Raw genomic sequence first — 144,179 nt, forward strand, 5'->3', positions numbered from 1 at the left:
AAAACTTATCTTAAATGGATATGTCTGATTAAACATATCCATAAATAGTCACTGATCAAATGTTAAGAAATAAAACCTTCACATTAAGCTCTTTGTTAATGTTATTTAACGATTTATTTTGTAAATAAGCATGTGAAAATGATAACCACAAATAAATAATAAATAAAAACAACTGCCAAATAATTTCTCGAGTAGACAGAAGGTCAATGCAGTCCAATAAAAAAGGTTTAACGGTGAATGGCTTATCACATCCTATGTTCCGAGAATTCTCATCGCCCTTCAACATATACAAATGCGTTATGTATGTATAGTACATCCGAAGACCGGCAAGGACAACTTCGTCTCGGTGGTTGTCTCTAAAGCATGGAGACCAATCACCGATGATATGTTTTACAGAGTTCCATTTATCGTTAGTATATTGATTCCATTCATCCTGCCACTGGGCTATTATAAATTGTTTGATCAATGGTTTAAAATCAGTAAAATGAATGTTAAAAGTAACAGGTGGTAGCGATAAAGCTTCCTTTGCGGCACGATCTGCATTTGCATTGCCTGGTATTACCATGTGTCCAGGAACCAATCAAAAAGCAATACAAAAGTTAACGACAAGTTCATGATATAGTATTAAGGTATTGCGAATGAAAATATTTTCGCTATTTCTATTGCTAAAACTTTCTATATATATAAGGGCGAAGTAGATAGCTCGCGCTTCTGCCGAGGATATTGAGGCGTTGATCGGTAGCCGGCATCTATAAGCTTCATCTCGTGAAACCATGGCCGCGGCAACCTTTTCATTATCTTTTGCACTATCAATATATAAATGTAGAAATGTTTTATATTTTAACTGCAATTTCGAAAAGGATGAACTGAACCATTTCATGAAGTGAAAAGTCAAGTTCAGGTGAATTCAAAAGCCAGGATGGAATATTTCTATTGTTCCAAATTACTGAATTTGGTCAATATCAATATTTTTGTTTTGTAAAAGAGCGGAAATCTGAATACCGAATGGTGTTTGGTTTGTTTTGAAACAGGGGATTTTGGATCAGATACAAGTGAAAATAGCAGGATTTTAAGGATTTGACTTTAGCTGTATGGTATTGCAAAGCCAATTTATTTCGACGGCTATATATTGATGTATTGTTAGCCTCTACATAAAGGCTTGCTATAGGTATGGTCTTAAAAGCTCCGGGAGCGAGTCTGAGACCTTGGTGATGAACAGCGTCTAATAATATGAGAAATGAAGGTCTCGCAATGGAACCGTCGTCTAATCTTAATCTAAAAACAGCTGTATAGAGTCTTAGCAAAACTTTTCTATCAGCTCCCCAATCAGTATGGGACACAAACTTTAGAATATTAAGTGCCTTAAGGCATTTGGCTTTAAGGTATTTTATATGTGAAAGATTTGGATCGTCGTGTTTTTTTCGAATTTGACAAAAACTGATTTCGATTGTGAATATTTAAAATCATTTTCATCTGCCCAAATTTGTAGTTGATTCAAACATTGTTGTAGTTGTCTTTCGATGGTATGCATATGCTTAGATCAATGACATAATGAATTCATCGGCATAAAGAGCGCCCTCCATTGAAGGGGATGTTTTGACAATACTGTTAATTTTAGGTCCAAAACGTGTAACCGTAACCATTTCCTACTAATAAACATCGGAAAGGGTCGTTCCATTCTGGACTTGAAATACTCTATCTGATAGAAAATTTGAAATAAAAATTGGTAGATTACCTTTAATACCTTTTCGTGCAGATCTTTCATTATGCCATATTTCCACGTTGTGTCGTAAGCCTTTTCCAAATCAATAAAAGCAGCAACCAAGTGCTCCTTCTTTAGAAAAGCCTCACGCACAAAGGTTTCAAGTCGCACGTTTTCTTATTGTAACGTGCAATGTCCCCTTGTGTTCCCACCGGTAAAATGTGTTCGCTATAAAAACGCGATATAGTATGTATTGTTCGAGCTGATGAATATGGCATATCGCAACATCATGGTCCTTTTGAAAGAATTCTTTATTCGACACATTGTCAAACTAGCGACTAGCGTTTTCCTATTTCCCGCATCGGAAGTCATGCTACAAAAGATATTTTGATATCCATGCGCATCATTTTCAGTTGAAACTCTCCTAACCAACAGTAATGTGAAACTTGACTATTCAGTTTTATGTTCATATCGGATAGTAAAATCTCCATATAAAGGATGCATACAATTTTATCTGCCTTATGTGACAATAAAGAATGAACAGAACTAGTATTATTATTATCATCATTACATTCTTAACGGCCCGTCAACACATAAAAGTTCATTAGAGCCATCAAACGGTAAAACACACAGCGATCCAAAACGAAATAACATTAAACAAACCAAAAGGTAAAAAACAAATGTTGAAAATCTTAAATGGGTATGTTAAGACATGTAATTACCTTAAAACATTTGCTAGACTGCAGAATCCATCGACGTCATCAGCCAGGACCACCTCTCACTGGACGTTTCGACTCCTATCCTGGGACGTCCTCAAGGTGGCGAGTCGACAGTGATTGGCCAAATCACTGCCCGTCGATGGATGGCTTCCAGCTCAAATCTTCTCTTCTCCACCAAAGCCAGCTGGACGACTTCTCTGCTGTTGTTGATAGTCGTTGAACAGCTGCCCTTCGGTCTCTTCCCTGGATGCCTAGTGTAGAAAACATCCTCCACATGGACTGTGCAGGGATCCCTCTGCACCCCATCTCTACTGGCAAGACCCACACACTCCATCCTTTTGCTCTCACGTCGTCTGCAAGATCGGCGTACTTCCCTTTCTTCCGCTCATGAGCCTCTTGGCATCGATCCTCCCAGGGGACAGTTAGCTCAATCATTACCATTTTCTTCCCTTGCTGTGACCATAGCAGGATATCTGGACGAAGGTTGGTTTGGACGACCTCTGGAAAAACTAGTCTTTGTCCTAAGTCAACCCGCATCTCCCAACTGTTTGCTCCATCCAGTATCCCTCCTTGGTGCACTGCTTTCTTATTGGTTGTCTCTCCAGATCTTACAAAGTTGATGTACGGTTGATGTTTGGTACATTTCCTCTTTTTCTGCCTTTCCTTCTCAAGGGTGTCTGCTAGCTCTCGCAGTACCTTGTTGTGTCTCCATGTATATCTCCCCTGGGTCAGAGCGGTGTTGCACGATGACAATACATGGGCCAGGTTACCCGGTTGGTCACACAGTGGGCAGTTGGGGTTTTCCGTCATCCCCCATCGGTGGAGATTGGTAGGTGTTGGTAGGACATCATACACTGATCGCAGGAGGAACTGGATTCTACATGGTTCCAACTTCCAGATATCTGCCCATGTAAGACGTCTTTCCGTTGTCTCCCATTTGGTCCATGCTCCCTGTGCTCCCATTTCTACAGCTTTAACCTTCCTGATCTCTTCCTCCATCTTCCTGATGTTATCTTGAACCATCTTCCTCCTACCAGCCGTGTCTGCTGTTCCCCACCTTTCCACCCGCGTTGACCCTAACCCCTGTTTGCCTATACAGGTAGTCCCAACGATGTCGCTGTGCCTTAGCCTGCTCTCTGCTTCCTGTACCGCACTGCTTGCTGACCACTTGCGTCCTGTTCGAGTCTCAATTCCAGCATTCCGGATCTTCTCATCTTTGGAGTCTCTAACAGTCATCACCAGCCTAACCTTTGCCACCTTGAACTCTTCTACCAGCGATGATAATGGGAGTTGTAATTTGCCTGTGGTGCTGTAAAGGCCCACACTGGTGAAACTTGGGGGGACTCCAAGCCAACGTCGTAGACATTTGCTTATTTTCCTTTCCAGGATTTCCACTGTAGTAGTGGTAACCTCGTACAGGGTTAGAGGCCACGTGAGGCGTGGTAGGAGCCCGTGTTGGTACATCCACGATTTGAATTTACCGGGCCGTCCTGATTTGTCAATTCTCCTCAAACCTTCTTCCACCTGGTTCTGCAAACGTTTGATATTCTTGCTGTCGTTCAGGCTAGCATCAAACCACTTTCCTAAACACTTGATTGGATTGTCTACGATTGTTGGGATCTCCTCCTGCTGTATCGAGAGCTTGAACTTTCTGGTCACTTTCCCTTTCTTTATCACAACACATCGAGATTTCCTTGGTTTAAACTTCATCCTTGCCCATCCAACTGTTTCCTCGAGTGCTGACAGGATCCATCGCGCCTGCACGTGGGTGGTAGTTGTTATGGTCAGGTCGTCCATGAACCCTCTGTTTGGTGGTACTCGCACTCCTGATGAAGTTTTGGGTCCTCTAGTCTCCCGGTCTGCCGCCTTGATGATCAGGTTCATCCCCATCACAAAGAGTATGACCGATATAGTGCATCCTGTTACAATACCCTTCTCAAGTGCCTGCCAAGATGTTGTTATCTCCCTAACCGTGAATCGGAGCCTGATGTTGCTGAAGTAGCTCTTCACGATCTTCTGGATGTGATCCGGGATGTGGTAATGTTCCAGCGCCTTGAAAATCAACTGGTGGGGGACAGAACCGTATGCATTGGCCAGGTCTAACCAAACAACTGTCAAGTCTCCTTGATTGATCTTGGCTTCCCGAATTAGCTGTGTGATTGCGCTGGTGTGTTCAATACATCCAGGGAATCCTGGAATTCCTCCTTTCTGCACAGAAGAATCGATGTACTCATTCGATGTCATGTACTTCGTCATCCTCCTGGCAAGTATGGCAAAGAAGATTTTCTCTTCTACACTCAAGAGTGATATGGTTCTGCACTGGTTCATGGTCGCAGAGTTCTTCTCCTTCGGTACAAATATCTCTTCTGCCGTCTGCCAGCATTCCGGAATTTGCCCTTTCCTCCAAATCACCCTCAGAATCCTCCAGAGCCGTTTCAGAAGTTTTGGGCACATCTTGTATACTTTGTAAGGTATACCACTCGGTCCAGGTGCTGATCCTGATCTTGCTTTCTTCACAACTTCAAAAACCTCCTTCCAGGTTGGTTCTTTCTCGTCTAACTGGAATGTAGGCTCATCCTCCAATGGTATTCTCTCACACTCTCCAAGAGGCTTGTTCTTACCAGCATCAGAGTGTGTCTCCCTCAGATGTTGTTCTATCTCTTCCTTCGAGGCTTCTAATCTGCCAGATCTCTCTCCCCCCAAAAGTGAGGATGTAAACTTGTAGGGGTTGGCAATGAACGCTGCCCTTTTCTTTGCCGTAACCCTTCTGCTCTCCCTTGATCTTTCAGCCTTCTGTAGTGTTGTTAGCTTTGTTCTGATGTCATATCTTAGCTGCTGCAGTCCGTATCTTTCAAGCTCACTCGCTTTCCTGTACTGTTTCCTCAATACCTTTAACTCCTTCCGGAGTTTTGCCACTTCCTGTTGTCTCCTACTAGGTTGGTGGACCACCTCTGCTCTTTTCCATTCTTGAACACCAAATCTCTCACAGCTGACAGTGTAAACAATGGTCGTAAGTGAAATGATCTTCTCCACCCCTCCTTGTAGCGTCGCTTCTAATATACCATCTAGGTCTTCATCCAGTTGTTTCCATAACTTTCTGTCGTCCATCTTTGGCCATTTAACCCGCTGCCTTCTCTCTATGTGGATATTGCCTTCCTGAACCCCCTGGTTTGCCTCTCCCTCAGATGAATTCATGGTGTCTTCCTGCGAAGGCACAACAGCGAAAAGGTCCTCAGCACTATGGTGTGACTCCTGGCTGGGAACCTCCTGCGTCTCATCAGGTTTTCTTCCTGTGCGCTGCCGTTGTATGTCCTCAGGTCGGCACCTTGGTACTAGTCTGTTCCTAGTCGTCATCTGTCTTTCCAGTGTCACCATTCTATTCTTGGTTGTCATCCAGTCATTCCTGGAAGTCACTGGATGCTCCAGTTGTACATGTAATTACCTTAAAACATTTGCTAGACTGCAGAATCCATCGACGTCATCAGCCAGGACCACCTCTCACTGGACGTTTCGACTCCTATCCTGGGACGTCCTCAAGGTGGCGAGTCGACAGTGATTGGCCAAATCACTGCCCGTCGATGGATGGCTTCCAGCTCAAATCTTCTCTTCTCCACCAAAGCCAGCTGGACGACTTCTCTGCTGTTGTTGATAGTCGTTGAACAGCTGCCCTTCGGTCTCTTCCCTGGATGCCTAGTGTAGAAAATATCCTCCACATGGACTGTGCAGGGATCCCTCTGCACCCCATCTCTACTGGCAAGACCCACACACTCCATCCTTTTGCTCTCACGTCGTCTGCAAGATCGGCGCACTTCCCTTTCTTCCGCTCATGAGCCTCTTGGCACACAAAAGATTAAAATGGTACGTAATAGTCTATTATACAGACCAACATCTATTAGGTAATATAGACTCTCTTTCCGTTCTACAGCAATAGAAATATCGAAAATATTTTCGTTCGTAATACATTAATACTATATCATGAACTTGCCTTTAACTTTCCTATTGTTTTTTGCTGGGTGCCTGGGCACATGAGAATACCAGGCAATGAAAAAGCAGATCGTGCCGCAAAGGAAGTTTTATCGCTACCACCTGTTGTTTTTAAACGCCATTCACCGATTTTAAACCATTTATTAAACACATTTTAAAAGTTCAGTGGCAGGAGGATTGGAATACCTATACCAATAGCAAACTGCACTCCGCTAAACCTGTTATCGGTGAATGGTCTCCAGGCTATAGAGACAACCACCGAGACGAAGTTGTCCTTGCCCGTCATCGGATAGGTCATACATACCTTACACATTCATATATGTTGAAAGGCGAAGCTAATCCTTGGTGCATACGATGTGATGAGCCATTCACCGTTAAACATTTTTTATTGGGCTGCATTGACCTTCTGTCTACTCGAGAACGTAACATTACATGTCTTAAATCCGTTTTTGAAACTGTTGAGATTTGTAAAATGCTACCTTATCTGAAAGATGTTGGTCTATATAATGGACTATGATGTAGCATTTTAGATCGCTGTGTGTTTTACCGTTTGATGGTCCAAATGACCTTTTATATATTTACGGGCCGTTAAGAATGTAATAATAATAAAAACAACAAGATATCAATTTGATGTCTGTGCATATAACCTTTGTTTTATTATTTTGTACTGTGAGTTGTGACACGCGACTAAAATATATATTGTATTGGTAGTTAATTACCCGTGATATATAGGTTTTTTGTTGATTTAAGAACCTGTTATAATCACAATGTAAACTAAACAAAACGTAATCGGGATCAACTTTTAACATGTACAACAGCTTGCCCCAGCTGAGGGCACACAGAGACACGCCCATTACATATGTACGTGCATCTACCACAAATATTGTGGATATAATATATAAATCAACCATTTCACCCTGCCTCAGAAATTATATCTTAAAATCTCTCTGGTATTCTGAAGAAAATCCTATGGACACGTTAATATCAAAATATGGACTTGTATCGACAAATACTATCGTTACATTTTCTTGACTGTGCCACATCATATTTATATCCCCTATCAAAAACGTACTTGGATATTTTTTTCCAATCATACAAGTATCAGAGGATACGTTTTTCTCCATCAAAAAATATCCCTCTAAAGCATTTTTATCCACCCTTGAGATAAATACTATAAGTATATCCGTTTTACAAATTTGCTGTTTATACCTCGGTTGTTGGTCAGTCAGTTGGCCACAGGGTACATGTAGCGGTGTCCAATTTACTGAATACGCCTAGTCAGATATTACATAACACCTATAGACAGTACCCAGGTGGGACAGTGTTTATCTAATTGTCTAGCCATAGCCAATATTAGCAGGCAATAACAGATTGTTTACCTGTAAGTAAATCACTTACCTGTACAGGAATAATATATTATTTCTTATATTTTGAAGGTAACAACAATATTTACTTAATAGATATGCTTGCAGGGGCATGAGATGGGAGTTGGGAATGTTAGAAGACAGATATAGAATATCAAGGAATCTTGGTTTTTTGGTGCAACAAGAAAATATCTTGTGATTCTAGGAGAAAATTTATTGCATAGAGGATTATAATACCCTAGGTAATAGCAATGATATAAGAAGGTCTAAAATATAGTAAAGAAGTCAATTGGTGGCAACTGTCTGAAATATATGGTGGATAGATTGATAATGGCTACCAGAATATATATTATTGTGTACCGATGATATTGCTTGTAAAGAAAGAAGAGACCATAGAAATACAATATATACATTTATTTACAAAATATACATTTGCGGCAGCATCTCACACTCTCGTTCACACCATATGCTCCCATATTCTATACAAATTACAAGAATACAATTATCTACAAAATAACTGACACTCAAAATCCTAAATGTCTGTCACCTGTCCACACCACTGGGCTCAGTTACGAGTGTCCTTTGCTGAACTATGAATCCAAAAGTTTCACTCGAAGAACCGGATGTATTAATTTAAGGTAACAACATTGGATATACTGTCCTCCTGCCTGACGACGTATGTAGCTGATCTGTAATTCAATTATTGTAGTCTCCGAGCAACGTGACAAAATACCAAATGTGTAAATAGGGCCGCACTGTCTTAGAGTGATTATCCTCTCTGGGGCTCCAAACATGCAGTAATGCAAATAAACGTTCATGAACAGCACGTCCATTGAGGTTACTTCCTGCAGGCAAAGACATGCCGAGGTAACAATTAAGTTACAACAACAAAAACAAGGAACTGGCGTTCGTTCATGCGTTAGCCTTATTGGTGGTAGACCGCCTCGGGCTTCCATACATTTGACTCTCGGACAAACTGAGTCTCCATGTGGACCAAGCTTCAATGTATAATACCAATAATGACCATACATCCGATTAATAACATACTTGCAATTAACTTTACCAGAATATGTAACAGAAACATAACACTAAAATTCAATCCTAAAAACATCCACGAGAAATACTAACAATTTTGGCAAATATACATGAAACCAAGAATCTACACTAAGTATACATGTATTATAATCATTTATAATAAACACCATACACCAAACAATACGAACATGTTTACTAATATGCAAACACTATATAGGGCTAGACCTCAGAGCCAATTCTTACATCAAGATTGTATTTATCTGTTTATGCCCAGCAATGCTATACATGGACATGGTATGGGATCCAAACTGTTTTCAAACACATACACCCTATGGCGTTCCTCCTCTCCAGCCCTAGTAGGACGAGATCCACAATTCATGCAAAATTGATTGTCCTTCACCCAAAGATGCTTCTGACCATATTTGGGCAAAATCCAATAATTCCTACAGTAGGAGTAGGATTTTAAAGACTTTGCTCAATTTACCATGTTGGGCCCTCCAATCCCACCCCAAGGGGCCAATATCAATCGTTTATATAGAATTGATTTTCCTTCACCTAAATAAGCTTCTGACCTAATTTGGGCAAAATCCAATCGTTCCTACAGGAGGAATAGGATTTTAAAGAACTAGCCAAATCCTCCCCCTCCTTGGCCCCACCACTAGCGATGGGACACACCATTGAAAAAGATTTGTTTCCATTCCACTAAGGATGTTTTCGAACAAATTTGGTCAAAATTTCCTCAGTCGTTCATTGCTAGTAGTAATCTAGTAAGTAATATCGACGGTATGGTCTCATATTGGTACTCTATCCTACCAAACAAATGTTGGATGCGTATTACTGATATATAATCAATGATACAGCAACAATACGGACAAGCTAGTTGTTTAATTTTCGAGTCAATTGTCCCTTTATCAAGACAAAAATATTACAGATAATCCTCGTTGTGTAGGATGTGATGAGCCATTCAACGTTAAACATTTTTTATTGGACTGCATAGACCTTCTGTCTACTCGAGAATGTTTTTATCGTACAAGTCTAAAACTCATTTTGAAACTGTTGAGATTTGTAAAATTTTAGCTTACCTGAAAGATGTTGGTCTATATGATAGACTATGACGTACTATTTGATTCTTTGGTGATGACCCATTTAAGATTTTTAGCGTTTGTCTTTAACCTTTTAGTTTGTTTGATGTTATTTCCTTTTTGGATTACTGTGTGTTTTGATGGCCCTAATGGTCTTTTATAATATAATATAAACTTTATTTATTTTACAACAATTGCGAAACAAGTTATATCAACTTATACTAATCACTCTTGTTGACCCGGATGTAAGCGCGCGAGGGGTCTTATAGTGGGAGGAAACCGGAGTACCCGGGGAAAACCCACGTGGTCGGGCAGGTGACCCCTAACCTTTTCACGTCCGTTCCGGGAATCGAACCCCGGTCGGCTAGGTGAAAGGCGAGTGCATTACCAATGCGCCATCCGTTAAGAACGTAATAATAACAAATATTACATCAATTACATGCATAGAACATAAAACAAATACAAAATTATAAATCTAAATCGAGAGCGATGGACGCTCTTTATTGTGGACAAAAAACTATCCTAAGTTGTTGTATGTGGTTTTGGTGATTAAAGTATCAAACATATTTACATAAATCTAGGTTAGACACTGAACGTTTTTGTGATCGCAAAGAAAACAATTGCACGTTACACTTAGTAATCTAACGGTACAGCTCGATCACAGTTTAATGAGGAATTGTATGATTGAAGATAAGAAAATGAATTGTATAAAGATGTAAATTGTGTGTGTAGTTACAATAAAATGTAATTTGATCAAAATCATCAGTTAAATGCAAAAGATATGTTATATATAAAGATATAATTTTGAATTCGGTCAAATAGTCCAATGAATCGTCAGCTCGCCCACTGAAAAGTAGCCCCATGGAACTGAGAATTACGACTTCCGGACTAGAGTATATAAACAGCCCCAATTTCAAATAGTAAGGAAAGCAGATTGTAGTAGCTAAATAAAAATGCAATGAATAGAGTAAGTAAGTTTACTTGCAAAAAAAAAAAAAAAAAAATGAACAAAACTTTTTTTTGATAGGTGGGTGATATTATATAAGTTGCCTCAGTGGTAGTTTGAGATGTACCGGCTACCAGGTATGTATAACCGGACCTGTATGTAGTAGCAATATAATCTCTCGTTCATGCGAAGTGGATAGCAAGTTTGGAGTTGGTTGATCTCGTGTCGTTCCTTACTGTGGCAGTCCTGGTCACCCCAACTCCTGCAGTGGTCACTGGGTACCACCATCATGCCATGCCACGAATGACTTGGCATGTTGAAATGTCTTGCTACAGGCAGACCCGGGCGTTTCTGTTTGATAGAACATCGATGATTGTTGATCCTGAGATTAAGTGGTGTTTTGGTCTCCCCCTACATACTGCAAATGTCACTTAGCACACGTAATCGGGTGTATTACATTGGCGATGTGCAGGATACCGACTACTGCAGGCCTTAAAACAGAACATCGATATTGTGATCAAACCAGCTGACAAAGGTTCCGCAGTGGTTGTCATGAACAGAGATTTTTACAGTAAGGAGGCAAATCGCCAGTCTATCGCAAAGTTGATCATGATTTTAAGTTAGAACATGCTCAAATCGGGACACATAAATTTACACCACCACTCTCGATTGATTTAGATTTTTGTATTTTTAATGTTCTATATATGTAATGTAATTTATGTAATATTTGCGTCTTTATAAAGGTACAGGTTGCCTCGAAAAAAATTGACAATTCGGTTGTCCGTACTGATGCTATTACTTCATCGATCATACATATAAACCTCTGCCATCAAAAACGTTGATACTTTTCTGATGGCAATCATATATGTGTCCCACTTATATATATGATAAACTTCCCCTAGATGCTTTCTGCTGGCCTCTCTATATGTATCCCCCTGTAACTCAATAGGCACATGACATTTTATTACGGTATTTACATATATTTACGGAATTACTTTCTATATGGATCTAGCATGAACGAATACACATACAGTAATATCTCTGAAATGAAGGATTACTGGAAGTACAATTTTATCATGATTATATAAAGCAAGAACAACAAAATGTGTTACAGCTCTTCAATGGCGCAATACTGGAAATATTTAATATAAAGCAACGCTCATTTCAACGATAAAGTTGTCCAGTAAATCTATATAAGAGAGATGTACATGATCAGAAATTAATCTTGATATTCATATCAATTGGGCGCCAGCTTGAAAAGAAATGTCACCAGTTTTCTGGTATATACCCATGAACCCAAAATATATTTTGTGACATCTTTACACTATGACAAGAATATTGTGAATTTTATCATTTTCATGTCTTTCAGTTATCACGCAACACAATGTTCAGACACGACGTGCAAACAAAAGCAACTACAAGTTGGTACTACTTATTCAATATTCGATGAAGCTGCTGGCTGTCATGATTGGGAAAAATATATTTTCAAAATCTGATGAAAAGCAGGCATATGCCTATTTGTCTTTAGAAATGTGAAATACCTAACACCTTGGAGCGATAGTGGAACTAAACATCATCTACAAAGTCATTTACTCCTATACATATATCATTATATACGAAAAGACAGAAATTCTAGCTCCAACAAACTATTTACATTTCGCTCAACTGAAGGCATATTACCCTAGCATTCACATCCAAAACATTTAATATCACCTACTCCTTTGGTTATTAATACCTTTGGTAATGTGTAGCGACATTTTAGGGGCCGGTTACAAATAATGTTTTGTCATGATCATATATTTGGTATGCAGTCTGTGTTTAAAGAGATAAAAAAAAACCTGTTCATATGCTTACTGACCTCTTGCAGGCTATAAAAAGGTTATGAGGACAATCATATGTTTTAGTGATTGACTGTGATCAAGAACAATTGTATAGACAAAACATTCTTCAATGTTCAAAGCTTTCTTCAATTCGATTGATATGTCACTTAATAATTTAACATCGTTCGCTAATTGTTAAACTGTACGCTGTATACACCTACTTCGAATTATTAACACAGTAATTAACCATTGACAGCCTTTCGGAGTCATAAAGGATCTAAATCATCAGTAAATTTACTTCGCCTGCTTTATGAAAAAAAAAACACATATCAAATCTATTTTTAAACAGCACTAGACGGGAAATTATTTGGTCTGTAATTGCATGGACCGACTATGATTTTTTTTTTATCTAAAGCCGGAAACACTTACTTGAGAACCCGAAATGGATGAAACGACTACTTTTGTAACACCTCCATCATCTAGAACTGCGATAGTGTTAGGTTCATCACATTCCTGCCTATTATAAGACATGGGTTTGGTGGCAAATTACAGTCTTGGAAATCTTTTGCAATATATCAGCAAAGTACACCGACAGCAGACGTAAAGATAGAAAAAAAACCTCTCTAGTCTGTCATTTACGCTTGGTATAATATCGGTTTTACATTGTAGACGAGTATCTGCCAAACGTTCACAGAAAACTGAAACCCGTGAGACATAAATCGAGAAGGACAATTTAAATTTTCTGAATATTGTTAAAAGCGCTGTTTTCAGTACATTATATAGAGGATACCAATGATCAGCAATCCACAACTGCAAAACGAGTCTCCAATAACGTTCTTAATTTCAATTTACCCAGTGAAATATCATACCATGTGTCATCATCCCAATCTAGCTGTTGGACGCCTTTGAATTAAACGCTCTTCTCATTATAACGACTCATTTCATATTTTTATAGTCCGATTTTAGTTCTTAAGAATCCTGGATTGAAAGTAAAACGTTAAGTGATATCCGATGGAACCAAACGGAAACTAACTTTGTTGGAATGAAGATGCTGTGAGACCCAATTACGGCCGCCTTATATCATCAATAATCGTAGCATTGAGGTCAGTTACTTTATTTGATAACTTTACGGAAATCGTTCTTTTTAACGACCTCACTTAACTTAGTCGGTAGTGGATCGATTAATACGATGGATATCACCATGAAAGCCAAGGTACCTTATTAAGGCCTGTTACAGTTATTAACGGGATATTGCGTTCAAAGATCTTCACGGCTGAACTTTTTGACAGATGCTCTAATAAGATTTGTTGATTTGACCATCGTGACACACAGACAGAAATATGATGAATTACGTAAATCTATATTCCCGGATACAGAGGTAAAATGTGCAACCTTTAACGGATAGAAAAGGTCACAGCGGACAAGAAATAGCGGACAAATTTGTCCGAAACAAACGAGATTAAAAAGAAATGTGCGAAAGAAAAGAAAATCTATTAAAGTGCTATTGTATTTCGTTGCACGCTCTTCATTGAGATTCACTTTCATTTTCAGTATATACAAATGCTATTCCAATCAGGCAGACATCGAAGATCATATCTCTTTGGAACAGGGAAACCATATATCGATTGTCGATTTCAGCGAAAGTGATTTGTTATTTAAAGATTCCAGCCCTTTTGCAACTGTGACATGAATGGAGTATTCATAAACAACGTCTCTAGAATAAAGTATACAAAAATGGTGGCACGATCAACGTTTACCTACTTATCTATTTGCTAAAGAACCCAGCAAAATGCAATACCAAAATATGAGGTAAGGCTATGTAGTAATACAACATTACTGTACTGCAAATGTAGATTGTACAAAAGGAAAACAGATGAATTACACATTTAAGTACAAATTTAGAGTAGATACAGTGGAGTCAAAAATGCAAATCGCGATCGAAAAGTGTACAATTTCTAATGCATTATAATTACATATCCTAATTCGTAAGCCAAACAGACGCTGTAGATTATATAGCCTCCAAATACTGTATAAGTGTACTTTTCTCAATGTATCACAAAATAAAAATATCAATGGTGGCCAATCTACAACGATAGAATCATAAGTCATTCTTAATTTTTATTTCAATTAGTGAAATAAGACACCATGCATAACCAAAGTTAACGATGTCATATATTAATTTCAATATATCTGGTCACATGTGGTCATAGAGTTACTCAATATCAACCGCAATTGCAGCGTTTAGATCAGTGAAGCTATGTAATTTTCTTAATTCTAATTAACTCATTCAACGTGGCCGTCCATGGACCAATTAATAGTCAATTAATTAATCAGAAAACAAAAATAAGTATTGTTAGCCTTTATGTGGCGACAAAGATGGTACGTGATTCTGTGGAAATATTGGAGAATTGTTTGAATGCAGGCATCCAAGAACTACATATTGAGTGTATTTTTGACGTGTACAAATTTCAAAGACGTGCATGCTTTAGGTTAGGTCGGATATATATCTTTCATCGAAAGTTATTGATCATGATATATACAGATGTAGTTATCAATATTTTCTGATTGTATTCTTGTATTTTGTGTATTATTATTCAAACGTGTGTTACCTTTCTTGCTGAAAGTTAATTAGTAATGTGCGATTTCTACAATAATGAAATGCGGCACTGCTTTGATGTTTTTTTCCCTTTTGCTTCTTATCTCGTAAGTATTTTCAATATAACAATCAACTATGAAATCTGGATTCGTCATATATGTTTGGAATTTGACCTTAGATTAAAATCAAAATTATTCTGTTTGCATTAAATACAAAGGAAATCAAAATTCATTGATCGCTTGAAGTTTATTCTATGGAAAGTTAGAAATTCTATATTGAGATAATTGTCTTATGTTAATGAAAGATCATGCTTTCAACAAAGTGTTCTTAAAATTTTGCAGAAAAAGCTCTTTGCACCAGTAATATGTTTTAGTGTTTTCTGTAATAACAGCAGCACAGTTAATCCAAGGGACTAATACTTTCGTGTAGCCGATTTTAAATAAGAACAGATTTCTTTGTTACACGCCGAAATGATGATGTCGAAAGTATATATGTTCATGATGAAAATCTATCGTTTTGTTTAAAGCACACACATTATTGTGTTCTTCATAAATGTTACCATCACAGACACCAAACGACACTCTTCTATTTTTTTTTTCATGATGCCAGTCACCTGACAGGCATGGCTTTACTTCCTATAAATTCATGTATGACCAATTTATTTGAAACATATACTTTACGTATATATCATTATATGGTTGCGAAATTATACTTTTATTTGCCTTCACACGATTTTTTCCCCAAGTCCTAAATAACAACACTTCATATTGTGTGTATTGGTAACAGACGATTACTCGTATAGACATGACAGTTCTATACATACTCTTGCCCTCAATATATCGTGTTTAGGAAAATTCCGGAAAATCAGATCAGCTGGCCAAAATTGGGCAATACTGGTTTATTTGAGTGGTAGTAGTTGTCAATAATAACAGACTTGACTCGTCAATATTTCCGTTAGAATCCCGTTCTACAGCAGATTTATCTGCTGTATGACTGTTTAATCAAGATATTCAACGCTGGTCATACATACTGTAAGTAAGAAGAAACGTTTAGGAAATGCAATAACTCTTACTAGTAACGCATTCGGAATAATGAAAAGACGTCCTATACATTCCTTATAACAAACACTTCCCAAATGTTAAGATGATAATAATAGCAATAATGAACATCACAAACACATGTCAGACTTACTATCATTGATCAAACATGTATAAGACCAATGGTTCATTATTGTCCCATTTATGCTTACATGCATGTGTCACTCATCAAGTCGGACATGGCAAAGCATTGTTTGTTTTATTATAAGTACTATGTAATATAAGATTTTGAAACATGAAATAGACGCTGCCTGAATGAGAGCGCAAATTGAATTGATTAAGACGATGCTGATCTTTACATGCATGTGGATATATAATGTAAATTCATAAGGAATAACTTCTTTCATGACATCACTCAAGTTCTCCCCTGCGGATAGGGGTTAGAATATATCCGCTGTGTCCTACTGCATGTGGTAAAAAGTCCACTAAAAAGTACAACCTGTCTGCCGTGGGTTGCGTCCCGTTAGTACTGGGAGAAACGATCCTGGTGGTTGAGAGGCGGTTATGTGGTTTGCGCTTAATTCTCAAGCAATCTCGCATGACCTTCCCTAATACCTCATTTTGGCCTCTATCTCAGTAAGATGGGTGGACATTGTGGTCCTCAATGATCAATCGGCTGGTCTTGCCAAGCCCTGGGTCTACAAAGTGGTTTTAGATCTAAGCGAGGTACCAACGATCCTTTGGTTAGACTTGAAACCTTTGTGCGTGAGGCTTTTCTAAAGAAGGAGCACTTGGTTGCTGTTTTCTTCGATTTGGAAAAGGCTAACGACACAACTAGGATATATGGCATACTGAAAGATCTGCACGATATAGGTATTAAAGATAATCTAGAGTATACATAGAGTATTTCAAGTTCGAAATGAAACGACCCTTTCAGATGTCCACCAGCAGGAAATGGGTGTACCACAAGGTAGCATTCTATTGGTTACACTTTTTGGACTTAGAATTAACAGTATAGTCAAAACATTATCCCCGTTGATAGAGGGCGCTCTTTATGTCGACGACTTCATCATATGCTATCGATCTGAGCATAGAAAGACAACTACAATTTTAATATTTTGTGTTAACATACCAATTTAAGATTTTTATCATTTGTCTTTTACCTTTTGGTTTGTTTAATTTTATTTCCTTTTGGATCGCGGTGTGTTTTACCATATAATGGCCCAAATGACTTTTCTCATCTGGTATGTTACTATCTGCAATGTAAAGCTTCCCCAGGAAATTCTGGAGGTTTTATCTTCCAATTTGACTATCTTTCACTTTGCGGCTGATATTGTAACAGCGACCGCCTCACAAGTGAAGCCATTTTTCTGTACCAATGTGGAAGGTTGTTCGCATGCACGTCATCATATATAACGTGAAACCTTACATATACAGGATATTGGTCAACGACAAGAGCTTTCCTTTTATAATTATTAATTAACATCTTCCTCCTACAAATCCAACATGGTCAGCTTTGCATCAAGCTGTATGAAAAACGTGTTGATTTCAGTTTCCCTATTGCAAATTTTCCTGGATAACAATATCCCTGCATCTCCAACCTATGGTATTTACATGTCACAGATGATTCGATATTCAACGGCCTGTTCAAATTATCGAGATTTTCGGGCAAGAAGTCATCAACTGACCGACAAACTCGTAACACAAGGGTCGAAAAGATACAGGTTGATTAAAATTATGGGGAAGTTTTATTGTCGCAATAGTGCTCTCATTGCGAAATAATCTTTTTCTTTGTGTGACATGAAGTTTGACGTATTTGGTGCTCGTTAGTTTGCCTGTTGGTTAGGTTGTTGTATACCTTGCTCTCATTTGAGAACTTAACATTACGTACCTGGATTGAACGATGGTTATATAGCGTTTGTCGTCAATAAAGCAGAAGACGCGTACTCTTCCGGAACTCTGGGCTTATTCTCCTTATACGTTTTCAGGAGTCTACGTATACATCTTTCTTTTGTTCATATTTTGACACAGTTTTATCGAATTTGAGTTTGAATTATGATTGTTGTCGTGTTGGTATTGTCTTGATGTTTCTGTATATAAAGATTACCACTTAACTTTGAAAAAGTAGGTCGTTGTCATGACTTTTCTTTCAACTAAGCTTATATATATCTTCGTCTTTCTCTACATAAATTCACATGAACCAAAAGGTTAAGACCAATCCATAAATAGTTATGGTATCAAATTTCGAAAAAAAACAAAAACACACACACACACTATATTTAACAAATTTCTCTGAGATTGTCATTAATCAGAAACATTTTAATCTTCATATGGATACCGTTTTATCTATTTATTTCTATATCTGTTTAGTAATTTCAATGAGAAATCGTTTAAATGAAAACGGACACTAACCTCAGCTTAAAGTCCTACTAAGATAATAACTCATGTTTTGCTGTAGTCTTAATGCACAATGTGTAACCTTCGACTCATTTGTATCTTTAATAATGATACATTAACCTTGTTTTTCTTTTTCTTCTAAAGATTTATATCAATCACCATGAACTGAACGAGCGATAATTTGAAAAACACGAAGAGTAAATCCATGTTGTTTGATGTGATGTATTATTTGGTTCTCTGTTCAAGGATTTACATCTAAAATAGGCTATCGATTTTTAAATTATGGTTTCCTTTCCCGCTAGATAGTAAAACGAGCAGATTTATTGACAATAGGTCTCCTATTTATAAAACAAATATTCTAATTACCGCAGTTGTAACCTGATTTCTTTCCTTCTTTTTTTTTAAATCGATGTTTTGATGTTTTACCAATGCAATTATATGTTTTCAGATCTCATCAACATTTCAAACGGATTTGATTTGATTTGATTTCTGAGACTGATAGCCAAACTCTCACACGAAGGTTGAGATATCCTCGAACTCACGTAAGTGTAATTGTTTTTCTCGCTTAGGTAAATAGCAGTTACAGATTTTAGCTAGTTGTGAAAGGTTTTCTTTCCCAATCATCAATCTCCCATAAAATATGAATTGCTGTTATCAAAGGGCGATATGGTTATACGACCTATACTGATGACTATAATGAGTGGTGCCAAATCGTTTGTTCAACTATTTTTTCTGTCTTAGGGAAAGCCATACCGTATTTATTCATACCAAAAATCTTAATGCACTTTGTGAAGTACGGAAGAATGAACGATCTTTGCTGTAAGAACCTGTAAGAACAGTTTCTTTAACGCATGCTTGTCGACAGCAAGATTCTCATGGTTTTCAACGATTATCTTGGTCATTTTTTTTTTCATTTTGATGGCCGAATTTTGATATTTATACCAATATGGAATGCTTATTTTGTGTTCCCTTTGCTTGTTATTATTATTCCTAGTGGCGCCGTAAATATTTATTAATATGTCTTATGGCTTTCTTCAACAATCAATGTCCGATACAGACTCGTGCGAAGCCCCTTTACTGACATGCTTTTAGCGGAATATTTTTTCATTAATTCTAAATATTATTTAGTTTTGGCGTAAAGAGTCACGACAATACCTTGACTTTTATTGACCACGTCTATGGTATATATATGTACTCAACAGAATTTGAGATAACGACACGACCGACTCCTTTATATCTTGGTTTCACAAGATGAAGCCTATGGATGCCAGCTACCGAACAACGCCTCAATATTCTCGACGCAAGCGCGAGCTAAATACCTCGTCCTTGAATATATTCAGACAAATAAAGTAATGAGAGCTGTTATCTATTCAGACTCTCTTTCAATATTACAATGTCTTACCAATAAAAATATCGAAAATATTTCCATTCGTTATACATCAATTCTATATTATGAACTTCCCTTTAACTTTTGTAATGCTTTTTTGCTGGGTTTCTGGGCACATGGGAATATTAGGCAATGGAAACGCAGATCGTGCCGCAAAGGAAGCTTTATCGCTAACACCTGTTGTTTTTAAAATTATACTGATATTAAACAATTCATCAAACACTTTTTAACAGATTCAATTCACTAACAATAAATTGCATTCCGTAAAACCTATTATCAGTGAATGGTCTCCACACTATAGAGACAACCACCGGGAAGAAGTTGTCCTTGGTCGTCTTCGGAAGGGACATACATACCTTACGCATTCATATATGTTGAAAAGCGAAGATAATCCTCGTTGCATGGGATGGTATGAGCAATTCACCGTTTAAGATTTTTTATTGGACTGCATTGACCTTCTGCCTACTCGAGAATATTTTTATCGTAACATTACAAACCTAAAGGCCCTTTTTGAAACTGTTGAGATTTGTAAAATTCTAGTTATCTGAAAAATGTTGGTCGATATTATATACTTTGATTTTTTAAGAATTTTTAAGATTTTAAGAATGTAATAATTATCACACACAGTCAGCATTTGCAGTTGTGTTTGAAATTTGAGTCGTTCAATAGATACCCTTCAGTTTGTGGCGTGTCATAAAAATATCATGCTTGTCTCTTAGAGTTTTCACTTTCAAAACACCATTAATAGTTTCCCATCAACTCTAAACGTGTTCTGTACACATTCCAGTCTATACGCCTGACGTAACATGTCCTGATTATATTTCGTTAAATCCTCAGCTATAGAATACTGCGGTCCTTTAAAAACACTCCTGGTACAGTATGGCATGCGTCTTCCTTTTTTTTACTGATGTTAAATATACCCAGTCATTGTGAAGCGGCACTTTCTACATTTACAAACTTCACGACTTTTTCCACACATTCTTCTTCTGTATCTTGTTTTTGTGGTCTTCCATTCCCATCATTCTGACAGAGTTCTATCTTCCTTGGTGCTCCAAGTACATTATACATAATAGCACTCCCTTTCCTGCTTTGTTGAAGTTCCAACAGTTGATTCTCAAGGTAACAAACAGTCCTCCTAAGAGTCTCATTTTCGTCTTCCGAGTCTGTAATTCTGGCCTGTAAAGACTCCATCAGTTCTTATTTTCATCTCTAAGTTCGTCCTTGAGAATTGCTAGTTTCCTCTCAATGTCCTCCTTAGTAACCATACTGGCTAATATTTTGGTGCTATCGTCCAGTCGTTGAGTTAACGATTACTCACTGTTTTAGCCGATGATATCAAAGCTCTAGCAGGACCCATCGAGTCAAATCTCAGTAGATCCTAAACCCCACGCAAATATCTTCTTTCCAGTGTGTAATCGAACTACAAAAGATCAGTCACTACAAGCCACGCCTGGCGGTCAGTATATACACGTGTACTACTGCCCCAATGCCTGGGTTTCAACACAAATGCCACTGCATATTCTTTATACTTAATAGCTGTGCGAAAATGTATTCACTGTTTTTATCACTTACTAAGATTAAAAACTATCCTTTTCATCTTTATTAAGGCATTGCGTAAATCTTAATTTATATAATAGAATAATATATTGTCTTTCAAAGTTATGACAAGTAGCAAATGATGTAAAATAATCTTAAAAAAACACATTTAATCCGTAATTCATTGGTGTTAATATGAATCGAATGAAAAATGTTCATAATTCATTGCACAAGTCGATGGAAGCGGTCGTACTGAATAGATTGATCAATTATACAATACGGTTAAGTTTGTATTGTAGTAGGTAAACATGTTTTGTAGACATGTGGTAAACATCGTTACTAAATCATAACTGATTACGTAAAGACATGTGTTCTAAATCGGAGATATTTACTTGTTAGCAATAATTGTTTTGATTTGATTTGGAATTTTTTATACGTCTCCTGTACTACCGTCATTTTTATCAATACCAGTATAGATATAGGTATCAGCAGTTAAAAATAAAATTATATTGTTAACACTAATTTTTTCAAAACCCAATTGCGCATTTGCTAGTTAAACCATTTATCTTGTTGTATTTAAAACCATGGTTTCATTTATAGAAACAGAAATGCTATTTTGCTTTTTTAATCAGTATTGATACCACACTGTTTATCTCACTTATCAAACCTGAGTGGAGTAATTACATTAACAACACTTACATATGTATTTAAAGCAACAGATATCATCTTCAAGACGCCACCTTAAAGATAAATATGTTTGCTATTCTCTAAGTCATGATACATTTACAAATTTTTGATAGATTTTTCAATCGATATTTAGATTGAAACGCAACTATTAAATACTTGGAATATCAGTATACATTGAGTTTTGAATCGTATCAATTCACTTCCAGAACTTGCATGTTTTAAATCAATACGTATTATCATTAATCTTTTTTTTCCTGGATATACTTGTTGAGAAAATACCATAAAAATCATAATCATATTATGAAATATTATGAAATGAGAGAATAGTGGCGACATACGCTTTCTGATAACCTTTATTTACCCGTATGTTTTCAATACAATGGTTAAAGTTGTCTGACAGCTATCGAAGACATCTATCAACGCGATATTAGGAACAAGCCCGAAGATATCGAATCAACTGTGACACGTTAGAGGCGTTACAATAGTTATTTGAAATTCATTAAAAGAGAACTCGAGGGCTTCGATATAAGGAGTTGTATTCAATATATCTAACAAGACAAGAATATTTAACTTAAAGAGTCAGGAAATTGAAATTATCACGCTTATTATACCGTTTGGTGGAAAGTTGCCCATGTTGATTTCCTTCTAGTAAACGATCGAGATAAGCGACTGATGTAGAGGGGTGCGTCATATCCTTGATTTCCAATTCTTGTATGGGCGTTGGCAATACATTTCTTGTTATTCAAGGACAACAAAACAAAATATAATCAGGTAGTTCCCGTAGGTATGCCAATAGTTTGTTAGAAGATCTTGCCAACTAACTCGATGAAGACGTTATCAACTAGAAAATTGATCAGTTTTACGATTTTGTCCTCCGTATATTTCTTTGATTTGGACGTATTTTCCCAAAGTACTCTTCAGTATATTTCGCAACCATCAACGAATTTGTACCGTCGTACATTTTTGGGGTATTAATTTTTAATCAAACAAAAACATCACTCGGTATATATAGGGCTCAAATATGATTTAAAATAGATTATGGGCGTCAAGCACACAATTAAGCTACAGATAATGAACTCGGTGCACTGGATGTAATTCAACAAACACACTTTAAATTGTTATAAGAACTATAGAAATACACAATAATTTATAATCGGGCATATTGTCTCTAAAAAACGCAGAGGAAATACTGATTCTCAAATACCAGGCGAGGATGGAAACCTTTGGTCCAAAATTTTCATCTTATGAAATATTAAAACAAGCCAAGAAATGAGTTTATACAGACAATTTTAAACAACACAAGAAAATGGAGCAAAAGAGTTTAATTTAGACAATATCAAATTGTGAAAAAGTTTTAAAACCCAATACCGCCATGGCTTCTCAGTAGACCTGCAATTAGTTACGAAATTCTAACATCAAACGTAGCTCATCAAGGGATAAAGCAATATTCATGGCAATCATAGCAGACAAATATAATGGTTATATTAAATACCTACCTGATGGATCTTATATTCCAAGATTTGATAGAATAGGTCTAGTAGTTATCGCCCCTGACAACATCATAAATATTAGTTAGAATCCCGGATAACTCTGTTTATTCCAGTGAACTCATATATATATATGCTAAGCATTAAATTAATATATCAAACTAAACAGGACTGTCATCCTCTATGACAATTTACGGCAGTACAATCTATAGACACCGGAAATGGCTGTCATTTTAATTTCGATGTTGTGTTCTCTACAGCTATTAGATGAACAGGTTATCCCGGCAGAAATAGCATATATTCCATCCCACGTTGGTATTCCCGGAAACAGAAGAGCTGATAAGCTAGGTAGAAAAACACTAAATCATAATATGATTGACTGCGATGCCAAACTTACCAAAACGGAAGCATCTGCATTGATCAACAGAACAGAAGAGCAAAAATGGGAAAGAGACTAGAGTAGTTTAAACAATAGGCGATAAATTATAGAAAACACAAGAAGTCAAAATAATACAGACACAGTAAATCAGATTACAAAATAATATAAGACCAGTAATTACACATAATAAAATTGAAATCGAGCATCAGTATTATATTTGAGCAACTGTCACGTTTTTTGTTTCAAACATTAAACAGCGATGAAGGAAGAACTTTATAAAACATTTAACAGCCAGAGCAGAAGAACTCTATAAAAATTTGACAGATAGGGCAGAAGAACTGTTTAAAGCATATAACAGCCTTGACAGAAGAACTTTTTAAAATATTTGACAGTATTGACAGAAGAACTTTATAAAACATATAACAGCCTTGACAGAAGAACTTTTTAAAACATTTGACAGATAGGGCAGAAGAACTGTTTAAAACATATAACAGCCTTGACAGAAGAACTTTTTAAAACATTTGACAGCATTGACAGAAGAACTTTATAAAACATTTAACAGTCACGACAAAAGAACTTTATAAATTATTCAAGAGCACGGATAGAAGAACTCTTTAAAACATTTAACAGGCAGGGCAGAAGAACTTTATAAAACAGTTAACAATTCCACCGTAGTAGGACTGCCGTCCTGATGATCGGAACCCTGCTCATTACTTTTCATATAAGGTACACGTAGGATCTCCCACGGATACTTAAAGATGCGTTACTACTGATCGTCTCATTAATTGTCGAATACTGACACCTCAGGACGCTTCAGGTTCCCTCCTCTGTGCCAGACCACCACATTCCAATTTGTTATGAAGTAGTTTGCCCTGCGTCTCCAAGGAGTCCGATGGGAATGCTGGCTGCCAAAACTGTACACTTAAATAAGTTCTCAACAGTGTTTTATGTCAAACTTAATATTGAACAAGGTAATAGAATTGGTCTTTGGTTCATACCTAGGGCACTGTAAGGAACAAAGTACGACCCATCCCTTCTTTCTAAGGCCACAAGCTCATTTATAGCATCCGTCCACTTTCTATTTTTCCTATTTTCTACCACCAGTCTCTCAAAATTCAACATCCATTTTATAACTACATCGACCACTTAGTAAGCCCTATTGTTATTTTCAGATCTCCCAATAACAATCTCACATTTACAAACTATGAATGGTTACTTGAATCCAGGAACGGTGTGGATGTACAGCGAGTATGGACATTGTTAAAGTGATCTATTTTCAGAGTGGTAGACAGGTATGGGAAGAAGACTTCCGATGGGCACCAAAATGTGTCAGATTAAGCACCTTACTAGCAAATACCCACTGTTACGCGGGCCATTGTATAGGACTTAAAATGTTGGCCCGTGTACGAATATCAAACTATCACGATACAACTCCTGTGCGGTTGTTCCCGAAACAGAACGGGCGTGAAAACGACGGCCCAGAGGTTTGGTTAGCATTAGCATGTCCGCTGCCGGTCCCCTTTTGCGATGTTCACAACCACAGCTAGCTTAGGCTAAAAGTAAACAAAGGGGTCATCTTCAAAATGCAGTTCAATACCAGATCTGCTAGTACAGACGGCCCCTCTCTACCTCATTTCCCTATCCCACTCACTGCATCCTATCACTTCATACTATTTCCTTTCTGCAACATTTCCAGTGGACGCACAAGCTATTACGTAAATAGATGAGATCATCATGCATCCACAGCTTTGGTACTTCCTGAATCTAAGACGGTATTTTAGACGCTATAATAACGATTCCAATTTGTAGTTTTTGAAGTCTCCACTACGTACTTGAACGTTTCATATTTCATGAATGCATCATCTTAATCATAAAAAAAAGCACACTTAATCACTGAAAGAATTGCAGAATTTTAACAGTTCATTGACAATGTGATAATGCATACCGCAAACCGATACCGACAGTAACAAATGGAAAGCTCGTTAAGGAAAAAGTACAAACTGGGTTCTATTTTGATAGTATGGTTCCGTTTTATGAAGATTATATAATTCGTGCTCTTGTGGTTGTCTACTTATATAGGCGATTTGCAAGAGTTGTAGTTACCGTAAGTATGGAAAGCCTCGATGTCTCAATCATGTTGTTGAAATTACTGCTAACATTTATTCAAGCAGTATTTTGTCATCGTTTATGCATTTTACAACTACTGCTATTATTTTCAGTCATTAATACATTGACGTATTGCGGTAAGCTACAAATCTATTCGAGATAGACATTTAAAAGCGTGTCCATTGCGTTCCGAATAAAAAAATAGTTTCAGATACATGTATATGAACAACGTTTTTTCACTTTATCGTAGAACTAACTCCATGGATAGGAATCCATAATTTTATTTGTTGATTGGTAGATGTATCAGTCCTTATCATTTGTACCATTCCTGAAAAGTTGACAGGGAATAGAATTTCACATATAAGTTGTATTATCGTATAATGACAATTTTACTAAGTTTTTAGACCTGAATAAGACACGACTGATAAATCCTCTTTCAACATTTTTGGTCATTGACAGGCTTTCTTTATCTAATTTGTTAGGGCTGCCATTTGTGACTGATGTTAGGTGTCCTTTATTGAATTCAATTAAATATATGAGGAAGTAAGATGTTGGTCACATGTGACCATAATCATAAACGATTCGCTTTGCTAAAACTGAAGCATTGTATTATTAGATAAAAGATATTGAACAGACGCTCCGCTATCATAACCAGTTAGAAACGCAATTATGACGTCTCGATAATTTAACTATCACCTTCATAAGATTCGCTCATGCCACAAGTAAACGTGTGTAACAAGAAAATAAAAGGAAATAAAAGATGGACAGCATTAATAATAAAAGAAAGAAGAACCATTGGTACACTCATATAAAAACTATTTATAAAGATGGGCAGCATTATAACGGAAGATGCAGGAACCACTGGTACATTTTCATACTACAAATTACAAAGATGAACGGAGTTAATGAGGAAAATATCGAATCCATCAGTACATTTGTATAATACCGATTGTAATTATTATTATCATTATTATTATTACATTCTTAACGGTCCGTTAACACATACAAGGTCATTAGGGCAATAAAATGGTAAAACATACAACGATCCAAAAGGAAATGACATTAAACAAACCAAAAAGTAAAAGACAAATGTTAAAAATCTTAAATGGGTATGTTAATACAAAAGATATAGACCAACATCTTTCAGGTAATGTAGAATTTTTCAAATCTCAACAGTTTCAAAAACGGATTTTAGACATGTATGTTACGATGGAAACGTTCTCGAGTACAAAGTATGAAGGTATTACGAATGAAAATATTTTCGATATTTCTACTGCGAACAGGCTGTAGAACAGAAAGAGAGTCTGAATGGATAACAGCTCTCATCACTTTGTTTCTTTGAATATATTCAAAGGTGAGGTAGATAGCTCGCGCGTCTGCCGAGAATATTGAGGCGTTGTTCGGTAGGTTTCATCTTGTGTAACCATTCAGGTGAATTCTTGAAACATGGTGGAATTTCTATCGTTCCAAATTATTGAATTTTAGAGGACGAAGAATAAGAAAGATTTGTAAGAAGCTGCATTATCCAGGGAGGAGAAACGTAGAGTAAAACAAGACTCCTGCTTTGATAGCATATGTGATATCGCAAAAAAAAAAAAAAAAAAACAATTGATGATTTCCTTTGATCTACAAGGTAGCTGGGAAGTCAACACTTTTCTTTCATCAGTACTGATTTCAATGTAAGGGTTAAGATCTTTTCCTATGATGATGTGAACAAATACGTAATGACCATAGACACCACAACTTGTGATGAAAGATGAGTTGGTGTTATGCAGGCTTGGGCAATATTGTGAGGTTTGATCAATACTCCATACATAGTGTGAATTTTGTGTGGGAAGATTGGCTATACAATAGGCCCTCTATGTATAATACTGGGGTGCTTTGCCACGTACCATAAAAAAACACCAATGTATTGACCTTCAGGTTGTGGCTTTCTGATAATTCTTAAAATACCAATTTCGCGATCATCAAACTTCCAATTGTGCTAAGGAAGTCATATGTTTCTAGCAGATTTATTGTCTTTGATGTCTCTCCTCATGACCACTTTACAACCCGCATGTACACATCTACCTCATTGTGAGAACGGTACTGTGTAAGGCGTTCAAAGTCTCCGTGTTAATAGAAAGCGTAAAAAGTTATGTCTAAAGAACAAGTGATGATATTGGGGTATATGGTGTATATAATATACTAACACGAAAAAGAAACGCCTGATACACTAAATATACTACAAATGATTTATTGCTTGGCCTAGAATAATGATACTCGGTCAGGTTGATGTGTTGTTCGCGGTCACTAGGTACACGTGTTTAAAATCACACAACACCTGACCTCCGCGCTCCGTGCGAGGCACGTGCTAAAATACAAGAATCCCGTGCAGGGGAAGGTCATTGAGTTCGCCAATGGAAATTTTCAGTCTATTTGATACTTTTCAAGTATTCGGATTGATTTTTCAAAGTTTGATTCGAATTAAGCAATTAACATCCATGCCACTATTGACGGAAGTCCAGCGGGGACAGGTTATAGGAATGCCTTTGCAGGGCCAGGGCCAACTTCAGGTTGCTGCACATTTTGGTGTGCATATTCGGACAATTCAGCGTCTTGTCCAACGTGTGCGAGTGACGGGGAAGGTCGTAATTAAAACTGGAACAATTTCATGATAGTCATTTAGATCAGTACAATATGTCCTGGAGCAATTTATACATTAATCTATGGAGTCCATTAGATAATTTCGTTCCACACGATATTAGTTTATATCAAAACGTTTTCATTTAAATTTTATTTTAATTTCTTGATTTCGTTCCCTATTTTTGATATCGGTTTTATTATGCCATTTGTCCATTACTTGGGTGCCGACGTAATGTGCTTGATTCCGTTTGCCATCATACAGTTTCTGAACAAGTCGGCCTTGAATTGTGGTCCACTGTCTGTGACAACTTATCTCAGGACCCCATAACGTGCGAAAATTGTTCGGAGTACTTCAACTGTTTTCTGGTGTAGACTTCAGGGGTACTAACTCTCGGGCCATTTGGAGTTCGCGTCGACTGTAATCAGAAACATTGAGTACAGGAATGACCCCGCAAAGTCGATGTGGACTCTTTGCCAAGGTTAGAATGGTCATTCCCACGACTGTATTATTGCACTTTGTGTGTTTCACTGACATCGAGTATATGTTTTACACATTTGATCTATGATCTATTCCAAACCACCACAGAGACAAAGTCGTTCTTGTCCGTCTCCGGATGGGTCATACATACCTTACACATTCATATATGTTGAAAAGTTAATCGCATAGGTGCATAGGATGAGATGAGCCATTCACCGTTAAACATTTTTATTGGACTGCATTGACCTTCTGTTTTTATCGAACCATTTCATGTCCAAAAACCCTTTTTGAAACTGTTGAGATTTATAAAATTCTACATTACCTGAAAGATGTTGGTCTATATAATAGACTATGGCGTAGCATTTTAATCTTTGTGTTTATACACCCACTTAATTGTTTAGCATTTGTCTTTTCCTTTTTGGTTTGTTTGGTGTAATTTCCTTTTGGATCGCTGTGTGTTTCATCGGTTGATGTCCCTAAAGACCTTTTATGTGTTGACCGGCTGTTAAGAATGTAATAATAATATGTAACTGCGTGCCACAGCTTTCATTTTCACCACACCAATGTGGCCTTGATAAAGCTCACTCGGAATGCCAGACGGCTGTTTTGTTGGTATAATTACTCTCATACCCCTGAGAAGGCATCCCTAGTGTACAGTTAGTTAGTTAGCATAGAGTTTAAGTTCAGGTTCCACCGAATTTCCCTGGCCATGCCTCACCGACTTGAGCACCTTCGAAAGCAACAGATCTCGTGCCGTGTGATTGTGGATTTGTCCTTCAGCAACATTTAGTTTATCCTCTTCCTTCACCTTTGAGAGGCAAGTGCGAGAGGCTGTCTGCATTTCCATGATCTTTGGTGTTCTTATATTCGATGTCATGACCATGACCCCTGCATGCGTGTTGCTGTTGCCGATTTCTTTTCGGGTCTGAAAATGGCTACCAAATGCTTATGGTCAGCTATCAATGTAAACCTACGTCCGTTTAAGTCATGGAAGTGCCTCTCTCCCAATACCAATAACCCGGACGTATATGCAATCGGTATTTCCGATTTATCCTTCAAGACATGGGATAGGGCCGCCCCAAGTCAACGTGGATATGCGTCACCTGCAAGTCGCAACAACTTGCCAGGATCATGGTAAGTATGTACTTCGGTAGATGTCACAGGTCGTCTTGAAAAGCTTCACGATGAACCTCATTCCACACTCACATTTTGTCTTTTTCCAGCAACCTGTGTAGAGGGAACAGCGTAGCAGATAGGTTTGGCAATAATCTTCCATAGAAGCGTACTTAGTCTTAGAAAACACGAAGCTCTAAAAAACGTCCGTAGACTTTGCTACTTCTAACACAGCATTCACCTTTGTCCGACTGATGTCATCCCTCCGCATCGATTTCAGGACCACACAGACAGTTTCTCTTTCAAGAATTGACATTTGTCTTTCTTTACTCGGAGTCCAAGCTCATCGAGTACCGCCTCATGGTTCTTTTAAATGATCCTGAACGATGAATTCAGTCACTAGCATGTCATCAATTATGCATTTCAAACTTGGCAGGCCCTGAAAAACTGTGTCAAAACACGCTGCCAGCTGGCGGGTGCAGATGCTATGCCGTACACCCACAATCTCTTTAATCTATATAGGCAGTTCTCGCTGTTGACCATCAGTAGATCTCTTGACTCTTCACTTACTTCCATTTGTAAATATAAGTGTTGAAGGTCAGAGAACATCTGATCGCCTGCTATGAATGCGAATATATCGTTGACACGTGGCAATGGATACTGTTCCAACCTAAGTGCCTTGTTTGCTGTCAACTTAAAATCTTTCTAGACGTTCTGAATAAAAAAGGTTTTTGAGTCCCGGAATAAATTCCGTTGCCCTCCTCTGGACGTTTTCAATTTGCGTGATATCTTTTATTTTATAGGGACTCCAAACACTTGCAGCGTACTCCAAATACGGTCGTACAAAAGCCTTGAGTAGCAACTTAAATATTGACTTGTCAGTGTATTGAAAGGATCTTCTAATTAATCCTAAAACGATACTGGCCTTATTTACAATTAACTGAAAATGGAGTTTAAAGTTCAGTTGAGCATCTATTGTTACTCAGATATCTTTTTCGTTGAAGATGTTTTCCAGTTCTATTTTCCTCCATTATTCCCATGCATAAAATAACTTCTTTTTCCAGAGCCTTTTACCGTTAAGACCTTACATTTATTTGTTCGGATGAAATTTGACCAACCATTTCTCGGACCACAACTGTAGTTTATCCAAGTCGTTTTGGAGTAGTGCTACATCATCAGCGCCTTTCATTTGTCTGTACATCTTTGTGTCGTCAGCAAACAATGGTGATTGTGACTTCAGGTAGATCGTTTATATATCATACAAATAGAAAAGACCCGAGCACGCTTCCCTGAGGGAACCACTGATTACCGGATATGTTGCTGAAGTTTGTCCATTGACAATTACTCGTTGACATCTATTTTTGAGAAAGTCTCCTATCTAATTAACTACATGTGCATTTATTCAATATTTTCCTCAGTGATAGCTATTGGGGCTATTTATAGAATGTTTCCATAAAATACATGAAGATTATAAAAATTTCTCCGCCAGTTCTATCCATTCTTCAAGCACTGTTAGCAGATCAAGTTGCGTAGACCTCCCAAAGATGAAACTGAATTGTCGTGGGCTTAAAAGATCATTATTATTCATATCTTTTACAATACTATCCTTAACCATTTTTTCCCATTGTTTTCACAATTACACTAGTCAAGCTGGTCGGTAGTTTCCCAGGTCTGATTTTGAACCTGTTTTGAAAATAGCTGTTATGTTAGGCTCTTTCCATCCCTGTGATAGTTTTCGTTCTGTTAACGATTTGTTATAAATATATGCTAGAGGTGTACTCTGTAGTTCTTTTAAAATTTTTGATGCATCTTATCGGGTCCCCGAGATTTATTTTCATTAAGATTTGCTAATAACTTTTCAACAACTTGTGGATTACAAACTATATCTTCAAAAGGCTGAACTATATGTCTTTCTTCAAATTCTGGCAATTCGTTTGATGGTTCCTCCGTGAAAATACTACTGAAGAATTTTGCTAGCACTTCAGCTTTATCTTTATCCTTCACAGCTATCTGTTGTTCGTCTCGATTTCACCCTTTTAAGTCAGCGATCCCAGTTCTTACTTTCCTTTTTTAATTGACGTGTTCCCAAAAACGTTTTGGGTGGACTTTTGACATCTTCGTCAATAGCTTTCACGGTTTCTTTTCTGGTTTTCCTTAATTCCAATTTTGATTGGTTTCGTGCTCTAGCATATTTTTGTGTTTAATTTCACACCTAGTTTTCATGTAACGTTGCCATCCTCTGTTCTTTTTGTTGATTTTCTTTCGTATACTCTCTGTATTACATAGTTATTTTTACATGATGCTTGAGAACTTTTCAAATTGCTTCTCGGGAATGAATTTTGTCAGTGTTATTAACAACATCTATGAACGTTTTGTACACATCTTCAACACTACCTTTTAGAAATCCATTCCATTCCAGTTACGTGTTGGTGGAGGTAGTTATTCATTGAATATTCTAAGAAATTCTCACTTTCCCTGTCATTGTTTGCAGACCATGAACTCCAGTCTATTTTTGGTAGATTAGAATCCCCTATGATTAGTATATGACTGTAAGTTTTTGAAGTTGGCATCTTATTTATAAGTATTCGTAGTTCTCCTTAGTTTTGGACTCATATAAATGCATCTTACTAGATGAAAACTATTATTTACATTAACCCAGATACTTTCCTGAAAGATATGTTCTACATTTATTTCTACTCCTTTGAATTTTGATTTTATATGAAGCCCTACTCCGCTTTGCCAATTTTCAGAATTGTCATTAATAAAGACATCATAATCTTTGATCATAAATTCTGCTCTGTTTGATGAATAATTGTAGTTTAGGGCATACTTTTGTAATGCCGATGATATCTGTGTCGTTTATTCTTGACCTAACTTCATCTAGTTTATTTGAAAGACTCCATATTTTACCAACACAGGTTATAGAATTGCTTAGGTTCTTTACCCCTTTCTGAATTTTCTTATGTTTCTGTCCCACTGTGAACTTCGAACTCGGTAGATGAATTCCCCTGATTTCTTTCTTTTTTTTTTTTTTTTTTTGAGGCGGGGTTGTCTTTTAACCTCCTCTCGAAGTTTTGCCTCTTTTTCTCGGTCTTGTCTGTTTAGATCGTTACTTATAGAGATTCCTGAGCCAAATGCTACAAGGATTGGTCTCGCTTTTCTTCGGTATCATGGCTTTCCCTGTCATATTTTCCTATTCTAATTATCCTTGTTATTTCATTAGTAACCTCTAAAGGTACGTCGCAGATTTCAAACAGGTCCTGAACTTCCTTTTCATCTGTCTTGCGGTCTCATCCTTTGCTATCTCACTGCTCCTTAATTCCAAAGATCAGTATGTTCCGTTCTCTTTTCTTTCTATCCTCTATTTCAATCAAGACATCTTGCGTTTCCATTTTTTACTGGCTTTTAGGTCCGATGTAACTCCTTGATTTTCTCTCCAAGAAATCTTGACAAGTTTTGTTCTTACAATATCTAGAACTTTTTTCCTCACATTTTTTGTGAGTGATTCTTCTATTGATTTTAGCATTTCGTCGAACTTCTTCGTGGCTTCTGAACATTTTATTTTTCAAAATCTGTATGGATATTCTTCTGTACAGAGGCTTGACATGGGGTACAGAACTACATAGAAGTTGTTGTCATACCTTTGTCAGAACACCTGCTCGTTCTAGTTCCTCATCCACCCTGGGTTTTATCGCGTTCTGTATTGACCGCGCATCACAGAACTTCGGGACGGCGCCCTGCTTTACTTTAGGTGACGTTTGGCCTTAATATCCTTTAGAGTACCCCAATCGTCATTAAACACCACTTGTGTTTGTCCAAAATGCTGTCTAGCTTGGCCTTAGTAGATAGTTGAGGAGCTCGGATTGCCTTGGTTACTGGCCTGTTAAGAGTTATCTCCATTAACCAATCTCGTCCGAACAGTAATGTTCCATCCTTGGGTACGACATACGTTTTCATGTTTTACACTGTCCTTCATATTCAACTTTTACATTCGCAATACCAATCGGCTTCAACTTTTCATCAGAGTAACTTTTTAAATATACTTGCGAGTCTTTCGAACTTCCCTTCAACTATTCGGTGAACACTTTCACGGTTACCATGGATACGGCGGATCCAGTGTCTAATATCATTTTGCGAGTACAGTGTAATAACCTTGATCTTGGGATGTAGCCAGATAGCGGATTCCTTGTGTACCTCGGTTGAGTGAATGCCGGGACTAGCTATCTTAACCGCGTCCGAACCATACCCACACTTATCATGATGAACGTTCTTTTGTTGTTCCATTTAACAGGTCTTGTGTCCCTTCTTGATACATGCAAAACAAGTTTCATTCTCCCATGCACAGTCTTTTTATTATGGTTTCCTAAACATCTATAGCATTTACCTCGATCGTCCGACTTCATTTTTAGTTGTCCCCCTTGCTTTGGTTTGCGAATACAAAGTCTATTATATTATGCTGGGCCTCTTAGTATAAACGCCAACCTTGTTACTCACTCTTAATTCTGTTGAGTCCGTCTCTATCGCTATGGAGAGTTCGACAGATTGGTCATAAGTTCATATGGCTTCTGACAACAATTTCCGTTGGGTATTTTCGAAGCGTGTCATTCAACAAATCTCCAAATTCGCAATATTCAGATAATTTACTAATGGCTACCACATCATCTCCCATGGTATGGGGTTGAATGACTCTTAAGAGCTTACCCCGCCCCGTATTTGATTTAAGATTTCTATCACATTCTTCTCGTATAGAAGATTGGTTATCTTGATCAAGTGTTTTAAATTCATTCCTCCATTTACAACTTCCTACAGCTGTTGAATTATCGTGTTTGTTGTTAACATGTGTAAACGTACCGTCTAATTTGAGCTTTATCCTGAGATGAACAAGTTTAAATCAAGAACTTAAAAATGTTTTACTAATTTAAACAACTCTGAAAAATCAGTATGTAATTAATTACAAATGAATAACGGTAGGCAAATTATCCATCAAATTGATCCTTGCTTATTTTACCATTTGCTTCATATATGTTATTATTTTTATAAAGGACTAAAAATTTGTTTTAAAAGTTATTTATTTTTGGATATTCGCTAGAAAATTGCATGGTATTTCTTATACTTGAATTTTTCTCATAAGAAAACATAGTTTATAGCGATCATCATTTTTATCTATATCTAAGACATCAAGAAGGCAAATATTAGGAACAGTGTAGTTTTGCCTTTTTCAAGTTTAAGCGATAAAAGTTACTTTTCTGTCATTATCACTTATTCCAATCACTTCCGACTCGAGTTCAGCAAATGTGTATTTAGAATTATCTGAGGGTATGATTTTTCAGATTCAGTTATGATTAATTGTAACAAATGTTCTAGACTTTTCTAAACTATATCAATTCCTCCTTGTTTTTATTTACCCTTGGTTCGAATTTTTTACAATTTAGTATAGAAATCTGGTAAGCTTTAAGATGTCTAAATTATCAGGCTTACTTTAAAAACATCAGTAAATTATCTGATTAAACTAATTCATCAAATTCTGGTAATAGCATTTTGACATAAGTTCACAGACATGAAGGAAAGTTATATTTAGGTTGTCGAGACCTCTTGTTGTGTATTTCTACGCTCGCCTCTGAGAGCCATCGGGAACGGAAGGACGATGTTTATCACATCCAGCCGGAAATGAATCCTTGATCGGTGAGGTGTTCAGTTGCCATGTCGCGAAGGCATGAATCTTTCTGGAGAACGAAGAACCGTTTGCATCTTCCGTATGCGTTGTTCGTGCACGAGGTACAGGATGTCGATGTCGATAATTTCCGCTGTTTGGAGAGACTTGGGGTATGTTCTTTAAGAAAGTCGAGCAATATTAGGAGTGTTTGGAAGGTTAGTATCTTCCTGTGGCCTTTTTCGGACCGCTTTACTGTATGATGATTGAGACGAATTATCTAGACACATTGTGATCTCTGAAGATCCAGGCTGATTAAATTGTACTCAGTGTCTAACGAAATAGACGTGGTGTCCTATAACTTTGCAATGTCATCACCATATATATACCATTCTTTCTCTTGTCAACTAAGTCCAGACATAATTCGCTTACTCTGAACATTTTTTGCCGTTTTAGAAGATAGCATTCCATCTTCACTTTATGCATCTGCAAAGAACAGAAACCGCAACTGTTCGATGTTTCCTCGACCTGTTAATCCTATGGATATTTGCGAATGTTTTTGTAGATACCAAGCTCAGGTCTAAAACGTACTCTGACTTTATCAGCATTGATTTCGCCTCTTTCTTCAAGGAGGCTGGTTAATACTAGGTGTTGTTATACATTTACTGTTTATTCTCTATATTTTTCTATAGTCAATAATGTTCCCCCACGAACATAGGTTACCGGATAACATCTTGATGTTGAGAACTTACGTCACAGCTCATTACTGTTCGGTACTTCCTGGTAGTTACACAACAATTTCTGCCATTAAGCAATAGTGTCGTGCTGCTGATCTTCTATTATCGTCTTCATACTTTCATTGTCGTGGCGAAAGCTCAACAGTTTATTTTGTATCCCCACCGCACTATTTACTTGGTGAGCAATGAATTTGTTTTCTAATCATTTCTACGTATGCTTTAGAAATACTTTCTGTGTTTTGTTCCGTCTTTTCCTTGACCTTTTTTTAACTCACTTATTGCTTTGTCACTTTTTCTGTGTCTGCTGATATTTTATGGCCGTTTCCATTGTGTCAATTTCTTCACTTAGTTTTTTATGCGTTGGAGTGTCTCTCTCGTTTTCCCTACCTTTACAACTGATTTTGAGAACATTTATGACCATGCTCGCACTTTCTTTCTAACACTTGAGTTGACATATTGTGCAACAAAGAACAAAGATATATTGTTTAACAGACAGTGACGAATCGTCGGCGATAGGGACACATTACGTATAAAGCTGGTACTGTTAGCAATAGAAATATCGAAAATATTTTCATTCGTAATACCTTAATGCTATATCATGAACGTGCTTTTATTTTTCGTATTGTTTTTGCTGGGTTCATGGGCACATGGGAATACCAGGCAGAAAAAGCAGATCGTGCCGCAAAGGAAGCTTTATCGCTACCACCTGTTCTTTTTAAACTTCATTTTACCGATTTTAAAACCATTTATTAAACAAATTTTAAAAGTTCAGTGGCAGGAGGAATGGAATACCTATACCAAAAACAAGTTGCACTCCGTTAAACCTGTTATTGGTGAATGGTCTCCAGGCTATAGAGACAACCACCGGGACGAAGTTGTCCTTGCCCGTCTTCGGATGGGTCAAACATACCTTACACATTCATATATGTTGAAAGGCGAAGATAATCCTTTGTGCATAGGATGTGATGAGCCATTCACCGTTAAACATTTTTCATTGGACTGCATTGACCTTCTGTCTACTCGAAATTACATGTCCAAAATCTGTTTTTGAAATTGTTGAGATTTGTGAAATTCTACATTACCTGAAAAATGTTGATCTATATAAAAGACTGATGTAGCATTTTAATATTTTGTGTTAACATACCCATTTAAGATTTTTAACATTTGTCTTTTACTTTTGGTTTGTTTAATGTTATTTCCTTTTGGATCGCTGTGTGTTTTACCTTTTTATGGCCCTAATGACCTTTTATGTGTTGACGGGCCGATAAAAATGTAATAATAATGATAATTTCCAAGTTTAATTGAGGGTATTTGTGGCAGTTTTCGTGCTGTCGGTATATGACCAGGTGGGAGTCCGTATTGGGTCTTCGGCAGTGTATTTTAAGTTGATAGCACAATTAAATCGGCTTCGGTAAGACATAGGCATGAACGCACCTCGCATATCTCGGGAGACCATCTTTCAATGTCTTAAGATGTTGATAGGACGTTCAATACAAACAAACCAAACTAACAACTCTATTGGTAGTTTTAAACAAGCTTCCGTGCCACAGCTATTGATCTTTAAACTGCAAGAAATAGCTGCGACATTAACAAGAATCCGATTCATCTCCATGTATTTACTAGCGGAGTTCATGATTAGCAATACTTATATCCATAACATTGTATCTGTATCCTACGTTGAAGATCCCGATCAATAGTTTCATTCAATTAAAAACGCAGATTTCAGTCATTATACGTTAAGTACATCAGTACCATCAACATTATTTTTACTTATAAACTCTATGGATGTGATATTTCTGTATTGGACTGTATTTATGAAGGAAACAAACTGATATTAGATGTCTAGACATTTAAAGCTTTTAACTTGTGAAAAAGTGTATTGTGATCAACCGGATCAAACGCCATCTGAAGTATACAAACAATGTTCTAACCATATAATTTTTATCGATGAAATCAGTTCAGTCTACTTGTCTATTAAGTAGTCTAGAGTTATCTGACGTTAATGTTCTGCCCTTAACCCTGACTGTGAAGCACGTAAAAGTTTGTATTTTACTAAATATCCGTAAAGATGGTTTATAATAGATTGTAATATACATATAGGTCTGTAGTTGAAGACCCTGTCTTTTTCACCACCCAATACAATGATGTCACTCTAAACCTTTAGGAGATTACGGAAATTGAGATTGTGATATACATAAGTTTAGTATATCTGTTAAAACATTTATGGACATTTACATTATTATAATTTTATGAATCAGCCAGTTTGTATAAGCACCGAACATCCGCAATGGTTTACCATATACACATGGTTTTCACAAATATAGTATTTTATGATGACCATTCAAAGAATTACAAATGTAATCGAAACTTATGCTTTGTATGATTTACATTATTTATGATGTAAATATCATTTTAATTAATCAAACATATCAGCTTTCTGAAAACAGAACTACTATAATATCTTCTTGTCGAAAAATTTGTTTTAAATCACATTGGCTGAAAATATAGCTCTAAAAAGTGTGTTTAAGTTATATTAAATGTGCTTGCAACCGCTGTAGTATTATACCTCAGGTCATAGTAGTTATCTCCCATCGTTGCTGTGATTGTTTGGATTTCCACACGGTCTTTTACTAAATGAAGGATAGATACATCCATCTATAATCGTCAATCATATAAAGACAAGGCCTTGTGTGTGACAGAACAGTTAAAGTCTGTGTTAAGAAATCAGGGATCGTGTTGGGGACCTTGGTAGCCACCAAGAAGTCGTCAACGACTCTTATGTAAAAAGACAGCAATCATCTCAACAATAAGCAACCAGATAAACCGGACACGTCAGTTGCACATAATGCTGTAGGTTTTGATTTTGAGCGAAGAGAAATTCAATTCAGATAGGAGCACGCGCGATCTTTTGAGGAGATCATAATAACGATCTGCTATTCAGAAAGTTTAGTGTATTGGATGATCGTTTTGAGACCTGAGTATTTGGAAGACTAGTTTTTATACGCCCATCGCAAGGCGGACGTATTATGGTATGGCGCTGTCCGTCCGTCCGGCGTCCGTCGTAAACTTTTATTTGTCCGGAGATCTTCTACATTTTTCAGTCGATCTTTATGAAACTTGGTAGGCATAATCACCATGATATGAAATTGTGTTTTCCTGAATGGGGTTTTGATTAGACGATTTGAAAAAGAGTTATGCCCCTTTGTTTATTTCACTATAGAAATCTTGTCCAGATATCTCTTTCAACATTTTTCAGCCGATCTTTATGAAACTTGGTACTTTAATCACTATCATATGAAATTGTGTTTTCCTGAACGGGGTTTTAATTAGACGATTTGAATAAGAGTTATGCCCCTTTGTTGTTTTGGATATTCACGGGCGTATTTTGTTCCGCTTTGCGGTATTCTTGTTTAGCAATTATTTCGGACTTAGGCTTAAGTCCGCTTGAGCAGGTGAACCTTGTTAGCAAATGGCCTAAACCGGATTCATGTACCTTCTCAGCAAATGGCTTAAACCGGAATCATGTCAGTCAGCTCTACGTCTTCATGGATCTCATGTCTCCATTTCGTCATTTCGTCCGGAGGCATCAAGAGGCTTTGAGAACGTCTTCAGGAACGTTAAGGATGTCCTGAAATGGCAGTCTACACTGCCTGGCAAATTCACCAAACTAACAAGCAAGAACCATGCAAAAGTGTACGAAGTATCTGACCTGTCAGAGATTGATTGCGCTATAAAGAAACCCAAATACACTAGTATGTTGCGTTATTTCAACACACCATTTGGCGTACTTTTTGTTGCCAACAAGCTACCTGGTCACACACCGTGCACATGAATGTTAGAAGAACAAAATGAAAACATGGCCACAAAGTTCTCTTTCCTCTATCTCCGGAAAATTGTATCTTATATCAGAGGAATCAGTAGCATGATGACTGACCCTGGCCTCTGTTATGAAGCGCCATTTCCCAACAGTGGTGTTAAGGATAAAATCCTTCCTAAAACCGTTCAGGTTGCTAAACCAATGTGGGGACCAAGAACTGTATCCTTCATAGTTCATCCAACCTCTCCTTAAACGAGTGCAAATCATTTCCAATGTTATCAATGCTGTGACACGAACAAACCTATTTTCAAGAACTGTACCTCATCAGGTAAATGTATTGAATACGGTAGACCAAAACATCCCTCTACTTATATCATGGGGAGAACGTAACATTACAAAACTGAAAGGATAAAAGACCAGCCACGTCCTACACCAAAGTAAGGAGGGAGATATAAAGTGTTAAGTCAGGTAGTGAGTCTATTGATAGTGTGAGGGGAGATAAAGTCAAGACATTGTTTACTGATATTGATGGTCAGGGTAGTTATAGGTCTTGGTCGAAGACAATACATGTAAAATCTTATACTTGGGAAAAACCGAATCATACATGCGTTTTTCGACATCACAGTAGTTGCATCTTGTGCCTTGATATCATGGAAGTAACCAACGAAAATCAACATTTTGTATACATTGACGTCATGTTGTGGTGACGTGCCCATACAAGGACGACTTACCTGGGGATTTGTAGTATCTTCTGTTTTCAAGAATACTTACCAAGTGTTCTCGATTGCGATCATATCCCGGACGAAAGGCGAGAAATTCTCACACCAACCAAGTGTGACTCAACGCCATAGACATTGTTAGACCAACACGCAAAAGTACTTCTGTTGGTTTGCAGAGATAAACCGGGAGCACAGAAAATAGGACCTCGCGGCTATCCATTTCCTCAAAGACTTTGTTTTGGCTGGGCTGTTATAGGTAATGTCTGTCAAGGACGAGATCATTCACAGTATTTGAATGTTATGAAGATTTGGGTTGTTTCATGTCATCTTTCTATATTCAAACCCTGCGACAACAGTACGACATCAAAAGTCTAAATAATGGCTTCCAATAGACAAGAGAGACAATTAAGAATGGTGTATTTGTAAGGACAGGAAATTTTATGAGTTAATTAACAGAGAGAAAAAACAAACCCAGAATGGCATTTGGTGACTCCGTTGTTATCCGTAGACCGAGAGAGTGATTACCTAACAATCGCCTGCAAGCTGTACAGAGAGCGTTTCCAATTTCTTTCTGTTAGGAACACTTGTACTTCCCACTCCTCACTGTGTATCACCAGAGAAAACCAGTGGAAATTCGTGGAGATTTTTATTCATCGGCAAAATGTCAAGGATTCCCACGTAATGATGTACTGTCGAAGGGACCAGATATTGTAAATAGTCTGTTAGGAAACCTTCTACGGCTAAGGAGAGGTGAGGGGGCAGTTATGGCTGACATTCAGAACATGTTTTACTGCTTTGTAGTGATAGAGGATTATAGACACGTTTTTATATTTCCTTTGGTAGGACGACAATAATTTGAAATAGCTTCTCGTAGAATATCGCACGTGCCAGTATTATTTTGGAATATTCAAGACAAGCGCAATTTGTGAGGAGGCATTCGAAAGTGATGTAAGCCGGTTTACTCAAGAAAGCATTTACCTAGACGATGCAATTGCATGATCTTGCCTTTAACTTTCCGAATGCTTTTTGGTGGGTTTCTGGGCACATGGGAATACCAGGCAATGAAAAAGCAGACCGTGCCGCAAAGGAAGCTTTATCGCTACTACCTGTTGTTTTTAAACTTCATTTTACTGATTTTAAACCGTTTATTTAACAAATGTTAACATCTCAGTGGCAGTAGGAATGGAATACATATACCAATAATAAATTGCATTCCGTTAAACCAATCACCGGTGAATGGTCTCCATGCTATATAGACAAGCTTTCTCGCTACCACCTGTATACCACCGGAACGAATGTCTTGCCCGCCTTCGGATGGGCCATTCATACCTTACATATTCATATATGTTGGAAGGCGAAGATAATCATCGGTGCATAGGATGTGATGAGCCAATCACCATTAAATGTTTTTATTGGACTGCATTGACCTTCTGTCTAAAAACCGTTTTTGAAACTTGAGACTTGTAAAATTCTAGGTTACCTGAAAGATAATGGTCTATATAATAGACTATGACGTACCATTTTAATCTTTTGTGATAATATACCCAATTAAGATTTTTAGGGTCAAGGGTCTGATGACCTATTGCGATCGCCTTATGTCCGGCATCGTCCGTCGTCTGTCGTAAACATTTTCTACTTCTTCTCACGTTCTACATGTCTCATTGAGCTGAAACTTACCTGACATGATCGTGACCTAATTTTGTTAATTTCGGGTTGGTCCGAAATCCAAGATGGCCGCCATCTTGAAAACATATTTTCGACTTCTTCTCAAGTTCCACCAGTGCGATTGAGCCAAAACTTGCATAAAATTATCATGACATGGCACTGACCAATGTTTGTTACTGCAAACATCCTCTGAATAACCAGAACACCCAGGGTGATGATATTTGGCATGTAGCATGCTGGGATGAAGGTTTACGAAGTTTGCTGAAATGAATAGCCTTAACCCACTTTCAAGGTGGTGGCTGAGTGCCCTTGATTCTTTAATCCAAGTGAAATAAGTTCAAAATTTGAAATTTTGTATTTTATGTCAGATGACCGTTAAGGCCTATATGCCTCTTGATAGCGTTTGTCTTTTACTTTTTAGTTTGTTTGATGTTATTTCCGTTTGGATCGCTGTGTTTTTACCAGTTGATGGCCCTAATGACCGTTTATGTGTTGACGGACGGGCCGTTAAGAATGTCATAACATACACCAGAAGAGACCATCAGTTTACTGGACTGAACTTGAAAACTCCACACTCCTGATATTAGAACCCATAAGATAAGGCCATTTCGGCAGTTGTGTGCCTCAGATTCTTTGGAGAAGTCATGCTATCAAAATCAAAGGAGAGTGACTTGATGAAACATAAGAAACTTGGTTAGTTCAGATTCTCTAGGACACGGATACATTGAGATAAGATACATTAATTTACAAAATATGAAAATCTTACAGTACTGTATAATTTAGTGTGAATAGTGATATTTTATCTATATCAGAATGGGAGTGTGCTGCCTATAAAATTAGCAGTGTTATACCTCAGTGTTTAGTAGCTACATCCCTTCGTTGCTAAAACATACAATAACGACATGGCCAAGGGTTTCTGTTTCTGATCAACATTATAGCTGTTTGTTTGTCATGCTTGCTATTATGCCAAATCTCGATTAATTGTAAGTAAAGTTCTTAATTGATGTTAACAAGTAGGGTAGCGTTAGAAGTCATCTCGTCCATTTTCTATATAAGTCATAATATAGGAATATTATGTTGTAGATTGGTATATGGACATCAGGAATGTAATTTAGCTTAACACTATGTATGTTGCTACATTGAATTGTCAGATTTGTCCATTTTACATTTGATGTGAGTCGCAGTACTTTTTTGCTAAAAGCACGAGGTAACACATGTGTCTTTTTATGATAAAAAGTCTATTCAGTCTGGGTCCTTGTATGATCTGTCAGTAAATCTGTCGGCGATGTTATTAGAGTTAACGTAAACAATATATTATAGTAAGTAATTATGACAAAATCAAAGTACTGAATGTACTAAATTCGGAGTACTTAATGCTGGTTTTCATTTTATTTCAGATTTTATTGAATACATAATAGATACAGCTATATAAATGGACCAGGCATTGTGTTCTACAGAACATTAAATACCTTCGGATATCATTGACGGGAGGAAAACATCATCTACATTGATCTTCTTTAACTTCTTATGTTTTTATAACACGTAAATGTTTGTAATTAAGAGTATCAGAAGTCATAAGTTATCTCTGTGGATGTTGACTACCAACCACTTACACAATGTAGAAATTTATACACAAATACTTTAGTTTTCTATTAACACAGTGACGTACATTCATGCTATTCATATTGTTAATGTAAATATCGATGGTAATTAGTACACTGAATAATTCAACAAGATATTTTTTTTGTAAATCAACAAAGTCTTAATCTAAATGTAACCCTGGTAAAATACAACCCTAAATGTACCACTCGGCTACAGAAATGTTCTCCTTAACTCGATTGGTTGAGCGTCCGACTAGTAAGCCAGGGGTCCCGGGTTCGATTCCTAGCGGAGGCATTGAAATAAATAATGACCTCTGTTACATTGGCGCCCATGTAGGGATTTGGAGCCAGGAGGTCAGAAAAAAGACAACCAAAGCTCGACAGCACAGTGAGTGAGCCGTATGGAACGGGTGGATCTGCAGGCCAACTTGGCCGGAGTACATTACTCTGGTTATGTCACTCCATTACTACATAACACAACAAAAATTTAGGCCGTATAGTAATGGGCTTTCCGGTAGTGTTACACAACTTAACCGGGACCTTGACACTTGACCTTTGACCTTGAGAATTCGAGGGCAAACAGTGTAAGGTTGGTTTGTACAGTTACAGTTCTCAGTGACTAGGTCAGTAACATTTGAATCAATACCTCGAAATATTCCATTGACCACAACTGTCGAGTAAGGTGCCACATGTACTGGTTTCTTACCTATACAATGTTCCGAATAAACAGTACTGATACCGTTGATGGCTCTTTTCCACTCAGGAGAAATGTTAGTATCGGAACACGACAATTCCCTAGCAAACCTTATAATGTTTGTGCCAACAATAACAGGACAAGTTTTGTTGTGAGAGGTATCAGGTACAACTAACACAAAATCTAAAGATGGACAAAATGTCAAGTTGACAGTACATTCTATATAACCAAGATATGGTAATGATGATCCATTAGCTACTGTAACTTGAAGATCTAATGTATTCAAGTCCTTAATGACAGACTTATCCTCGAGTGAGTCATAGCTTGACTTAGCTATTGCAGATATTTGAGACCCACTATCAACTAAAGTTTGAAATCTTTTGCCTTGGATAAAGATGTTGCTAATATTTTACTGTCCAACTAATCCATTCAATAATTCATTTTGACCTTTAAGATCATCTACGGCCTCTGATTGGCCAATACCAGAAGCCATTATACATTTGGGGACATCCGATTTTTATTCGACCCTGACTTCTGACCTGAATTTCCTCTGTATTTGCCTCTGTAATTACCACGACCACGACCTTGACTATGACTTTGACCTTGTCCATTACCTTGACCTTTATTATGACCTTGTGATGTATCAAGTTTATTCAAAATTTGGTCAAATATGGTCTCAACCTTAAAGGTCAACTGTTCCTCAAGCTTCTTAAGCTTTACATCATATACTTTCTCTAAGTCAACGGCACTAGTTGCTTGAGCATCGCTCTCACAGACAGATCTCATTGTGTTGGGCTTTCTTAGTAACTGATGTTGAAGATAAACTAATTTCTTTATCGACAGCCCTGATCTTACCTAATAGTTCATCAAAATCATGAACCCTATCACATAGATGACGGGTTTGGCTTTTAAGCTTCTCACAACGTAACGACGTCCGAAATTTGTGGCGTAATAAGTCATTTTTTGCCGCTGGATCCAAAGACTTATTTTCAATTGCTAAAAGTAACAAAGATTCCAGACGACAACCAAACATGGTGACTGACTCGTTAGGTTTTTGGGAAGAATTAAAAAATTCCTGCATAATCATACCGTGAGTGGAAATGTCGCCAAACAAGGTATCTATTTTCTTTAAATATCAGCAGGGGTAGCCGCACCCCCTAAAGAGAACAAACTTTTCTTCGCTGTACCCCTCAAAGATCTACGAATGCATTGTAGCACTCGACTCTGTCACCAGCGCGCGCAAAATTAGCACGAGCCGTGAAAGATTGCATGAGAGTTGCGCATGCATGAGTCACGAACCACCTGTACCCCGAATTCCAGTCACGCCATTCCGCACCTGGCCAGCACTGAGTCCACATCGGTGGTAAGTTTATGTCGAATCTGTTAATTTGTGATATTTAATTATAATTGAATTACATTTATGTTATATGTATCTGTAATACATGTTCTGTGTATTGCAGGCTCCGGTTAAACTATATGTAAATAAAAAGTGTGGAATGGAACCCCCGTCTTTGTTCTCCTTTCTTGAGCACGATGGCTACAAAATGGCGCCCATGTAGGGACTTGGAGCCAGGAGGTCAGAAAAAAGACAACCAAAGCTCGACAGCACAGTGAGTGAGCGGTATGTAACGGGTTGGATCTGCCAACTTGGCCGGAGTACACTACTCTGGTTATGTCACTTCCGGAAATCTTGTAGGGGATTCCCCAGGAATGTGGCATACGTGCTTTTCTGTGTGGCTCAGTGGGATATATATACTCGCTGATGGATAACTACATGAAAGCCATGCCATATATGTACCGATGAGCTGTCCTGTCTATCTGCTTGGAGTGTATCCATTTGTATATGTATCAAGTCGTCCGGGATCAGCCGGTTAAATGTTGCGTGATTGACACGTGAATTTAGATGAAAATCAATTGTGACTTCGTTTTGGTGCTTCTTGTAAACTATTGACGATTTCATATCTAATTTTCAGACTGTGATATCTAATTTTCTGTTTAAATTGATGTAATTTCTGATTTGAGTATTTGATTTAATACATTTTCTATATATAATTTAAAAAAAAAAACATAAAATGTAACTGCAATATAATAGAATGGATAGGATAGACAAATTGTAAGTTGTTTGTGTCTTGTTGCTGTGAATTAATACATATAACAATAACATAATGACTTTATTCTCATGTTTTAATTTTCATTTTTATTAGGTTTACCAGGGGAGAGATCACCTCCATCCCATACCTGTTTCATCGTCATATTACCAATATCCAACAGAAGTCATCTTCACATCCTGTACCATTATCATATCCCTCCAGCTCTTTTTGCACGAGTATAAGGTAAGAATCACTTGAGTGTGAGGCGTGAGTGAGTTGTGAATGAGTGTGTCGAATATGCGAAATTATTCTATTTGATATAAGTAAAAGGGTGACATTTTGCATCATTTATACCTGGTTCATTGCCCTGTACATTTATTATCATTTAGCATATGTGTGCCTCTATCTATCTAGCTCTGTAATTTAAAAGTCTAGATTGTATTGATTATTTATTCATGAGTGTGTCAAAATTACAAAAAAAATATTGATAAACCTTTTTCTGATGTACCATCAACATTAAATAGAAAGGCCATATTATTTACAAGTAGCAAAGGCTTTTCTCTTAGAAAACATGTAGATTTGATAAATCGATTTGGCTTTGATATTGAGTTTTATTGTAAAGCTGGAGCTCGTTTTGATTCATCGTACATACTGATGCTTCGGCAACTGGACTGGGTGCTGTTCTTTACCAGCGTAAAGATGGAAAGCAAAAAGTCATAGCGTATACTAGTCGCGGACTCAAACCAAGTGAGCGGAACTAACCAGCGCATAAGCTTGAAGTTTTAGCACTTAAGTGGGCTGTTACGGACAAATTTCATGATTACTTATATGGTAATACGTTTGAGGTTGTCACAGATAATAACCCCCTTACTTATGTGCTTGGGTTGCTGCTCTGGCTAATTATAATTTTACCCTTAAGTACCGTGTGGGGAAGAATAATGCCGATGCAGATGGTTTATCTCGAGTATGTTACGCAAGTACCGATGTTGTCAAGGCTGTGTGTCAGTACGCCATCTCTGATTACCCCTTTCCAGAAAGTGATATCTCTGACAGTGACACTCATGTGGCCAGTGAATGCTCACAGTCAGTAAATAGCTTGGGCTCAGTAGATTGGAAGAAACAACAATCGGAGGATCGTGATATAGCGAGAGTTTTTGACCTTCTGAGAAACGGTTTTCATCCCAGGGGGAAGACACTACAAGTTGAATCTTCTGTTGTACAGAAGTTTCTTAGATCTTGGAAGAGATTTCGTTTACTTGATAGTATACGCCATCGAACCTTTTCTCTGGACGGTCAGGAAATAAACCAGCTTGTCTTGCATAAAGGAATTCGTTCCTAAGCCCCAAAAGGTGTCCATGATGACGTAGGTTATTAAGGAAAGGAAACAAACACTCTGGTTGGCTAGGCAGCGGTTTTACTGGCCAAACATGGAGAAAGATGTAAACGAAAGAGTTGAGACCTGTGGACGCAAGACTCCAGTCAAACCTAAAGCTGGACTGATTCCTATTCAAAGTTCTAGACCTTATGAAATTGTTTGTATTGATTTCCTCAGATTTGAACGATCCAAAGGTGGGTTCGAAAACATCTTGGTCATTACTGACCATTTCACTAGGGATGCCCAGGCAAGGCCATGCAAAAGTCAGAAGGCACATGTGACAGCTAAGGCGCTGTATGAAAATTTCATTGCCTTCTACAGCTTTCCTGGGCATTTACATAGTGACCAGGGACGTAACTTTGAAAGCAAAGCGATCAAAGAGCTCTGCAAGCTTGCAGGAGTCTCTAAGTCCCGAACCACGCCATACCATCCAATGGAAAACGGCCAGGTTGAAAGGTTTAACAGAACTCTGTTGGCAATGCTCGGTACCTTAGAGCATGACCAGAAAGCAGACTGCAATTCTTACGTAGCGCCTCTGGTACAGGCATACAATGCAACAAAGAATGACTCCACCTGGTATTCACCCCATTTCCTAATGTTTTGGTGGCACCCCCGCCTGTCAGTTGACGCATTCTTTGGTACAGAACCAAGGAGTGAGGGAGCAGCAGAGCCAACTTCATATGTTGGAAAGCTCAAAGATAGGATGGAATATGCCTATAAAGCTGCGCGAGCAGAAGCATCCAAGAATGCTGCCCGAAACAAAAACCGGTATGATCGATCCATACGGGAATCTCGGCTTAGCGTTGGTGACAAGTGTTCTTGTTCGAAATGTCGGTCTCAAAAGAAAGAACAAATTAGCTGACAGATGGGAACAGGAACCCTATTTGGTTTTGAAGATACCAGATAGTGATATTCCTGTCTACCAGGTTAAGATGGAATCGGGCAACGGTGGCGTACGCACCTTGCACAGAAACATGCTGTTGCGCTTCAATTCCATGCCTGTAGACGTTCCTGAGGTAGCCCTTCCTATGGCAAGACCATTGTTACCAGCTTCATCTACAACCGAGAGCAAGAATTCGTCATCTATTGATTCTAACAGCAGTGACGACTATGCTCCAATTCCTCCTCCGCGTCCAAAGAGGCGTTCCAAGATCGAGAATCTAAGGCCAGCGGAGCCAGTCCGTGAGGTCATAACTCTGGATGACACTCAGCTCACTGTGAGCGACAGCTCTTCCCGTGAAACAATTTTTGAAGAAGCTGAGAACCTTGATATATGTTCATACTGGAAGTGTGCCCGCCTTCTCCGGAAGTAGGAGCTACAGCACAGGACACCTCACCGGTTGCTACGAGGCGTTCCACCCGGAACATTAAACCTCCAGACCGGTTTGGTGAACGGACCTATCATTCCCAACAAGCTCAGTGGAGTCCTGGTTACAAGGAAACGTCAGTGTAAATAATAATAAAAAGAAATTCCCTGACTGTCTTTTCCAAGTGCCAAATTGATACGTAATTTTATTGTTTTTGTCCCTAATGTTTTAATATGGAGTCTTGTCCTACATATACCAGTAGGTAGGGCTTTCCCAAACCACTGGATTGGGATCATGACCTATGTCATTCATTTTCCTTTAACTATACTAAAAGGATAAAGAAACGCAGGGTGAACTTTAAACCAGAATTTAAGTATGATATCTGGCTTCATTTAAAACGAAATTTTGTATGCTTACAGATAAGTTAAAGCTTAAAAAGCTCAAAAGTCTGTATGTTGCATCTGACAATTAGTTTAGAGGTACTAACGATTAAATTGAATGGACCCATAGGATTTTGAAATTGAAATTGAACTGAGTCATCAATATCTTGTGTGTCCGCCGTTTGCTGTGGTCACGGCCCTTATTCTTCTGGTCATAGAGTTCATGAGAGCGTTAGTCCGTCTTATGGGGATGTTGTCCAACTCTTCAATCAGAGCTCTGGTCAACTGCTCTCCAGTAGCAGGGGGTGGCTGGCGCTTTCGAACCTGTCTATCCAACTGGTCCCAAAGATGCTCGATCGGGGACAAATCAGGGCTATATGGCGGCCAATCTAGTGGTTGAATGTTGTTGTTGGCCAGAAAGATTGGCAAATCCTAACTACGTGGGGCCTAGCATTATCTTGTTGGAGGATAAGATTATGCTGCTGTAATAAAGGGATAACATGGGGTCGGAGGATCTCGTCTCTATACTTAGCTGCTGTTAAATTGCCATCAATAACAACCAATTGTGATTTTAACCCATGTGAGATTCCTCCCCACATCATTACTGAATCGCCCCCAAATCTATCCCTCTCTACAACGCAAGCGTCCGTAAAACGTTCACCACGACGTCGTAGACACGTTGACGGCCGTCAGATCGATAAAGACAGAATCGAGACTCGTCCGTGAAGAAAACTTGTCTCTACTGCCTCAGTGGAAACCGTCGTGCAGCATGTGCAGAGACCTAGGCCATACGACGCTGACGTCGAGCAGGGGTAAGGTGTGGACCTACGTAGGGGCGACGTGCTCTTACACCAACTTCTCGTACTCGATTCCTTGCAGTTTTTGAACTTATAGGACGCCCATGATTTCCACGAACATTAAGTGCACTCTCAACGGCAGTAAGGCGCCGATTACGCACATGAGAGACGACGATATAGCGATCCTGACGTCGTGACGTTACGCGCGGACGTCCTGACCTAGGTCGATCGGCCAATCGCCCAGTTTCCCGAAGACGTCTTACAAGACGTTCTATGGTGGAAACAACACCAAAGTGCCTAGCAACCTGATTTTGCAGCTGTCCTTGCATCAGCATCTGAATGGCCTGACCCCTCTGAACTTCTGTGAGTCGTGCCATTCTTAAAACGAATCAAATTCTCAATTAATTTTAAGGAAACAGTTGGTCTGTATAAAGACTAACAAAGAGTGACTTGACCAACGCTGCATGAGACCAGAACAACACGGTGCACGAGATTCTTGTTTTTTCCTTCCTCCATTTACCAGAGCTGCGCACTGTACCGTGACTAAATTTTCGATACATGACAAGGTGTAATATGACCTAATTACTCAATCCACAAAGTTTCACTTTATTTGGAGAACGCGTTTTCAAAATATCGGAATAAATATTACCCAGCGTTTCTTTATCCTTTCAGTATAATATCGTGTTTTTGTCTTCTAATGGTTATGACAAACTATCAGGGGTTGACCTTCATAATCAAACTTGGTATTGATACTACCTGTACTTGTGAAGGTAAGGGTAAGATAATTAGTAATTGGTATATTACTAATCCCATGGCTTCAGTGTGTGTAGTAACGTAGTACGGGGTCTCCGCACTCCCAATAACGTGTGACTGCTCTGTGGAGTGATTTCCTTGTTGTAGCTAGCACAACAGACGGTATATCGTCCATTTGTCCTATTTAAGTTTGTATTAACTAGGATGAATTTATGGGTTCAGAAATGCCATGAGTCATTTTCCAAAGCAGGGGAATATATAACCAGATGTACAATAATATCTATCACCAGCGCGCGCGAAATTAGCACGAGCTGTGAAAGGTTGCATGAGAGTTGCGCATGCATGAGTCACGAACCAACTGTACTTCGAATTCCAGTCATGTCATTCCGCACCTGGCCAGCACTGAGTCCACATCGGTGGTAAGTTTATGTCGAATCTGTTAATTTGTGATATTTAATTATTATTAAATTATATTTATAATGTATGTATCTGTAATACATAGTCTGTGTATTGCAGGCTCCGGTTAAACTATATGTAAATAAAAAGTGCGGAATGGTACCCCCGTCTTTGTTCTCCTTTTTTGAGCACGAAGGCTAAAAATCAAAGAAACAAAATATGAACAAAATAAATATTTACACAAAACTTCAGAGAATTATAGGCAATGTGATCCGAAGCGTCCTTCATCGATAACATCAGCAATGAAAATTTATCTCATTTCCAGAAAGTGATGTAACCTTCTGAGAATAAAGTTCATAATAACAACAGGGAAACACTGAATCACCACTACTGTCCCTCTTCAATGTGCACTTGACCTAATTTACATTGTGGCTATGGTCGATGAAGCAGAAAATCGGCTGAACAACAAATCTTCCGAGAATTTTGTTGGTATACTTTTCATATATTTTACTCGAGTCAATTTGTTTACTTCTGGTAGGAGATTACTACCATCCAGTTGTTGTTTTAATTAAATTCAAATTGATTGATTTTATAGCCAGGCTATAGAGACAACCACCGAGACGAAATTGTCCTTGCCCGTCTTCGGATTAGTCATACATACCTTACACATTCATATATGTTGAAAGGCGAAGATAATTCTAGGTGCATAGGATGTGGTGAGCCATTAAACATTAGATATTTTTTGTTTGACTGCATTGAACTTCCGTCTACTCGAGAATGTTTTATCGTAACATTACAGGTCTAAAAACCATTTTTGAAACTGTTGAGATTTGTACCATTCTACATAACCTGAAAGTTGACTTTGATGAACCATTTTAATCTTTTGTGTTAATATACCCATTTAAGATTTTTAGCATTTGTCTATTACCTTTTGGTTTGTTTAATGTCTTTTTCCTTTTGGATCGCTGTATGTTTTACCGGTTTATGGCCCTAATGACCTCTTGTTTGTTGACAGGCCGTTAAGAATGCAATGATAATGATAATAATTTTGATCGAATTTTGCCTTCTTTACCTAAACTCTAAATAATAATTATGGTTTTGTTGAAAAAATCCAATATTCCGAGTAACGTCCTATTTATTGTATGTCTAAGCCAAAAAACGCAAAAATAAGAAATAATTGAATTAGATTGGTCGTTTATTTACACCTGAAAGACACCAACATCACCCAGAGATCAATTATTCCATGGGTGAAAAAAGAAAACAGTATAATCATCAAGCAAGTTAATGTTAATCCAATTACTAAAAGTCTGAGTAATCGAGAATTGTTTTTCTAGTCGTGCCTCACTCAGAGACCAATAATCCCATGGGTGAAACGTTAATTATGTTAACCTGACTGAATAGAAGGTTGTCTATACATACCATTGACGTCATTATGATATTTCATAGTAATCTTAACGTCTTCACCATGAAGGTAGGTTCGACAACGCTCGCCAGGAACATGTGTTCAGGTCTCAAAAAAATGAACGCAGACGTAAAACATATTTGGAAATAATGTCAAGCTAAAACATCTAGAGAGCAGGGATTGTGATTGCGTTTTGAGCAAGCGAGAAAACTGTACTGCTGCAGTCTAAAACGCTGGCCATTGAATAGTGCTCAAGCCAAGGGAGGGAATCACATTAGGCGTTGGACAAGGTTGCAAAACACGAAATTTACAATACCAACCCAATCGTTCGCCTTAACATATTTCATGTAAAATGATATGATATTCATTGCATATGTCAATCCAGTTGAATTACTATATTTTTTTTTCTATGGTCAACAAACAACGTTATATTATTAAGATGTATCGTTAGATATTTGACACGGGATTGGTTTGGAGAAGTTGGTCAACATTGCAAAGGGAACTGGCTAGCTGTCGAGAATGGGGCTTAACTTGAATTTAGTTTTACCAATCCTTAAAAATGGATCCTGTTGGGAAGTGAACAAATCGTTTGTATGTCACGGTATAAATAATGTGAAATGTATAAATAATTCCAAATTGTAAGGAGATTAATACGAAATCCATCCACAATGGATCCAGTTTTTTCCTAGCCCCTGGGTCAAAGATTAGAACGCATATTAAAGCTACATATACATCTATTGGGAATGGAAAAAGGAATACATACATGACCCAAGATTTGACCAGGGGATCTTTCTTATTTACAATAGTTTCCAAAAATTACTACAGCGTAAAGCTAGTCCATTTTCAATAGGCAGTATTTCAGGGCTCTGATTTTGTATCATTTTACTCTATATCTTATCACGTAGTAACACGTGTTTTGCATCACTTCAGCAATAAAATGTTTAATAGAGTTCATCAAAGACTTACTCAGTAATCTTCAATGTAAAATAGGATAACACATACACTCTAAAACAAAATGTAATATAACACATTGAGTGCTTGGTACGCTTTATTTTACCAATCGCACAAATATAACCATGTTCCATATATCTAGTTTGAATCAAAGATTCTATTGAAATTATAAACATACAAATATTTATTCCATTACAAAATCTGTCGCACGCATACTATAGCAGTGACTGGGTATCGATCATGCAGAGTTTTTATTTGTAAGTGACACATCGACAGGTCGTTGTATTATATTATGTCTCAAGTTACTGGTTGCATTGGCTTCCGGTAGCCACTGATATTTAATGACTTGACAGAACATGGAAGTCCGATTAATCCGGAACACACTGGCAATTATTGAATTGATTTTTTTTTATTTGAAACTCGCAAAAAATTACAAGCTAATGGACAATGTTAGTACATGTATTGTAACGTCAATTAATACCATGATGTCTGAACATATACACTCGACACAAATTAAATAATTTACTTATAATAAAGTCTCGATCGTCGCAAACCAGAGTGCGATGAACTTCTTTGTCCAACCGAGCAACTTCTGTATGCAGATCTTGTGATTCGGCAATATTAATCAGAGCTTAACTCCAGCAGAGTTTCAGTCATTTCCTAAAGAATACGTGTTATACACTGTATTTTGATTTGATTTAAACATATCTTATCAGTACATTTGATAAGGCACAAGTTCGCACAACTTAGAAACGCCATCTCCCAAACAAAACATTTAACATAGATCTAACATCTCTACAACTTTCTTTAAATTTGATTTGCTACATATATATATTTAATAAGAGAAGAGATGAAAGCAGAATAGAAATTTAGTGAAGCAAGGGAACAAGTAAGGAAGAGAAGGAGATAGAGACATCTACTACTGAAGATATTCACAGATGACATTAAAACCGAATACTGGTTTTACTAAAAGTCTGAACAGAATGAAAAACAAATGTTTGCAACTTTCTCATTGGACAGGTTTTTTAGAATCACAGAGAAGAACATTGATTGTGACGTTACAATAATGAGAAATATTATTAAATTTATCAAATAGAAACCTCTGTATACAATAAAAAAAATATGCACAACGTTTTTACACTTATTACCACATTCACATGCTGGATATTTAACGATATTAACTCAGAATAAATCATATCTTAAGCTACTAGAAGCATGTCACATTCTAGTTTTCTATATTCAACATGATAACAAAGAAATAATAAATCAGATTAAGATTTTTGTTTTTAAACAACTGATAGATGGCTGCTGTCTGACATTGGTCGGTGAATCATTCCATATTCTGACAAAAGATGGCATGAAAGATTCCTAAGTGTTCGACTATCTAAATTAGGAACAGAATATTTCATTTTTTTGCAACAGTGTACAGATTACAGATTGGTACTCTTGGAGGAAGAAGATTGTTTAAAAAGCTGTTTTTTTCCCAATATGAATAATAAAAAATATGTTGTCCTCTATACGTTATTATTATTATTATTATTACGTTCTTAACGGCCCGTCAACACATAAAAGGTCATTAGGGCCATCAACCGGTAAAACACACAGCGATCCAAAAGGAAATAACATTAAACAAACCAAAAGGTAAAAGACAAATGTGAAAAATCTTAAATGGGTATGTTAACATAAAAGATTAAAAACATAGTCTATTATATAGACCAACATCTTTCAGGCAAGGTAGAATTTTACAAATCTCAACAGTTTCAAAAAGGGATTTTAGACATGAAATGTTACGATACAAACGTTCTCGAGTAGACACAAGGTCACTGCCTTCCAATTAAAATTGTTTAATGGTGAATGGCTATCACATGCTATGTACCAAGGATTATTTTCGCCTTTCAACATATATGAATGTGTATGGTATGTATTACCCATACGAAGACGGGCAAGGACCACTACTTCTCGGTGGTTGTCTCTATAGCCTGGAGACCATTCACCGATAACAGGTTTAACGGAGTGCAAATCTTATTGGTATAGGTATTCCAATCCTGCCACTGAACTTTTAAAATTTATTTAACAAATGGTTTAAAATCGTTAAAATGAAGTTTAAAACTACAGGTGGTAGCGATAAAGCTTCCTTTGCGGCCCGATCTGCTTCTTCATTGCCTGGTTTTCCCATGTGCTCAGGAACCCAAAGTTAAAAGCAAGTTCATGATATAGCATTAAGCTATTACGAATAAAAAATATTTTCGATATTTCTATTCCTAAGAGTTTGTAGAACAGAAAGAGAGTCTGAATAGATAGCAGCTCTCATTACTTTATAGCTAGGCATGAAATAAGATCTAGATAATCATTTGGCTACAGCTCAATAACATAATCAAGCAGGTGGCAAAACAATAACAAGTATCATTCTTCCAATGTCTGGATGATCTGTGGGGGTGAAATTCCCCTGAAACTGTCAAGAGTTTGCTAATCAGAAATGTCTATTCTAGTTACACCAACGCATTTTCATTCAACAAAAAACACAAAATACAGTAACATTTTTTGTTAACAATAATCGCTGTTTCATCAATTACATGTCAAACTTTGATTAAGTCTGTCGCCAGATTTTGCGTTAGCGAAGCTTTCCACTGCCCTACAAATATCCACTCCCTGCTCTCTATGAATATGCAGCGATTGCCAGCGATGATAATTTCTCAGTTGTCATATAATAGTATTATTCCCTTTCCAATTGTGTGGGTCTGGTCGGCCGGAGGGAGTTCGGTGACATTAACTGGGGCTTTGGTGATCAGGAGTACTAGTGATTTATCGTTGAAAAGCTAATTTGCTAGTATATTTCCCTTTGTTACCATCAGAGTCTTTAGAAGTGAAGAAAAATATTTCCGAGCATTGCATCATCATTACAGTATTCAGTAAATAGATATATGTGCTACCTGAATTATGTTTTTCCGTAAATGTATACTGGTAGGAGATTTGGACTATTGACGGAATTAGTTTAAGAGACAAACGAATAATTGTATATTAAGTATTTATTTTAACAAATCGCCAACTTCTTAACCTTAGTGGAAAATTGAATTTGTGAGCTGTATCCTTCATTGTCGTCAAGAGAACGGCGAACATTGTTATCCTTCAGTTCGTTTTCTGAAATGACGTCAATATCATAATAAGGAGATGTATACGAGGTTTGCCTTGATATGTCTCACTAGATATAGTATCAGAAAAAACTGGTCTTCTTGTTTTCACAACCTAAATTGTCCGTTAACATTTAAAAGTTTGGTAATTTTACGCTGTATCCTTTCTGACTCGGAAATAGAATTGTTACAAAAACAACCAGAACCAAATATATTCATAAGGTTTAATATTCCGTATCAAAATATTTACTACACACGGAAAAGAAAATGATAGTTTGACGCATGCATATGTATACATGTTTATTGAGAAAAGCAACACGATAATGAAAGTAAAGTGAAAACAAAGTAAGGATAAAAAATTACAATGGAATTCAAGTGTGCGTTTAAGCATACAATCATACAGTATTGCTACTCCACTGCCCGACCTCACAGGTTTGTAGTGAGGATGACATATAGATATATATAGATCACCACCGACAAAATGGTTTAAATAATTTCTGTATGTTCGCATTATTGAAATGTAACAATACGATAACTGCAAATAAAATTACTTTTATATCATTTTTTTTTCTATTTTATCACATATCTACTGTAATACACTCTCCATGTTTTCTTTGGCTAATTTCATAAAGCTCAGTGAAATGAAAACTAATTGAAATTTGATACACAACCCATGTGATCTTTGAAATGAGATATTGTGGTTTGGTGAGGTTTTGACTGTATTTTAATCTATTGACTTTGTTGATGATAAGACATGCTATTTACCACAAGTCAGACTTGATAAACAAACAGAAATTCGTGTTGTAAATCTTATGCTTCTGAGTTATATAAAGAACTGTGAACAACAAGGCGACCGTGGTTACATGTGCCCCCTAAAGTCATTGGAACATAATTTACTTATCAACAAAAACTTGGAAATTATTCGGGGGAAAAACGGTTTAGTTAGATGTGTAACAATTACATACTTATGGTTGGATTATAGCACATACATTATATATTAACTATGACATATGCATTTGTTAGAACACTGAACAATTAATGACCATGTTTTCACTGTAATATATGTTAGTATTGTGTATACTTTGTTTTTTCATCTTCAATCATTATTTAGAGATACAAAGGGAAAATGTATACTGGTAATTGTCTATTGACGTATAGCTCTCTACAGTGTCAATGGTTGCTGTGATGCGTAACCACCAACGAGGTTCCACCTAGCCGCCAGAGCAGCGCGTGCTGCTGATGGTGGGATTATTTACAGTCAGTCACGGCTTATCCGTTGATACAATCGCATGCGGACTACAGACGGAGAATCTAAAACGTGAATCCTGGGAAGAAAGTAATAGAAAGTACAGAACTTCGTGGCAAGTACTTTTTCAATCGAATTATTTTCGTCGAAATGCTGTGATTTCATTTATTTTGGTAGAGTAAAATATTGTGTTATCTATAATTAGTCAACGATGGAGATGTTTCTTAAGCGAAAAATGGGTACGCTGTGTTAGATATGTTAACGTAACTTGAAGTAGGACGGGGATGTCTACTACAACACATCACACCGTCCCGGTCTTAGTACAGTCAAATATCTCAAGATGTGGTCATGGTCAAGTGCGTTATTACAATTTCCACGAAAATAACGTGGCTATGATGTTACCAACGTCTCGATCGTCGGTTTCACTTCTTTCAAAAACATCGCTGTCTTCAACAACATTACCATCAACAGAATCCTCCATGTTACGAATCGGGTTTACCGAAAACATAACTGCCCAAAACATGACAGATGTGCAACTTCCAAGAGAAATGACGTTCAACGATGACAGCATCATGTCCGTTATCGCCTACTCTTGCCTTTTTGTTGTTGCAGCTTCAGGAAATTTAATAGTTTTCATTACATTGTTTAGGAGTCGCAGGATTAAGTCTAGAGTTAACACTTTTATCATGCACCTTTCCATTGCCGATCTAATTGTTGCCTTCATCATGCTGCCTCTAGAAACGGGATGGCATATCACGGTTCGTTGGGAGGCCGGGGATGCCGCCTGCAGGATTTTAATGTTTTTTCGTGCTCTTGGATTTTACTTGTCATCGTTCGTGTTAGTCACGATAAGTCTGGATAGGTACTTTTCCATAGTGCATCCAATGAGTCTTCATGACGCAGAAAGAAGAGGCAAGATCATGTTGACACTGGCATGGCTTCTTAGCGCCGTGGCTAGTCTTCCTCAGGTAAGGACAAACATTTGTTAGCCTTCAAATCATTACAAATGTATGAAAAGAAACCTAATCGATTACTGCCTACCGGTCATGTCTTTAAACAACCCATTTCAGACTGTAATTATGACCTACAACGAATAATGTCACTAGAAGAACAAATATTTCGTCATTGTGAGTATATCACGCCAACCTCACTTTATCAAATGACGTAATCACTTTATCTCATTCCTATATCGTCAGGGTGCATGTATAAGTGACACGTATAAAGCAATTTTATATAGATTTATATATATACCATCAAACACATTGATAAGTAAGGCAATCTAACTTGAGACGCACAGATAATATCATATTCAATCATGAATTCCTTAACAATGGATATCCTTAGTCTTCAATTCCCAGAGACGCACAGAAATCATATTCAATCATAAAACTTCAACAATTGATATTTTAAGTCTTTAATTCCGAGAGACGCACAGAAATCATATTCAATCATAAAACTTCAACAATTGATATTTTAAGTCTTTAATTCCGAGAGACGCACAGATATTGTCATGTTTAATCATGAAATCCTTAGCAATTGACATCTTAAGTCTTACTTCCATTTTTACCGGTCCATAGTATTGTTACATAGAACCACCACTACCCATTTCTATGTATCACGAATATATAAAATGCAAAATATCGGATTTGGACGAGTTTGTGGTGTTTGATCTAAATATTGTGGAAAGAATTCCATTGGCAATACTTCTGAACAGGCTATGGACAAATTACACCTTTATCAAACTTAGATAAAAAAAAATGTCTGTTAGTACAGTGAATAATTTCAAGTTATCTTTTTTGATGGAAGATTTAGCAGTCGATTATAATTAATTTCATGGGACTTTACATCACCATTATTGAAAGTCACCAATAAATAGAGTACAATTACCACCTATAGTGATACAAGTATCAATGACACTGATGCTGGCAACACGAGTGTGATACGTGATACAGGTACCAGTGATAGTGATACATATATCCATCATGGTGATATCGTTGCTGCTTTATTGGGAGAAATCTTGAACTAGGTCCCATAATTATGAGATATGTAATCTCACTCAAACTGAAGAAATTTAAGAATCATAAATCATTATTAGCTCATGTTTGGCAGCAGTATTCACAATGGCAATTTGTTTGAGCGTGTGTCAAGTGTATATCAAGTTCTTCTTTCAAAACGTGGATTTTTTAATGTGAAATTCGAGTTTGAAGTTTTATCTCTGCAACGATAATTTACTTTTTATCATGCAAAAATTTCATACTCACATCCATAACTCTATTGTAGCATGCATTACAGAAACAAATTTTTTTGCTAAACTGAAATCGTAAATCAGTAAGCATCCTGCACATTTGTTGTAACAACTCTCATCCTAATATCGATTAGCAGGTTAGTACAATGGCCTTTGTCATCACAGTAGCCCTTCCTTCGTTGAGTAATACTTACCACATGTGGGGAACTTACCTAATGATACATACCATAAAGTCACCAAGAATACACGTAGAGTATACCACTGTGTGCACTAGCAAGAGATAAGTGTATGTTTTCCAACCAAGTATATTTGTAGAGGACAGTTGTAAGATGAGAAGCAATGAAAATCGATTAAATGAGAGAAAAGTGTTAGTCAAGAATCTAATCTAAGAAAAATCGTTTAACTAAAATTAAAGTGCTAGTAAAGAGTGAAATCCAACCTAATTCGATTAAATGAGAGAAAAGAGTTAATCAAGATTGTAATCCTAACAAAATGTTGTTCAAGGGTGTCATTGAAGTAAAAATTGACTAAAAGAAAACATGTCGGTTTTGAACATTTAGAAATACACAATAAACGAATGATCAGCTTTTACATAATCGTTATTGTTATAAACGTGTGATTAGAAGGTGACATACCCTGGACATGAAGTTATATACAAGATGACCGTTTTTTACAGTTCAAGTGTACAAAAGTCTGGATGAAGTAAATATCGACACGGTTATTGGTGTCCTTCAACACGATCAATATCACCGGTCTTAGGAAAGAATTTGGGCTTAACGGTGTGTATAATGGAACGCAGAAAGCAGAGTATACAGAGTAAATAAAAACCGGACGTAGGCCGGAATTTTCTGTGACGGGATATAGTATAACATTCTGCGATTGAATTACAAAAAGTCATAGAAATTTGGTTATCGTAGAAACAGAAGCAATCATTTGTTGCTATGAGTGACATTAACCGTTTGGAGAGATGAGAGGAGATCTTAAGCTGTCATAGAAGAATCAATACCATTATTGATGAGAAATGTAAAGCTGACTTCGGATTAGAAAGGGTAACAATACTGACTTGTACTTGCCATGGGGTAACTATTGGTGACGTGTTTTTAAAATTCACATACGTGAATGAGACATTGAAACAAACAGCGTTGTTATATTGTTATATCTGTTTCCATCATTACAATAAGACAAGTTGTATGTTCAAATAGCACATAAATTACCGACAGTGTCTTCAAGCTAAATATCCCCTACTAGTGACTTCCGAACCCCCCACATTTTTGTCGCTGCAATCAGTTTTTTAACCAGAGTCAATTCCGACTGATGAATCACAAGATGTAAGCGTGAAATTTCAATTTTTGATGTTTTTTTTTTAATTTTGTTTGCTGCTGTTGTTTGTTTAGAATTTTGTGTCAACCTTGCAGACTCCAATGGCTTCAAAGATTGCCGCAGACATATTTTAGAAAATGACACAAAACTGGTCAATATATCAAATACAGACAACGCATGATATTGACGACTGTCGGAGGAAAGGAAATGCTAATCAAATTCTCGTAGGAGAAACAGACATTACATCATTCGACATCCAACTGCACCTGTTCTGGTGTTAGGTTTGTTACTTCAGTTCACAGAAGTTGTCAGCGGTAAATGGTTGTCACACCCTATAGACATCAAGGATTCTTTATTAAGGATCATATTCCTTGTTTTAGCCGTGAACTATGCAACATGACATTGTTATTAGCTTGTAGATTCATGCAATTCATGCGTGATATACACGTAATTATAACGATTTCTTTCCACAATAACTGTTTGAATGCCGATCAAGGCACGGATCGCTTATGAAATATAGGACCGGAGTTCTGATTTCATCATCTCCACACCGATATAAAAAAGTCGATAGAACGTCAGAGCAATCTGGACTATTAAAGTGGTACTAATTAAACTGCGCATGTGTTGAGGATATTTGTGATAGCGAGTCATGACTTACCAAAAGAAAGGGCGGCAAACAGTCCTAGAATTAAAATTCTAAAATTAATAACGACTTTGTTGTAGGAATGTGTCCTATTCATGATACAGAATCTGGCACATGATGCAACTCGGCTCTACTTGGGTAGTGATATTCTATCTTAAACATGCAATATATGTATATGAATTGAATCTATTACTGATTCTATCACAATAGGTGGGTGCTTTCTAAATCCCAATGATTCAGTTTACCATTCATAATTAAACATGCTATACCACATGTGGTGTTACATTTAAGCATGTTGTGATAGGCTGTCTGGAAGCACTTTGAATTAAAGGGCGCTGCATGCACTCATGGAAATGAGACTGGATTGTAAGTAGTTCACTATTCCTTTTTTACTTGGATGTTTATCTTTTTTCCTTGAAGATAACAAAAAAATATCAAGAAAATACTAACATGTCAACATAATCATAATCCAAACTCAAATTCCATGAAACTATGACAAAATGGTGAAAATATGAACTAAAGAGATATTTAAACGGAGACGCCTAAAAAAGTACATGAAGAATATGACTACTTGTTCTGGAAGAGTAAGCGTCTTCTGCTCCATCGACAGCACAATGTAAACCTTGGTCAATCCAAGCAAATAATGTCACGTCCTCAAATGAGAACAAGATATACAACCCAACCAACAGGGAAACCAGCGAGCATCAAATACGTTCAACTTCATGACGCACAACTAGGTCATTTTTAATCATAATTTGTAATGAGTTACATTAACACCATGTTTTTCTAAAATTGTCAGTTTTGCATATTAATTAGCGACATTCCACTTAAGCTCATATCATTATACCAATCATGATAACATGAACAAATCATGCGAGGTTACAGTGCAGGTCAGTTTAGTTCAACGTTCTTTATTATAGTAGAAACATTCCTCATAACTTCGTAGTTAAGTACGCATGTATTTTATTCTCTCTACCCCTGTTTTTTAAACACTTCTTGTAACATTTAAAACATAAGTAACACGAGTGAGAAGAATATCATATACCACAACACCTCGTCCTGTAACATCTTTGTATATCACGTGTGTCATTGATATTGTTTATGAATGTGATGTTACATAACTGTCGATGGAGGTATAGTAGTGGGATGGTTACATTGTATTTCTTTGATCGGCATCAGTTAACTACCCAATCACTGATGTATCAACTGTGATCAGCGCTTGACCATCGTTACTTGTTTCAACTCATCGGCAATTTGGGCACATTATATTACATTAATATTGTTAATGGTAATGTGTTTGGAGATATGTTTACACCTTTATTGTAAAAGTACATTAAATGTCCATGTAAAACCTGGAAATTCCTAGCATTCATGTATATTCATGGAAATTAACATTAAAACATAGTTGACTAAAAGTTCCGTTTATTTTCATAATCTTTATATTTAGGATTATATCAATAAAATTTTACTGGTAATTCAATTGTTTCTCACTTATGTATTTGTCAATCAATCCATAATGTACCTGTATCTTTTTGCATCTCATTTGAAATTTTCAAAACTTCGGAGTAAAATATCCCATCGCCCAGCTTTGCGCCTCTAATAAAACAAATCCTACTATTTTGTATTGACAATTAAATATTATATGGTCGATCCCTATAGAATTTATTGATTTAAATGCAACAATGTTTTGTTTATGGATATTTGTAACATTGTTGCGATGTAAAGATAGTGGTTTTATTTTTATTGCCTCCCGCGTTTCATATAATCCCAATATTATTTGTTTTGTAGTAGTGTTGAAAATAGTTAATACCACAACATACTAATTGTTTTTATACGAATGGCAATAATGCTGCTTGAAATGCATACCAACAGTTTTTGTCGGAGTTTAAGCACCAGTGAATGTGAGTGTAAATTGTTTGATCAATAATCTTAATTTTTCTGTATTTACATTCTATAGCATATATTTGCAGTTTACAATGAAACGATGCTAGGGGAGTCCTTATGACGATTGGGCACTCTGCCTTAATACATCTACAAGGAACGTGTATGAAATTATCTTCCACTGAACGCTAGTTGCAATGAAAGATATAAATCTTTGTCGACAAACTTAAAATATTCCTAAATGGAGATATGTCAGAATTCCCGCCACAGGTTATAATCGTAACCTGGGTCCCTTTTCCCGGGGCTGCATGTGACTTCTGTCGCCGAAGTACGTCAGAATATATATACCTTCATAACACGACGCTGCTGTATTGGTAAAGCCCTGAATTATCTCCCTTGCCACATAGGCACACCCTCTAGGTATTCCCAAATGCCTGAAAATACGGTCCAGGGTTACCCAGTGGCCCTTAGGAGGTCCTACCGTGATCAGAAACCTCCAGACAGGTTTTGGCAGTTGGTGTTGCATCAAAATGTGGACACGTGAGAAAAGGTTTATGTGTAGACCTCTGAAGAGTTTTCTCTGAGCTGAATCAATGTGGCTGTCGTTTTGTTGTAAATCAGAACTATTATCTTGTCTAAGTGAACATTGGAGTTCTTCCGCTTGGCCTGGTTAGGAATATTTCGAATTCTGGGATGAGTGTCTGTATATATTAATGTATATGAGCACTTCGCATTGTGAGGGTACTCCTATTGGTGAATGAACAATGATGTTTTTTCTCCACATATGTAATTTTAACATTGTTTTAGTGTGGATATAACTGATAAGTACAATGTATTAAAATGATCATTTTACTGGTACATATCTGTGTATTGGTTTGCATAACCTTAAGGTAAGTGCATGACATTAATTACACGTGCATGGCCCCCTCTGTATTGTTTCAAGGTTTGTTGTCTCCATGCAGAGGCAGATGCTGATGTGAATTGAATTTCAGGTTTAAATATTGAAGTTCTAATTATGTTTCAGGTTTATTTTCATCTATAACAGCAGGAGTTCACAGCCGTTCCCCGTTTGATCTCTTAATAAACATATATACATACCATCAGATCTTGTGGTTGCAGGCTACATATACAACGCGTTTTTTATCAGAAGAATGTCACAGTTTCTAGAAGCTAGTTTCTAGCTCCTTTCTAGATTACTCAGGCATGCGCTTTCCGAGGAAATAGAAATATCTTGATTTATGAGGAACCTTTGCCGTGGATGTCACTTTAAGACTGATGTTTCACTACAAAATAAGTAAAGCCAAAAAGTCATCTCCTCTGTCTGATTTGCAGGAGAGTGAGTGAATCGCTTTATTTTCCCGATGTAATAATTATGCTATATCAACATTTTGATGTTTTGCCATAGATAAACCTGGTATAACTCTACATCTAAAAAGCTGTCTAACATTTAACATATCATATTTGGTCACGATAATATTCCTGTGAATCCTTTATGCGCACATTTCTCCTCTTAAGTTAAGATTTTACTATGTAGACAGATAATGTAATTCTAGATACTAGGTGTTGCATTGGTGTCGTTAATGCAAGCTCGAAGATTATTTCAAATGATTATGACTTTCCATTGCATGTGAAACATACTTTATAAATGACTTGATAAAACACCAAATAGCACCAATCGACCTGTGAAAATCTTCATTTTGCCAAAATGAATTTAAACGGCTATTACCTTAGATTTTAACATCGGGAAATGGAGAATTCGGCTTATGAATAATAAAATATATCCACAATAAAGTGATACACGCGCCTACGACGTCAAATTTGATGTTTTTGTACATATTTCTGTTGTCCGAACATTGTTTATCTTTACTATTGTATATAAACATGTTCACGCTCGGCTTATTACGAAGAAAGCCGATTGGGTCACATGGCTTGTCACGTGACGAAGTCATTTACTTCCGCCGCAAAGAAAAAATGGATTACGAGGAAAGTAAACAAAGGCACATGTCTTATTTATGACACTTGCTTTTGCGCCTTTCTGCTAATTCTTGTTTGCAGTAAAATGATTCTATAGTGTTGTAATATATAATTTTTAACAATCAATCTTAGAAACTCGTTTTGTTTAGGCTTGTCGTGCGAAAATTATCTATGTCAATCAAGGGCGCTAAACTAGTGGGGGACCAAAGGGGGTAATTACAATCGAAAAAGAAAAAAAACTCAGAAATGCACAAGAATTGATACTTTGTCTGTACAGATTCATATATATTGTTTATCATTTTACATGTGTTTATTAGGAAGGTTATGTTTATCACCACCGTCGTCATTCTCACAGTAACACCAGTGCCGTCATATTGTTACACTTAGAACGAATACCCGCAATTAGGCCCCAGCTAACAACAAACATACGTTGTCGATAGTTAATTCAAGCGAATAACACAACTATTTTCATTCAACATTTATCAGATAACACTTTTAGTAGTGTTGTTCATAACATATTCACGCGTCAAACACTGGATATTGGATTATAATCAATGACAGGCGGATACGTTATAATTATAGGGATAACGTTAAGCTAAGCAGTCAAGTCGCAGCTTCGCAAATTCCCAATCCGTATTCATCCAAGATCCTCCTTCATCTTTCGCCATCTATCGATCTCCTGTCTAATATAAATTCTTGCCTGTCCTCTTTTCTGGTCTGACTCCTTCCTCTTACGCTTTCTGGCTTTCTGTAAGGTAACTTTTTAGGTCCTCGTCGCCTTTTCGTACTATTTTTTAGATATCAATCAAAAATGGTTGCAATGACTTAATTTATTTTTTTAATTTTTAATGATTTCAAAAGTGAGTAGATGAATGAGATTATCATCAATATTTTTTTATCAAATTCGATATTAACATAAGGAAACACATATCTGACATCTCATTTTACACAAACAGATGTGATGCTCCCTATGATACCGCCACATTCTGTATATTCTTATCTGTATTTTTGCTGTTAGTCAAATATCTGTAACATAATATCATCTCTACCGTAATTTCACGCTCATTGCTCTCTGGCGTTGCATAACGGAGTTCTTCTAGTCTATTTTTTAACACCCCCTGGAATAGAGTAAAATGCACAAAATAGATCAATGTCATCCAAATGAATGCTATGAAGGTGTTTTGACCTGTCATCTCTACGCTGCTGTTTATTATCGGTGGTTGGATAACCTAAATTACAATTACGCCGAGATCAGTTAGACACCATGATAGTAAAGGTATAATATACTCAGACTTTCAGCACACGTAATCTTCCCAGTTTACGATGCTCTAACAAAACCTGGCATTTAGGTAAACCCTTATGTTCTCTCGAGATTAGAATACAACGCAATGTTATGACTCTTGAATAGAGTTGTCACTTTTTAAATCGATTGATCTACTTTTAATTTTTACGACTCGTCTTAAATTTTGTTCGCGTATATGTATGCGTAATTGTTGTTTTTACAATTTAAAAGAGTGAAATTAAGTGAGAATCCTTTTTATGTGAACTGGTAATTAAATCTTATTCAAACTAAGTAATGATGTTAATACCGATGCTTTCTTTCTGATATGAGTTTGTTATTCCGTAACAGTGACAAACACGTGCGACTAAAGAGGGTCGTTAACGCGGGTTTATGAAAGCCTTGACGATTTTTACTAAAATATATTTCATTTTAATCAAAATGACACCGTCTGAAGTCGTATGAACAAAGAATATCAAATGATAGATGTAATAATGGAGAATTGAAATGAAACTTTTTGATATATAATTCCTGTAATATGCAAAGCACAGATCAGAAATGTGCCCAAGAGACATTTTGTATACTGCAAACTCCGGTGTATTACAGTCATGGTCAAACGGCCATATTTCTTTTAATTATGTGATATTCATGTATGTGAAGTTATTATTATTATTTCTGTACATGACTGAATTGAGTCATCAGTAAGGCTTCACGAAATGCCCTACAAATGTATTCTGTATCAGATACAATTAACCCTTTAGCTCTAGTATAACTCTTCTAGAATTATTCTTCAAACATAATTTTTAAATTATATTTCGCGGGAAAGAATATTGTCTATGGATACGACGTGAGTAATATATGAACTGGTTGATTTATACTTAAAGGACATGGACAAACAGAACGGCATTTACCAAGTTGTACCGTAAGTGATATTCTATCTATTTATTTACCGATAAAGCGATGAGACAGATAAACCTGCACATTTTACAATGAAGGCGATAATCTGAAGCGAGAAAACATATAGATGGATAACGGAAACTGAAAAACCTTCGCTCGATAAAACACTAGAGGTTTATAACTATACATTTCGTCTAGGTCACTGTCTAGGGGTTTACAATTTTTCTCCAATCCGGAACGTTAGTTCGTCTGGCTCACTTTCTAGGGGTTATTAATGTTCTCCAATTTGGTAAAATATTTCGTCTGCCTCACTGTCTAGGATTTAAAATGTTCACCAATCCGATAAGGTTAGTTCGTCTGGCTCACTGTCTAGGGGTTATTAATATTCTCCAATTCGGTAAAGTTATTTCGTCTGGCTCACTATCTAGGGGTTGTTAATGTTCTCAATCCGATAAAATTATTTCGTCTGCCTCACTGTCTAGGATTTAAAATGTTCACCAATCCGGTAAGGTTAGTTCGTCTGGCTCACTGTCTAGGGGTTATTAATGTTCTCCAATTCGGTAAAGTTATTTCGTCTGGCTCACTATCTAGGGGTTGTTAATGTTCTCAATCCGATAAAATTATTTCGTCTGCCTCACTGTCTAGGATTTAAATTGTTCACCAATCCGGTAAGGTTAGTTCGTCTGGCTCACTGTCTAGGGGTTATTAATGTTCTCCAATTCGGTAAAGTTATTTCGTCTGGTTCACTATCTAGGGATTGTTAATGTTCTCAATCCGATAAAATTATTTCGTCTGCCTCACTGTCTAGGATTTAAATTGTTCACCAATCCGGTAAGGTTAGTTCGTCTGGCTCACTGTCTAGGGGTTATTAATGTTCTCCAATTCGGTAAAGTTATTTCGTCTGGTTCACTATCTAGGGGTTATTATTCAACAGAAAATTGTCGTTCGTTCCCCAAATAAAAAACATCTTAAGGCCAAATGCCTTAAGGCACTGAACATTCTAATAGTTGTGTCCCACACTACTTGAGGAGCTGATAGAAAAGTTTTGCTAAGGCTTTATAGACCTCATATTAGATCAAAATTAGACTACGGTTCCATTGTGTATGGATCTGCTAGACTTTCATATCTCAAATTATTAGACACTGTTCATTACCAAAGTCTCAGGCTCGCTCTCGGAGCTTTCAAGACCACAGCTATTGCAAGCCTCTATATAGAGAACCATTACTATATAGCCGTCGAAATAAATTGGCTTTGCAATACTCCATTTAGCTAAAGTCAAATCCTTCTAATTTTGCTTTTTCACTTGTATCTGATCCAAAATATAAAAACCTTGTTTCAAAACAAACCAAAAAAACCATTCCATCATTTGGTACTCGAATTCCTGCTCTTTTACAAAACACAAATATTGATGTTAACCAAATTCAGTCATTTGGAACGATAGAAATTCCACCCTGGCTCATGAATTCACCTGAAGTTTACTTTTCACTTCATGTAAATTGTTAAATCAGACACAGACAGTTGCACTTTGCGTTCATCCTTCTCGAAATTTCAGTTAAAATATGAAACATTTCTACATTTATATTCTGATGGTTCAAAAGATAGCGATAAGGTTGCTGCGGCCATGGTTACACAAGATGAAACCTATGGATGCCGGCTAACGAACAACGCCTTAATATTCTCGGCGGAAGCGCGAGCCATCTACCTCGCCACTGAATATATTCAAAGAAACAAAGTAATGAGAGCTGTTATCCATTCCAGCTCCAGCTACCACCTGTTGTTTTTACATAGTCTGTTAGCAATAGAAATATTTGTTAAAAAATTTTCAGTGGCAAGAGTAATGGAATCAATATACTAATAATGAACTTGCCTTTAACTTTCGTTTTGCTTTTTGCTGGGTCCCTGGGCACAGGGGAAACCAGGCAATGAAAAAGCAGATCGTGCCGCAAAGGAAGCTTTATTGCTACCACCTGTTGTTTTTAAACTTCCTGTTACCGATGTTAAACCATTTGTTAAACAAATTTTAAAAGCTCAGTGGCAAGAGTAATGGAATCAATATACTAATAACGAATTGCACTCCGAAAAACTTGTTATCGTTGAATGGTCTCCAGCCATTCACCGTCGAACATTTTAATTGGACTGCATTGACCTTCTATCTACTCAAGAATGTTTTTATCGTAACATTACATGTCTAAAAACTCTTTTTGAAACTGATCTGTAAAATTCTACATTACCTGAAAGATGTTGGTCTATATAATAGACTATGACGTACCAGTTTAATCTTTTGTGTTAACATACCCATTTAAAATTTTTAACATTTTTCTTTTACTTTTGGTTTGTTTAATGTTATTTCCTTTTGAATCGCTGTTTTTTACTGGTTGAAGGCTCTAATGACTTTTTGTGTGTTGACGGGCCGTTGAGGATGTCATAAAAATAATAATAATGATAATGTTCACTAATCAAGTAACATTATTTCGTCTAGGCCATTGTCTATGGTTTATAAATGTTCACCAATCCGGTAACGTTTTTCCTGATTCCGAGCACTATCACGTATGCTAACGTATAAACACATAATACTATATAAGAGTAATTCAGATGCTTTGCCTGCATTAACATACATAATCATATTGTAAGTTTTAAACAAACGTCCCTGCTTTATATACCCACCTTTATTACATTGCTTATTTGTTCACTATTTGAAACAGAACAACATCATTGACATGTTTGTTATTGGTATTACTATGAATCCATCAAAAGATTTTGTATACTTCTGATATTTCATCTGTTGTTACCCATTATGATGAACTTAACACTAAACAGAATCAACTTGAAGTGTATACGAGATGAATATATGTCACAGCTAAAAAAGATCATCTGATGTTTCAAGAACCAATAACATAGCATTGTCATTCAACCGAACCCTTTCAACCTTTAAATGACTGTTAATTAATTGGAATGGTTCTTCACACCATAAATTATTTCCTTATTCATAAATTCACAAGTATAACATGTCAAATCCGTTTCGTGTTAAAACAAATACGCATGATCTAATCTCCAGGATATTGATATAAAACTAAAATGTAAAAGATGAGATGATGCTGATATAAATCATTTTGACTAGAATCAACAGTACACCCATGAACCAGAAAGAGGTTGCCTTGAAAATAACGCAAACGCAAACCAAACCATGGCGGCCATTTTTTTATATGCCGGTAAATGATCGACGTTAAAATTTGAAACAAATTATGATAATGACATTACAGAATATGCTAAAAAATTACTTGGCGGAGAGAAAGACGATGAAGATAATTTGTCAAGAAATGTGAAACGTTAAAGTTACTATAATATCCTGTCATTAAAACTGTCATATTTATTTCTGTTACCTTGAGTAAATTTCATTACGAATGATAGATTGAAGTTTGGAACGTGATATCGACTCCCACGATTCTCATTTTAATAATGAACTCTGAAGACTCATAGAAAGACGTGATGAATTGCAGCTCTTTACAACAGGAATCGAAATAAAACAATGACAATGGCGTATTTATTGTACAACGATCGACAAATGAACAAGCTTATATAAATCACGCTTGTTGGTCCGGATGGAAGCACACGGGGTCTTACTGAAGCAGGAAACTGGAGTACCCGGAGAAAACCCACGTGGTCGGGCAGGTGATCACAATTCCTTTTCACAGCTGCTCAGGGAATCAAACCCCGTACGTCTAGATGAAAGACAAGTATCGCTGCGCCACCCGACCATCAGAAATATTAAGGTTTTTTCATTTACCTCGGTCAACCTCTGGAACATATCGTTAACTTGTCTCGAAAGTGGGCAGAGCTTCAACATCTTCAATTGTTGTAAGAGCTAGAAGATTGGCCAAAAACAAATGGGAGACACACAGTCTCGAACGAAAAGTTCTGGATGTCAGCTTTTGTTGAATTTCTTTCACAATTACGATTTCAACAGTATATGCATAACTCGGTTTCGTGTTAAATCCGAAATTCATTATCTGATATCCAGTAGAAACATAAAACACATAAACTATCACCGAAATATATTCGTTAATCTTTCAACCGGAAGAGCAGATTGGTTTTCATGAGGATTCCGGTGAGGGTTGATTGTTATATAGTGCCCTTGGGCACCACTGTCCACATAAAGCCAAAGCGTACGGTCAGATTACAGTCAAGAGAGTGTGATAATTCAAACCTAGTCAGTTTTGTTCTCGAAAATATGATGAATACGACATCATTATATATATAGTCCAACTGAACGGAAATCGTTGTTTATATCTTCGGATCTGTCGAATGATAAGACAGTGGCATGCGTTTACTGTCGTTGATTTATTCCATCCTATCCATCCCATAATGTGTCTTTAGAAGCATCATTAATCCTATTTGAAGACATATGTTTCATTTATGCAATGAATCTTGCTTTTGTCGATGTCATGGGGTGATGAATTGAGTTGCTCTGGAGACAAATTCAAGGTGAACTGCTTCGACATTATCTAAGAGATCATGTACCAACATACACCGTAATATCATTCATGTAGAATATGATCGAAAGCAACAAATGCATTTGCAAACATTGAAAATCAATTATCAAATTAAGTTTATGTATAATTATCGATCATTCTCAAATACTGACTTGCAACGTTAGTTTTATCAAGTCTGGAAGGGAAGATGTACTGTACATGCAACGGGTACAATCAGTTGGATGTGAATCAGTATACACGTATGTAATTGTAGATAATGTAGATAACACAGACGATAACAATGTAAAGCATATCATGATACTGATTACCAAACTTAATATCATTGCAATATATTGTTAGTGTATTTCATTCATCCCCAAGGATGTATGTCTTACATATTTTTTGCTCCAAAGGTATAATATTATCTGTGGACACAGTGATCTATTAACTGACCTTGCGAATGTCTCTAGTTTATAAGAGCAATGGCCCTACTCATATCGACTTCACTCAATCGCGGCATTTCGCTCTACAACCGCTGGTATGTAACTGATCTGTACTGTTCTAAGGTTTGATTTGTAACGATTCACAAGCAAATATAGTGCAGGAGTACCCTGGATGCACGCTTTCTTTAAAATTCTGATGAAATCATGCAGCGTCGAGCGGGGTCACGGTTGTCTGAATTTTAACTGAAGAACATTTTTACAGTGCACGGAGGTAGCTCAGTGCCAAATTTAATTAAATTTCGTCCCCGTGTGTTAAGATATTATTACAAAAAGCGAACTTATGTTTCTTTTTTTTGCTAGTATAGTTCATTGTATGTATGGGTTTGCATCTCTACTTGAATACATGTTAAGTTGGCTTGCCATCCTGTGGGTGTTTTAAAACTAGTTTATATAATTCGACAACTGTTATATACAATTTGTAATTAGATAAAGTATAAGGTCTTATACAGGTATATCATATCAGGGTAGAAATGAACAATTAAAAGATTTCTCTATCAACCCCTAGGTATTGACAGGTTCTTTGTTCTTGGCATGACTAGTGCCAGAAGTATGAATCAGTTGTATGATGCAGCTTCATTCCTTGTTTTGCTCCAATGTATCTAACTTCAAAGGTGTATTAAGAGGTGCTATTCATTCAATGATGAAACAAGATGCAAGCAAAGTAATCGTCTGAACATTCAACCATCTCCATAAGGTTGTTTTTGTTACACCGCCAATCTCCAAATGTCTACCTCATTTGTCTTCATCGTGTTTTGACGATGTACAGGCGCAGTGATATTTTTTGTTCCCTTGGTGTGTATAACCTATTTTGCCCCTATTCATTGCAACTTGACTGTATGACTTATCGATGTGTTGTCATTGTTGATACAATGAATATGTTTGTGAATGATTATACAGTTCATCATCAGTCCATCATCACAGGTAATTGATAAACTAAGGTTATCGTATGGTGGTACATAGATAGCACGGCACAGGTAGAGTTGTTCATATTCTAGTAAATATATTTCTTAGAATGGGCTTCATTCGTGAACAAGGTAAGTGGTATGGTTTCTGTCTCAGACCTAAATTATCATGGAGATTTCAATTGAACAGTTGCGAAGATATAGCACGAAAAAAATAATACACGCAATCAATGAAATACTGGGAGAACACAGTTCAAAATCACTTGTCTACTTCCTTACGGCACCGTGATACGGCTTGATGTGTATACGATCATAAATAGGCCATAGCGGCTGAGGCCGTGATTGAAGATCTAGCAAATCAAAGTTAAAATCATTGGGAGGTTTCAATATAGAACCAAGCCTTATAAGCTTATATCCCACCAAACATCCAGTTCAGAAAAGCCTCTGATATTTGTTATTCTATTGTCATTACCTCATTTAATGTAGAAATGAACCCTGCAACAACTGAATACAGATAGTTTACTAACTGTTCCTCCTTCGTTAACGTCTTCTTACATCAGTAGAGCAGCTGAATACATAGTTGATATATACATATTTCAAAATGGTATGATACGCGAGCTTTACATAAACGGCTCAAAATTCCGTGAAATAGAATGTGAATCTCCGCGCATCTTATGTATTCTAAGGGAAAATATGTCAAAGAGTTGGTGTGGGAATGCGGCGTTGGCATCCACCCATTCTATAGACAATTCTTTAAGGAATTAACAACTACAAATAAAAAAGGGAATGTATTCTTTTACGGAAAGACTGAACTTCATTATTTGCATCAACATGCATTTCTGCTAAAATGGATACACTTTAAAATGAAACAGAAGCTTGCACGATTTTTGTGATTCTTTTTGGTAAGCTTTCTACAGATTTAGCCAAGAGATGAGGCACAGAAAAAATAACAACATGGCAACATAATCATAATTCAAATTCAAATTACATAAAACTTTAAACACATGCAAAAACAACAGATTTACAAGGAACATCCAGTAAAAGTACAATGTGAACAAAACCAGGTGTTTCAGAAGAGTAAACATCTTCTGCTTCATCGACAACACCCGCCTTGTAAACCTTGGTAAAACCAAGTAAGTAAAGAGACGTTCTCCAATGAGAATAAGGTATACAACTAGCAACGGAACCACCAGGCAAACTAACGCGCATCAAATAAGTTCAGCTTCATGTCACAAAAAGAAATAGAATATTTCTCAGTGATATCACTATGGCGGCCATAAAACTTTTCCATAATTTTTAAATCCTGCTTTTTCCCCTGTGTTTGATCCAAAATATAAAACCTTGTTTCAAAACAAACCAAAAACCATTCCATCATTTGGTATTCGAATTTCCACTCTATTACAAAACACACATATTGAGTCATTTGGAACGATAGAAATTCCACCCTGGCTCATGAATTCACCTGAAGTTTACTTTTCACATCGTGAAATGGTTAAATCAGACACAGACAGTTAACCTTTCGTTCATCCTTCTCGAAATTTCAGTTAAAATATGAAACATTTCTACATTTATATACTGATGTTTCAAAAGATAGCGATAAGGTTGCCGCGGCCATGGTTACACAAGATGAAACCTATGGATGCCGGCTACCGAACAACGCCTCAGAATTCTCTGCAGAAGCGCGAGCTATCTACCTCGCTCTTGAATATATTCAAAGAAACAAAGTAATGAGAGCTATTATCCATTCAGACTCTCTTTCTGTTCTACAAAGTCTTAGTAATAGAAATATCGAAAAATGTTTTCACTCGTAATACCTTACTGCTATATCATGAACTTGCTTTTAACTTTCATATTGCGCTTTTTGCTGGGTTCCTGAGCACATGAGAATACCAGACAATGAAAAAGTAGATCGTGCTGCAAAGGAAGCTTTATCGCTACCACCTGTTTTTTTTTTAACTTTATTTTACCGATTTTAAACCATTTATTAAACAAATTTTTAAAAGCTCGGTGGCAGGATTGGAATACCTATACCAATAAGAAATTGCACTCCGTTAAACCTGTTATCGGTGAATGGTCTCCAGGCTATAGAGACAACCACCGAGACGACGTTGTCCTTGCTTCGGATGGGTCATACATACCTTACACATTCATCTATGTTGAAAGGCAAAGGTAATCCTTGGTGCATAGAATGTGATGAGCTATTCACCGTTAAACATTTTTGATTGGACTGCATTGACCTTCTATCCACTCGAGAACGTTTTTATCGTAACATTACATGTCTAAAATTCCTTTTGAAACTGTTGAGATTTGTAAAATTCTACATTACCTGAAAGATGCTGGTCTATATAATAGACTATGACGTACCATTTTATTCTTTTGTGTTATTTCCTTTTGAATCGCTGTGTGTTTTACCGTTTGATGGCTCTTAATGATCTTTTATGTGTTGACTGGTCGTTAAGAATGTAATAATAATAATATCAACGTGCATCTTTTGAACCTTTGTGTTTAGTCCTTTATGTAGATGCATACCGATATTGAAACAGGACATATCAAATCCAGTATAAAGATGGAAGTCCGTATTCTTAGCAGTAATCGGCAGTCTGAATCCTTTCATAACTGCATAGTTATTAGCTAGTACATTACCTCTTCTTTAGAAAGGTTTGATAATGTGATTGTTGGTTATTTTCGTTTCGAGCAAAGCTAATTTTTTTTTGATATTCAGAAAATCATATCGGTAGACAAATTTCATTAAAACAAATAGGATTTATGTCACTATAGGAGGTGAATGACTTCATTTTCCATTAATATCGCAACCAATTGTCTTGAATAGAAATTGTTATCATAGTCAATCACATATTCGCCTAATAATCCCAAATGGACGCTGAGTGTCGTATGAAATGACTGCTACGTGAAACAATCCCAAAAAGGTAATGTTTTTGTATAGTAATTACGTGTGAGAAAAACGTATTCCTGAAGTATTATCGACAGTTAGGCAACCATTATATTCGCAAAAGACGTAATTATGTTCTTCGTCTGGACATAAAAAAATCGTAATGTTATTGGCTGTATTCAGCAGGGTTTATTTTATTTGAAACAAGACATTCAATTATTTTGATGAAAATGGACAGCTCGCGCAGTTACTTGCTAATTAGAAATGGATTAAACAGATCTTGGCTATTCATCCAGTAAATTCACAATTGAAAACCCTAATGACTGGATTTTCTTTTACTTTAAAATAAAGACTTAAATATGATTCATAAACAGCGTAAATAGATTCATCTAAAAATAAACAAATGGAAATTGAGTTTGTTGCTGCGGTACCTTCTTATCTTATTTTCGTGGATTTACATGGCTCTGTCGTCAATGTAGCAGAATACTCTTACCCTAGCGGAACACAATTTCTTATTCTGTGTACTTGCTCAATGAATTTACTTGCAGATAAATTCTATACACAACTTTGATAGCTTACACCAAAGCACCAATTATTTTCTGTATCTGTAATAAAACTTAATACATATTATTCCAATCGCATTATCTATATATGTCGATTGAACTCCCTTCCTTTTCTCATATCTGACAAAGAACTTGCGTTCTTCTATTCTGTCCATTTTGTTCCTAATTCATTTCGACGTTATATATAACAGGTTACTGTTGACATGACCATTCATTATACATTTTTACATCAAATTGTCTATCGTACCAATGTATTCAAACATTCTTTACATTAATTTTCATGAAAAGAAACGTTTGTTAACGTTCTTATTGTTATAAGATTGAAATATAAAAGTATCGTTAGCAAAAATAAGCAAAAATATGTATCAAATTTAATTAATTTATCATCAATACTGTGCTGATAATACCCACTTCGCTACAGTTGCTCGGATATAAGTTGCGATACTTTGTTGGTGTTGTCTGTTTATGCATATCACTAAGATTTCTAAATAATCAGGTTGGAGTTTTTCTTCAAAATTTTGTATTGTGATATCATCCTGGTTCAGGTCATATGTGATACCAAGGAGCTAAAATGTTCTTTTGCGATTCAAATATAAATTCCTTTCTTGTTAATATTCTTACAATACAGTTCCGCTTTGCTCCTTGCCAAACTGCGTGTGTTTTTTTTTAAGTTACCCTTTATCCAGAACATTCGGTAAGCCTATGTAAAGTAAAACAAAAATCATTTTGAAATATATTTTTTGTCGTCTTCAAGACAGATTGTCATTAACAATTATCTCAAGAATGATTGCTGCAAAAATGTTAAAGAGAGCCTACTATTTAGAAAGATAAGATTAATGTGTTCAAATAAAAAAAATCTTGTTACTGAACATAAGACGCCAATATCGACAAAAGTGCTGTGCATATTGATTTTTGTCCTTTCAAGTTATATATCTGTAAATTCTACAATCTAATCTTTCAAAAAAACTCATCCACAGAGCAAAAGATTGATACTGGTATTAGCCTAACTTGTGGGAGGAGTACATTTTAAAGATATACCTGTAAGATATTTACATGGCGGATGTCGTCATTAAAGCGGGATACACTTACTCTTTTGGTACACAAGGTTTTATTATCCTTATACTTTTCCAGGTGTCTCCAAGTAAATAATTATTTGAACATATTTCGCCATGATGGTGACATGTTGGTTTCTTCTTGATGTTTTCTGTATCAACGTTGACAAAGATAGTTCACATCAAAATTAATAATATTCATATGTACATATATATGCGTTTGCCAAAGCACGGACCTATAATATCAAAAAGCGGAAATTTTAACATCTGACATCAATGGATTATCTGATGCATAGGCACAAGTATTTGTTCCAATCTATACATACAACAACAGTCTGTTTAAAAGGATGAAACAAATGCGTGATACTGTAAAATGCCTTTAAAAGACGCCGTTTCTTTAAAGACCAGAACATTTATTCACACAGAGATTGAAATATGATTCCATAGGTTTCATGATCACGGAGCCAGCTAGTATCCATTCTTATAAAAAATATATTTGTATGAGAAACCAAAAATGCCTAAACTCTAAGCACCTTAAGTGTTAATGCAGTGGGGAAATTAAGCAACGGCGTCAAATTCTTCAGGGGGCTGTCTTCGGGACATTCTTTGAGCGTTTAATCCACTAGAAATGTTCTTTAAAGCGTGCTAAGATGTTGACAGACACAACGTTGGATAAGCCAGACATGAAGAATATATCTATTGGTCATTAATCTAATTAAATAGACAGCTACCGGCAATAATCACCCCACCGCAATAATGTTCATTGCCAGATAGCGTTACTGCAGTTTTATGTTGGACATTCACGTCAATATATTTTTGTATTGCGAACCTTCTGTGGGACACTTAATGTTTTGCAAAGGTAGTAATGGATTCCGATATCCGTGACTCATAATGCTTTTATATGTCAGATATTTTATCCGATTGATTATTTGCGCATTCTTTAGTGACGCCGCAAAGCATATCTAAGAAATAAAGAATATGGTAAACACTGTATTTGAAAGCGTCATAAGAAGCAAATTACCTTTAAAAATAACATAGAAATTTGATCACATTGTGTTGACAAGCATCAGTTTGGTATTGTTTGGTCATACTTTGGATGTTTAGTTTCATAGTACTCAATACACATTCTTCTGCATATAATTACCCGATCGATATGGACAGGAGTTCATTACGCCTACGTATGGATTGGAAGTTGCAGAAGACATGTGTTTATGCTATAAAATCTACAACAAAAACTTATCACATCAAATAACATTTTCGCAGCAGCACACTTCTCAACATGTCACGTACAAGGACAGAAGAAGAATAAAACTATGTGTATAAAGTTAATGTTCAAGAGGTAATAATGAGGTCGCTGCGGCCATGGTTACACAAGATGAAACTTATGGTTGCCGGCTACCGAACAACGCCTCAATATTTTCGGAAGAAGCGCGAGCTATCTACCTCGCTCTTGAATATATTCAAAGAAACAAAGTAATGCTAGCTGTTATCCATTCAGACTCTCTTTCGTTTCTACAAAGTCTTAGCAATAGAAAAACTATATCATGAACTTGCTTTTAACTTTGGTATTGCTTTTTGCTGGGTTCCCGGGCACACGGGAATACCAGCCAATGAAAAAGCAGATCGTGCCGCAAAGGAAGCTTTATCGCTACCACCTGTTGTTTTTAAACTTCATTTTACCGATGTTAAACCATTTATTAGACAAATTTTAAAAGCTCCGTGCGAATGCAATGGAATACCTATACCAATAATAAATTGCACTCCATTAAACCTGTTATCGGTGAATGGTCTCAAGGCTTTAGAGACAACCACTGAGACGATGTTGTCCTTGCCCGTCTTCGGATGGGTCATACATACCTTACACATTCATATATGTTGAAAGGCAAAGATAATACTTGGTGCATAGGATGTGATGAGCTATTCACCGTTAAACATTTTTGATTGGACTGCATTGACCTTCTATCCACTCGAGAACGTTTTTATCGTAACATGACATGTCTAAAATCCCTTTTTGAAACTGTTGAGATTTGTAAAATTCTACATTACCTGAAAGATGTTGGTCTATATGATAGACTGTCACGTATCATTTTATCCTTTTGTGTTAACATACCCATTAAAGATTTTTAACATTTGTCTTTTACCTTTTGGTTTGTTTAATGTTATTTCCTTTTGGACCGCTGTGCGTTTTACCGTTTGATGGCCCTTATGAACTTTTATGTGTTGACGAGCCATTAAGAATGTTATAATAATAATAATGTTCTAACTTTACTTCTAACTATGGTCCAACTAGGCACATAAAATGTACAATATCGGTCCATCATCTTTAAAAGAATTTGCAGCTTAAAACAGAGTACATGTCAGCTTTCCTCGATTAATCCTGATGTCAAATCCACACTTCAATTCCACACAGGTGTACAAGACAAGTCTTGTCTGCAAACATTATGATATTTCCTGTTTACAAAGAAAACAATAGGATTGCAAGATAGCGAGGAAAACCCGGTCTTTACATTATGAAATCTTTCTAAAGAAGAAATAACAGCTTATCGTGCATCGGTATAACAATCATTTAGGTTGCTTATCAATGATAACGAAACGGACTTTTAACGTTTATATTGGATTCCTAAACTTCTCAAGAATCCATATCAACAATGTTTTATTGTTAGCTCGTCTAGCTTTTCAACCAGACCTTTTATCAAATATATTGACCACCCATTCGTAGTACTATCAAAGTATTGTTACAGTCTTGTGGTAGTGTGTGGATTTTAAAGAACCCAAAAAAGCTTTTGACCATTATTCAACATCCTCTTTTAAAAACATTTATATGAACATTTTATTTTTCCTCTCTGCTCACCAACATACCCAATACAATTCTAAACTGAAAGAATGCCTCCGTTTTCTTGTTATAAAAGCTTTCTTTTCCAAGAAACGAACGGCGATATAGATATATTGATGTAAAATATACTGAAACGTATTTTGTAAATCGTTATAAAATGATCGAGTTTCTGGTTGCCAATATCTTCATCGAGTTCAATGGTAAGATTTTCAAGTAGGCTGTTGGCTTACCATGGGAACTCATTTTGTCTTTCAGACGATGCTGAATTTATTTAAAGCTTACCAAAACAAGTCACAAAGACCTTGAAAGGTTGTTTCATTTTATTTCATCTTGTAGGCATATTGATGACGTCTTGTCTTTTAATAACAAAGAATTTATCGATAACGTCCAAGATATGTACCCATCGGTTTTGGAAATCAAAGACACGACAGATTATTCAACATCCGCTGCTTATCTCAATATTTTCCTACAACGAAACCAACATGGCCAGCTTTCCAGCAAGCTGTATAATAGGCATGATGGTTTCGAGATCCCAATTGGAACCTGCATCCCTGGTGTTTAAATGTCGCAGTTGATTCGATATTTAAGTGATTGTTCCAATTATCACGATTTTCATGCAAGAAGTCGTCAACTGACAGCAGTTTGTAAGACAGTGTTTCAAGATGAAAATTATGGGGAAGTTTTACGTTGTCATAGTGATCTCATTGAGAAATATTTAATTTCTTTGTGCGATATGAAGCTCGACGTGTTTGACTCTCGTTAGTTTGCCGGTCGGTTCCGTTGTTGTTCACCTTATTCTCATTTGAGAACATGACACTGGTTACTTGTATTGACCAAGATTTACGTGGCGGATGTCGTCGATGACGAAGATGCACGTGGTCCTATTATTCTCCATGTAAATCTTTGTTTCGTTCATATTTTGCCCTAGTTTAATTGGAATCGAGTTTGGATTATGATTATGTTGGCGTGCTGGTATTTTCTTGCTTGTTGTTGTTAGCTTTTTTGTTTCTGTTTCTTGGGGGTTGGGGGGGGGGGTGTTCCTACACACTCTCTAATACAATTGAGAGACAACTTTCCATCAAGTTGTATGATCATCTTGATCTCTATCGCTGGTACTCCAAACTGTGGCGACAAATTCTGACTTTGAGAGGTGCAAAATTCTGCATTGGCTATATGAACGTTTAAGATTCCTAATAATGACATCTTTGAGGAAAAACTATATTTCTAGGTTTGGAATGAACCTGAAAGTGTTTAATGCTTGTCTGTTATACACGTAGTGAATTCTTTGCTGAATACCTTCTGCAAGGAACATGCAAATACTGAAATTATCGGCTATTCGTATAAATCTTTCTTTTGCTCATAATTGACCGTAATTCCACCGATATGAGTTTTGATGTACACCCTGTTGCAATATTGGTATTTTCACTGTAGAATATCAATTTTTCACTCTTTTTGCTGCATTTTGCCAATGAAAACTGTGTAATCCTTCATGAGGTAGAGTCGCCTTTTTATGCTAAATATAAAGACTTCAAAACGCTTACGTGCTGGATAGTGCTGTATGCATTGCACCTTTAATCACAAATATAAAATAGAAAATATAGTGGCATATAAAGTATAAGTACGATCACCTGAATATATCATTCCCATCTTTTTACATGGGAGTTGCAACTTACTTGGTAAATTATCACAAAACTCGGGATAACCACGTAATGTCCTATAATGATAGCTGAAATAGTATTTCCATAAAACTTCTAAACGCATGGCCATGTTTTGAACACTTACCAGCGTTGATCATGCTTTAACTAAGTGTAACTATCCATAGAATAACAGTGGAAACAAACCGACAGGATTTTTTATATCACAAATTAGGCCGATTCCTTACCTGCGATCCTAAAAACGTATTCCTGTTCTGCTACAACATCAGAATCTTTGTTAAACTGATGAAATATAATTGATTATAAACTCGTTCTACATTTGTTGGCGTACATGTAAGTGGTGTAACGTTTTGTTTAAACTTTGAATTTTGGACTCTTTATGAATATTGACATACTTAACATTTCATCACGAATGCCACTTTCAGTGATAGTACAATTGTTTCTTGTGCTTGAGATATCCAAATAAGTACAATTACGTAGGCGGATGGTGATGCGGTAATGCACTTAATTAGACGTCTGGAATTCGATTCCACGGGAAGATGTGAAACGAGTCACCTGCAATGTGAAAACCCTAGCGCACTTCCATCAGGATAATGCGAGTGATTACTTTTTTGTAATATTAACTTGATATTTTCAAAAATTCGCATATGAATACAAATAATAACTATGATGAGGAACATTTCAATAGAATTTCATATGGATTGAAAGATGTTAAATCATATCAGTTACATCATCAGTGAACCCTCTCCCACACAGGCATAGTGCTGAATTATTACTTTTAGATCTCGACCCAGAGATTGGGACATTTCTATCTTCAATAAAGATAATTTTATTCTCTTAAATGATACTTTAAATCCATAAATTAAGCAGGTGTTTTGTTTTAAAATTGATGATATCATTTCGATAAAATAAAGACTTGTTTAACTTGTGGTTTAAATTACAAATGAATTCGCCTGGGTAGGGACAGCCTAGTCCTTTCCATGCAAAGACACGAATGTAGAGAACCCACACTTATCGCACGATAGGCTTGTTCAGTGACTACACCCATATTGCACGTGTGATATAGGGTTCTGTGATGCCTCCTCAGCTGATTAAATGTTGTCACCCATTATAAGATGACACTGAAACAATGGATACCGCATATTAAGAGTTGACTTGACTTGAAATTTGATTTAGAAATGTACAATTTATACTTTTTTTTGCTTGAAAAATGGTTTGAATGATAATTGATTTTTGAAACTCATTACAAATATTTCATTTCAACCCGCCGAAGGTACGGTAGAATGAAAAATTCCTAAATTCACAGGTCATATTGGAAATGTTGTAAGATCATATGTATCCAAGTTTGTAAAGAATATCATAATATCCTAACATTTGACGTACCTATTATTGTGGATATTTGCATTGCAAAATCCTATGTTAACAGATCTCGACTTGTACTCTAAACTAGCACGTGTGTTCACTTCAATGTGACATCGGCTCTCCCGACAATAATGTCTCCATGTGCAGCATCATTGACTACGTGCATTGGCATCAGATTCCTGTGTTTGTTTTCTGGAGATTTCCACCAGGCCGCGCGAACAAATTGTTTAATCTACAGATGGGGGCGTAATATACTTACACCTACTGGTATGTACTGTTGATCATACTGCTGACGGGCTTTGGCTTACCACAAACGTGATAACATATGCTGGTTCTGAGGCGATTCATTTGCAGGAAAGCAAAAGTGAAAAAAATGGATGAGTGTGTGGTTATAGCTTTTTTTATGTCATATTTTCATGACAAAACAAGATAATTTTAGATAGTCGGTGTTTACATTATGTACAAATGTAGAATATTTTCAATTATTTAATACTTTAAAATAAAAGGATATTTTTGTATTTTGTTATTTTTTCAGTACGTTAAATATGGGTTGGTGTTATTCTAATTATAGTAAAATTTGTTTGACTCTTCGTTACGAATAGCAAAACCTTATTTTGCATTAAAATTGCTGTTCCTTTTCAAATAGTTTTACCTTTGAGATATACTACAGTATACTTGCAAAAAGGACTAAGAATAACAAACGTATAGATTTTTCCTTAATGTTTCATCAGCTTTTAACCAAGGCAGTTTCCAGTACCAAACACCTGAAAAAATACCTGTAAATGTTTTCAAGATTTTCATTTGTACGATCGTATTTACAATAACTGAAACCGGGTGGTTTTGAGTGATTTTTTATCACATCTCACTCTCTTAATGATATGGTATATGAACGCAAAATCAAATCTGTGTATCCTCGAACATTTCCACAACATGTGATATAAAACCGGACGTGCTTCGTGTTTTTATGTATTTTTACGTTAACTTGTAATACGTGATAGCGTGTCGATTCCCATTGTAATTAACCAAATCATCTTCAATTTCTTGGTTTGTATGATGCTCAGCTAAGGATAATATTGTTTCTTTCAAAACTACAGTTGTTACTATCGAGAAGTTGATTGTATGAGAGTATCCAACTTTCATTATGTAATCATAAGCTTGTCAGGTCTTTTTTATATTACATAGATACACCGTATACAAACCAATTGGACTGGGGGGGGAATTATTATTATTATTATTGCATTCTTAACGGCCCGTCAGCACATAAAAAAAGTCATAAGGGCCATCAAACGTTAAAACATAAAGCGACCCAAAACGAAATAACATTAATCAAACTAAAAGGTAAAGGACAAATGTTAAAAATCATAAATGAGTATGTTAACACAAAAATTAAAATGGGACGTCATAGTGTGTTATATAGACCAACATCTTTCAGATAACCTCAAATTTTATTAATCTCAACGGTTTCAAAAAGGGTCTCTTGACTTGTAATGTTACGATAAAACATTTCTCGAGTAGACAGAAGGTCAATGCTGTCCAATAAAACATGTTTAACGGTGAATGACTCATCACACCCTGTGCATCAAGGTTTATCTTCGTCTATATATATGAATGCGTAAAATATGTATGGCCCATCCAAAAACGGGCAAGGACAACTTCGTCTCTGTGGTTGTCTCTATAGCATGGTGGCCATTCACCGATAATAGGTTTTACGGAATGCAATTTATCATTGGTATATTGATTCTATTCCTCCTGCCACTGAGCTGGTTAATTTTGTTTAATAAATGGTTTAAAATCGGTAAAATGATGTTAATCATACACTCTATTAAGGTTGAAAAATATTCATTTGGCACTAATTAAGGAGATATCTTAATTCATGTATTACATATCGTTATCTTGGACCAAAATAACACATCATTTACTTGAAAGATCTAAAATTAACTGTTTTAGATTATGACTCATACCACCAATGACACAAACACAATTCTTAAAAACGTCGGGAAACCATCAAAAACGGTATTTCTTGTAATGCTTGTTTTTCGACAGTCTATAATTAAATATACTTCTACAATTTATCGGAGATTGTTTTCAAGATGCCTGTAAATCACACAGCCTGAATGTAACTGGTTCTTGTGAAGGATCGATCTGAACAATGCTGTTAGCGTGAGGTCTTTTCAACTCTGTATAACATTTGTTATGTTTTTTCATATTAACCAATAACATTCACAAACGATTACAAACCAACAACATATGATATTTTCTAGTTTCGATTCTCTATGATGAGATTGTCTGTAAACACAATGTATTAATGTTAAGACAAGTAATTACTATGTATACAACCATGATGATATATCAGTGCTATTTTGTCTGTCAGAACAATGAATATGACTTCTTCATGCTTATTTGTCCTATATTATCAACGCTATCTGATTTTGGAAATGAAATATTTGTCAGTTTTCCTAAATTCTAGACAACAGATGGAACTATCGTTGCGTTAACAAAATCATGGCAAAATGTGGAAAAAAGAAAGGTTTCAAAAAGAGCATAGAACGATATCAGGGGAATAAGACCATATGTAAAGGAAGTGTAGGTGTATTTTTCCTCATCGACCACACCCATCTTGGGCGATTCAAATAATAAAGTGCAGTGATGATACGTTTACAAATGAGAACAAGAAGTTAAGATGTTATGCTGTTAGATTTACGACATGCAACAGCCAATAATGTTTCTGTTTTAAAATTGCATCTATTGAATGTTGTAAATAAAGGTGATGAATACTTCTTCCCTCTGTTTGAAGCACCTATTTTGCAGCCTTGATTGCATTCTGTTCACAATATATGGCATATGATAAGTCTGTTAGATACCAATAAGCTAGATAAGAGTATCAGACTGTCTCATTTGATAAGCATAGGTAATTTAAAGCATCGCTACATTACTGTTTTATTTTCTTGTACTATTCACAGTAGATTAGTGAACTATTTGTCCACAACATCCTCTCCTCAACAGTGTTTTTTGACAATACATATACCGATGTATTTCTATTCTTTTCTGTTTATTTGACCAGTAATGACATAGGACTCAATTTTGTGATTTGTAAGAAGTGGTGTATTATCAGTTCAGCCACATAGGGTTTCTGCTTTTTTTTCGTATGCAAATACCAAGAATAAAAATTGTCAATGAAGTTATGGAAGGAAATTGGCGGCATAGTTATATCCGTTTCTAATCTTGTCTCATTATAGGAGGTATTCTTAATCCTGACACCGGTCATAAGACGCGAAGTATATAACATAAGATGAGTTGGTCACGGCAATTTATCAGGCAGAGATTCCATTTACGTTCAATAGCAGTTTTCCCCTTATCTCGTTGATATGAACAATGGCGATCGTCTCATCGATCCACTGCTAGTATGTTTGATTGAAGGGTTTCCGTCCGAGTGTGCATAATACTAGATCTGAAATATGCATTTTTAGCTACACAGAAGCAAAGCAACATCCTTACAAACTTAACATTGTATGTGTATTTCGCACTAGTATCTCATCAAATAGGTGCCGCAGTTGCCTAAACATCATTAGTCAAAATTAAAGCATAGTAGGTCATAACTTGTTATTCTGAATGAAACATAGTACGTCTAAATGTATCTAAACATTTTTCCATAATCAACGATCGTTCAATATCGTCAACCGTTCTTTAACCACAATTTCCCTAATTCCTGGAGCCAAGATTATGTTTGAGGATTAAACTGAAGACAAACAAGTAAATAATACCTTCAAATATAAGTTCAGAGTTAGATCGGTACAGCCTAACAAAGAAATAAACTTTATCATACGGATGCTTTGTCCTTGGACTCGTCAGTGATGCTTTGGACATCAATTGTTAACCTCTGAGGAAAATCAAAATTTGTCGAAATAACATATAAACAATGACAATTGCACTAGTTCAAAATTTCAATGAAGACCCTGTTGCAGGATTACCCAGGAATGGATCCTTCGTGAGGCATTTTATTTTGATAGCATACATCAAAATACACATTGAACGACAAATTATCTCCATAGTATTTTTGGTGCGATAACAGCTCCACCTAATAATTGTTTTGACTAATTTTTTTTTCCAAAATGACGCTGGTATCCTAATGGGAACCTATTTTGCCCAACTATATAGACACTTAACCAAAATGAACTGACTTTGAATAATACATGTATATATACGTCAAACATCAGTGGCTGCTAGTACCAGAAAGAGCAAATGTTTATTTTATCCAAACATAAATATACTTAACCTATATGAATTCATTTTTTGTATATTATTTCCGACCTGAGGTGACGCTGTATAAAAAATAGAAGAAAACCATTCCATATTTACTCAATGAACCGGACCACCTTTGAAATGATTGCATTCCTTTATATGTACATGAGGTATATCGATCCTTAGCGTTCTTTGCTTATGTTGGTGTATCATTTAACATCTATAAAAATCTCTGACCGTATAGTTTCTTTGGTCTGGTTATTCGAAGGAATATTCAATAATTGGTTTAAATTATAAAAACAAAAATATTACTGATTTTCAAAGTAAATATATATTTCCATATCTTTATTAATATTATCAACATGCTCACAGTGTTCTCTGCGAGTGATAGGCAACCTCTGCATATTCTATTCAAAATTATTTATGTAGATGTAATATTGATGTACATGTAATATTATGATATTATACACTTTATCACTTCTTTTCTTTCAGTTAATCCTACCTTCTAATGTTTGCATTTAATCGGTCAGAAATAAAAATATGTGGGTTGTTTAAGCTATACCGTGTACTGAAATAAGTTTTAGTTTCGTCTGACATGTATGTATTTTCAATCGTATTTTATGTACATATACCAGTACCCAACAGTAACAAGCCTACATAATGAGGGAAATGATGGTGTTCATAAGTGTCTTGTCAGTTAATTCAAGAATCTATCCTTTTCTAGATTTCGAATTTAATTTCTGGACAATTTGATTAACAGTATATCATGAAGCAAATAACAATATGATCTTTTTTCCTATTCCTGGTATACACTTTTGTTGCAATAAATAAATGCAAAAGGAAATGTCCATTTTCAAGTTATTGTTTCAATTAAGACTTAATCGGCAGGATGTGGCAGATGTCCTGAAAATCGTTTCACGTGTGAACAATAAACCAAAACATACAATTATACTCAGTAAAAACAGATGCCATAAACATAAAGGCGGGAAAGTGATACAATCATTTTAACAAGGTTTCATGGTGTTTAAATAGTTTGACAAAACAGCTATGAAATTTAATATAAAACACATATTGGTATTTGTTTCCTGTCATTTGAGCTTGTTTAATGCAATCGATCAATAGCCTGTGAACAAGGAATCCTAATGGATGTTGACCTTCGTTTAGCCTTGGTATAGCTGCTTTATTGTGTCAATGACCCTTACACACTTTTCTTGGGCTTCATTTGTAGCACAGAAAACGTGTTATACCTACTGTAATCGCATTGTCTAGAATCTATTAGACAGGTAGCTAATCTGTGGAACTAACCAACACGCATGAAAAATCGCAATATTATGCGTTTCCTTTTATTCGATGACCATATTGCACAGCCCTCATGACGTCATAACATATTGTAGGAACACATTTCATGACTATTAAAACATCAAACGGATATGAAAACGAGTGTTGGAGCTTGAATTAACAACAGAAAGAAAAGGATTATTAAATGCCAAATTAGCCGTTACCTGAAGAACCAAATGGATAGATTGAAGTCATTGTGTTAATGATCGTGAAAAAGACACAAGTGAATAACTCTATTTAATAAGATATTTTAGATATAATAAAGCCTAACAATACTAGTCACCAGTTTGAATCCCGAATCCCGACGTTTCACACACTGTCGCTCGATATGTATGGGGATGTTATATGCTAGATACAATATGTCTCTTTCGATCTAAAACAGCGCTGTTTTGAGGTACACGTTCATCGTCTAATGACCAGGACATTTTACATCCCACGAGACCACTGAATAAGAACCATCCCCTCAAGGAGAAAGGATCGAAGTAGCTACGTGGTAATCATCCAGTGTCATCTCCACACAGGCACACTAATTGATTACCCCCAGGAATTTTTCAGTAAAGTTACCATGTATTTTATGTTCACTTTGCAAGTAACAGTACTCCTATTAAAGGACTCGACAGATATATTCAGAGAAATTCCACATGTGTAGCTTGGAGCTAATGATCGTTTAATATGAATTGCTTGCATTAACAGATATCAACCCCCGTGAGTTCGCCGAATTTCAAAGGCAACTCTTATCTTTGGTCAGACTGAAACTAATGATTTTCAAATAATTTGCAGGAAAGAATATCACACAAAAAATGGATTTAAATTACATCGATTTAAGAAAATGTTTCCATGGCTGACAAACATGTAATAACGAAACAACTGTTGAAATAAATTATCATTTTGATCATCAGCTGTAAACGATGGAAATCGGTAGCATAATGTGTGTCCGATGGTATACAGTGACAATTGTGCACGAATACAGTCGTTACCCAGTGTGTGCGATGGAGCCCACGACTTGTGTACAACCGAATTCGGCAACCTGTCGTGATCGACGGAAATCTTCCCCTGTTGTTTACAACGGAATTATATAATCCTTTGCTGAAAAAAAAAATTCTTCACACATAAAAAACAATCAATTACAAATTTTGAAGTTATCGATAGCAGCTAGTTATTAAAGACGTGTGCATTTACTTGTGGAAATAGTAATTGATCATACTGAAAGGTTTCATTGTAACTATAATTACATTTACATTACAAAATTCATTTTGCATGAAAATACATTAATATATATTTCTATGATCATATATTCAGTAGTCAATACTGTTAATTGAGAGTGTTCACTTCGTCTGCGTTTACAGGTATTAACTGGAAACCCTGGAGCACATACAAATGTCAGATAAGATGAACAAGGTAGATTATACAGTGTGTATATTTCTGCATACCTGACACCTCTCGCAATGGAAAAATGTGGTTCCTCTTTTATATGTAATCATGATTACATCTCCATGAATGAAATATGCTTGAAACGCCGTTCATAACAAGAGCATGAAGGCGTTTGTTCAGTTTAGAATGGGGTATTATGTAGTAAAGAGTGGAACGTTCTTATAGAAGAAATGGTATTTAGAAAAGCATGTCGCATCTTAAGCATTCACAAAAATCCACATGCTGTGTGCTCCACTTCTTGCGTAAACAGTGTCAAAGAAAGACTGTCACTTTGATTTGATAGTACTAAGACTGATAGTTAGTTGTTTTGACTTAGGTAATCAGCTAGAGGTGCTAGAAGATAACATGTTATTTGTATGTGTTCTTGTGAAGTTTGGGAAAACAATATATATTTGAGAGACCCGTATCAATAACATTATTAGGCAGCATATATAATTATAATACCGAAGCATTGTTAACCAGTACTTCATTGTATAATGTATAAATGGGGTTTCGTTATCCAGCAAGCCTAGGTATTTTTGTATACAGGGATTGTAATATTGTTTGTAGACAAGGATCAAGTTATTAGATGTCTTATCTGCAGTCATTATAATATACCTGTCATGTAAATATTGAAGTTAATTATGCAAAAAAAAAAATGGACCAAATAGATTAAACCCAGTCTGAAAGTGAATCCGACGCAGTTTAAGTTCTCGTTTCCTTGTTCTCTAGCAAAGTTTTCTACAAAATCCAGAAGTATCTGGAAGTCCATATTCCAATACAGGACGGGGTTTCACGATATCAGGGACCTTTCATTGTTCACGTAAAAATGTTAAAATCAACAGCCACTATGTGCCCAGTTGGACATCAGTAAAGGTAGAACAAGAACAAGCTGGTAGAGGACTAGTTCTTGGATTAAATTCATTCAGTTGTTGCAATGTTCGTTTCAAGCTAAAAAGGTTTCGATGCAATGGGTAACTGTAGGATATTACAGGGGTGTTTCTGCTTTGAAAGTGCATGTTTGGTGGAAGCTTGAAGTGACTTCAAGTGTAAACTTTTGCTGATGTTTATAGCATCCTTCCCTCACTTGCAAAGTCATTTTTTCATAAATTGGCGAGTTGTTGTTGGCTATCTCTACGGAAAAGTTTGAAAAACTGGTTTTGCGCCATATCATCAATAATTTATCATTTGTCCAAGATATTTGCCACAGGCCGCCAAACACAGTATCAGCTAAATATACTTGATGTTTTGAAGTACGGAGAGAGAAGCGGATAAAACGTAGTTCGAACATGATGAACTAATGTTGTCTGCAAAAAATATTATCAAACGTTACGATATATCAGCTAAATTTATTGTAATGGCTCTGTCTGTGGCTACGATAACGTCTAGTTTTAGGACTGAATGGAGCTTAACAATAATGTTACTGCATTCTGAACTGGACAAAATGCCTACAGAGTTCTCGCGGTCATTGCAGCCATATGGTGCATCAGTGCCGAACAGTCTTATATAGCCTTCCATACGTTGTCTACAGTACGGTGGGGTCATTTGTACGGAGGTTTGTTTATCCAAATTACGGACACTCATCGACAATTTAGAATGATTCTCTCTGGGGCTCACTGCTGAACGATGAACATTCATACGTTGTCTTATATGCCCGTTTGTTTCACCAGCCAGCATATTCTTAATCACACATATTCTTATTTAGAAACCTAGACTATAAAGGTATTGGAGTTGATATTACACTAACCGCTTGTTACCTAAAAATCTTGAAAAGAAGCAGGCTATGAAAATAACTCATTTAAAAAGTTGGCAGTGGACTCTTTGTTGGGAAACATATCTGAACAGAGGAGTTTGAAAATAAGCTAGACTTCATTTTTACAGGGGAACTGGGAAAGTATACTAAATTTTAAAGTTTGATATTGAAAATGCTAAATCATTTCAAAAACAAGAAAATACCAACATGGCAACATTATCATAATTCAAACTCAAATTCCATAAAACTAGGGCAAAATATAACCAAAAGAAAGATTTATACGGAAACTCGTGAAAACGTATAGAGAGAATAAGACCTAGTGTTCCAGAAAAGTAAGTGTCTCCAGCATATCTACGCCATCCGCCATGTAAATATCTTACAGATATACCTTAAAAATGTACTCCGACAAGTTAAGCAAATACTAGTATCAATCCTTTGCTCTGGGGATAAGTGTTTGAAATGTTGAAAGTACATGTAACTTAAAAGGAAAAACTCTTTTGCTTCATCGATGACACTCGCCATGTAAAACTTCGTCATCCCAAGTTAGCAATGTCACATTCTCAAATGAGAGCAGGGTATACAACAACGGAACAAACAGGCAAACTAACGAGCATCGAATACGTCCAGCAAAAAAAGTTGTCGACGTGATTCTGTTAGTAAAGTCAACAACTTTAACGTTGCTAAGGTACTTTTCTTGAATGTAACTCTGATCATTTTATTTAAATTTTATGAATTTTCCATGCAATATCACAGATTTGATGTGAATACAAAAAGTGTAAATATGTCATCCTGTTTCTTGATCTCGGAAAAATGACCAGTTGGAAGAATGCTCTTAATATGTATATAAATATATATATTTTTTTCCGTTTCATCATAAAAACTACCGAAATAAATTCTATCCAATCATTAACTTAAAGAAAGAATAGAAGACATCTTTCAGAATTTCCAGTTTTTAAGTCGTCGTGAGATTTTAAGCTTTAAAATTATACCAATTCCTCAATTTTGTCCTCATATCAAAGTGTACTACTATAACACTTTAATGATAGACGAAAACACGTTACCTAGATAATAACAAAGAATTTTGCTATTAACAGCAAATCTAATAACACGTGAAAATGATTTAATTTGTCTTACAAATTTTGACACCTATATCGCAGAAAGAAGAGCACCTACATATTGATTTTTATTTAGATTTCTTTCTAAAATCAAATATTTAAAGCGTCGATTGCTAACACTACATCTATCTCAATATGTTTACATGTATGCGATCGAAATCATCCATATTCATTATCTTATGCCTTGTATTTTACAGAAACATTTTACTGACTTATACACATTTTTTGTTACAAATAGAAAATTGCCTATATAAAGAAATGCACATATTCTGTCACTGGTAGATAGAGGGCAAATTCGTTATTGGTGTAAATCTGAGGTAGGCGGCTGACCGACTGTAACTGGTTTAAGACTGGTTGTAATCTGGTATTTATGTAAAAGTTTAATTTGTTATTTATATATTTGTATACAGCTAACAGTGCATTGTTACGGCTTTACGAATCCCACAAAAAATATTAATAGTACAAGAATGGTTATCAATTATTTCTAGGATAGGGGTAAATATTATGCTAATATATAATCACATGTAGTATGGTATTGAATGGTCCATTTTTTATGTCTATACTGATATCAGAACTATCAATCTTCAACTTGCATTTGAATAACTGTAATGTATTACTGGTTTATGGATGACACTAATTTGCTACACATATGTGACTTGCCTATATATATGTCTGTAGTTTAGTAGAAAACGCGTTATAATTCATTGCCTTGCCCTCATATAAGACAGGATCAATTTGTCTGTCCTTGTCGGTCTGGTGATGACCAAGAGATGATGAACATTGTCAGCAACGTCATTTGGTTCCTTCATGGGTCCACGATACGTCATCTGTAAAGAGAATCAACATAAAAAACATCTGTAAACTGAAAGAAAAGATTCGTTTACCTTAACATAGTTCAGCGACTGACAGCCTGCCAATATCAGCAAATCTGTTCTCTACTGTGATAAATGATGATTTCACCCATCTTTCAGACTTGAAAGATGAGCAGTAATATGGATTCAGCAGTTACGTAAATTATCTTACTTATTGCACGTAAAATTCAAGTTAAAGGGAGTATTTTGGTAAGTGTGAAGTTAAAGACTAATATAAAGTTTACTTTTGTGTAATACTTTAGCATCGCGTTGTTTAAAGGGGTTCGCGTTGTCAGTTAGCCTGTCTCCCAGTGTCAGAACGTACCTAAGCGTGTTGTGTCTAGATTCCGTCTTGTGTGTACACTTTTCGATGTTGTATAGTATGATAAACTCAGATGCGATGAAACCGTTTCTGTCATATTGTCACGTCAACTATATGATTTAACGTGGTCGTTATGATCAACCTAACTAATGCAATTATTTGTCTTTAGAGAAGAGCCACGATTTATAATCAGTTTCAGTCAGGTTAATGTTCACATGGTGTATAACGCCCAGGACATGATATTAAACAATGCACGTTTGGTTTGTTTACAAACGGGTAGTAGATCGCATCGTATCATTGTCTAAATCTGAACCATTACATTTTAAATGCTGAAAACCTACTGGCATCGCGTTGCTCTAAGACACCACAATACCCGTAAGTCAGTGCTTCTGATGTAAACATCCCTGCTTCCTCAACTCGAGCTACGTTTACTTGTCGCTGTTGATAAGCTATTAAAGACCCTGTTACGATTTTCGGACAAGACGTCGATATCTTACAGATAAACTCACAACAGTTTCCAGAGATGCCGGTTGATGATGAGTACGAGTTTTACGGCTGTCGTAATAATTGTGAGATATTCTATTTCCCTCTACGATATCAAGTTGAAAGTGTTTAATGCTTTTTAATATCCCTGGTCGTTCTGTTATTGGATGCCTTGTATGTATGTTTTTTAACCTCGGTTTGGCACCATTTCTTTAAATTCGCTTCGGCGCGTTTCCATCTTTTCGTGTATTCAAATCTTCGGTTTTTTCGTTGTAGGGGGTTTTCGTCTTTTCGCCCTGCGGTTTTTCACTGGGCAATAAAACGAAAAGACGAAATGTCAGGTATAAGCCATCACACTAAAAAGACGTCTTGAAAACAACCCCATGAAATATGCCATCAAAGAAAATGAAAACATTGACTGGAACCATAAAGGTAGAAGTAGATTTGAATACAAAGGCACAGCAGAGTCTGCAATTAGAATTAATCTTAGGTAGCTAAAGTATGGGAAGATCAGACGGTTACTTGTACATTTAAAGCAAATTGCGTGACTGTAAACAATAATCCCTGTTATCGCGCATTCCATCTATGCACTTTGCTTCCACTGCAAATCATACATCAATTCACTCAGGAATATTGTTTGACAGGTATTGTTGATCTCCGGAAAACATGATAAAGTGTTACTGCGACAACGTTTAGGTCTGATTGGATTATTTTTAGATACAAATTGATGTTAAGCAAATCAGATAAATTGCTAACTCACACAGTATAGTTCCGAATTCATGTCAAAGAAATTTCTTATTCCAGGTCTACGGAAGGAGTGATCAATATATAAAATTAATACATAATCATCAAAGACGTGAACACGCAATCATCTTCTCTCTGGATGGCAAACGAGATATTTCATATTAAAATACGATATATCATTTCTCTGTGTACCTTGTCTCGCGACGGAGATGTGAAGGAGTCTCTGTTAAACATAATGCCTTAAATAAACAACGAGAATTCGACACAGAACCGATGTTGTAAATATACAATCTGCAATAATATTATTATTTAACAAATAGGATGCGCCAGGAACTTTTTTCACAATGGGAACATACAAAGTTGATACATAGCTTGGAGATTAGCGGCTGACCGGTTGGTTAATCGATTAAAAATGTATTTGAAGATATGCTCTACACTTGATCCATAATATGAAAGAAATTGTCTATGGCGTGTTTCAGATATGAATCACTCCACGTCCGATATCGCCAGGTAAAATTGATTTTATAAAAGACACACTAAAGAATAACACCTTTAAATACAACTTAAGAGTTAGATACAGTAGAGTCAAACAATTAATTAAACGGCATTATACAGATGTTTCGTCCTTCTGGGGCTCGTCAGTGATCCTAAGGGCTTAAATTTTGAAGCCCTTAGTGTCAACTGAGAATGCCCCAAGTGATCGAAAGAAAAGTCAAAACCTAGACAGGGAAGTGCTCCAGTCCGATACTGCAATATCTTTCGTAATTTCGTAATCTAATAATTTGAGAACAGCATCAAGTATATGTGTATATTCTGAACAATGCCATCATTTGAATGAATCAAAATGTGACATACAGGTTATTACAAACTTCTGGGACAAAAAAAGTCCACGAGCAGTGTTTACTTTATGTATTTTCAAGTATTGTATAAAATATACAGTAGAGCTAAACAATGAATTTCAATACATGTTTTCTAGGGTACATATTTTAAGAATACTTTATAAAAGTTGTAAATACATCTGTAAAAAAACTTTTTTTCTTTGGATACACCCCTGTATCCCCAACCAATTTTTTTAAAAGGTCGCAGTTGATTCGATATTCAAGGGCCTGTTTCCATCGTCATGATGTTATGGCAAAAAGTTGTCATTTAATGGAAACTCGCAAAACATGGTTTCAAATGATGCCGGTCGATGAAAATGATCGGGAAGTTTTGCTGTCGTCATAGTTATCTGATGTTTCATTTCTTTGTGTGATATGAAGCGTGTCGTGTTTGATACTCGTTAGTTTTCCTGTTGGTTCTGTTGTTGTATACATTTTTCTCGTCTGTAAAAGTAACATTACTTATTTGAATTGACCAATGTCTACATGACGGAAGTGGTATCCAATAAAGCAGAAGACGCTTACTCTTCCAGAACACCTGGTCTTATACTCCTTGTACTTTTCTCCGTGTAAATATCTCATATGTTCATATTCTGTTCTATCTTTATTAAATTTAAATCTGGAATATGATTATATTTTACATGTTGGTATTTTTTGTTTGTTTTGGGCAATTTAAATTCGATGTGACCGAAGCTCGTTACTACGTCTAGAGAATGGATTTTTTCATGCGTTACGATTTGCGGAATCCTTTTTAGTGAGTTTTTGCAATTAATACGGCACTAAAAAGAAATCTCATCTGGTCAACTTAGGAATAAAAGTCCTCAATACAAATGATATGCGTCGATAGCCATAGTTGAAGGGATATATGAATGTTTATTTACCTGAAGGTTTCATGTAACATGCTATCTGCATGAATTCTGCTCCTATTTAAAGACCCCGTTACCTTCTGATATTCACAGAAACAACTTTTTTCCTCGTATGAATTCGATTTGGGGAGAGACCATAAAGCTCGCCGTGGAGGCAGGCGCTTCCTTGTGTCAGGTGATGTTTTTAACTAATCAGTGACACCATTTCCTAATGAGGATATATGATTTTGAAAGATTTACAAGATACCTTTTTGCAAGTGTTTTCACTAGAGAGCGACCATAGGAAACCATGAATCGCATATTGAAAATGATTGTCGGCATTTTAAGAATAATCGTACATGTTGACCTTTAAGTGGTTTTTTTTTTATGACTGGTTCAGTTTGACTTTATTTGATTCTAGTCATCGTTATGAGCAAAATACCAAACCACAGGGGATGTATTCCGACACAAACGACAGGGCATGCGATATAACACAATATGGTCTATTCCTGTTTCTGTGGTCACAAATTTTGGTTTGGTCTAGTATGGTCGCATTTTGTGTTCCCAAATTTTGGGCTCGTTCGGTTTGGTCTCAATTCTTCCAAGAATATCTACAAATCAAAGTCCTGCTTGCAAACACTTTCTTTGTGCATACTTTAGTTGATCTCGTTGATTGTTTTTAATGTTCTTGTCTTTCTTAATGGATAACAATAAATCGAAATCCCGTTTATAACATGTAACCCACTGGTCACTTCACAAACTCCCAACATTGAAATTACTCAACCAACCTGTTAGTCATTGCAGCCATTGTGCACATCACTTATCTGAATACCTGTGGTGTTGTTAAATATTGATACCTCAGTGAAGAGTAACAGTCGCTAAAACAAGCACCAAGTGTTGACACAAACCTCCATGCCAGTTCGACTGATACAGCGATACCATGTGTTTGGACTTTGTCTTTCTAGCAACACTAAATTGATTGCTATTGATAAAAAGCAAAGCAATCTTAATCTCTCAATCGCATCATTTTTATGACATTGAATTGTTTATTCCAGACAAAATCGTGAAAATAAATCGAAATGGAAAAAGCATTCAATGTTAGATACTTTACATCCAGTTATATATTGGTTACCTAGGATTTCATTCATTGATATCTATTGATCGATGTTATGTCCATTGACTAACAAATCGACGAGACAAAGTAATGTGGACAATGACTGCGTAGCCTAACATAAGTATGAAACACTTTCATCGTTTCTCTAATCAATGTTATATCCGGAGGAAGGGGCAGATCAGGCAAACATAAGGGCTTGATCAATGAGACTAGATCAAAATTTTGGATGAGACCAGACTAGACCAAAATTTGGGACCACAAAAAAGGAAGCAGACTAGGCCAGACCAAAACAGTCCATGTTTTAATGTATTCCCTGACAAAGATTCTTGAGTTGCAAAATTGCTCCAATCTCAAGCATTCCCATTGACGTTACAACTATATGTCATTTATAGCCTCTGGTGAATGTCTTATAATCTATGTGCTACAATAAAATCTATGTGTCTATTAGTGTGATATATTGGAGTCATGGAGTCATTCCATGACAGTCCATGAAGGCGTTCTTTATCTTAGTGGTGTTTGTGATCTAAGTATCTATATTATCAGATACTTTTACGGTGTAACTACGTACAATGTGTCTGTTCTTAAGCTTCATGATCTATGAATTGATGATGATGATGATGATGATGATGATGGTGGTGGTGGTGGTGGTGGTGGTGGTGGTGGTGTATAACGCTTCTATCCATTCGATTCTAAATACATTAATGAGTAGGGATGTTTATCTTATCTATTTTTTTTTTTTAAATATTGCGTTAATTATGCGGTGATGAACTCTTACATGTAACTGATTTTGCTTAGTTTTTTGTCGTTGTCGTAAAATACAGTGCTTATATGATCGACTCTTTTTCAGCTAGAACGGTTTACAGAAATATCATATGGTAATTATCTCACACATCTAACACACGTCTCCGTTCACCAGAATGAAAGTTGCATAATTTATCTCAAAAAAAAGAAAACGTCACACAGTTATATGCTTCGAGAAGCAATATTATTTACATGGACTAGTCTGACATAACTTCATCAGGGTATGCATAACATAAAGATGTACAGCGATGTCTGTCAGAAAGCTATGGAAGAGACATTTCCAATCAATGGTATTTTATCCGGTGAACTGTCGACATTCCATTCACATTCTGATCAACACGCGTCTTTATGAAGATCCCTGAATAAATCATTATACGACGCTGCAATCGTGATTTCCACTTCCGGAAACTCGCTGGCGGGGAAAAATTGTCTGTTGCCACCTGTCAAAATGCGACAATTTCCTTTTGATTTCACAACAGGTGTCCATGTTTTGCTCATTCTTTATGGACAATTCAAAGCTATCATAATTTGTCTTCGAATGCGACCATTTCTCAAATGGGAAGCAGAATAGCTATCACAATTTGTCTTCGAATACGATCGTTTTCAGAACATGAAAGAAACACCTAAGGGTTGTCTCAACCATAGGTTAAGACAAGAAAAATTGACATATGAGAAAAGCGTGGATATATATGTCCGGGGTATGTTGATGTTTGGTTTCATTTATAACGAAAGAGTACTTACAAAAAAGGAAACGGTAGCGTGATTGATATTTTACATTTTTATTAAACATGTTTTTGTACACTATACTCATTCATCTGTGTGGCGAAACTTCTACCAAAACACTATATTTTATTTAGTACACTGATTGACCTGTCTGGTGAAATTGGTATCAAAACCTGATGTTTTTACAGTTCACTAATTCATCTGTCTGGCAAATTTTTTCCAAAAATAGATGTATCTTAAATTACTGATTCATCTGTCTGGTGAAACGTCTACCAAAACCAGATGTTTTTGACAAATAACTGATTCATCTGTTTGGTGAAACTTTTACTTAAACATGATAAGTATACAGTATACAGTTACTTTATCATGGTGAAACTCCTATTAAACTACAAATGTAATATTACTTATTTATTAGCCTGAATGGTAACAACATTGTTTGTGTTCACCTAAGAAGTATTATATACTTTTTATTGTTGTTCGTGCATGTCATTGTGGTTTTTCACGCGTGTATTTTCGATGTCGTTTTGGACATTCCATAGTTGCTAGTCATAAATCATTGCAATTTCCTTTACAGTCGCTGAGGTACAACTGGATCGAAATGAAAGTAAACATAAACTCGAATAGAGAGTAATATCTGACATTTTCTCAGTCATAAGTTAAAAAGACATGCTGATGCATGCATTTAAGCAATCTCTATGATTCAGTGTTGGTAAACATGTCCACTTTGTTCTTTGGTTAAAAGCTATCAAAACATCGTAGTATTATTCAATATCAGTTTGCGTCTTAACTTTGAAATAGATTCGTCGATTTAATCAGAACAACACCTTAACCTGACATACATAATTGAATGCCTTACGATGCCTGAGTAGACTTGTATGTTTAAAACAACAGGATGAATAGTTGATTTTACAAGTATTGTTATCAGATTATGATGTGTTTCCATTCTTATCTAGATGTGTCAGGGTTGTTATAATATTTTTTTTTTTTTTTTTTTTTGTATCGGAGGTTAAATTTTTTAATCATTATTAATATTCATTTTAGTGTACGTGTACTGTTCAACGCAAGGAGATTTTCAATTTTTCTGTTTATGTTTTTCAGGGTGTTATATTTCATGTGGAGAATCATCCAGTGTTCAAGTGGTACACTCAGTGCGTCACTTTTAACTTTTTTCCTACCCCAAAACACGAGCTCGCATATAACCTGTTCAACGTCATCACAGTGTACGCTTTACCGTTATTCATCATCACCACGTCATATTCACTGATTCTCTACAAAATATCGAAAAAAGCCAAACAGGCTAAAGGTAAGTGTGAAATCAAAATATCATTAAAATGTAATTTTGTGTGCATGCATGCGTTGCGCGAGCATGAGATCTTGAGACACAATTCTTTTTGTAATATTTCAAATCGCCGAAGAGATATTCACCCAGATTACTGGTTGAAAGGAAAGAAACACAAAAGACAATTGTAGACAGTAAATTACTAGTGACCTGCCCTTGTCTCGAGAGGATGCAAGTATTTCTTCGCTGCTTTAATATAAAGTCAATACATCATGTTGTCTAAGAGAAAGATACGGAATATATATATATTGGATATATGTCGCGTCAGATTTTCACCATATAGTATTGTTTTCCATTAGGGCTGCTGTCATTTCGCGGAAAATAATGTATCTATTGATTTTTTATCCTAACACGAAATCTATATAAATCTGAAAGGAATGTGTTTTGTATATAATTAGAGGAGTTTCTACAGCAAATTGTAAGCAACAGCATCCTACTTTGTCATATGCAAGCAGGGAAAATGATTCATTTTTAGATTGCAAAAAAATCAAATTTATGAAAAGTCTCTTTTATTAAAAATAAAACACAAAAAGTGTTGAAATATAGCTTATTCAAAAGCAAATCACGCATTTTTATGTATATCTTTAATGATACGAGTTCCTAAAAACAATTGACATTGAGCGATTTTCTAAACGGCATTCGACTTCGGAATATTGTTGCCTTACAGAATTCCTTTTTTCACCGAAATCTGCTTAATTTACTGAAACCTGTAGACATTTTAAATCCATTGTAATATACTTTTTTGGTGTGTTAATCTGTCACCTATAAGATGACATATTGCGACCCCGCTTACTTTGACCTTAATATCTTACCTCCATTTAATAAGAAACATTTTTTCTCGAATGCTAAGAATCTAGAGACCCTTATACACGGTATTCCGTAAGAATTTGGTCAAATGTTCTCGTTGCAATTTGGGATCTGTATCTTTGAATTTCCTATCCTTCCAACGTTTTCCTTGACTCCTTCACTTTTAGTGTCGATGACCACCAATTTGAGGAAGGTTTGTGTTCTGTAACTGACCGATCTCCATTGTATGATATACTAGAGAATAGCAAATTTAAAATAGATCTATAATTACATACATTGTACGGTAATTCAAACAATAGGCTAAGCAGCATCATACAGATTTTCCGTTCTTTTAAGACTCGTCAGTGATGCCAAGGGTCTAATTGTTAATACTTAGAGGGCGACTGACGATTGGTTGCAATTAATATCAACACAAGATTATGAGGTGCATCTACCACATTCAGTAACAAATTTGATGATTTTCAAAATTGAATGCATAAATACATGACATTGTGTCAGCTCATACATGTTCTCAACCGTGTCACTTCTCGAAATGAATTAAAACGTGATAACAAGAATGATAGCATTTATGGCACTAAACAGTCCACAAGTAGTACTGTGAAGCTGTATTATAAATCTGTGATCAAAATATCTCACTTCACTTCTTTTCCACAATTTTTCGATTACAAAGCTAACACATAAAATATGAATTTCCAGAATGTAGTTACCTTTACCACAAACATTTGAGAAATCTTGAAAAAAAAATACACAAGGAAGGCTTCATATCGACCAAACATTGCCAGTCTGCCGAACCATTGCTGCAACTCTAAATTACTTTAACATCAAAATTAAAACATTTTGATGTGAAAGATGTTTTTAGAAAAAAAAGTAACATCCGGATTTTTTGCAAAAATTTGCATCCTTAAAGAATTGATATCAAGTCCTTAATGAGTTTTTTATTCACCACTTCCTTCGGCTATCGTTTCGTCGTCTGTCGTGTTGCATCGTTTTCATTAGAGAATTGATAATATTAGTTCCTGCGAAATTAACCTGAATAGCTATTCATTATATTCAGTTCTTTAGGGAATAGGGAAGAATGCGTGTTATTCCTAACTCTGTAAAGAAAATAAATATCTCGTAATTATGATTTCTTCAGCTGAATGCAAGCCCAATTACAGAAACATTACAGATTAAAGAATATTATGGAAATATGGAAATAAGTAGATTATAAATGAAATGAATTAGTCATGAATCTTTCGTATAATGATAAATAAGATACAGTCTTATATGAAATCAATAGAGGATTATATATGTGGGCGACTCATGAAAGTCATTTTAAAAAGCTTTGGCTCTAATTTTTGACTGAATGTTAGCAGAAATATTAGTACAGTACGGCAATTCGGTGACGGCTGTTCTCAATTTAGTACGACAATACGTTGCCGAATGTACACTAAACACTATGACAATACGGTGACGGATTGGCTGTTTATATTTCGAGTGTGTAGGAACATGGTAGGTATAAGAAATGTAGGATAATGAGTTTCAAAAACCACAGGTCGGCAAATATAATAAAACGCAAAGCTCTATAGCTACAAATGTGACGGGTGTTTTATATTAAGCTATGCTGTGACAGGTGTTCTTTATAAAACAATGCTGTGGAGGGTGTTCCATCTATGACTATGCGGCGACGGGTGTTCGATATAAAACTATACTGAAATGAGTATTCTATATATGACTATGCTGTGGCAGGTATTCGTTATATAACTACGCTATGGCGGATGTTTTGAAGAAGGGATACATCATGACGGATGTTCTTATCAAAACTAATCTGTGATGGTTGCTCAGTATTAGATATTGCCGTGACGGATGTGTTATATAAGCCTATTCTGTGTATTTCGGAAAGGAATATTCCATCTTAGTGACACGAAAAAGAAGGCTCTGTCTACATGGATAAAATGAATTTAATCGCACATCATGAGGAGTGTGATATATAAATTATATAAATGTTAAGGTTGCCCTTTATAAAATTTCAGTGACGCGTGCTTTGAAAAACTTACTTCGATTGTTGGCCATCTCGACACTGGTGTGTCGTTTACACGGGAATCAGTTTCTTTGTCCCTTACAGATCATCTAACGCGAGACTGTATTAATGATATAACAAATTGAAAAAAAAATATTTAGTACCAGTCAACATTCTGCGTTATAATATGATAATAATTATTACATAATAAAGCATGCTGTTCTAATTCATATAAACAAACTGCGGTTCTAACAAGATAACGACCACAACCCGATTAGAAAGTAACAACCAATACCTACAAAATAACGATGAAAGAATATACAGGGAAAAAGTAGATTATTATTTTTCACTACGTGTAAGATATTATTCACTTAATGCATATGCTCCTTACCACTAAACAAATGCGTGATATGCGTTTCATCCGTGTAGAAGTTAATGGATCAGTCATGTTTATATCCACACTTTTGGTTTTAAAAAAATTGAGTCCTTGACATTTGCCATGACTTCCAATTAAAGTGGGTATAAACGGTAGCCTTGATCATTACATTTCTTGTTTTTTAAAGAAGATACTTATCTAACATATTAAAGAGAGAAATCAATGTATTTGTTACCTGTGATCTCCAACTTTGATATTTTAAGCCTCACAAGTAATCAAAGACACTTGAGTCGAGAGAGGGAAACGTTCAATTTCCATGGATGTTTCAGATGTCTAAAGACACCAATCTTATCGCAATACACAATGTAGTGTTAAAGATCAACAGATCATTCTCATGATTCATAAATGACACTAAATATATTCTTAACAGCCTTGCCAATCTGTTCAACCTTGTCTATCTATACAACCACAAAACTATTGACCACAATTCTAAGCACAAGCAAATCTGGGTTACATTCTTTTGTGATATTGTTTACTCAAGAAATAGAATTAAATAAAATCTTCAATACCCTTATCAAAAAGGCATTTCTCCTACAAAAAAAGATCTCACACCACAATACCTTTGTTCTCTTGTTATGAGACCTTTCTTTTTCAACGAAAGGTGAACGACAGAACAAATATATGATTGTGAATTATACTAAAGTGTGTTTCATGTAAAATACGCACAGATAAAAAAAAATAAAAAAAAATACGAATTAATCATAAAAATGAGAGAATTACTGAATGACAACGTGTTCGTCGTGTTTGGTGGTAAATCATTTAACTGTGCCCACCATCTCCACCAACGCCCCCACCCCAACCCCAACCCCAACCCCAACCCCAACCCCAACCCCCCTGTTGACTGACTTCTTATCGAAGAACTTATCAATCAAAGCAGGTCACAAGACATTTAAAAAAATCATTGAGAAAATACCAAAACGGCAAAATAATCATAATTCAATTCCATCAAATAAGGGCAAAATATGAACAAAAGAAAGATTCGCGTGAAAACTCCTTTAAAAGTACAAGGAGAATAAGACCAGGTGTTCCGGAAGAGTAAAAGTTGACACCCGCCATATAAACATTGGTCAGTTTAAGTAAGTAATGTCACGTTCTCAACGGAAAACAAAGTATACAACCAACAGGCAAACTAACGAGCATCAGCTACGTCAAGCTTCATGTCAAACAAAGAAATAGAATATTTCTAAATGATATCACTATGACGACTTTAAAATTTGCACATAATTTCTATCAACCTGCATTTTTTTAACCATTATGTTACGAGTTTGTCAGTCAGTTAACGTGTTCTTGCACGAAAATCGTGATACTGGGAACAGCCCATTGAATATCAACTGTGACATACAAATATAGGTTGAAGATGCAGGAATATTGCCATTCAGAAATGGAAAATTCACAATATGAAATTGAACGTTTATCATGCAGTTTAGTAGAAAGCTATCCATGTTGTTTTCGTTGCAATGTACGGAGCCTACATCCATGTATTTTTGCATCACATCAGCAAATATTTCAAATAATCCCGCATACCTTCCCCAATTTCATGTTCAAAGCCTAACATCAATTTCAGTCAATGACAAGTCAAAAGGTTTGTTTTGCTTCTCCTTGAATGTTTTCAGTGGTTGTGTAAGGTTTCACCTCATTCCTTCTCCAACGTTTACTTTATCTTATATTGTCATAATTTGTGACAATGTACAGTATTATATACAGTTTTATGACGGAGTCTTTTACCCTTATTTCCTGTAAACGGACTGCACATTTAGCGTGGGAGCATCATTTAGTTTCATCTGTCAGGAGTTGTAGCTGACCCAGGAAGTATGTTTGCTCTTTTGGCGTTGTTAGATTACCTTAAGAGAATTCTAACCTAGATGCTTGACTGCCTATTCGGATAGTCTTTAATATTTAGTATTTCGACCATTGCTGGTGACTCATTCTGTACTCTACCAACAGTAGTATAGGATTTTCTGTGCTTTAATGTAAACTGATCAGCATTTCGGTGTATCAACATGTTTTAATCTTGTTGCTCGTCACAAATGAAAGCTGATGACAATAATGTCAGAAAAGGACGAGAAATGTAAATGATATCGATGAATAGAACAGGTATTAAACATAGTAATCTACGATAAGAACTGGTGATAGCAAGGATTTCAATTACATCAAAAATCAATATTCGGGGATTAAAAAAGCAATTATCAATTATTATCTAGTAATTTAAAACTACGAGTTCGCGACATCGATATCAAGAAATGATAAGAAATAATAATCCCCATTACAACCAAATAAGGAAGCACAAGTCCGAATTCCTCGGTTAATGTAGAAAGTCGATGGCTGTTGGAGCTCCGATATCGGAACTGTTTATTTGGGTTATACTGTAATGATTGACACTATTGTATCAACCTATAACCTAAATATAACATGAAGTAAATTCTTGTGGGCTTCGATCATTGTCATTACAACTCACTTGTTCGTTTGACATGCAAAACAGTCCATTATAAATATCTTACATATAGAACAGTTCATTAAAACAACCTGATATATACAACAGTCCATTATAACAACCTGATATATACATTATAACAACCTGATATATACAACAATCGATTATAACAACCTGATATATACAACAGTCCATTATAACAACCTGATATATACAACAGTCCATTATAACAACCTGATATATACAACAGTCCATTATAACAACCTGATATATACAGTCAACCATTATAACAACCTGACCTATAAAGTCAACCATTATAACAACCAGACCTATAAAGTCAACCATTATAACAACCTGACATATAAAGTCAACCATTATAACAACCTGACCTATAAAGTCAACCATTATAACAACCTGACATATAAAGTCAACCATTATAACAACCTGACATATAAAGTCAATCCATTATAACAACCTGACATATAAAGTCAATCCATTATAACAACCTGACATATAAAGTCAACCATTATAACAACCTGACATATAAAGTCAACCATTATAACAACCTGACATATAAAGTCAACCATTATAACAACCTGACATATAAAGTCAACCATTATAACAACCTGACATATAAAGTCAACCATTATAACAACCTGACATATAAAGTCAACCATTATAACAACCTGACATATAAAGTCAACCATTATAACAACCTGACATATAAAGTCAACCATTATAACAACCTGACATATAAAGTCAATCCATTATAACAACCAGACATATGAAGTCAACCATTATAACAACCTGACATATAAAGTCAACCATTATAACAACCTGACATATAAAGTCAACCATTATAACAACCTGACATATAAAGTCAACCATTATAACAACCTGACATATAAAGTCAACCATTATAACAACCTGACATATAAAGTCAACCATTATAACAACCTGACATATAAAACAATCCATTATAACAACCTGACATATAAAGTCAATCCATAAAGACGTAGTGAAATAGTACTAATTTCGAAGCCATAATCACACATTATGGGAGTTGTACAACACGTCTTTCACGATATGTTTTTGACGTTGAAGTCAAAGTTGAATAATGCATATATATTCGATTGATAAATATTTGTGTTGCTCTAGCCAGTGTTGAAATCGTTAAGATTTCACGTCGCTGATGGACGAGAAATTGCGCCACTTACTTACACATTTGACTATTGTACTGCCTGGAATCCACTTCACATTCACTAGAGAAGAAAATGTTGAAGTAATGACCATGTTTTCTTCTAATTCTGATAACAAAGGCAATCGACAGCTAATTTGTTATTTATACATATCAGCACTGGAAGAAGAGGAAGAGAAACAACCATCATCTATACGACGTCATCTATTGACATTTCAATACATTAAACACAGCTTATAGTAATTAAACGTTACGTTAAACAAACCGACAAGGACCAATGACAGATTTGAATTAAACGAGGTTTTTCCGAATACCCTGCAATTTCTATTCTCCGTAACAAAATACGTACCGTGAGTTACGCTCGAACCACGGTTTATTTGATTACCAACTCAGAAATTGCTGTAAATTAAACTAAATTTACGCAAATCCACAATTTTGATGAAAATTTCACACCATAAGTATTAACCAAAGTAAAGCTGCACGATGTACCTATAATCAGGTCGAATTTGAAAATACTCGAAGCTAATGACCTCTCTACAGTTGTTTTCATTAATTTTAATATGATGTATAAAATGTATTAATGAGGTCTAACTATTAATCGATTTCCAAGAAATATCATGAATATCATATTTTCAATGAGTAATTGCACATGCCTAATAGTTTTCCCAGTTGAATGAAATATTTTTGAAATATATCGCAGATTTAGTGATATACTCCTTCCCACCTCTTAATATATCTTACTCTCCGAACAGCTGTAGAATATTTTAGTAACTGTTAAGTGGACAAGACGAGTTAAATATTCTTCATTCATAGAAATTTCCATTGTTTTATAAAGGTTATGTACGGCATGTAGTTCGTAGTATTACATCTAGTTATTCAGAGAGAATATGATTGGCTCCAATTGATAGAGTTGTTGTGCAGAATGATAACTGAAACCCTATTCCTAGTCTTCTATGGTTTCTACACCATTCGCTACATATCGCTGCTACTTAGCTACAGATCAAATGCAGATTGTGTTTCTTAACAATGGTTTAACACTGGTTAAAAAACTAATACACTTTTCTAGCTCTACTGAGACTACAATTTGCAGGCATCACGAAATCAATCAATAAAAACGTATACACTGAATGTCAGACTCACGCTGTTGTCATAGCATACGCAGATCAGATTTTCTATCTTAAGTAGACTAGTAGTACATTTCCTATTATGTGGTGGTTTAATTTTAGTTTAGATAAAGAAAGTCCAGTCACACCTCGAATTCGAACGTGTTTTATATAAATTACAAAATAATCCGCTAAAGTTGTCATGTTTTCCTTATATAAAAGTTAACGACAGCCTTTATATTCGTTTCGGGAACTATGTATCTTTACTGCTCTTCAAAGAGTTACACTGTTACACGCGGGTAACATTGAATAACTCAATTCACTTTATTCCTATATATGACTCTTAGAAGAATATTTATCGTGTAACTGGATAATAAATTATTACATCGGAATGACTTTTTCGTGTATACAGTGCGACTACATGTACTACTTGATCCAACAGTAACAGTCCTGTAGTTCTTAAACTTCAGAATTCCGTGATCCATCTCTGTAGCTTGGAGTTATAAGGTATATGTGAGATGTTCTGCCTGACGATTTACCGGCGGAGAAAATGGTGGCTAAACAGTTGTAGATAACTTAACCATATCTGTCGTGTGATCACGATGCCTGGTGGAGTAGTTGCCGCAGCATTAAACGACCTGGTGAATACGGGTTTTAATAATTGTTATGGGGTAAGGGTTTCGTCCTTGATTTTGATCACAATGACGACGCAATTTCACTCCTGGGTTATTTTTACTAAAATATGACACTGGACAGTGTGGTCGATTACAGTTCAAGATAACTATTTCTGGTTACTCCTGCAGGCATAATGATGACGTATTAACCTGTTTTCCAAACATTTATTTGTTGATTAGTTCGCAATTCATCCTGCCGTTTTTTTTTTCTACACGATTCCTTGTAATGAATAGAGGAAAAAGATCGAGTCATGATGTCAAATTTCTTCCCTCTTAGTCGTTGTTGTAAGGGGAGTAGAAGAATATGCAAACATGAATAACAAGTCTCTCTCTACTGTACAATACCAACTTCATATTTCCTGATTCCAACCTGATTTGAACGGCTCTTAAAAGTCGTTTTGAGAGTCTGTTGTACGGCTATTGTAAATGCAGCTTTTAGACATTTTAACACATTTATCTTATTCTCATCCATCATGCTTTCCATCTGTACAACATCCTGTTATTTTAAATGCGTCAACAACAATGAGAAACAGTTTCAAGCATAACCGATTTGAATACGTTCCCATTACCTTATGAGACACTCTCAAGGGTGTATACATGGTGCATTTTTTTTACTTCTTCATATTCGCGTTCTTCGATATCCGTATCCAATTCCGACCACCATAGCTCCTCGGCGCCTTTCTCTAATGAAGCTGCGGTATAATTACTCTAGTCTTCCTCATAGGAAATTCTCGTGTGCAATGATTTTCGATTGCCATAAATAGCTTCTGAGTGTTGGATCGTGTGCTGTCTCTTTTCAGTCACAGGTGGATTGTCAAATTGTTAATATTGGACCGAGTACACGATTTCGTCGTCTTCATTTCTTTTGTTTGTTACCTTGTGCGACAAACCATTTCCATGGAAATTTTCATGTTTATACTTAACATCACAGTTGATTCCAGAGAGAAACATGGGGTATCTTTGCATCCTAGCATTTGTTGTCATTGAAATACCGTTAGCTGTGTTCAATATTGCTACTTAGGTCTTGTGGTCTGGGATGAGTGTTAATTTCCATCCAAACATATGATGGTAGAAATACTTGGCAACCAAAACCATTGCTAAACCCTCTTTGTCATCATGGGCACAATCTTTTTAGCTAAACTCAATTACCTTGATAATTATGATGTCAGTCGCTCAGTGACATCTTCCGATAGGCTGCATCAAAACCTATTGATGAGGTATTGCATACCAAATTGATTGATTGAAATGTGACATGACAAGCCTTTTCTTTTCTTGGGATGCACCTTGTGTCTCTTTTCTAGTAACTTGTGTAGTGGGTGTAGAAATGTGTTGAAATAGGGCAAAACCGTCCATAATTGCTGACAAGTCCAAACAATGCTTTGAGTTTTGATGTGTTGGTAGATTATTGTACTTCTATTTTTGCCCTTATCTTCTGTTCTGATTTGATGTCTATAAGGAATTAGAATGCTTGCCAAGACGTTCCAGTACATTGATCGGATTTGTCACTTATCCCCTGCTGATCTTATGGGGATTATCATTTCTTAAATAATGCATTGCACCCGTTTTAATCCTCTGCCAATTACGCGACGCCAATCTCCTAAAGTGGTATAAACATATTCCTGTGTTAATGGTAAGAACAATTCATTCTTCTTTCAATGTGGGCGTTGTGAAGATCTAGCTTTGTGGAAACACATTCCTCTTTCACCTAGACTTACGGGGTTCGGACGTGAAAATGTATGGGGTCACCCGCCCGAGCACGTGGGTTTTCTCTTGGTATTCTAGTTTTCTCTACCAGTATTACCCCTTGCGCGCTTTCACCAACACAAATGAAGTTAGATAAATAAAATCTAATGTTCAATTCAAAATATTCAGCTCAGTGAACTTTTTTGTCCGCCAGTTTGAGCCGCAAAATCATCCATAGTGGATACTGACCAATTTCAAGAGCTGGTTTCACTATCACTTTTAAAATTCCTCCTTCTCCATCATAGGTACTATGTGTGTTCTCAAGTCAGAATGTTCTATCCTTGGTAAAATCACTTGCTTTCACTAGCCTGACAATTTCAGCTTTGGGTTCGATTACAAATGATAATGATAGAGTTCTACAAAATCGTGGATGTGAACCTCGCAATAGCGTAAATGTAATCTTTATGTCTTTCAACGTACCTCAAATATCATTTAAACAAACACGTGCCACAACGACGTCTAATCCTTCTGTAAGGTTGTGCTCTGTATGTAGACTATAGGTACTCTTTATCATTTATTCAAGCAAGTGTGATCTCCTGTGACCATTCGCGTCCGAAAAATGCAGAGCCATCTCCCTTGACCACATATACATCTGGTCCCACCTATCCCTTACAAATTTCCTGTAAGAGTGGTAGAATGTATTCAGATTTCAATTAAGGCAATGCTTTATTGCTCAATGTAGCAAGTTTACAACATGCCTTCTTTATATAAAACACTTTACCGCAGTGGCGACAATTTCATCCTTCTAATAACAATCATGCCCTTTCAAGAAACATCTGAATATCTATAGCATGGACTTGGCATTTTGTTATTGTTTCACTCCATTTGTTGTTTGTGATTGTATTTTACCTTATACAAGTTATTTCTGTTCTGTAGCAAACGCAAGGGTTAATTTTGCTTCTTAAAATTCTCTGAATCTGAACAGTTTAGTCCAGATTGAATCTGAGAACTTCAAAATCATAACGTTCTGAAACGTTACGGATCGCTGTCAAAATTTACAATTCCCCCTTCGTTCCGATCTCTTAATGGATATGGTGTGGATAAAATGTATCTTCAATAACCTTATCACTCCGTCATAGGCAACATTGTTCGGCTTTAATGGTGCATGTAGTACTTCATGAAACAATGTATACGACCTCCGTTGCTAGATAAAATTCTCAGGACTTTCTTTTCTCTTGAACAGATAAATTCACGCTTTTCCCGGTGATATTTCCTTGTCTCGTGACGGGACGTTACTGACGTGACCCGGAAGTGGAGCTTCTTTTATGGGGTCAAAACATGTTTTTTCACAATGTACAGGAACATTCGTTCCATAGGTATTACACCTTAATCCATGTTTTATAATGTAATTCAATACGTATTAAGTGAAGCGATACCAGGTAGGTTATCCGGTAACTTGATGCACTGTTAAACTCTCGTGAATTTTATAATACGTCGATGAGACGTTCTCGAAAGAGGCTCTTAAATACTTCTATTGGCTTCCTTTTGTATTCTATTGATATTCATTTAATAAATCAATTTTATAATTTTGATTTGTCGGATTTCCTTTTTTGTGTCCTCGCTGTAATCAGGTTACTTGACTCGTTAACCTCCCTCCTCGTGTACAGGACGGTTACGATGTCCAGGAATTAAGAGAAGGAAATGAACCCCAAATAACGAATTACATTTGCTACAACTCCCACGTATAATGTACATTGCAGGTATGAAGCCGACCGTCAAAATTTGTAAATGAAGGCATTCCTTTGCTTTAATGCTCCTATTATCTAAGTATTTTCATCTCTCTTACAGCACTGCATTCATTTCCCTCATAAGCTGGCATTAATATTGTATGGCACATTGTATAAGTATGAATGGAGAACTGCCGAGGTTGTGTGTCGTGTTGACATATAAATATAAGCTTTCCAAATTTGTGTGTTTTTACAGAAAAATAATGATGTATAACATGTTTGTTCCTGTACCTATTGCTAAGAGTCTTCGTGTTTGCTTCACAGAAGCAAACTTATTGCGTTTCCAGAACAATATATTTCAGAAATAGTCAGTAATAGAAAGATCCCATAGGTAATCGAAGAGAATTATAACTTAATAGCTATGCAGCTATTTGTCATACAAAAATGAATAAAAATTGAGTATCATTTGATTGTGATGCAAAGGAAATTTACCTCGGGTTCAAGATGTATAAAGCATGATCAACTCATCATGTCCTAAGGGTCCCACTTGGTTGTAAAATCAATAGTGTTGGAATATACATAAACGTTAACACAGTATTGCTTTCTGAATTTAATTGCCCGATACATCTTAATGAAGTGTCCCGGACTCTGAATAAAATAGTCTCTCTAGGTAGTTTTTGCTTTAACGAGGTGGAGGCAAATGCCTAGTTCTTTAATAACGAAGGCTTCGATTATCTTGATATAAATAAAACATAATTTTATATTGCCATTACTATTCAATTCTACAAAAAAGTGTTGAAGACTTTACCTCGTTTAAACCGCCAGGGTCATATGAAGACTGATGATATTGACGAACGATGTTGCCATTTTTCCGAAGTGTCATGATCCTGACATGGTAGCCACTTACGAGTCTCATACGTAAGACTAGCTTATCAATCCAATTCGCCATTAATTTCTGACAGCCGAACATTTGATATACAAACAGTACTCTTTCTGTTAACAGACGACTGTTTGGAGTTTGGTTCACATAAATATCGATGTCACAGCTATCCACCCGGAAAAGGGATTGTGTCGTGTGCTAGGGCAGGCAAGATAGGCAAGGCGAGAATACGAACATTGAAGATGACATTGGTTATAGGTATGTATCATCTACATCGATTGTAAATGCATTGATTTTGATAAAATTGAATGACCTGGTAATGTTCTCTGTATACTGTAATTGATTATAACTGAAATAACACGCCGAAAATTCGGTATAAAATACACCCGTAATTCTTCAAAACATGTGAATAGTCATTTCCAAAACCAAAAAGAAACAAAATTCTCGTTTAAATGCTGTGACTATCTCGTTCTAAAGAGGTAGCAACTTTGCACTCTTTAGATCGTCTTTATCATTATAGAGTTTGTGGATAGTTGGTGAACAAATAAAGTTTATGAAGATAGCTGAGTGTGAAAATTATATTTTACGGTCTCCTTCCTTATGTTTTCATTGTCAATGTTCAGCTTTGCCTCGTTTTATGACATTATTTATTCGTCGATTGTTTTTTATATTGTTTTTTTTTTTTTTTTCATTTATCGATGAAAATCCATTAACATCTTAAAATATTCAAATATTGTTCAATGTACACAAAAAACCAACGAATAAACAATGGTTTTAGGTCGCGATGGGTCTGTTTTTCACATTTGTCCGGGTTGAAAGCAAACAGAGTATTGCATCATCAGATATAAACTTCATCTGATCGTAATTGTTTGTGATCAACTTACGATTGCAGGATGGCTTTCAATCTTGGTGTCTTTGGCTTTGATGCCGAAAATTCTTTTCTGAATGATGAATTAGATTAACAAACTAGCAAACTTCTGCGACGCCTGATCCGTTGTATAAGGATCAGCTAGGAGCGTAGCCAGGTTATTGCGAGGGCACTCAACACCAAATGCACTTTTTCCGACACGCGATGTAAACAAGTCACCTGACACGTATATACTCTCGGGACTTCTGTTTGAGACTACACATTTCTGATTGAAATGCTACAGACCCAAATGTTTGAAACGTTTCAAAAACAAATATTTATCAGCTTTGATAGAAAAACTTATTTTTAAACTGAATGAATTCGAGAAGCACATTCATGAAAAATTGCAACCGATTTTTCTTTGTATAAGCATGAAACATAAACATGTCTATCAGTGTTTGTGGTAATATCCCGTTTACACGAGATAAGTAATGCCTATTGACGAGATAATGCTTGTGCTCAACATTCTAAAATATAATGCGATCAGTTTATTTAGTCTTCGGCGACACCATTTATGTAAATCTTGGTCAAAGATCTCGATTCCCCGCGATGAAAAATTCAGTTGATAACATCAAAACTAACGGACATATGAATCGTAAACAGACATGTCTAATTTCCTAAAATAGTCTACTCTTTCCTGTTGAGGTCAGGGCTACGACCACACGTCTGTCTATGACACTTTACACGAAAAACCAAAGTGTTCGTATACATAAGTTTGATCAGTAAAGATACAAGAGCGCGTTTTTAAATAACGATACTTTCACAAAAGTTACAATCTGCTACTGTGCTACGGTCGTTCTATCAATAATGTTTCAACTATCTCCTTTCAGAATTATCTCTACTCCTGCATTATTTTTAATGTACCGAGGTTATTTTCCAAATTCGTACTAATCATATCTGGTAAACATACGTTATATAGTTCTAGCTTTCTCTTCTGCAATGTCCTCATTTTATACAAGTGTTCCCAAACGAAAATATGAATTCGAATGTTAATTATATACGCTCATCAGAAGTGTTACAACGTAGTTATATACAAATATAAACACATTTGTTTACGTATTCGTGTGTGTTTCTCTTTCCAGTGACAGTTTTTGTTCTTTGCTGGACTCCTTATTTTTTCATGGCGGCTTGGTGGTGGATTGACAAGTAAGTAACCAGCATGTTGAACAATAAAACAGAAACACCATTAGTAGAACTGGAAAACAATTTTGACCCTTTGATCAGCTTTCGCAAATTTTGGGACAACATGAAAAACAATACATAGAACATTGAATGCAATAATTCGTTAACACAAAGAATTTCATTTTCGAGTATGTTGTTTTGGACGAAAACCTAATCTTATTGAAATAAGTAGTCTCATGTCAGAAAATACCGGTAATAAGTTCACATGGTTTATGGAAACACAATGGATTTAATCGCATTACTCATGTCTAGTCGTGAAAGAGTGGTCCTTCCCTGCGGGGTCGTTTTTAAAAAGTTATTCCTTTTGTAATTTCGGAAATTTGCGTGTAATTCTTCCTGTCTTCTGAATCTCTTTGTTTTTCAATCTTTGTCGCAGTTAATGATTTCTTCATTACTTCTGGGTTGTAATCTGTCAAGGCCATTTAACCTTATGCCGTTCTTGTTTCTGTGTTGCCCTCCTCATAGAGATCATGCTGTTCATCGGATTTTGTTTTTATGTTGTTGAGACGGGGTAAAAACAATGTTAACCTTGTTGTACTAACACATTTATAACATAAACAAAATCATGATTTTGATATAACCAAAACGGTGAAGCATAAAATACGCCACAGGGCCCCGATGGTGTCAATCACAGAAGTCAAGTGCCATACGTTGTGAAGCTTGCTATTTTACACGGGCATGTCGTCTTGTGGTTTAAGAATCATACTCCTTTATCTCTGTTGCTATTTACCAAGGTCATGTTACCTTGTATTTCAAGTGCTCTGTGTTTGTACTGTATGTTTATATTTGCTGAGCTCAAGTGTTTTTTTGTTTTCAGCATCTCCTGCCCAAAATTGTCTGTTGTTTGAGGTTATGTTTAGATTCCTCTCAATTTCATGCGGGCTCACGTTGTGCGGTCTTTAGTTCACGTCTTAATTCATTTTACTCTTCACGAATTCCTATTGATTTAAAGGTTTGGAGGTCGGTAAAGCGATATGTAAACGCAATAATAGTATTCAATATCCTGAATGACGTGAAACAACTTTCTTTCTTCGACAAAACATTTTCTGTTTCTTCTGTGACATTATAAACATTAAACCAAATTTACTCCAAGAACTAGATAAGTCAAACGATATAAGTTCACCTTGACAGTGATGAATATTCTGTGTATCTAAAATATATAAACAAAACTTCAGTTTAACGAAAAATGTTGGTGCATGTGTCTTTAAAATTTGTTCCTTAGAACAAACGGTTATAAGGAGACTAAAGTAGGTGAACTTGTTTTTAATTTTTGTTTCTGTAGATCCTTATTGTGTTGTTGAATTATACATAGACTGATATAGATAAAAGAGCTATATTTAATTGGCTTTACCTTGCAATTCCAGAGATAACATAATTCATTTCTAATACTCCGATCGATAAATGGAATAATTAGTTTTAAGGTTGTTTGAAACTCATCTTTGACCGGCAGAAAAGCATATTTTAACAATGTTTTTAACCCTGTAAAGAACATACAAGGAACAATCAACTAAGATGTATGAAAACACTATGAATGAGTGAATTCCACAAAGAAGAATGAATATGTATTATACATGAAAACAAAATTACTGTTAATGGTGTTACATGTATATTTATTTATATCATAACTTTTTTGTAAACATTTCAGACAGTCAGCGGTAAATATTGATCCGAAGGTGCAGAGAGGGTTGTTCATCTTTGCTGTTTCAAATGCCTGTATCGACCCTATAGTCTATGGTGAGTCAGTCCTTAAGTAACTTAATTCGACCTTGGTCAGTAGCAATTAAAACTTCGAGAGTTAATCATTCAAATGTCGATTATATGAAGAAGGTCAATTTATGTATTTCATATACTGTTTTCGATTGACTTATTGACTCCAAATATGATAGAGCAATGTAAAAAGCTCAACGATCATTATATAGAAATTAATTGCCAAACACGATGATATCAATTCATATTTATGCGTCGCATTATTATATAAATAATGTTTATCTTTGTTTACAGGAATGTTTACGACAGCTTTCCGACGAGAGGCCAGAAAATGGAGGGGATGGTTCAAACAGAGACTTAACAAAATGGGACTTTATACAATGACCCCCAACACAGCCATAGAGCAAGAAAACTTTAAGTAGTGGGCGATATTTCTCTGCACTATAATACGCTGACAATATGGCGTTTAAATATGTCAACATATGGTGTATTACTATACACAAGTTGTAAAAGACTATTACTTTGATGAAAGTCAGAAAAAGTGCTACATATTTCTTCATGTTATAAAGCTACTAATGATGTCCTCCGAACAAAGATAATGGCAAAATTTGGTGTGCGTGGATTTATATTAAATCGTGGCAAAGGTGTTGGATTACATACATAAAAGACAGGAGCGAATCAGTTACAAACTTAACGCGTCCGTTGATAAATTTAGATAGTGTGGTGCTTAAAGCATGTTTTAATTGGAAACCTGTGATACTTGTTTGTACTGTCTCTTCATGTCAGTTCGGGGAAGGAATATTTTCATATATGTAAAAAATATGTTGTATGTTTTCCTAAAATAGAAATATTCTATTTTTTGTGCAATATGAAGACGGATGTGGGTGATGCTTGTTGGTTTGTCTGTAGGTTCCTTTGTTTGATACGTTGTTCTAGTTTGAAATGGTGATATTGCTCACTTGGAGTGACAACAATTTACAAGGCGTGTGTCATTAATGAAAATGAAGATGATTAACCTTCCGAAACATCTGGTCTTATTCTGGTACTTATTTAGTCTCCGTTTATATCTTGTTTTCGTAAATATTTTGCTCTAGCTTAATTGCATTTGTGTTTGGATTGTGTTTATGTTGCCGTGTTGGTATTTTATTCTTAATTTTGTCTTACAATAAATGTATCACCTCAGAGTAACATAAAATGATGGAATAAATATACCGAAGGAAGTTTAAGCATTAAAAAGAGCAAGTCACGTACACAATGTAGCGAGAATTGATATGAACAATACAGGTAATCGACAGGAATCGCATTGTAACTTGTTGATCAAGTTGAACAACGCTATTATGAGAAATATGTCTGTGCTTAAGGAGGATCATTTTTTCAGTGAGCACTCATCGGGCTGGTTGAGCCACGTAGAGTTGTTTTATTCATAAATTGAAATTGAAAATATAAAACATGTTATTTATGAAGCGTCCGATCATGTTTTTGACGATCACGGTCATAAACCAACAACATCATACAAAAAATTCAATTATAATATGAATTAGTTTCCTTCATTTTATCATTTATAATCAATATTTTGAGGTGTTTCTATTGTAACGTATCGTTGTAACGTGTTATGATTTTCGTTAGAGCTATCCCCCTTTAAGTAAATTTAGGTAAACGTTTGCTACTTCTTTTAATTATGTTTGATTGATTATGAGAAGATGATTTAAAGTCAAAGCCAATCATTTCTAATTATTCTTTTACTAATAAGAAATACAGTTTATATGATTACATAGGAATGTAATTGTTGATCCATAAATAAATGGTTTATTTATGCAAATGTCCTGGTACTTGAGCTTTACAAGACTGACAGGTACATAAAAGTGGGCTACCACTGATACTCTTGGTGGGTTGGTCTGTTGTATATTTTGAAGAATATTGATAAACGGCGGATAAAAAGGCAATATATATATATATAGAGGGAGAGAGAGAGTGTGGGTGTGGGTGTGGGTGTGAGTGCGTGTGTGTGTGTGAGTGCGTGTGTGTGTGTGTGGGTGTGTGTGTGTGGGTGTATGTGTGTGACAGGCTTCTCTGCCTTTGAGTGGTTCAGGGTACTAGGCGTTGTTGTTTGCCCTATCGCCCTGATTGTGAGGACAGAGGTTCTGCCCTAGCCTATACTTCTTATTTATCTATTGTTGTAAATTGTTCAATGCTCGGCCAGAACATAGATGGCTAAACACATATTTTTCATTGCATTGTATCTATGTTTCATCGTTTTTGGGGTTAATTTTCAAAAATCGTTATATATTTGGTTACAAAGATCTCGTCTACATCCAATATGATAAACATGATAACGAATTTTTATTATTATTATTACTCTATCTAGTTGCTTGTATGGACTGATGAAGGGGAATGTGCCTTGCGCAATTAAAGTGAACTGCACTTTTAAACCGTTCATTTACCATTACCACGAGATTCACTTCCTGCCTCGATATGGCAATATGGCATCACTGTGTACCTTTTTGAACATTAAAGAGAACAGTGTCAGGTTAGCTTTATTCGTTAAAAAGGCCACAAAAATGTAGTCCCTGCGCGTGATTTAATTATTTTGGTATACCTGTGCTAAAATCTCTTTCATATTCAATGGATAGGAAATATAATGCTATTATGAATAGCTTGTGAAACTGTTTCCCACAGCAGTAACAGAACTATGTTTTTGTGATTTGGTCACACCTCAAATAAGATTGTCAGACATACAGTTTTGGAACTGAAAACACTTTTTTTAAAGCAGAATTTTACGTAGTATGTAGGCTTAAAAATTGGTGGTGAGAATGCTGACACGAAAGTATGTATATTGAGTGCCATCAACGGCTTTAAGTCAGTGGCACAGGGTGATATTCCGGCCGAAGCAGTCTCTACAATACTTTCAAGATAAGAATGCAAGTTAAAAGGCACACATAACGGAAGTCGCGCAGCCGAGGCCAGGCTCCGTATTCGATCATAGTTCGCTAGTGTATGATGTTTGAATTGTCAGATGATAAATGTACGTAGCTTTCAAGAAATGTCATATTTATCAGACCGCTCACGAGCCTTATAGATGTAACGAAATCCGACCGACAGAGCACTTCACATGGAATCTGGTAAACCTAATACCGTAATCTACGAAACAAAATACAGAATAATAAATTTGTTAAAGTGATGATGCTTATACGTGACTGTACAGAAGACATGTGAAGCAATGCAACAAAACCAGGACGCATTAAATTTTTAGCCTAGCACAATGGCACGCGACAAATTGCTTTCTTCGGGCAATGAAATGATCGGTATTAATTATTTCCATTGGGATGAAGCGAAATCAAAATGTATATATTTAGCAATGTTTGGAACTCCAACAAATATTTGCAACTCAACATTATTTACGTAATGAGTGTTTTTATAAAGACGACATCCATATCATGTATTGTGTAATATCGATATCCTGTACATGAAATGTTGGTATGATATATAGATCGCCCCCTTGATATCTATAGATATAGTCCAATGCTTTTCCGACGGATTATTGTCGTTAGCAGTAAGTAACAGACTAAAATAATGTTTAGGTGTCCGATCGCACTACACACTAAACATGTGCGTGCACAGAAATGGGAGTTCAGAGATAAAGTTGGACGGTTAAGCTACGATGGGTAGGTGAATATTATGAATCCAAAAATAAAAACGAATGATTCTTGAACTAATGATTGAGCAGCGATCAGGGTATCGTAGTCGATCGGTAATTAGGAGCCTTGTCGGGAGACTGCTAATTATACTAATAGTTTCGTTCTCGTAGATGGTAATTTGTGCAGGGTTACTTGGTGTGTCTGCGATTTACACCTACGTACTCGATTTACATCAAAATTTTACAGAAGAACTTTTTTGTCTTTTCAAACTGTTTACAATATAGCTATATTTACTTACCAATGCGATGTACACTCAGCTTAGGAACGAGCGACTTTTGTAAACATTTGGTATGGTACCTTCAGTTATCGTTTTATACCTCCCACCAATAACAAATAATTTACAATCATACCAGTACCGTATCTATGATATTACAGCCGCCGTTAAGAAATCACCTCTGTATATCATATGAGAGGTGAATTGCCTGATTTTGGCATATCCGGCATTGTCCGCGGATACACAATTGATCCAATCATCTGCGCATGTTTTGTATGATATTAAGCATCACATTTGTGTTTGCCGTATTAAAATACTTGATCGGATATTTATTTTTGTAAGGACAGAAAAAGCTGTCCAAAATTAATTTGCTCAAGTTCATTGTGTCTCATTTCATATATATCTCGATATGGTTTTTATCATTCATGTTGTTTTGTTGTTTCAATAAATATCTTAAACAAAGCGTTGCTCTTTTACTTTGTGTTAAAACTCTCTCAATGCTGACCAATCTTGACATTACAGGTAGAGGCGCATTATATCAGGCATTTGTAGTAAAGAACTATGGATCACGTTCTTCCCTGTCAAATGTTGCAGCTGAGGACTTATTAGATGAACGATTTGCATAATTAAATGAATTTAAATCGAATGATGATAATAACGACGTTTTAAATACGTAATTGCATTTGTTGGTTGTGCCTTGTCTTGACTTAAAGGTATCATTGTAATATCTATCGCAGACCAATTAGATACTATATGATAAAACGGTTTAGGTGTTCCACGAGAGAAGGCGTCTTATGTTTTCCTTACATACATCATATCAGTAATGTTCCAGAAAAAAGTCCTAATTGTGAGGACTATATGCTTTTACAATGTATATGCATTTTTTTAAATACTCGATTTAACTTTACTTTAAGTAAATGCAAGGATAAACAGCATCTCAACATTTACAGGATTAAATATCTACAAACGTATATTTGTTTTTGTCTCTATTCAATGTATGCCCTTACTGTTGTGTTTACGTTCTCGTGCATGTTCTTATCACAGTGCTTGCAATCTTTTTTTTAAACAGTTTGTAATTATGTCGGTTTTTGGTAAAGTTTTCATGTACTTTTTCAATTCATTCTTAAATAATTCTACTATATCCCCACGTTTAGTTTTTGGTTAAGTATGATGCTATCATTTGTAGATAACAAACCCTATCAGTTATAAAACACCATTCACCAAGTCGCACGCAGTGTAAGAAACTTTATAATCCCATCACCACATATTTCAAATTCCTGAAGTTACTATTGTAAACTAGTCTGTCAATTGACTATCTTACGTGGTTCCAGAGTGCATAATGCTTCATTTCGTTCTTTCCAAAATACAATTGATAAATTGATAATAGTAGGTAATCTGTGTCTTCGAAAAGTGGCAAAGGTATCAAGACCCGTATATTTCATTCTATTTGAAACAATCGTTTATGTATGAATAATCCAGTCTTTACATGTAAACTAAGGGTCGCCCGCGATATCGACTAGCACACGTGTGTGTGCTTCTTCATTTTTCCAGAAAGTAATGCGAACAAATCCTGTTTAAGATAACTATACAATCACCTATATGTTAGTAAATGACCTAGATGATCAAACACAAATCCGGCTTCATATCAAGTGACTAATACTAATTAAATACTATTTAATTATCTACTTATTTTGACTTTGGTAGATAAGCAAGGTCTGTCGTTGTAATATTAACAAAGAGTTCGAGAAAATTTTAGCACGCCGGTAATGGTTTGTCTCTGTAGGCATTTATTGGTGATAACCCACCACTAATATATAATAAATGACCTATGGAACTCCTCTACCACCACAATTATATGGTTCATATGAATTGAATGAAATTTTACATGTCATAATCAGTTTGCACTTCTTCTAAGAGGAAGACCAATTCTGTAATGAAATCAAATTCTGTTCTGAGAGCAATAAAGCTGAGATGAATCACCAGAACGAGAAGTAATAAGACGTTCTCAATCTCAATTTCTGCCGGAAATACGCCTGGAATTCATGTATTCATTGACCAATCAAACGCATTTTTTTGTTGCGTAATCATCTTGAAATGTATAAGATATTGTTCAGTATTAAATATTATGAAGTACGATTAGTGCCATGTAAGTGACAGTTTTTCACTGTTAATCGCAGTCGTTATCGGCTATGGGAAGGGATGGTGTACTTCTACTGTACGAAAATATAACGAAGTCTAGATATAGGCAAATGCGTACAGCCAGATATTTCACGTCTTTGTAAGAAACTATATACATATGATGGATTAACGTTTCAAATATTTCTACAATGATAAGTATTTCATATGTTTGAAGCCATCCACGGTTTTGTAAAAATATTGAAACTGACTACATAAAAGTTTTTTTCGGAAGAGTAACCATTGACGACATCCGCTTTGTAAACCTTGATCAAACAAAGAAAGTAGTGTCACGTTCCCAAACGAGACCAAGTTAAACAAGAGCATCAGTGAAACTGGTGAAGGATCCCCGAAAATGACTTCATTGGACACAAAAGGTAATGATTTTGTGACAAGGAGGTTTCAGACACGGATTTGATGCACTGCACATCCTATTGGTATGACTAATGCATACACTAAGTTTTATTAGCCTGTTTTAAATGCAAGCAAAGTTTTGCCCATGACGCAAAATTTTAACAATGGGCAATAAATCTGTAATCTATGGGTCGCATGCCCTTACTTTGGTACACTACAAATCTTTTCATGTGAATGGAATGTGTTTCTAAGTTATGAACTTGATAACCTTAATTATAAACAAAAAAATAATCCTAGAAGTCAAGCTAATATTCACGAAATGATGTCTTCATTAGATATGTTAGATATATGGAGTGAAGAGAACCCTGGAATTAGAAGATATACGTGGAGGGGTCCTCATCAAAAACAGGCAAGATTGGATTATTTTCTAGTTTCTTCTGCATTTAGTCCCTTTTATTACCAATACGGATATAGGAATAAGCTATAGATCTGACCACTCTCAAGTTTCAGTTACTTTTAAATTTATCAATCAAAAACGAGGACGTGGCACTTGGAAATTCAACAACTTGTTATTACATGATACATATATATGTTACAAAAGTTAAGGAATGTATATTTGACACACTTAACCAGTTTAGAAATAATGATTACACCACTAAGATTGAATATTAGATAGATAACCACTTGCTGTGGGAAACTATAACGTTAATGATAAGGACGATGACCATAAAATACTGTTCATATAAGTAGAAAAACAGAGCAGATAAGAACAAAAAAAGAATTGGAATTAAAATACCTTTATTTGGAAGAAGGGGAAAATAGAAAAGAAGCCGAGATAACAAGGACAGAGGCAGAAAAGAGGAATTATAGTTAGGGCTAAAACCAGATGGAAAGTAGGAGGAGAGAAGAGTTCTAAATACTTCTGCAATCTGGAAAAACGTCATTCTACAGAAAGGCCCATTTCGAAATTAATAACGGAGGAAAATAAAGAAATTTTTGAAATCGAGGAAATTATGAATAATCAAGTTACATATTACAAAGAGTTATACAGAAGCAAAGAGACTCAGATAGGAGAAGTTCATATGCAAAGTTTTTTTTTTATGAGAGAAATCCATATAACTATAAATTGAGTATAGAGGAATCAGAAAAAATGGAAAGTATGGTTAATAGGTTAGAATGTTTAAGTGCACTTAAAAAACATGAAAAATTCAAAATCTCCTGGATTGGATGGATTTACAGTTGAGTTTTATAAATTGTTTTGGAATGATATTCATGAACCTCTTATTACTTCTTTTAATGAATCTTTTGAAAAGGGATATCTATCCATCTCACAGCGTCAGGGGATTATTACCTGTATCCCAAAAGAAGGTAAATCAAAATTATTTTTAAAAAAACTGGCGACCTATATCACTTTTAAATGTAGATTATAAAATTGTATCGGCAAGTATTGCAAACAGAATTAAACCTTACTTAAATAAACCTATTAGCGAGTCACAAAAAGGCTTTGTAAAGGATAGATACATAGGGGAATGTACTAGATTTATTTTAGATGTAATCGAAAAAACACACGAAAATAATATAATGGGATTACTTGTATTACTAGACTTTGAAAAGGCTTTCGATTCCTTAGAATGGACATTTATTTAAAAAGCATTAGAATTTCAAGGATTTGGGCCTAATTTAAGAAGATGGATAAAAACGTTCTATAATAACTGTTCAAGCTGTATTTCTTATAATGGACATATTTCACAATTCTTTGATATCGAAAGAGGAGTTAGACAAGGGGACCCTTTGTCTCCATATACTTTTTTCTTATCTATAGAACTGCTTAGTTCATCCCTTATATTTAATTCAAACATAACAGGTATAAACATAGAAAACTATAAATATATGTTGAGCCAATACGCAGATGATTCAACGTTATGTCTAGACGACGATGAAACTTCATTAGAAAATGCCTTGAACACTCTTGATCTTTTTGCTGATTGTTCTGGTTTAAGACCAAACATGAACAATCGTTAAACGGGGTTGTAGTGAGGAATACTTGCAGGAGCGAGGTCTACATTGGAATCATAATGGAAAGTTCAAACTACTAGGCATATTGTATGACCTCACAAGAGCAGATATCACTGAACATAATTTTGAAGAAAAAATTATAGCAGCTAAAAAAACTATTAAATGACTGATCTTTCAGAAATTTGAGCTATTTGGGTAAAACTACAGTAATACAAACATTAGTACTACCAATATTTATACATTTATTTTCTACACTTACAGATCCACCAGAGACATTCTTCGAAAACCTTCAAAAGATTTTTTTGAACTTTTTGTGGTCTTGTAAAAAGGACAAAATTAAAAGAAATATATTGATAAACACATGTGAAAATGGAGGATTAGGAATGCCACATGTAAAATCATATTGCCGAGCTCAAAAAATGTCATGAATAAGGAAATTGTTGGATCCAGAAAATTATTCAAATTGGAAAATATTAATATCAAGTAAGGTAGAAAAAAAGGGGGGGGAGAAAAACTCTGGAACTTGAACAGAGAAGGACTACAGAAAATTTCTTTAAAATTTAAAACATTTTTGTGTAATGTAATTCAGATTTGGGCTTCTTTGAAACGTTCACCTCCTACAACCCAAAATGATCTATTATCCCAGCCATTATAGCTAAATGAAAAAATACAAATAAATAATAAGCATGTCATATATCATAAGTTAATAGAGCATGATGTTATTTTTATAAATGATTTATTAAATGAAATTGGAGAATTCCTATCTTTTGAAGATTTTAAGCAGAAGTACAATAAAAATACTAACATGGTTACTTATCAAGGGCTACTCTCAGCTATTCCGAGAAGTTGGAAACAAAATATCATACATAATGTTGAAAAAATTACTAACACTGAATGCAAATTAGTTTCTCATTTAAGTCAAATGAAAAAGTTGCGAAATGTTTCTATAATCTTTTTTATCATGGATCATCAGGATCATCCAGTTAAAAGTTTAGAAAAGTGGAATGAAAAATTAGAAACTGCATTTAATAGAGGAGACTGGAAGTCTTTATACAAGGCACCTTTTTATATTAACTGACGATATCTGGATATGAGTGAAAATAGTTCAATTATTAAATCAAAGGAGTGGAGGGGGTGGTCATTAAACAGAATAATTGATGTCTTTATTGTCATTTCGAATCTCATTATTTGAAAATGTCTTATAAGAACTCATGATATGCTAAGGACACTTCAAATACGAAGTTATTATTACAGAAACAACCCATCTACAGGGCACACACCTCCTGAAACTGAACCCAAGTCTCTAAAAGACACGCGGATCATTTAAGTACACTGAAGCATCACATAAAGCATTATTGTTAACCAACGTATAATTTGTATTGAGCGAGCGATATATTCATATTCTTGCGATGCTTGCGTATCACAAAAATCGCAAAAAATAATCGGAGCGAATTTGTTGATTTCATATCCCAATGAATGATATACCTTATATTTATTTAACGGTAAAATCATATTCATGAGACAGTATTGAATGATATCATATTCTCGAATTTTGTTGAATTGGTTATTTTTGTTACATACAATACAAATATACAAACCTTTCAATTTAAGCTACTTCATAGAATTTTACATACAAATTGTAGACTTCTGATCATGAAAATCGTGGAAAGTGGGCTTTGTACTATCTGCTTGGCTAATAGAGAAACACTTGAACATCTTTTCTGGGAATGCCCCTTTTCTCGCTTCCTATGGAAATCCTTAGAAAATGGCTTTGAGTCTAATCTAAATGTAGTATTTCATATGACTTGTCCTTTTGTCGTTTTAGGCTGTAAGAATGATCCTCAATTTGATGATATAAATTTTTGCATCCTACTGGTAAAAAAATATTTTTTTTACCTGCAAACGCAAAAATACTACCCCATCTATTGATGGAGTCACATCGATGTTATGATATTATAAGCAGATTGAAATTCAGAGTGCATTTTTATACCCAGACAAAGGCAGACCATATCAGAGAAAAATGGAGATCTATCACCACAGCACTGGATCTCGATCAGTAGATGTATATAAGAAATGAATTTAAAAAATATATATATATCATGTTTGACAAGTACATTAATTACTTTTACACATGTAAGAATTTACATCAATCATGAATATACTACTTGTACTATTGTATTGTATTATGTAAACTTGGAAAAATAAAATTTAAAAAAAAAAATTTCTTTCGCTGACTAACACCCTTGACAATGTCTGACTTTTGTTCTTTGAGATGAAAGGCCCTGACGGCACAGTAACATAATTCGATTAGTTGCCAATAAAATCGTACGAAATTATGCTATTCTGATGCTATGTGCATTATCTACGTGTAAATAATGACATTTAATTGTGGTGTTACTACATACTGCGCTGTTAATGACTCATCAACATCGCCTTTAATCGTCCTTGGCTACAGTGAGTATGAATAACGAAAAAAAAATCCATGGTGTTTGTATGTCTCAATGGGTTCAATATTCACGGTTTTGTTTTGATTATCTCGTTTTCCCATGTAAGAACTCGACACACAGGGTTTTCAAAGATGCGGGTTATGGGACTTTTGTTATAGTCGTTCTCACTGAGAAATATTCTATATCTTTGTGCGATGTGAATCTGGACGTGTTTAACACTTGTTGTATGACTTGTTCTCATTTAAGGCGAGTTTATCAAGATGTTAGCTTCGACATATACACTGTAAGATATCACTGCTGTTTACATAATCCACTCCGTTAGTTTCAAAATTAATAAAAATAAATTATCGGGTTGCTTGAGAATTAAGACTTTCCTTAAAGACATGTTATGACATTTGTGCCAGATCATCAATCATCTCCGCGGTAGTTTCCATGTTACCAGGAACAGTTAGAGCTGAATGCACGTGCTTGAAGTTTTCTTAAGACAAATGAAGCGAAGACAACATAGATCTCCATGAGAATTTCAAACTTGACAGAATACACGGTCAAATTGTTGTAATGCCGCTGTCCATGGCTAAGATTTTGTGTCCTTTGAGGAGTTAATAAAGTCTCAACGTTAATGGTGAAGCTAGGAAACCTCATATAGTTCTTTAAACTACTTCGTTTAACTTTATCATCTGGATAATTCCAATAAATTACAACAATTATCAAACGACGGCAAGACGGATTCTACGTGGATTTTCCGTCAGATGGTGACACAAGGAAGTGGTTAGTTACCTTCATTGTAAACTTTGTACTACATCTTTGAAAGCAGTATGTTTTAAGTGGAACCCTCGTTTGTAAAACCGATATGTAGCTTGAAATACAGCGGATAACAACGATGAAGATACCGAATATACATACATCTCTATAGAGTCTTAATTCAAAATCGAGAAAACTCTTGGCCAAATATGAACTTTGTAATAGTCAATAATTATCACTGTTCATTGACTACACCAATGTCGGCTTTAGGACATACGTATTCTGGTCAGATTTTATTAACATGTTTCAGTTAATTTTTTCCTGTTTGGTAGATGGTGGGACAATAACGAGTCGAACAGGTAATGTATATATTGCGTGTCGTGAAGAATATCCAAAAGTTTAGCATCCAAGCAGAATACATTAAACAAGAGACAAAGAGATTCCTTGTTAGTGAAATGAGTAGTTTGTTTATGGCCTTCTTTTTCAATTCTTAAGTAATCTACATACAGATATAAGGTAGTTACATCCGATTTACCTGGAAAGAGTTTATACTAAGGAGTCGAATATCTGCACAAAATCAGCACTGTACTAGAGATGATTACAAAGAATTTGACAATACTTAATTATTTTAATGTAACATGTAATGCGTTGCTGTAATCAGTTACTTCGCTATGTGGGATGTGTAGTCGACAAATGGGTCACTAAAGAACCGACGTTAGGAAAAACCTACAGCATATTGTTTTACTTACTGAGTACATCTGGGTAGCCACACAAACACTCAACGTTGATGATGAACGAATCCATTCGAAAAATACTAATGACTGAATCTTTGTAGAAGCTTGTCATCATAACAGCACATTTTTGCAGATTCATCCATATTTATATATTAATTTTTACCTAAACATCCAAATTCATCTCACATAATGTTATTTGAAGAAAATCAATCATATCAAAGTACCGAAGTTTCAACAAAATCAATAATCAGTTTAGATGACATAAATATAAAGGTAACAAAGGAGATTTACACAGAAAGCTTGGTACAAGGAAATAAAGACTAATTAGATGGAAGAATAAGTAAAAAGGTAACACAGGAAAAATTTGCACAGAAAACTATGTACAAGGAGGAAATGACTAAGTGAGTTTATAACACTGAACATTGGATCAAAACCCTGTTTCTATAGAAAGTGACATTTAAAACGACAATCAATATTCAATTCAATGTTTTCCAGACTAAGTACCCATTTTCGGACATACACAGGCACAAGTAACACAAAAATTACTGGTTCTGTCTCTTTCAAACGACTGTAAGCTCGTTGTTCCTGAAATATTATGGGGAAGTCTACGTTTAAAGATCAATCATCTTTTGACATTTTTGGCTTTAGATAAACTTTTACGTTTGAGACGCCATTTTTTCTGATCGTACTTTTTCTTGCATCTGAATTGAATTTCGTTTGCGAAAATTGATTGTGGTACAAGGACCGATTGATAAGTCGTAAGACTCATATTTAAGAGTTTGACTTTTGGGGAAAATATTGCATTATTTTTCAACATAACACCTTTCAATATCTATACACTTTTGCTAGCAATGTTTAAGGGTCTCGATGCCTTTTTTAAAGAAGTCATTTTCTTGCCGGTTCAGAAAGTCATCCACTGCATGCATGACGTCATCATCTTACCGAAAGTGAGTACCGGATCATGTGTTTAAGGCGGATGCTCAATCAAGTCAAAGCCACAGTCGTTGATGGCATCCATGGCAATGACATACTTGTAAACACGGACATTGTCCTGGTGGAACACCACACCTCTACTGAGATTCCCGAGGTGCTTGAATTTAATTATGCATAATATGTGTGTTTCTTTGTCCCTTTTGCAGATAGTCGACCATCAGAATGTCATCAGCACCCCCGAAAACCGAGATTGTAATCATTCAAGCTGATAAATGAATCTTTGCCTTCTAGGAGTGCTTCCATTTTTAGAATGTTATTTGGCTTCTGGGGTGATTTGTTTTACCCACGTTTCATCCGTTGTCACAAACTTTTGCAGAAAGTAAGCAGGATCTGCCTTTAAATTAGCTCGCAACAAAGTCCACCTGGTGTTCATGTGATCAATTACAGAACTCTTTTCATTCAATGGGCTGAGCGTTTTCTCATTGCAAGATTTTGCGTAATAATGGAATTACTCTCACCTGTGAAATCCTAAGTGTACTTGGTATATATCTCCCTGTAACTCGCCTGTCAGCCATAACAATACCATGCAAAAGTAACATACCTTTCCAGGACGGGCGTCATTCCCAAGGCTCTGCCCGCCACCCTTAAATTCCGAAAATCCACCATTTCAACGAGGATGATGGGGCATAATTCCCTGATGTTGCTACCATAGCAGTATGGATATCCTTAGATACTAGATCTTTGTTATATACAGACTCACCAAATGACAGCAGTCTTCGGTTACACAGCCTTAACTACTCAGGGAATAGTAAAGATGAAAAAAGACAACCCTGCTCAATAACCATCGTATTTCTACATAATGATGTTGGATGTTAGATGAATTTCGTTTGCAAGACATGTAACACGACTGGGATGTAATAAAATATCTCGTTACAAGTATACGCCATTTGTGTGATGAGAACAACCCTCTAGACTCGGAGAAAAGAGTCACGGGAAATTGTAAGATGTGAAAACACAAACATCTCATCTCATATCTCAATCCTCGGAATAAACAATTGTTATCAAAACGTATAAATGATATTTTTCAAATAAGTAATAGTTAATTGCGTACTTCATAGTATAAACTGTTTCACTATTCAGGTTTATACGAAAATAACGCTTAATCTATATCTGGTACAATGGTGGTATAAACTTACATGTATTAGACCCAGAATAACATAAATTCAAACTAAATGGAAACGAAAAGTGATATTTAAATGATTTTTTTGTTAACATGTCAACATGTTCATCACTATTTACGAAGCTCTGATGGTCGACGTAACAATAAAAACGTCCGAATGAAGATTTATATTACTCGTTACCGACAATATTACAAATATTACTTTGATCTTTTTTGTCTCAGGCACATTAGGTGCGAAACTTAGCTGGGTATAGGTGACTTCAGGCTTGCCAGATAGCAGGATATGCTAATTAGTGTCATGATGAATTATGAAAGTGAACATCTTTTATCATTGATAATACCTTGATTAAGCCACCGAAATTCTATTCAGATTGAATTTTGGACAATGCATCGACAATGAATAGATTAATGTTGTATCTTACAATTGTGAAAAACGAATATTCGAATACCATTTTCCTATTTGAATACCGCCCACCAAATGAATATTAGAATATTTGTTTTCACATTTTTTGGATATTAGCTTTTGGAAAGTCGCTAAAATAAATCCCTAATCGAAACTGCTGGGAACTGTTATAACATTTGTATAACTGACACTTAAAACAACAACAAAAATAAAGTCAATATTACATAATTGACTCTAGCAAAAATAATTGTAAAATATGCTTTAACATATTCGCTGCCCGTAGTCTTTTGTATCTGTTTATTTCCTACTATAGTATTTACGCGATGCATAGTTAAAGCGACCTTACGTAGTCCGAGCTATCACAGAGGACTAAGGACATAGTGAATACAAGTACATGTAATCATATTCTAGCACTGACATTTGTTTTTTAATTGATAAGATACAGAACATTCAAACCATATGCAAATTACAAATAATGAATGACATCAGTCATGATCAAAACAAGCAAAATGGGTTTCCATATAGAACACAGTTGTATATCCTGGTAAGTCTGTGTTCTATGAGTCTAGATGTGTACCTAACACCTGACAAATCAACAGATATTGATCACGACGATGTACAGTACACTGATAATGGACTGCATGCACAAACCATTGTTGAATAGAGAAGATAATGTGAATAGATCGAGAATCGCTGAACTTATTTAACCACAAACACGCGTTCATTTAGTCTTCTCAATGCAACAATACAAGTCTAGTACAGAGTGTTGACGTTTTGAAATAGTGTGGCTAGACGTGGCAGACAAATGATGTGATGTGATGACCTTTCTATTTCCTTTTGTTAACCTACTCTGGAGTAAAAAGGGTATAAATTTCAAAGCACGAGTCAAATTCAAAATACACTCATCACAAAGCATACCTTTTGTTCATTAATATCACTATAAACCACATATAGAAATTTACATATAAGTCACTGGAACAACATAATCATTTATCATTGAACTACTGCCTACACTACAAATACCAAGGTGATATATAGGGTAATTATATTGTAGGGCTTATTTTAATGTTTATAAGGAAATTATGCCGCTCATACCGGCTTAACTCATTACCATCATTCTAATAGGGCTGGTTAAGCTAAACCATTCGATACATGTTAACCAAGTGAAAAGTGATTAACCAACTCAATAGTGATTAACCAAGTTAAAAGTGATTAACCAACTCAATAGTGATTAACCAACTCAAAAGTGAATAACCAACTCAAAAGTGATTAACCAAGTCAATAGTGATTAACCAAGATAAAAGTGATTAACCAACTCAAAAGTGAATAACTCAACAGTGATTGACCAAGTTAAAAGTATTAACCATCTCAATAGTAATTAACCAAATCGAAAATGATTAACCAACTCAAAAGTGATTAACCACCTCAAAAGTGAATAACCAACTCAAAAGTGATTAACCAAGACGAAAGTGATTAACCAACTCAAAAGTGAAATATATGGCTCCAACAGAACAACAAAAAATACTAACATGTCAACATACAATAACTTAACCTTAAATTCAATAATCATGGGACAGAATATGAACAAAAGAAAGATTTAAACGGGATCTCCTTTTTAAAGTAAAAGGAGAATAAGGTCATGTGTTCCGGAAGGGTAAGCGTGCTTCATCAATGACACCAACCATGTAAATCTTTGTATGATTTAAGTAAGGAATGTCGCGTTCTCAAATGAAATGATGGCTAACCAACGAGACTGATAGGCAAACTAACGAACATCAAACATATCCAGCTTAATAGCACATAATGAAATAGAATATTCCTCAGTGATATCACTATGACGACCTTCAAACTCACCCACCATAGGTTTGGGGAGCAGGTATTGTTGCTGTCCAGAAATGGGAAATTCATAACAGGGAAATAGAAATTATCTTGTTTGTTATACAACTTTGTGGAAAGCTGTCCATGTTGGTCTCGTTGTCGGAAATGATCGAGACAAGTGCCTATGTAGAAGAGACTACCGTGTCCTTGATTTCTATTTTTGGTGACTACATACAATGGCCATGATGAAAATATTTCTTGTTGTTCAACAAGACGTTGTCAATATATCTGAAAGTGAAATTTAACGACTGTTTTAGGTCTTTGCGACATGAGTTGATAAACTCTTCGATATGGGGAGGGCACAGTCAGACAATTCTAATGTCTACCAGACTATCATTGAAGAAATAAAACGCCACCAGACACAGTTTCTGACCTATTGATGTTCTATCCGACTCGGTAGAATAACAACAACCAATTGAATACTGCGCCTGTCGGTCTGGAAAGCAGCAAATTACGTGGAAGCAGCTCTTGTACGTGGTTTATTAGAGGCATTTTCTAATTATTAAAGCGGGACTGGTTTTCCGGTTTTTACGGGTTTAATATCCAAGAAACAGCCATGGGCATATAATATTTAAAGAGGGAGAGGGACACCGATAGTGGAAAATTAAGCACAAAAGGAAATAGTAGATCTATTTTGGTCTCTTTGTGTCCCCTTGATCGAAGACACTGACGAAAACCACCAATTATACTGAATGTCCTCTTTTAGGCGTCTTCTGTTTTAAAATACCGCAGACCATATTCTTAGGTGCTCTAATATTTCATGAAAACAGATTACAGGTGGAAGCAGTGAAAGTTAAGGATATGTTTAAGAGCGGTAATTCCATTGAAGTAGAAATAAACTTGTTAAAATAGAATGAAATGTGATACTCCAAGAAAAGATTATGTGCTTGAGCTGTGAAATAAACCTTCAATTGCGTGTAACTCTCAGAATATGCGAACAATAGTTTATTAACGCAGTTACTTTTAATATACAAATCAAATGTTAATTGAATCATTGAATTAAACCAGTTTCCTATATAGCTAAAAACAAGAGAAGATCCTAAGTTTCACTATCATGAGAAACATTATGTTGAGGGAATTATGTAAGACATGTGGCAGGAACTTATATGATGTTTCATGATCTATCTATGGTTTGATTGGCGAACTTTAGGAAACACGTTTACATAATCCAATGGTGACACGAGAGACAGAATTTCTTGCAGCTAGAAAGATCCAATGATATAGTGATGGTGACTGTATAATATGCATATACTTAACTCACCTGGCCGAAAGGCAGTTACCTTAAGCTTTGTCCCTGCGTCAACTTTTTCCTAAAATTGTTTTTCTTTTCAATAACTCATAGAACAAGGGTAGTGATATTTGGCCTGCAATATCCTGGAAAGAAGCTCTACAACGTTTATTAAAATAAATGACCGTTTTATGATATTTAAAGGTCACAAGTGTTAAAATTTTTGAATGACTTATCAATAATCGAAAGACTAACGGCACTGACATTAGGCGTGGTCTCCAATTATGAATAACCGTGATCAACTTTCAATGTCATAGGTCAAATGTGTTAAAGAAGTGTACATTACAGTAAGCATCAGGATTCTGCTATAGGACTTGTAACATGCAAGGATAAAGTGCTTACCTTGGCCGTCTTTCAAGGTCATAGGTGTCAGGTGTGTTAATATCTCGAATCTTTTATCTCAATTACCAAAAAGTCCAGGACAGTGGTATTTGCTTATGCTATACTGAAATGAAGGACCGCGAAATTAGTTCATATGAATTATTTTGACTTTCAAGATCACAAGTATAGAATTCTGAATGAACAATATGCCCTAGGTAATTTTATTCTTGCAGCAGCATGCTTTGGGAATAGTCTTTCAAATGTAAGCTTCAGAACAGGCGAGGTATTCAAGTCTATTGTGTATCTTGTCTTTATCAACATGCAACTATGTTGTATTCGCTTCCTCTCATCTTGCTACGAAAAGTTATAGCAGATAAGTTAATACTGTTTCTGGTTACCTACGGAAAGTGGCACAAATCAGACTTTAAAACATGTTCGTACAGATAGCCACGATCCTCTAACAGTTTGGCAATTTACAAAAGTTGAGTTTGCTAATAAGGGAGGAGATGATATAAATATGAGCAATATTTTACACAAGAAGTATATTCAAGCTATCGCTCTACGATACTTTCATTGCATCCAAACTGTAGTTTGTAGTCTGTAGTTTACCTAAGAACTAGCCTCCGTCAGCTTTTTTGTGTTCTCCTCTGCTTATACTAGGGTTTAACAGGCTACATAGTAACATGTTACTTCAGCATTTTGTTTTAAATGTTGAGCCACGCGAACTTTTCATGAAGGATCCAAAATATCGTGAAAACGCGTCGTTAATTGGAATATGAATTTCAAGACACTCACGGAAGCCATTGGAAACTATTCCAGAGATTGAGTGAAACAAGAACATGCTGCGTTGGATTCTCTTTTTGAGAGGGTTAAATCCATTCGGTCTATCATTCTTAAAAGAATATGCAGCTTGCATTCTAATATTAAACCTTACCACATGTCAACTTCCCTGATGGTAAACCTACACTTCAATACCTGCATTACGAAGGAAACCCTACCTTTACAAATTATGCAATTTTTCAAAAGAAAAAGACTGTCAAAACAATACTTCGGTATTACAATCATTTAGATTGCGTCTTAATGATAAGAATACCGACCTCCCCTGTTTGAATTGGATTCCTAACCTTCACAAGAACCATATAACCAATGGTTTGTTGCTGGATCGTTAAGCTGTTCAATCAAGTCTTTGTCAAAACTACTAACCGACACTCTTAGAGCTATCTAATCTGGGTTACAGGGTTATTGTGATACTGTTTACTTCAGAAGTGGAATTTATAGTATGTGGAATTTAATGAACTTCAAAGAGCTTTGACCAAACTTCAATACCCTTTTCAAATAAACACTTCTTTAAGAACATTTGATTTTTCATTTTTATACACCACCATACCCCATTCTAAACTGAAAGAATTTATCATTCCTTTGTTAAGAGAGTCTAAAAGGTGAACAGTGGTACAAATATATAGTTGTGGACTATACTGAAGGGCATTTCGTTAAAAACACGTATAAATCAATGGAGATATATTCAGGGAACGAAATCATAAAATTAATCAAGGTTCTGGTTGACAACATCTTTGTCGAGTTTTGTTGTTGGTATATATGCACGAGAATTGGAAATCAAGGATACGACACACTCTTCTACATCAGCCGCTTATCTCGATTTTTTTCCTATAACGAAATCAACATGGACAGCTTTCCACCAAGCTGCATGATAATTTCCCTATTGTGCTTTTTCAATTTCTTGACAGCATATCCAAACTATTTTGTTAACATGTCGCAGTTGACTCGATATCCAAGGGCCTGGAAATGTTGTCAACTGGCGGACAAACTCAAGCATCGACATCGCATTTAATCGACCTTGGCTACAATGATTATGTATAATTTAAAACATACATTACAAATGCATGGTGCATGTATGTCTCAATTGGTTCGATAAACACAGGACTGTTTCCGTTATCATGAAAGAAGTGTTATTATCCTAGTACGTTTTCAGGAGTCTCCGTGTAAATCTTCATTTGTTCATATTTTGCCTTAGTTTATTTGAATTTGTGTTTGGATTATAATTATGTTGATATGTTCGTATTTTCGTATTATGCTATGCATATCTGAAAATTACAGACGGTACATATGTCTAGCACAGAAATTGCTTTACATACAAGAAAGATTAAATCTACTCTACTTGGCGGGTAATAGAGCAGAGGGAACACTCATCTTTAACAACACCTTGTCCATACTAAGCTCGATATTTCGGAACATTTTCTCCAGATTGGTATTTTCAAAAGAATAAAACCAGTTACAACACAACCGCTAGACGATTTTTCTACTGGTTGTGTGATCAGAACTTGTATTCTATTGACATTACCAACCTTAAGAAAGCGGGCTACAAAAACAGTTCCAGTGGTATTTCAATTTTGACACATTTCTCAGCTATTGCATCTGTCGGCATCTGGATGTTTTTGTCTTTAATGAGTTTTCTTTATATCCGTAAAGCTCCCATATCCTGATATCAATAAACGTGTTTGGGAGGCCTTTTTTATGTTTTTTTATTCTCAGCGACGCTCAATTGGGAGATGGATAATATGTTTTTCATCGTTTTACCTTAGTTTTTTTTCTATTGTGATGTGCAATCCATGATCTCATGTGATAACTTTGCTGCCAAAACCTAGATACGACCAGATAGGTGACAAATACGACGGAGTCATTTCAGAAAAAAAATACCAACATTCGAGGAGCAAAGTATTCTACAATACGGTCACATGAATGATGCCTGACACGCTGCGTGCTTAAATTATCAATAAATATACTGATATCTAATAATCCGTAACAGACACAGTTGTAGGTGACAGAATGAATACCTAAAACAACACTCATTAAAGAAATATTCGTCCATTGTAAACCTCCGATATGATTTTTTAGGATCTTAAATGAGTTTTTATTTCAAATAAGCAAAAACAATGATAAACATTTTAAGACTAGTTCCATTAATCGCATATGATATGAAAACATATTTGAAATACTTGGGATCAATCAATAAATCAGAAGAATTTCGTTTTGACGGGTTTTTAAGTCAAAATATTAAAGATATCAAGAAATGAAACGGAGTCAGTCATATTATGACATCACAATCACTTTTTAATTGGTACAGCCAATGAAAATACTCCAAGATGTATTACAATAGTAACAAATATAACAAATACGGTATAGGCAAGTGTACTGGATGCAAGTGGATGATGTGAAAAAAAATCAGTCGTTAATCCTTGTCGTTTTGTGTTGAAAAAGGCGTGACTACAGAAAAATCAATAAATAGGTAGACAATTCCAATAAATTTGTGCAACAGTGCTCTAATTGTAATTGAATGGATATTTGTGTTGTGTGTGCTCATTAAACAGTCCTTAAACCCTAAAACAAGAAGTACATTGGTGTTGATGTGCATGAAGTCAAATTACCGTAACTGAAGTAATGACATTTTTCAGACGTCCGCAGATATATACATGTATATGCACGTTCCTTCATTCCATCCAGACTTTTACTACTCTTACTAAAAAATCGAATCAAGCGTGTTATAGAGGTATCCTATCGAAAGATACAGATACATCCGTGAATCAAACAGTGTTGTAAAAAAGGACAATAATGCACAGGATACGACATCATTTATTCAGTTGAACATTTCAGCACCTTGTGAACCATTTCATTTATGAACTGCTTGGTAAGTAACCAGCCTCTAAACCCCTTAAAATCTCCACACTCCATGGTTAACAATGGATTCAAGTGAGAATTGTAGTCTTTAAAAAGTTAGTATCTAGAGTAAATGTCAGAAGCAAAAACACGTCTGTTGCTGCGAGTTTTCGCTATTGACACCATAATTTGTCAACCAGGATATCGTCATTCCATGCACTTGTTTTCAGGTCATTAGAAATGTAAAAAAAAAAACGTTTTACCAGTTTGAAACTGCAACGTAACACATAATTTGGAAAATTGTTTTAGTCCAAGATTTGGCTGACTTGTTTATGTTCTTATACGAAGCTTCATGTCGAAACATGTCACAAAGAATGTGATTAGCCTTTCAATTAAACTTTTCGTTCATTTATATTACTGACTTCCATTAGGTTGATGACCTAATGGAAGTTGTAATACCTGAATCAAGACAAGATCAATATTCCAGAAATCCGAATATGGTATGAAAACACGATAAAATGTTTTTGATGTTTTTGAAATGAAAAAGATTTTGCAACATTATTGCTGGGTACAATTTGGAACAGGTTATTGTAGCTGAGTAAACAGAAAGAATTTCTTTGTTCGCCGTAATTTCTTCTTCCTATCAACTTCAGTTTAACCTTCACATACCATTACTACGTTTTCAACTGAAACGATCTTAATATTGGTTTGATATTTAATAAACAATAGTCAATAGTTGATTTATATCTGGTAATACTAATGGTGCCCATTACATGAAGAAAGTCACTGTTATTGTCTATAAACGACAGGAAGTCACAGTTATTGTCGGTAAATGAGAGGAAGTCACAGTTATTGTCGGTAAATGAGAGGAAGTCACAATAATTATCGGTAAATGGTAGTCAAATTACCAAACAAAGATGATCATCACAATTGTTGAATGCTTCAACATCATTGCATCACCTTTTCCCTCTGTATCCAACGGTCAGACCCAGATATATAAGCAGTTTTATCTATTTTGGTCCCATGCCACAAGCTTTAAAACGGGACTAAGATTTTAAAAAGTTGTTATGGAACAAAATCGAAGTGCAACACGAGAGTTTATGAAAGTGCTGGAATGGATGAAGCAAGAGACTTTCAATCAGCGCCATGATGGTAGTTGTGTTTTTTAACCAATCAAAACATAATTTAGAGTGATGAGGGCGACGACTGCTTATTAAGAGCTGATAGACCTAACAGAAACATCCACCATTTAATCAGCTTTTCACAGTAGACTTTCTAAATAGGAAACGCCATCATCACATTTTCATATTCGGCATTTTGTTTATGCGATGAAGGACACAACGCTGTCTTGAATAACATTAGCATTTTCAATGATGCAAGGCAAATATTAAATCAAATATGCGGCTGTTTAGATAATTAAGATGTATTGTACGGATTATAAAATCAATCTTGATTGTCCATTATATACGACTTCGAAGATTAAAATGGTGTCACATTAGTTGATGTCCCGATCTGTAAGTTTTGTTGTGTGTAACCCTTCTGAGAAATCCAGTTGTCTACGTGTACGACTTTGAGGTTACAACAGCTGTTCCTATTAGGGACAGGGAGGAGTAAGAGGAGACAAAATTCTTCAATTTTTTTTTCTCTTTTTCATCCAGAACAGTATATTTCTTTCTAATATTTCATTTACCAATAACTAAAAGCGAGGTAAGGTTCACGTTCTGTGCTGCCCTGTTCCTGATAAGAAAAAGCGAGATCCTGATGAAATCGGTGTGAACAGCAT

General features: G+C 35.8%; 2 protein-coding genes across 2 annotated transcripts; one reads left to right on the forward strand and one right to left on the reverse strand.

Moving 5' to 3' along the window:
* Nucleotides 1–2,547: 2,547 nt before the first annotated feature.
* On the reverse strand, nucleotides 2,548–5,796 carry LOC132548969 (uncharacterized). The gene has a single exon (XM_060212871.1). The coding sequence runs from the start codon at nucleotides 5,794–5,796 to the stop codon at nucleotides 2,548–2,550; it is 3,249 nt and encodes a 1,082-aa protein (XP_060068854.1).
* A 53,784-nt stretch (nucleotides 5,797–59,580) lies between these two features.
* Nucleotides 59,581–120,767, forward strand: LOC132548971 (adipokinetic hormone/corazonin-related peptide receptor variant I-like). Its single transcript, XM_060212872.1, has 6 exons — nucleotides 59,581–60,156; nucleotides 103,371–103,575; nucleotides 116,673–116,807; nucleotides 118,539–118,602; nucleotides 120,284–120,372; nucleotides 120,640–120,767. Exons 1-6 carry the CDS (start codon nucleotides 59,581–59,583, stop codon nucleotides 120,765–120,767), a joined length of 1,197 nt encoding a protein of 398 aa, XP_060068855.1.
* The last annotated feature ends 23,412 nt before the right edge of the window (nucleotides 120,768–144,179 follow it).

This window comes from Ylistrum balloti, unplaced genomic scaffold (genome assembly GCF_031769215.1).
Source record: "Ylistrum balloti isolate Yb309-2 unplaced genomic scaffold, AGI_CSIRO_Ybal_v1 Utg370038, whole genome shotgun sequence".
In the NCBI taxonomy this organism is placed as follows: Eukaryota; Metazoa; Mollusca; class Bivalvia; order Pectinida; family Pectinidae; genus Ylistrum; species Ylistrum balloti.

Bases quoted from the DNA above. Each gene is read 5' to 3' on its own strand.
- LOC132548969 (XM_060212871.1), bottom strand. From the start codon at position 5,796: ATGGTGACACTGGAAAGACAGATGACGACTAGGAACAGACTAGTACCA.
- LOC132548971 (XM_060212872.1), top strand. From the start codon at position 59,581: ATGATGTTACCAACGTCTCGATCGTCGGTTTCACTTCTTTCAAAAACA. The intron at 103,576-116,672 runs GTAAGTGTGAAA...TTCTGTTAACAG, and splicing joins AAAAGCCAAACAGGCTAAAG to ACGACTGTTTGGAGTTTGGT. The intron at 116,808-118,538 runs GTATGTATCATC...TTCTCTTTCCAG, and splicing joins GAAGATGACATTGGTTATAG to TGACAGTTTTTGTTCTTTGC.